Source organism: Pogona vitticeps, chromosome 5 (assembly GCF_051106095.1).
Source record: "Pogona vitticeps strain Pit_001003342236 chromosome 5, PviZW2.1, whole genome shotgun sequence".
NCBI classification, from domain to species: Eukaryota; Metazoa; Chordata; class Lepidosauria; order Squamata; family Agamidae; genus Pogona; species Pogona vitticeps.
Window position 1 is genome coordinate 5601313 of NC_135787.1, and position 137096 is coordinate 5738408.

Sequence of the window (137096 nt, forward strand, 5' to 3'; positions counted from 1 at the left end):
GAAATTTAACAGGGACAAGTGCAAAAATTTAGACTGGGGAGGGGATCCCGTCCCCCAATGCACAATTAACAAGATGAGGATATTTGGCTTAGCCATACTACAAGCAAGAAGGATCTTGGCACTGTTTTAATGCAAATGCATTGAGTCTACTACGTTATTTCTGAGTACTGCATAATCGTGCCGAGAACCAGGACTCCAGGGGACTTCTGTCCACAGCAGAATAAAGTGGCATTGCTATTTCCGTTGATCTGAACACTATTCTTCTGCTGATGTAGCCTTAGAATTGCATTAGTTTTTATTGCCGCCACCTCACTGTTGACTCATGCTTATGTTCTGATCTACAAAGTTGTCATTGGAACTTTGTGCCACTGGCCGTTTCTTTGCTGACTAGCAAACAAAATGCCGACTCCGGGCCATTTATGGCGCTGGTATATATCGCTGGTATTGTATATATTTAGCTCACTCTGGAAGAGTTCACAGGTACAAGCCGGGCAAGGGAAAAGCTGTCAGTTTTTTCTTCCTCCACATTTGAGTTTTGCCATTTTGGTAGATCCTGAGTTGATTCGAAATTAGTGAAACTTTTGAAAGAGCCCGGGGTTCTGAGTCTGAACAGGGAAGATTTTGGAAACTTAATGTTTGCTATGTTCTGTGTTACTCTGCAGCGGGAAGGCCATCGTTACCACTATTACTTCTCCTTCCATTACACAACCTATTGTCAACATGCTTCAAAGACTTTAGCAATACAGTTGTGCCCCACTTTACGATTATCCCGTTTAACGACAAATCTGCTTGATGGTGAGTTTTTTTTTCGATCGCTTTTGTGATTGCAAAACATTGGTTTGAATGGGGTTTTCCCGCTTTGCGATGATCGGTTCCCTGCTTCAGGAAACAATTTTCGCTTTATGACGATCAAAAACAGCTGATCGTTGGGTTTCAAAATGGCTGCCAGCTGAAGAAAATGGCCCCCCGCTTGCTTAGGGACGGATTCCTTGCTGCACAGGGACCAAAAATGGCCGTCCCTATGGAGGATCTTCGCTGGACAGTGAGCTTTCAGCTCATTGGAATGCATTGAACGGGTTTCAGTGCATTTCAATGGGCTTTTTTATTTCGCTTTACGACGTTTTCGCTCTACAGCGATTTAGCTGGAACGAATTAACGTCGTCAAGCGAGGCACCACTGTATATGGGGAAAGGTGAGGGAAATACTCCCAGGCTTCCCTCCAGTGGCCAATTCTGACATTGCACTTTGAAATCCAAACATTTAAAAAAGGGCAAAACAATACAGTACTTCCCTTGCCATTTTGGATCAAGACAGGATGGCAGAGAACTTGAAAAATTCTTGTTAAAATACTTCTTGAAATACACTTTTAAAGCAACTGTTCAAAGTAACCAGAACAGTAATTCTGCAACTACTTGTTACATTAATGTTTAAAATGTGATCACACGGGGAAATAGATAGCCTTTTGAACAGTCCAGTGTGCTCTACGTATCTCACCGGAAGCACAGGACGTTCAAGGAATTGCACTTGAGCTTGACACTGATTAGTGGACATTTTTGGGTCCAGCTTTAGGGCTACTACTTTTCAGGGCTGAACTGAAACAATTCCCCAACAGATGGAAGGGTTGCTTTAAAAGCAAAAAAAGAGAGCAAAGTGTGCTGCTTATAAACTGCCCCATAGTGTTTCAAGCACTCTCTTGGAGGTTTACAAGTTAATTATGCAGGCTACACGTTGCACCCTCCTAGCAAGCTGGGTACTCATTTTACCGACCTCGGAAGGATAGAAGGCTGAGTCAACCTTGAGCCGGCTACCTGGCATTGAACCCCCGGGTCGTGAGCACAGTTTTGGCTGCAGTACAGCAGTTTAACCACTGCACCACAAGGCACAATCCTTTCCAGTGTGATCAGGCATGTACTCTCTGATCACACCCTTAGTTATACCCTTGTTGCCCAAAAGCAACTAGTTACAAGATGATTTGTAACTAGTCCCCTCCAAGCTCTTGGAACAGAGGTGAACCTTCATGGATGGTACAGCCTCTGCCTTGGTTCATTTGCTCGACACCTTTGCCAGTCTTTGCTCTGGAGGGCAGTCCATTCCCCCTTTGGCTTCATGATGCACGGGGTTCCATCATCTGGATTGTGCCCTTTGAGCGGCAGCATTGATGAGCTGGAAAGACAGGGCCATCTTTAGGATAGACTGTCAGATTCGACGGCCTCTATTTCCTTCCTTAAATGCCACCACCTTCTTCCATCCTGGCAAATGCACTACAAAAGTCACAATCACTTATATTTATTCATTTCTCCAGTCAGTTTAAGGTGGTGTCTACAGCGGTTCCCTTTCTCGAAGGCTCAAGCCTTAATCCTAGTCCAACCTTTGACCTGTGCACTGCATCAGTTCTTTTAGTATTATTAATGTGGGGAAAAAAATCAAGGCAGGGCTTTCCAAGTTCCAAGGACCTTTGCATTAGCAAATGGATGCTGCGTGGGGGCATGGAGTGGCCACAAGAAGTGTCTGGCACAGTAGCCATTCATCTAGAGATGGTTATGGGGATATAATGGAGGCACGGACAGCTGCCGTGTTCAGGTGTTACCAGCCAGAAGCTTCCCAGCTTAGCAAAACATGTAAATACAGATGAAATATTAGAATAATTTCTCAGTTAGGCAGATGCCAAGGACTAAAGGGTAATGATAGGGGAAGATTATCGTTTTCATTGCCTGATACCTCCAGAAAGCAATTGGATCTCTTAATTAAAGGTCTCTGTTTTTCTCTTGACAAATCAGCCTCAAGATACAGGTGGAACTGCAATCTGCTCTACACCGTATTGTAATCAAAGTGCACTCTTTCTTATTGTAATAGGATTTCCGGTAGCATTGTCTCTTACAGCTGCTTGCCGGGGAATACTGAGTATGGCTGTCATTTTTTCAAGCATTTATATAATGCAGTGTAAAATGTTGCAAGAATCCATGGTTTCACTTCCATGCCAACTGATGGGTGTAAAGCCATGCCTTGATAGACCAAAGAGCCAGACTACATGTCACTAGAAGCTGGAACCACATTAATGTTGCAGGGACGTGAATCCGGCAGACTTTGGAGTCTGAGAAATCATACTTGTAAATGAAGTCCGTGTTTACCTCCCAAAGTCCGATGCGGTGCGTTTCTTTTCCTTATGCAGTTTCCTGGTGTGAAATTCTATTCTATTGGTCAAATTCTTCATTCATCTGGGTGGAAGGGACGGACTGCTTAATCACAAGAAAAAGTTTAGTACCTGTTTTGCCTAAGTGTAACACTTTCGAAGCTGTCACTGCAATGACTGTGAGATTTATTTAATTGGCTCATAAGGTGTATCTGGGAGCATGTTCAGTAGCGTTCTCTGGAGCAGTTAGATAGAAGGGCATCTAGATACAAAGGAGTCCATTATACTAAACAATGCAGAGAAAAGAAGGACCTATGTCAGTCAAAATTGTTGGGAAAGAGTGCAGAAAAGTAATGAGAGGGGTTTTCCAGGATGTGAACTCAACTGGAGTATGCTTCTGTAATATTGCAGGGTAGAAGACTTTTTTCCAGCCACTAACTGGATCTGGACAGGCTTCATTCAATTTGTTTGATTTCAAAAAGTCTTCCTCAACCAGTTGGCAAGCACCTTAAAATTCTTAAACACAGTAGAAAATAAACCTGACGGATGAATTCACCCTTGATATTTGGTAGTGTCAAAGTAAACCATTAGCAAGTTGGACTGTGAATTTCCATGGGAGGTGGTATTACATTTCAAATGGGAAATGCTCTTAGTATTTTCAGGAGCCATTGCTGAGGATGGCCATAGTAGAGATAGTAAAGGTAAAGGTTCCCCTTGACAATTATGTTCAGACTCTAGGGGGTATTGCTCATCTCCGTTTCCAACCCACAGAGCTAGCGTGACAATCCTCCGTGGTCACGTGGCCAGCATGACTAGACACGGAATGCCGTTTACCTTCCCACCGAGGTGGTACCTATTTATCTACTCACATTTTTGCATTTTTACATGCTTTCAAACTGCTAGGTTGGCGAAGAGCTGAGACAAAGCAACGGGAGCTCCCTCTGTTGTGTGGATTCGATCTTACAACTGCAGGTCTTCTGACCTGGCAGCACAGAGGCTTCAGCAGTTTAACCTGCAGCGCCACCACGTCCCTGCATAGTAGAGAAACAGCAAAATCCTGTAAAACATACTAAAGTAGGCCCGTTGGATCAATGGGGATTTGGTGAGTCAACTCCTCCAGAAACGTCATTGATTTAAATAGACCTGCTCCAACGGCAACTTACTTTTGCATAGTAAGCTGTGCTTAGAGTTAGGCCCATTTGGCTCAATGGAATTTATGGAGCAGTTGACTCACCAAATCCCCATTGATTCAATAGGTCTACTTTATTGCAACTCACTACTCTAAGCAACAGGATTTCTTCCCAAACAACTTGTTGGCCAGGACTTGCCAACATGCAAGCTCAATTGCACCATACATCTCTAATTTAATTTTATTAAAGTAATTAGCAGTGAAAATGAATCGGGCGGACTGGAAAGCAATGGAAAGGAGGTTACCTCCTCTGTGACTAATTAAATATTCAACATGGCCCTGAGATTAGACACTAGCTTTTCCCCTCCGTCCATGTGTGGCTTGGCACCCTCCCCAGTTCTCACAGTCTACAAGTGGTGAAGCTGTAAGTGACACATCTGTTCATCTGACCTTGCTTGAAGCCTATGGAACATTCACAAGCCCTCTTTTGTGTGTGTGGGGGGTGTCTCTGGAGGGTCCCCCCCATCTTCTTTTGAGAGGCAGGAAATGATCTCCAGGGTTTCCTGTGTGAAACTGTCCCTTTGAGGAGCATTGGCATGAAAATGGGGCTGGAAAACCAGCGATTCCCCATCTGTTACATACATTTAAAGTTCACACATGGAAATGTTGCCTTGGCCCAAGTCTAGGCTTTTGATGAGGAAGGAATTAGGAAAGGATCTTTCCTGTAACTATTATCACTTTCAGAGCATGGTGAAGTCTAGTGGACAGCGATTCACTTCTGCTGTCCCCCTACTTATTTTTTTTATAGAACTGTGCCATCGACTCAACACTGAAATGACAAGCAGGCTTCTCTCTCTCTCTCTCTCTCCATACATGCAGACACATTATAAAGAAGAAGGGGGGGGGGAAGCACAACTCAGTGCAAAAAGAAAAAAAAACAGCCTTTTCAGTAAATGTAACTGAGGGAACTCCAATAGAAATAGGAGATTTTAGAGAGATTATAGTGCGTTATACTGTGGATTACGAGCCACTTCAGATCGTAATATAAAATGAAATTATCCATCATACAGGAGCAAGAAAACCAAAATAAAAAGACCAGGGCATCCATAAGACTAACAAATGTACCTCAGTGTGAGCTTTCATAGACCACTAGATACTTTTTCAAGAATTAAATTGTAATCTAAAATAAAAACGTCAGCTTTGCAGGTTACACAGTACATTTTTTTTTGGTTTTTGTTGCTAACGTGAAGGTATGAATTCCCAGCACAACTGCCCTTTTATTGTATCTTTGTACATAAAGTGCTTCATGGTTTTGGGACAATTCCAAAGAAAGCCAAGAAATCAGCTACAAGAAGCCAGGTCTTCCTCGCTGTGGCGCCAACGCTTTGGAGTCGCCTCCAGGGGGAGCTGTGCCTGGGTCCCTCCTTTCTAACATTTCGAAGGGTTCTGAAGGACCCTCCAATGCTCTAGACCAGTGGTTCCCCACCCTTGGGCCTCCAGATGTTCTTGGACTTCAACTTCCAGAAATCCTAGCTAGCAGAGGTGGTGGTGAAGGCTTCTGGGAGTTGTAGTCCAAGAACATCTGGAGGCCTAAGGTTGGGGGACCACTGCTCTACAGAGAGACCTCCCAACGCAACCCTGCCTGATTTTTATGCCTCAGATGCTGCCTTACATGTAGCGATTATGATGTCTCTTGTAGGATTTATTTTGAGCGCTTGGTTTTATTTTAATTCTATCGCTTGTCACATTTAGGTTTATCTTGTAAACTGCCCAGAACAGTGTTTTGCCCATGGGACAGTATATAAATCAAATGAATGAATGAATGAATGAATGAATGAATGAATGAATGAATGAATGAATAAATAAATAAATAAATAAATAAATAAATAAATAAATAAATAAATAAATAGAAAGAAAGAAAGAAAGAAAGAAAGAAAGAAAGAAAGAAAGCTGCACAGCTAAGTAAAGAAATCTGTGGCATGTCCCAATTTCCTAATGACATAACCATAACTGAGAGCCATTTGCCACAAACCGAATATTCAAAATGCAAAAATAATAGCACAAATTCCACATGGCTGCTTTGGGATGAGAATGGCAGTCCTTTAGATTGGCCATCTGTTCCTTATTTCCATTCTCTATAGACCCTGGCAGGAACCCCAGTTCTCAGAAAATAAGTGGTAAAGTTTCTTTCTCCAGATGAACGAGCTATGGAAGTGACCGTCTGAAGAAACCTGCTTCTGAGATCTTCAAGGATCCAAATTTATCTTCTGCTAAAAGAAGCTTCAGCAAGGGGTTCATCCATGACCGAGACAATGAAATCTAAACAGAAAAGCAGCATCACTCTAAATCAGTTATCTGTAAGGTGGCGGAAATGTCCAGTGGCAAGCAACCAAGGGGGGCAGGATCAGGTTCCACAGAGGGATTTGTTGGGGTGAGGGATTAGAAACCTAAAAAATGATTTTGATAGTTAAAATGATAACAACCAGATTCCTATTGGCGATCACTAATGTGCCACACTTGATGAGAAGGCAAGACTTGGTAGGAAAGACAATAATGCTCAGAAAAGGTGAAGGCAGCAGGAAAAGAGGAAGTCCAAATCAGAGGCAGCCAAAGGGAGCCACAACTGTCCTCTTACATGAGGTCAACAGGGAGGTTGAAGACAGGCCACTTTGACAGTAACTTATTCACAGAGTAGCCACAAGTCTGAGGTGACTTGACAGCACGTAACAATGTACCACAGCTAATTGTAGCTAATTGATGAGGTGATGAAGCATGCCTCGGGTGAATAATCATTGGCAATGACAAAAACTCTGTGAAAATCATAAGCACTAACAGTTTGTAACAAGCTTCAGGCCGTTTTTGGTCTCACATCAACTCTGCCCAATTCATTGCCTTTTTCCAAACAGATGTTGGTGCGTATCCTTTCCACTGGAACTCGTATTCTTAATTCTGAATGTCCTTCCACCATAGTTTCTTTTCCTCTGTTGGTCACTGAGTGTTGAAAAGGATTCTTTCAGGTGGGTCATTTGGCAGATGACCATGTAGGTGACTAAAGAGACACCTCCATACCTTGTCAATTACCCCTGGCAAGTTCCACAAACCTCAGGCAAATACTGTTAGGATGCTGGCCAATACATTCCAACCAAGTGGGGTAGACAACGACCAATGATTTGTGCTGAGTCTGTTCTCCAGGCACTGCTTGCCATGGATGAGCAGCTTCAAGGTCCTTGACAGCCACCCTAAGGGTTCTTTAAGTTAGCCTCAGATGGAGGTCCCTTCAAATGGAGGGCAACTGCAGAGAGAAGATTGGCCTGTGGTAGCCCTTCTAAGGCAGGACTGAGCTTTCAAAAAGCTTTCATTCGCTGTTCTGTTTATGCTTGAGGCAAGCTCCCCACCAGTCGTTGTTGTTGTTGTTGTTGTTGTTGTTGTTGTTGTTGTTGTTGTTGTTGTTGTTGTTGTTGTTGTTGTTGTTGTTTTGCCCCCCCACATTGGCATGTGTGAATTCACTCAGGCATCTGTTGCACACCGTTGTACACAAGTCGAGCAGGGAGGCACACTGTGGACACAACCGTGGCCCTTGTTTTTGATGCTGTTATCTGCTGGCAGTCTCAGTGCCACAAAGGTTAAGCGTAAATACTTGGAAAAGATGTTGGAAGCCTAGAAGGCAGAGTGGAAAATGAAATGAAATCAATTAATGCAACCGACTGCTTTGGACGATGTACCCTTTGTGGGAATGAAGGAATTGATTGGCCATTTTCGTAAAAGCCAATCATTTGCTGCATCTTACAGTTGTGAATGCGGCCTCTCTCCCAAAAAAAGAAAAAAAGAAGAAATGAAATGAAATGAAATGAAATGAAAGAAAGAAAGAAAGAAAGAAAGAAAGAAAGAAAGAAAGAAAGAAAGAAAGAAAGAAAGAAAGAAAGAAAGAAAGAAAGAAAGAAAGAAAGAAAGAAAGAAAGAAAGAAAGAAAGAAAGAAAGATGAAAAGAGAAGGGGGGGGAAAAGAATCTAGTTGATTTTTCAAACCTGTTTACTGTTGCGGTTTTAAAATGCTAAGCTTCTGCAAATCAATGGACTACTGCAGGAAAGAAAAAAATTAAATAGCGGTATTAATATACTCTGAAAAAAGCGAGCTCTAATGGCTTATCCCTTTTGTTCATCTCTTTGATTGCTTTTTCCGAAAGAAATCACTGCTTTCGGCAAACATGCAATATCGAGAAGAGAAGGGGAGATACTGCATAGCTTATGTGCTCAAATGATCCGTGTCTCCAGGTGTGTGTCAGTGTATGGGGAAATGAGTTACAGTATTTTTCCATGTATAAGACTATACTTTTGTCTCAAATCTTTAGACTAAAAATTCCAATATACATGGAAGTAAGCTGAAGAGAGAACAAAAACAAGTGGAGGGGAAAGCAGGGATCAAAGCAATCCTGCAGCGCTTTGATCCCTTTCCCCCTACACTTGCTAAGCCCCACTTAGATTTCTTAATTTTGGAGTAGAAAAGTGTGTGTGGGGTGTCTTATACATGGGGGCGTCTTATACACGGGAAAATATGGTAGCTAAAAGTAGCTGTGGGCTTTGCATCCTTTTAGAGTGGAGACCATAGAGGCTGGGGCATGTTGGCTCTGAATCATGATGAACAAGATGGTACATGTATGGCCCACTGGGGGACAGGTAGCTCAATAGTCCAGCAGCTTACCAGGGTCTCTATGACCCTCCTATTACTATTACCTTTGTGGGCTCACTTAGCACCTTTTCCTCTTGCTACCGACACAACCTTATAAAGCAGTTTATGCTGTATAATAGAGACCAGCCTGCTGATGGAGATCTGAAACTCAATTTCTCTAGTCCCATCTTCCCCAATCTGGTGCCCTCCAGCAAATACAAGCTGAAATCCTGTTGCTTAGCATAGTAAATAGAATAGGTTCCTGGAATCTGTTGGGATTTGGTGAGCCAGGTCCTCCAGAAATTCCACTGATTCAAATGGGCTGATTTTAGTTATAACTTTAGCATGTTAAGTCACAGTTAGAGTAGGCCTATTTGAATCCATGGAACATACAAAGGAGGTGACTCACCAAATCCCCATTGATTCAATGGGTCTCCTGTAGTATGATATACTACATTAAACAGCAGGATTTTAGCCACTATAATATCAAAGTTTCTTATCACAGTGGTGAGCATCCTTGTGTAACTGCCTAAGATAAATTGTGCAACCAAACCTATCTCACCAGTAGGCAATCCCTTGCACTCACAGGTGAGTGACAGATGGTGAGCACAAAGGAGAAACTGCTTGTGCAATTGCCCCTACGCACCCAGTTCCTTCAATAGGATTCTAGTCATTACATTCGGAATATATACTTGTTACATGCATGGAAAAACAGGCTGATTGTTAAGGAAGATAGAAACACCTCATCTAGGGCTTCAAATGTCTTAAGCAGTCTGCACTCCCCCTAATGGCTGAAAAATTCCTCACCAGCCTTGCCAGGGATCAGAAGATACAGTTGTGCCCCGCTTTACGATTACCCTGCATTATGGCAAATCTGCTTCACGATGACATTTTTGCAATCGCAAAACGATGGTCTAAATAGGGTTTTTTTGCTTTGTGATGATTGGTTCCCTGCTTCAGGAACCGATTCTTCGCAAAACGATGTTTTTTAACAGCTGATCGGCGGCTTCATAATGGCCACCGGGTGATTAAAATTGCTCTCCGCTGTGTTTAGGGACGGATTCCTCGCTATACAGGCACCGAAAATGGTCGCCATATGGAGGATCTTTACTGGATGGTGAGTTTTTAGCCCATTGGAACGCATTGAACGGTTTTCAATGCGTGTCAATGGGCTTTTTAATTTCGCTTTACGACGTTTTCGCTTAACAGAGATTTTCCTGGAACGGATTATCGCCGTTAAGCGAGGCACCACTGTAGTTGCCATTTGTCTGTCCTTGGGTGCAAAGACAAGACTGGAGAAAATATCCATCCCAACCCTAACAAAGTAGGGTGAAGGAAACCAGGTGTGTGTTGGTCACTGGTAAATCACTTGCTTTATGCAGCTGCTGGCAAGCATTGGGTTTAGCCTGCCACAAGCCATGCCAGCCGGCGGTGCACTTACTGCTTGTTTTTAAAGCACATCAGACTTTCAAGCCAGACTGCAAAGGCTCTTTCTTTATCCCACCAAAGCCATATGGAGTCAATTTGCCAGGAACTCACAGTGGTTAGCAGGATTCCTGGGACAGCTGGTGTGGCAGCTCCTTGCGGGCTTCAGGAATGCTGGCCTCAGGAGGCCCTGGTGCAGACGCGTGTGATTTGGTGAATGCATCTTGCTTCATCGGAGGCATCTCGGGGCCACTGCCCAGCATGGATCCTGACAATTCCCTTTCCAAGGGTTTTTGACAAGCCACAAAGCACCCAACTCACGGGCTTCCAGCTTGATGTCGCAACCTCATGCAGCTTTACCAATTCAAGACATTGCAGGGAAGGCTATGGAATGGGATTCTGCCTTATTCTCATCCTTTTTAAAATGTGGGTTTCTCTGCTGTTGCATTTTAATGCAAAACTGGAGCTGGGAATAAATGCGAGCTGTGCCATTCCGACCCATTGCCAACTAGTTAAATAACGATGTCTTGTAAGTCCTGGAAGATGCGATAATTAGATTCAAATTCAATACAGATAGCTACAAATGGGGGTTGAAAAACGTGCCTTGAAGGGTGGCTGGATGAAAAAGCAGACAGTGCCCCCCATTACTTTAATAGTTGCGTGGACAATAATTATGATGTGCTACTGGGGAATGTCTTTCTTTCCCACATCTATGAAATGTACAGGAGTGCTGTCTACTTTTTCATGTCTCCATCCAAATGCCTTGACAATGTGGAGCTGACTCAGGCTGAGCTACTGAGGATCAATCTCAAAGCTTTCTCTGTCTCTTTAGGGTGCTTTCCCTTTGAGCTGGACGTGGACAGAAAAAAAAAACACCTTCAAACAGGCTATGCTTTCAAAGAGAGGACTGCCATGTTTAAAGCTGGAGATAGGGCCACCCCAGCCCTGGCTGTGACTTTTAACTCTGACCCGGAAAGAAAAAGTGTCCTTTCCGTGGGACAGAAATTTCAAATTGACACAGGCATGGAGAGCAAGCTGACACCTGGGAACAGGTGTGGGAAAGCAGCCGAAACATCAATGGGTTCCTTGTGAATAAAGGGTGAGGCAAACCACTTTGGGGTGCAATTTTGTTAGCTGTTCTGGTGATGAAATGGGCTGGGATTTGGCAGGGGTTTCGACAAATTCCTCATCATCCGTAATGTAGAATATCAAGTGATACCATTGGTCGGTCTTGCTCAAGGATGTCAACTATGATTGATCACAGTGGCTCCTTGGAGTTTTGAGCAGCCCTCTTGCCTGGCTCTCTCTGGAGATTCCCAGCGTCTTCTAGTGATGCCCAACCATGCTTAGATTCCAGAATCAGATGAGATTGTGTGGCCAGGACGTTGTGTTGACCCTTCTTAAGAGATGTGAAGAAGTATTGGAAAGATGGTTAATTCTGGATTTTTTTCCCCCAAGTCTTCCCATGCAGAGACTTCTTGCAGAGTCTTCTCCCTGTGCTAATGAGATTTCTTGGCTTCCTCCAAAAAATAGAATCCTGCCTCAAACATTGGAGACCTGCTGCCAGTCAATGGGAACAACAGTGGATCACATAGATCAATAGTTTGAGGAATGAGGAGTAAGACTTTTTCCAAAGTAATGGCTCTTAATTGCCCATACTATCCCAAACAACCTCCAAATACTTTGCATTACAGTAGAAATATCTTGCAAGTGTCTATTGTTTTTGGATAGGTCTATTTTTGTCCCCGTTACTGTGAGGATGACAAGCCAATTCAGATGAAAGAGAGGGTCCTAAAGTAGTGTGGCAGGTGATGCTGTAGTCCCTGCTACTCAGAAAGTCCTAGGTCTTTGACCCTCTGGACCCTGCTGCCACTACACCACTGCCCGATGGCTTAGAACAGTAGCTCCCAATCTTGGGTCCCCAGTTATTCGTGGACTACAACTCCCAGAAATCTAGTGGTGAGGCTTCTGGGAGTGTTAGTCCAAGAAATCTAGGGGTCCAGATTTTCTGGCTTAGAACATCAGTACAGTGTAGGCCTGCAAAACCTTTGTGGCAAGCAAGGCATTTATTTCCTTCATGGGCCAGAATGGACAGCGAGCAATTGCTGCAGCCCAAGCCTGCCATTTCAGCTCTTCAATCTTGCAACTTTGGTTTGTGACCTTTTCTTTTAAGAAGCGCCTCACCAACGTCCTGATTTTTCTCTTGGGAAAATGGGTAGAGGAAAAAAACCACCACCGTTTTTTAAGCCGGCCCATAACGGAGGTTGTACAAAGGCTGGAAAAAAGGGGAGGCAGTAATGCACAAGGATCTTAATAAAAGCAATTTGGCTTTTCAATCCCTCATCAGGCACCTTTGGGGAAAAAGCCGGTCACCTAATCACGATGCTGTTCAGAGTTGATGAGGAATGAACATCGACTCTGGAGACAGGGCCATTTACAAATGGAAAGTTGCCCCCTTGCTTTGATGCAATTGTCATTTCCAGACAAAATTGCCCCGTTCTCTTCTGCTTCCAGGAGAAGGTCACATATGGCCTAATAGCATTATTAATGTCCTTTCCAGAAGAGCTGTTACTGAGGTGACTACCATCAGCTCCCAAAGTCAAGAAGTAACTTCTCATTACAAATGGTATTACATAAAATTATGTTATCGCCAGTCTCTCTCTCTCTCTCTCTGTGGAAGTGAGCCAGTAATGTCTGGACCCTCTCAGAGGTCTTTGTAAATCCACTCATTTCCTCTGCAGAGGGCCAGCTGTAATATCACCGGCCAGAATGTAATAGCTGAGCCAGGAGAGGGCCATAAAAGCACTCCAGCCATGATTAACTTGACGGTTGAGTTCAGCCCTACCTTTTTTAATGTAGGGCATCAGTATTAAATCTTGCCTGTGAAGCCATGTCCACTTTAACTGTGTTGTTTATTTATTTTAGAGCTGATCATAAAACTCAGGAGCTTGATTTTCTGGTCCAAGTAGCTATTTGGGATAGAAATATTTTCCCCAAAGCCATTATTAGCCCCTTTTCACCCCAGTCCTGTTCAATGTCTAGGCCTGTGAAGATCTATCACTCTTTCTTGTTGTGCATTGTGTTCCTGAAAATCACACCAACGGTCTAGTGCTGTCCTGAATCCTTATTATGTGCAGTATTTTTCCTTTGCTTTCTGCATAGCCATTGGCACATCATTTTAATGCATGTTTTTTTTTCTCAGACAGGGATCTGTTCAATGTGGATTTTTCAAAATGCAGATTTCTACCGCAGAAAGCATGCCTGTGTGCAGTTTTTCAAACACATGCCTTTTAAAATTGTGTGAAACTTACACATGGATGCTTTTTCTGTGTGCATGCACATGCAGAATCTCCCTCTTCAAAAGGCACCACACAATTTGCAAAGGCATACAGACTACAGAGCCTTCTACTCTGGCGTGACTTTAGAGGTGCAACATGGATATTTCCACATGGAAATGCAACTCTAACCATCCCCCACATCTATTCAGTTCAGTTCCCTGTGGCTGAAGTGTCTTTCTTGCCCTGGATTGGTGTTTCCATCCATTGGCCCCCAAGAACGCATGAGGAACAGGAGAGCTAAAAATAAAAATAAAAATACAGCACCAAAACAACTTCCAATAAACATCTTGCTCCACCAGTGGTTGGATCTGAACTGAAGCCTTTTATACTCCTGCTGAAGGGAAGGCCACTCCCTTTAAGCTCCACCCCCTCCCACCAAGCAGGAAGTCTTAAAGGGGCCAATCCTGGCTTGAACCCCAGCACCTGGTTGTCTCTCTCGGAGCACCTGCTTTGACCTGTAACAGGTGCTGGGATTGTGGATTTCCTAGAGGAAGATGCTCTGGTCCGATGCTGTCCAGGTTGTCATGAAATACAGATCAAGTCCTGCCAGCTTGGTTGTGTCAAGCTTTTTCGGCTCAGGGGTGAGACCTGGATGGGGGGTAAATGGCAAATAAATGACATAAGTTCTACTCATTGATGGATCAGCTCTACTTGGGAGAAGCTGTAGGGGTCAAGCCTCAAAGCCCCTGGAAGACTGTAGATCCTTCAATCCTCCATTAGTTTATGGGTTCTCCTTGTGCTACTCATCAAGCACAGAGACATGGTCCCTGATATGAGCTTTGTTATCTAAAGAAAATACTCCTGTGAAAAGACAGATAACATCTTAGTTGTCCATCAGGAAGGACAAGAGAGAGTAGAAGGGTGAAAGTAAGAAGAAACGGATTGGCTTTTGGCAATGTCTTAAAGGAAGAGGAAAATGAAATCAGACTGAAATTGGGAGCATATTCTAGGCATACATAGCAGCCAGATAAAAAGAAGTAAGTAAGTAAGGGACGTTGTTCTGCTGCGGGTTAAACTGCAGAAGCCTCTGTGCTGCAAGGTCAGAAGACCTGCAGTTGTAAGATCAAATCCACGCGATGGAGGTAGCCGTTCGAAAGCGTGCAAAACTTAGCCGTTCAAAAGCATGCAAAATGTGAGTAGATAAATAGGGACCACCTCATTGGGAAGGTAATGGTGTTCCGTGTCTAGTCATGCTGGCCACGTGACCACGGAAGATTGTCCTCAGACAAACGCTGGCTCTATGGGTTGGAAATGGAAATGAGCACCGCCCCCTAGAGTCGGACACAACTGGACAAATTGTCAAAGGGAACCTTTGCCTTTACCTAAGTAAGTAAGTAAGTAAGTAAGTAAGTAAGTAAGTAAGTAAGTAAGTAAGTAAGTAAGTAAGTAAGTAAGTAAGTAAGTAAGTAAGTAAGTAAGTAAGTAAGTAAGTAAGTAAGTAAGTAAGTACATGGTGAGATGCGAGGTTTTAAAAGGAGATTGGTATCTGGAAACTGAATAGACCAGGAGAGAATATGAAGAAAAAGCAGAGATGTGAGATAGCAAGGGGACTCAAAACCTCAGAGATACTTCAGAATGAATAAAAAAACCTTATATTTAATCTGGGATAAAAAGAGTGAGTCAGTGAAAAGAAGTACGCAAACAGAGGAGAAACAAATATTAACAGAGGAAATTATGTTTCAGATAGATACCGCATCTAGGGCTATAATTTTGTTGGAACTAAGATAATAGGCTAGATTAATAAGTGGATAGGGAAACTTTCAGCTGTTTTGAATAACAGCTAATTTTAATATGGATTTTGAAGTTGGCTTATTATAGGGGCTGTGCAGACAATGCCTAAAGTCAAATGTAGAATGCTGTTCCATATCCTTTGTGCTTAGGTAAAATTCTGCACCTTGCGTGGATGTTCTGTCCTGGGCATGTTTATTGTATTTATTTATTTATTTTGTTATGTATAGGCCACTTTTCTCCTGATAAGGGGACCCAAGATGCCTCACAATATTACAAAGGACAGAATTAAAAATATAAGTTAAACATTAAAGAACAATTGAGCGGCATGCTAATTAAAATACAGTTGAATGATAAAAGCGAGTAAACGTTAGAAACTATTGTAACTCTAAAAAGGCACTCAGGGATGGTTAAAAGCCTGCCTGAAAAGATGAGTCCTCAGTTGTCGGCTGAAGGACAAATGGAAGGGGGCCAGCCGGATCTCCCGAGGGAGAGGATTCCATAACCTGGGAGCCACCACAGAGAAGGCCCTGTCTCTCGTGTCCCCATCAGCCATGCCAGCGCTGGCAACGGGACTGAGAGGAGGGCCTCCTCTGATGATCCTGAATGCCTCCAAGGGGAGATATGGCCCTTCAGGGAGCCTGTATAGGGCTCGATAGGTAATGACCAGCACTTTGAACTGGGCCCAGAAAGGGACTGGTAGCCAGTGCAGTGCTTGTAACAGGGGCGTGATGTGCTCCTCCCAAAACTGGCCCCAGTCTGTCATCTGGTTGCTTCCTTTGGAACCAGCTGAAATCTCCAAACCACCTCCAAGGGCAGCGCCACGTAGAGCAGTACAGTTTGGGAGTTGGCACAACTTTTGTTTCAGTTAGTTTTCTGGTCAGAACTTACAAAATCTGCAAACATGGAATGTGACAGAAATTTGCTAAACTGAGAGAGTGCTATTACTCAGGAGAGGTGAGAATTCTGTATTTTTTTAAAAAATCAAAGTTTATCAACATTTGCAATATTCATCTGAGGAGAAATACAAAATGGATCAGTTTCTACATCCGCCGTGCAGATCTACTCTGGAGGATTATGCTGCTTGAATAGCTTGCAAAGGATTAATAAAAATGTTCTGTCTCTCTGTCTCTGAGGTTTCCATGTTGTGTCCCTAAATCCTGTGTCCCAGGAGGTCCCCCTCAGCAGGCACTCCTAGGGAGAAGCATAGTAATAGTACTGCAGCCAACACTCTGCTCACAACATAAGTTCGACCCCAATGGGTTCAGATTGCTAATTCAAGGTTGACTCCGAAGCCAGTAAAATGAGTACCCAGATCACTGCGGGTGGGGTGAGGGCAAATTTGCCCAGAGAGTGATCTAAGCTCTAGAGGGTGGTACATAAGTCAAAACAACATCAAAACTAATAGCAGGCTAGGTAAAGGTAAAGGTTCCCCTTGACAATTTTTGTCCAGTCGTGTCCGACTCCAGGGGGCTCTGCTCATCCCCGTTTCCAACCCACAGAGCTAGTGTTTGTCTGAAGACAATCTTCCATCGTCACAAGGCCAGCGCGACTAGACACGGAACGCTGTTACCTTCCCACCGTGGTGGTACCCATTTATCGACTCGCATTTTTGCATTTTGCATGCTTTCAAACCGCTAAGTTGGCGGGAGCTGGGGCAAGTGACGGGGGCTAGCTTCCCTAAATATGTTCTTTTCCGAAACACCTGGTCTTTTTTTGATTTGTATGTGGGGTACTCTCAGCATCACTTCCAGTCTTACCTTAGCTGGCTCTGAGATGCTGTGGGGCACTCTCTTACACTCCTGTGGAAATATTTAGCACAAAGGTCATTTGAGAAGAGACCCCTGTGTCAAGGAGTACAGCCGAAACAGGTGTCAAAATAACCCAATGCCTAATGCCAGCTCTGGACTGCTGCTACTTCATTTGTTCAACTAAGGGCGCGGTTACAGTACGAAACTGAATTGAGAGAGGGATTGGGGTTTTGAATTTGGTTTAAAGTCATGCAGTGCTCATGTGGTTTGGGGGTTAATCTTTGCATCCTATTGGGAAAACTTTTAATCTGTTTTTAAACTGTGTTGTATATTGGTCGAGGGGGCTATGTGACATTTTCAAAATTTTGCATTTGAGGCTTTGCCCTGCATTCATCCTCTTGGAGCCATTCAGTGCTGCTGCTGTGATGTTATTTTTTAAAATATTTTTTTAAATTATTTCTTGGAGTCTGGAATAAAGCTACTTCATTATGATGGATTGGGAAAAAAAATTAAAATGGAGGTTTTCCTGCAGCCTGAGACATGCACACCCACAGGAGGTAAAGAAGGAGAGATAGTAATGGCAGCAAAACTGCTCCTAAGCTTGTGAAGAGATAGATAGATAGATAGATAGATAGATAGATAGATAGATAGAGAGAGAGAGAGAGAGAGAGAGAGAGAGAGAGAGAGAGAGAGGATGGTGGAAAAGGAGAGGCAGGGTGCTGGAAAAGGAGAGGGAAGACACACCAGTGGGTGACAAACCCCACAGACATAACATAAACTAACAGAGGTGTTCACACATGCCAAAATGATTCAAAATAAGTTGATTTCACAAGCAATTTAAAATAAATAACCCTCTCGCAACTGAGAAAAATAATACCTTGCTTTCCAACCAAAAAAACATGCTTTCCAGGCAAAAAAGTATCTGCATTTCCCTGTGTGTCATGTAGTTGGCATTTTTTAAAAAAACAATTTCAAACATGCTAAACCTCGTTCGAAAACAGTTCCCACCACCGCATGTAGTTTGAGCCAGGACCCCCTCCCCACAACCATTTGGAACATTTCTTGAGGGTCCAGAAGCAGAAGGCGACTGGCACGAAGCAAACCTTTCTAGAGTCTCAGCCCAAAAACCTCTGAAGAAATATTCGTATTGCTCTCTCTCAGTATGTTGGCAAAAGGCAAAGATAAAAGCCAAACAGTGTAGCACTAAAAAGACTAATGGTTTTATTTCCAGGTGAAGTTTGCACGTAAAATCCACTTCCTTAGACCGAGCACACACCAAAATAAAACGGTTGCTCTTTAAAGTGCTACAATATTTTTTTTGTTTTCCCTCTCTTTTGCTTTGTCCAGAAACCATTAAACAATAAAACAGAACCAACAGACCAGGTTGCTGGATTTACTGCAAGGCTTGCTCAAATAAAGCACAGACCATTTATAAGGAGGTAGATTTATTTCGAAGAGATACAACAAGCAGGAAAGAAATCATACAGAAATCTAGAGTAACCTTTTGGGAACATGTTCAGTAGGCAGAAAATAATCAAGCTAAGCTAATCAGGTGATACATATCAAAGATACAGGCTTTATTCTTAGAGACGTTCAGGACTGAAGTACAAGACACCGAAAAAGAGGAAGGCGAAAGAGAGAAAAAGCAAAATGTGAAGGGTGAAGAGAGGAGCGATGGGAACTTGTATACTAAAACCCCTCTGGGAGTCAGCAGGATCAAGCTGACATTTAGAGGCCATTAAGGCCAGCTCTTTCTAAGACCTTTGCCCGTATGCAGATTTCCATGTGAACATAGCAGAAATCACCAGGCCTCCTCTTTAACCTTGCAGAATGAAAGCAGAGGTAGCACAAAGTGTCCGAAAGAATCTGTATGTGAGTTCAGTCAGTCAAGTGGCGGAAATGGCTGGACACACAAGATGGTAGACGAAATTTCATTGCATATAGCAGGAATTGGGTATCCATAGAGGATTGATTCCAAGCCTCCCATGGGGGCTGAAAAATGCGGAGGTATCAAATGCTATATGGTCTCTGGCTCCTTTTAGTGGCCAGTTCTGGTAAATACACAATGGAAATACAGTTGTTTAGTCATTAAATCATGTCCGACTCTTCGTGACCCCATGGATCAGAGCATGCCAGACCCTCCTGTCTTCCACGGCCTCCCGGAGTTGGGTCAAATTCATGTCGGTCACTTTGATGAAACTGTCCAACCATCTCATCCTCGGTCATCCCCTTCTCCTCTTGCCTTCACACTTTCCCAACATCGGGGGCTTTTCCAGGGAGTCTTCTCTTCTCATGAGATGGCCAATGTCTTGGAGCCTCAGCTTCAGGATCTGTCCTTCCAGGGAGCACTCAGGGTTGATTTCCTTCAGAACGGATAGGTTTGTTCTCCTTGCAGTCCTGGGGACTCTCAAGAGCCTCCTCCAGCACCACAATTCAAAGGCATCAATTCTTCGGCGGTCAGCCTTCTTTATACACGGTACATATAAATACAGTACGTATAAATATTTATGGAGCTTTTTAAAAAGCATTTTCAGCCAGCAGATAAGTGAATCGCTGGATACTAATCCCATGAATTGGGGTGGGTGGGTTCCTCCTCTACTCTTCCTGGGCAATGTGGTGCTATGCTGGTATAGGACCGAGCCGTGCTGGGTGGGGGCCAAGTAAGTCTGGGAAAGCAGGGACAACAGTGGAGGTGTGTGGAAGGGGCTGGCTGGCCTGCGGAAGACTAAGTTTGAATCAGGTTGGACCCAAATTTTAGAGGGTTGTCAATAACTGAAATGCACCTTTTGCCACCTTCTTCTTCATCATCACCATCCTAGAACTGCAGACTGGAAAGGGACTCTATGGACCATCAAGTCCAGCCCCTGTCGAGGATTCCCAGTGAGGAATCAAACTCCCAACCTCTGGCTTCTCAATCAGAGGTCTAAGCCACTGGGTTTCCAGCAGTCCATGCTACCATGATAAATGGAAAGGGTTTCCTGACTATACGAAGTATGGAAACTACTGTCAAATTTTCACTGTTTCTGGCTAGTATTTTTCTCATTCTCAGTCTGTCCCTTCCACATATCCACGAGACCCTACTCTCATTCCTTTTAAATCTCACTAGTTGTGACAAACTATGACATTTCTATGCTTGTTGATATGTTACAAGTACAGTACCTGTAACACCATCTTCTGGGGGAACTCCACGCAATGACCATCATGGTGACATTGCATTTCTGTCTGTCATCCATTCAGAAACACACTAATGATGGATTTGGTTCAACTTGGTTTTTCAATGGGAGTCAGTCCAGGATTCAGTTCGATTCCAGAGAAATTATTAGTGGCTTGAATCAGAGCTCCGAAAAAGTATTCCTCTGGACCACAACTCCTATAATTCTCAGGTTTCTGGGAATTGTAGCCCAACCAAAGAATTTTGGGAGTTGTAGTCCATACAAATAATGTTTATGAGTTTGGGCTTGCATGGAGATCAACCACGGTTATTTTACAATAGGTGTAATAGGAGTGTAGGAAGATACACATCAACAGTGCTTATTTTTTACTTAGCGAGCAGAGTCTCCATTGCTTTGAAAGGTTAAGACATGTGCTACAGGAAAGCACACATTTGCAACCCCCATCCCTGAGATAAGGCAGAATTATTGGTGAGGTCTAGCTCCCTAATGTCAGAAACACATGGTGCTGACCCCAATCAGTTGGACCACTCCAATCAGGAATGGTCCAAGACAACAGGGTTCCTGAAGCTCTTTAGGAAGTAGTGTCCATGTACTTTGTTTCCTAGGAGAGACCTTTTTGGGTGAGGAACCCCAACAGATAATGAGGAGGAGCTTCTTCCATGGTACTTGGCATAGTTCCTGTCATATGAGAAGTCCAAGAGAACCTTCATCTGCTACCTGTCAATCACAAGACTTGTAGGAAACATTACAATTCTTGCTTGGGGTAGCAGAACATTGCCTTCTCTGCATGGACTTCCAATTAGGTTCCCTCCAAAGAGTTTATGGACTTACCTACATCTCTGGCTGTAGGAACGTGTCAATCAGGAGAAGGGGCATTCTGCCTTGCTGTTGTAAACTGGTCTGTCGAAGTTAGCCCACCGGAGTCTGGAGGTAGTAGGCTATTGAAAGTTCCACTAAATTGGTCTGTAGACAGGAAAGGCTAAATCATCCAGCCTTCAGTGAAAGACCTTCAAAATTGGGTTCCAAAGCAGACCCTTTCATCATTGTACACCTGTTATTGTCAAGACATTTTTCTTAATGTTCAGTAGAATTCTCCTTTTTTTTTGCAATTGTCATCCATTAGGTCAGCTCCTGTCCTCTGCAGCTGCAGAAAACAAGCTTGCTATCTTTTCCATGGGACCTCCACGCTTTTAGATTTCTGAAGATGGCTATAGTATCACCTTTTGATCTTTTGTTCTCCAAGCTAAATCCCTCAATTATTCATTGAAGGGTTTGGTTTCTAGTCTGTTTGACACCTTGATTGTCAGATCCTTTGCCAACTCAGCTGACACACTTTTCTTCATAAACTGTGGTGCCCAGAAGGGGACATGGTCTTCCAAGCGAGATTGGATCAAAGCAAAGCAACGTTGTATGATTACCTTCTTTGATCTGGACACTGTGCTTCTGTAATGTGGGAAGCAAATCCTACCAGTATCCTCTCACTTTGAGGGAAGAATTTTGGATCTTCTGGACTGCAGGTACTGTCATTCTTCATTCTAGGGGTTCTACCTATCTTACAGGCACCTTATAAATACCTGCATGTGAAGCACCTTGGAAGAATGCCTAAATGGGAAGACTTTCAGACTTAGCTAGGCCAAGCAACAGCCAAGCTTCCCGATCGGAAAGAAAGCTCCCATCTAGCACTGGGGCAGGAACAGGAAGCATGGCCTAGCTAAACCTCCCGGCCTCCCAGTTGAGGCCTTTGTCCAAGGTGAGCCACAGTCTGTAAGAAAGGCAGAACTCCCAGAATGGAGAATTATGGTTTTTGTAGTCCCCCAAACCCCCAAAATTCCACCTCTGTACCTCACTACAATAATAACAACTCAAATAAGCCCTATCCTCACCTCACCGCAGAGGTGTGTGTATGGTGTTTGATGTGTGTACGACCTGAAACCAAGAACAGTTTGGTTGACACCATCCTCTGGTGCGTAGCTAGGGATGTGTCAGCAAAGAAATCCCAAATAAACTCTTACGAGAGATACGCTGCGTGAAAGTCTGTACTCTTGTCCTTGCAGACTGTGATCTGTTCCTCGTTAAAACACAGCATCTTTATGGAGGAGGAATAGCATTCTGTGGGAAAGTACGCTTGAATAATGTATAACCGAACACCACCAGAGGCTGTGAAAGAATTAGATTCATGATTCTCCCTGCAGTGTAAGGTTCCCAACTGACCATAGAAAAATAAAAGGTCCAGATCGATTTTTTGACTCTGGGGTTCGCTTGCATGATGGGTGGATCTGTGCAGGTTTGGGCACACACGTAAAACTCGAAAGTCCAGCGAAGAAAATAAAAACACTTGTTTATGAAAGAAGGCCTGGAAGCTACTGAGAGAGGGAAGAATTTTTAGGGGGGGTGTTGGAGGGGGGAGTTCAGTTCTTCACCATGCCTCCTGAGGGAACAACCAGCCTGTGTAGCCTCGGGCTAGCTGCATAGTCTCAGGACACCCTCAGAAGAAGGAATACATTTCTGAGTACCCTATACCTCGAAAAACTCTGGCAAGGGTCCACATAAATCAGAATGAAATTGATGGCACATCATTCTTTCATTACGGCATGGATGGGGGCAGAAAGTGGGGGTGACCAGCGAGGAATTGAGGTCTCCCCACTTGTCTCCAGTGCTGTTATTGAGCTGAGGAAAAATCCATCCTAAGGTGATGTGTGGGCTGGAAAAATATTTACACGTGCCAATGTTTGCTGCGTGTACTTGACTGGATAAATACTAAATGCCATTGGCAGGCTCTCACCAAGAATATTTCCCCATTTGTTGGGTACAGGATCGAAGCCCTCCAACACATGATCAAACACGTGTAGGGGTTCAACAGGATTTGTTTTAAAACAAGTGTGCATAAGTCGGAATTGACTTGACAATGCATGACGGTTGTTGTTATGGGCCATCTTGAAGTTGTAGAGTCAAGGTTCGTTTTCCTGTTCATTTCAGAAACATAAATGAAGGGGCCTCCAAAGTACTTAATGATTGAATTCAACTGCCTGCTTGCTCCAGGAAAGTCCTTCGTGTGTTTATTTACATTAAAACACTGCACCAGAAGAAGTAAAGTGGAATCATTAAAGCTGACATCAATTTTACAAGCCTTGCACAGTGCTGAAACCAGTTGGCAAGCCAACCTTCATTCACTGTAAATATAATAATAATAATAATAATAATAATAATAATTTTATTGTCATTGTAAGTATATACACATACAACGAAATTCACAGACACCCAGAGACCAGACACATGCACACACATAAAATTCCCAAACACTCCCCACCCACTAAAAGTCCCCCACTAAAAATACAAACATCTACACCGCAGGCCAAGTTACACAGTCCAACTAATTATTCACTACTGGTGGTCTTTAAGCTCATTATTAATTGCAATTATAGCTCTGGGATAAAAACTATTGAGAAAACGTGTGGTCCGAGTCTTAATTGTTCTATATCTTCTGCCAGATGGTAACAGTTCAAAAAAGTTATAAGCAGGATGGGAAGAGTCTCTCAGGATGCTATGTGATTTCCTTAGACAGCGGGATGTGAAGATGTCATCCAGGGTTGGTAGCTGGAGCCCGATGATATTCTGGGCAATTTTAATGGTTCTCTGTAGAGCTTTTTTGTCCGCTACAGAGCTACTCCCAAACCATGCCAGAATGCCATAGGTTAGGACACTCTCAATGGTGCTACGATAGTATGACAGAAGCAAATGCTGAGATAAATTTAACTTGCCGAGCATTCTCAGGAAATACAGCCTCTTCTGTGCCTTCTTCATTAGCATGTTGGCATTTATAGTCCATGAGAGGTCCTCTGAGATGTAAGTACCCAGAAATTTAAAACTATCAACTCTCTCCACTTCCTCACCGTTTATGTACAGTGGTAAATGTACATATCTCTTCCTCCTAAAATCAATTATGAGTTCTTTAGTTTTTTTGATGTTAAGTGTGAGATGATTTTCTTTACACCAAAGTATCAACCTTTGTACTTCCTTTCTATAAGCAGACTCATTGTTCTTATTTATGAGCCCCACCACTGTCGTATCATCCGCAAATTTAATAATTGCATTGGTGTTATACAGTGGGGTGCAATCATGTGTGTACAGGGAATAGAGGAAGGGACTTAGCACGCAGCCCTGGGGAGCTCCTGTACTTAGTACCAGGGTAGAAGAATGGTGAGATCCCATCCTTACTGACTGTGGCCTATCTGTCAGAAAATCCTTTATCCACATGCATATCTCCTGAGGTAATCCCAGGTTGATCATTTTAAAAAACAACCTATTTGGTAGAATGGTATTAAAAGCAGAGCTATAATCCACAAACAACAGCCTCGCATAAGTTCCCTGATGTTCTAAGTGGCTCAATACAGTATGGAGTACAATGGACACAGCATCATCAGTAGATCTATTTTTCCTGTATGCAAATTGCCATGGGTCCAAAGAAGGTGGAAGACTAGCCTTAATGTAATCCAGCACCAATCTCTCAAAACATTTCATAACAACAGATGTTAAAGCTACTGGTCTGTAATCATTGAGAGATACCACAGCTGACTGCTTGGGGACTGGCACTATAATAGATGTCTTCAGGCAAGTGGGGACTGAACACTGCAACAAGGATAGATTGAAAATATCCGTAAAAACTCCAGCTAATTCTGCAGCACAGCCCCTAATAACTCGTCCCATGATTCCATCTGGTCCAGCTGCCTTTCGAACATTAATATTCTGGAAAGCGCGTCTCACATCTGAAATCTGCAGTACTAGTGGTTGTCTGTTGATGGTAGATTCTAGTGATGTATTATAGACAGTAGGTGCTGGAATAACGGTTGTTCCTGTTTCCACCTCAAAACGGCTGAAAAATTGATTTAACTGCTCAGCCAAAAAATCACTGCTGCTACACAGACTGTTTTTGTTACTCTGACCAGTGATTTGTCTTAGGCCGTGCCACACTCGGCGAGTGTCAGAACTTTCAAGGTGTTGTTCAATTCTCTGGCTGTACATAGCTTTGGCATCCTTAATGCCCCTTTTCAGTTTAGCTCTAGCCTCTCTGTACTGTAGTTCATCACCAGAATGAAAAGCAGCATTTCTGGTTTTTAATAAAAGGCGCACTTCTCTATTTAGCCAAGGCTTGTTATTAGAAAACACTCGTACTTGTCTGGTAGTAGTAACAACATTGATGCAGCTTTTGATATAAAACAGTACTGTTGAGGCATAAGTATCAACATTGTCCTCCTCAAACAGTGCCCAATCAGTGCTCCTAAAGCAATCTTGAAGTTGCTCAGATGCATCCACTGGCCACACTTGTATCTCTCTAATTGATGGTCTGATTCTTTTAACAAGAGGTCTGTATGATGGAATCAAAAAAAGAGATATATGATCTGACTGTCCCAAGCTAGGCAATGGCTTCGTCTTATATCCATGTATGATGTTACTATATACCTGATCCAAGGTATTTTCCCCTCTAGTGGGACAGTCCACATACTGATAAAAGTTAGGGAGGACGGTCTTTAAATTGGCTTGATTGAAATCACCTGCTACCACCAGCACTCCATCTGGGTAGGCCTGCTGCTGTTTGCTGATAGCAGTTAACAAACAACTCAAAGCTGTGGTTGTGTTAGCATCAGGAGGTATATATACTGCTGTTATTATAATAACATTAAACTCACGAGGCAGGTAAAAGGGGCGGCATTTCACTGCCAAATACTCCAAATCAGGAGAACAGTGAATGTCCAGTATTTTAACATCTGTGCTCCAATTATCGTTTGTGTAAACACAAACCCCTCCACCTCTGCTCTTCCCAGATTCAACAGATCTGTCTGCTCGATGTACTCTGCGTCCTTGTAGTTCAATTACCTCCCCTGGGATGGAAGAGTCAAGCCATGTCTCTGTAAAGATCATAACGCAACAGTCTCGAATATTTTTCTGTAGGGAGATAGTAAGTTCCAGCTCCTCAATCTTGTTGGGTAGAGATCTAACATTTGAGACAAAAAGACTTGGCAATGCAGGCTTGTGAGGATTTTTGCCTAACCTCACTCGTAGACCGGCCCTGCAACCTCTTTTCTGCTTGCGTTTCCTCCGTGCTCTTTTCTTCCTGACAGGGAGAGCAGGGGGAGTAACCCCCGGATATGCAGGCTGTCTTAAAAGCTCAGCTGGGATGTTGTAAGTTGAGACCGTCGATTCAAAGTTGTAACCTTCTCTGCCAATAGATAATAATTCTTGTCGACTGTAAATTACTTGTGCCTGAGCATGTAGAGTCCGTAATAAGGGCCGATCTCTGGAATGCCCTCAATGTAGGCCTATCGCTTTATTCTATGATGTTTGGCCGGTGGCAGGATTCGTATATCTCATCCAACCATACAAAGATTATGGAACTTTTCTTTAACACTTGCAATCTGTTATTTGGTGTTTTCAAATTTATCCCCAATTGCTGAGTACTCAGGTTCAAAGTAGACGTCAAGGGGAATGCATTCATGCAAAACACTGGAGAGAAAAGCTCCCCCCCCCCCCCCCCGCTACTGAAAGCAGTTCCTCTATGTTCAGATAAGGCTATGATGTATTAGTAAAAAAGCTGATTTTCATGCACAAAATCCCAGATTCCATCCATCTTCTCTCTATGTAAGGCCGAGAAACACATTTTCTGGGGAAATCTGCTGCTATTTTATGTAGACTACAGTAAGATCCCCATATCTGCAAAATCATTATTCACTGATTCACTTATCCACAGTCTAAAAACATGAAAATATTTTTGTTTAAAAAAACCCTAGAGATGTTTCTAATGATAAACTTTCCAGAACCGGCTACTAGAGGGAGTCAGAGACTACTGTATATCAGACCAGGTGGATCATGGGTCTAATTCTGGCTTCTCCTCAATGGTGTAGTTTTCTCCATAGAATTTTAACTGGCTTGGCTGGGTGAGAACTTTATTTAATAATTTGGCTTTGGGTGTCTAGATATGCTAAAAGGCTGAGCAATGTGTTTTAATTCCATAGATTTATAATTTAAAGAATTTTAATGTTTTAAGTGAGGTATACTCCATCTTTTGTTTTATATAGGCTTACATGTTTAGAATATAATTGAAACATTCGCATTGTTCTTGTTTTACTTTTAAAAGAGTATCAGCGATGGGCATGGACTGCCAGTTCCGGGGTTCCTGCCGTTTTGTTCACACAGCTGATCCCCGGTTTATCCCCCCCGCCCCCTCTGGTGGATGCCCACTTGGAGCTGGTGCTCAGAGCAGGTGGGGCAGGGAAATCAGGGTGGTGTCTCTGATGGGACAGCTGCCAGAGGAAGTGGGCACTAAGCCGCGGATCAGATGTGCAGCTGTCAGACGAACTGGTATGAGCCACCAAACCAGTGCCCATCTCTATATACTCTTAAAAGACATGTTCCTGTATTTTTTTATTCAAGCATCACTTAAGTGTTTGCCTATAACTTATATTTTCACACTTGCATTCTTTTTTACAAGTTGCAAGGAAGTTTTAAAGTTATGTGCCTACAATTTTCTTCATAACTAAGACTTCCAGATGTTATAACAATTCCGAAGTATTTTATACATAGGAATCATAGAAGCAGTGTAGAGAAATAAAGCTTGTAGGAACACAAAAGCTGATGTTTGCCTGGGATTTTTGTAACTGTGGAAAGATTCATACTTTGATCTGTAGACATCCTTCAGTTGCAAAAGACTATGGTAATGTGCTTTGTATGGAGGACTTCAAGAGTGTCCTCTCCAGAGCACAAAGCCTGGGTAGAATAATATGGAGGATAGGCTGTTACCCAAGCAGCAGATCCCCCCTCTCTATGTCGCTGAAATAGTCCAATGGAAAAGCAAGAGCCAATACAACTGGTTCCAGCGATGTCACAGGAGTTGCCAGAACGACACGAACTGCCTCCGGGACTCCGGCTCCGGATTTTGCCTCGAGGTTAACTCCTGAAGGCTTTTCCATCAGTGGATATAGCCACAAGGCAGTGGAGGTTTGATTTCAGAGTTTTCCTTCTCCTAGATGGGCTGCCTTCCCAGGCTGATGAGTCCCACCTACCCGGGCTGCTCCTTTTGATATGATTGTCTGTGATTGTTTGGCTTCATTCTGGAAGTAACCCTTTATTGGGATAAATGGCAGCTGTGATAAACACAGGCGTCACATCCTTTTTCTCCCCTAGAGGTCCATGGAATTTCTGTAGGACTCTTAGAGAAAGGCAAGCACATAATTTCTGGGTCGGACACGTTTGCTTTAGTACTTCTGCATTGGCTGCCTTCTCAATTTTAAAAAAAAAGTATATAATTTAATTATATAATTCCACACGCAGAATATCTTTTCAAGAGTTAAAAGAAAATATGACATTAGAAGCTGCGGGAAGAGCTGGACACAATATAAAAACATTGAGCAGAATTTTATTATTCCCACTTATGCTGTAGGTGAATGGGGATGGGGTTGACCATTGAGTGGTGCATTTGTCCAAAACAAAATCCTCAGCAGATGTTTTGAATGTTGAAGGGAGATGCTGAGAGACTGAGCTGTTGGTGGGGTGAGAAAAACAGAACACCTTATGCCAAATGCTACCAGCAATCCTTGCCTGCAAACATCTCATTATGAGTTCTTTTCTGTCAGCTTGTCACCAAGTCAAGAGCTATTGACTTGATTGATGGTTCTAACAACCACTTCTTCATGATGACTGCCTCTGTTTGCTCAGCCCGATGTCCTTAAATCTGCATTTGCAATCAACAAGACCTTGCCGTGTGCCATTTTTTTAAATTTGCACCCACACAACATTGCTCTGAAGCAAAATGGAAATGGGAAATCCTGCCTCCAGAGAGCAGGCAAGGTGGCTAACTGGTACATAAGCTGCTAACTTGACCTGGGGACTTGACAAATCACTCAGAAAACCATTCTCACTGCCTGCAACCACCATTCAGCGAAAATGTGACCGGAGACCCGCCATCTCCGGATAAGATTGGCAGGTAAAATTTGGCTTGGCAAGTGAACAAACTGAGCATGCTCAGTCTAAAAGCATGAACAGATGCACATAAGGAACAAAGAGGGTTTGATGAGAGAGGCCACATTAATCAGATGAGAACATAAGTAGTTGCCAAATATTGAATCTCGCCATTGTTTGATCTAGCCAATATTGTCAACTCTTATTGACCATAGTTCCCTGGTAGCATCTGTTGGAGTTTATTTTTTACAATCTCGCGTGCTGTCTCCTAGCTTGTTTGACTGGGAGCTCCCTTTCTAAGCTGTTGTAACTGTCAGTCTGTGCTGTATCAACCAATAGATCTCACCCGTGTTCTAAATTCAAAGAAAGACCCATTTCTGTTGAGAGTTTCTCTCCCCATCCCCCCGAGAATCCATAAATCTTTGTTTATGGTAGTTGATTGGAAATGTCTGTTAAAGTACATTGAATCAGAGTTGTTAAAAAGCAATCATGTTGGTACAGTGGTGCCTCGCAAGACGAGCGCCCCGTTTAACAACGAAATCGCATCACGACGAACTTTTTGCGATCGCAAAACGCTTTACGATGTTTTAAATGGGTTTTTTCGCTTTGCGATGATCGGTTCCCTGCTTCAGGAACCGATTCTCGCAAAATGACAATTTTTGGCCAGCTGATCGGCAGTTTCAAAATGGCCACTGGGTTAAAAAAATGGCTCCCCACTCTTTTCTGGGACGGATTCCTTGCTGCACGGGCAGAGAAAATGGCCGTGCTATGGAGGATCTTTGCTGGACGGTGAGTTTCAAGCCCATAGGAACGCATTAATCGGGTTTTAATGCATTTCTATGGGCTTTTAAATTTCGCATTACGACGTTTTCATTCTACAGGGATTTCGCTGGAACGAATTAACATCGTAATGCGAGGCACCACTGTAATTAGTTTACTGTTGATATATTTACATGTATAAGAAAGTGGCATGTATTTATTCTTTATCCTAATGTCTCAGAGTAAGTGACTGAGACTGTAAGTGCCAGTTAATGAGAGAGGGGTGGACTATCTGGGAACTAGTAACTATTCTGTGAATCCCTGCACTTCTGCTGCATTGCTGAGGAAAGTTAACCACAAAATTAGAAGTCCTAGGATTCCCTAGGATGGATTCATGATTGTGAGATGATCATCAAATAGATGTAACTGTGCAAAAACAGAAATACTCTTTGTGGTTCCACTCTTCCTCTCTGTGGATACTACTTGCGTGATACTCACTGTCTGCCAATGAGTGGAAGAGATGTGGCATTGATCAAAAGGGCAGGTTGATTGTCTGGGTCACTTGTCATTTCTCTGGATGGCTTTGCCTTTCTAACAATATTCTGTCTGACACTGGGCACCTCAGGCCGACTCTACGAAAAGGCCTTTTCTTGCAACCTTCTTCCTGGGAAGCTGTTGATCTGGCTGTGTGTGGTAAGGAAGTCTCCGGTCAATGCCTCGGCCTCCGTGATCTGTGACTGTTTTGTTTCTGAGACCCCACAGAGAGGAACAAACAAACCCGACTCTCTCCCCATTGCATTTCTGTCCCCCCCCCACCCCAAGGTGTTTAATTGGCTCCATCCCACTTCAAGAAACGATGTGTGCTTTACAGAGACCACTCTTAGAAATCCATCTCAGAATTCAGATCGACATTCCCTCAGCACAATCTAGTTTTGCGACTGTGGTTTTAAGTGGTTGGCTGGATGGGTGTGGGGAAGCTGGCATGAGATCAGAGGCTCTGGCAAATGAAGTGCGATTTACACCCTAGGACTGGAGAGAACATTGCTGCTGCCAGGCGTTTTCAGAAATAACAGCTAAAAAATGTTTAGCCATAGGTGTCACAAAGAGAAGATTGGAAGTTTTTATTTTCAACAAACATGTCTGTCACTTCGTTTCAACCAGGAACGGCACTTAGTTTTAACAATGGCTTATCTAGGACTTGGGAGAAGTTGGGTCTTTTAGATGAGAGTGTTGGAGTTTTTGCAACCTCGCATGATGCCTTTAATAGGTTTGACTGGGAGGTGCTTTTCCGGGCTGGGGTGGCTGTCAGTCTTTCCATCAGTAACCAATCATTGCTTCCAGCCTCTGAATTCCAAGAGAGTCCCGCCTCTCTGCTGAGTGCTTTTTCCCTCTCGTGACTCGATTGAAGCCTGTTGCTGAAAGCAGTCGTGTTTGTCATGTTGCTGTGTGATCTGTTGATCTCTCGGTAACGAAACCTTTTTTCTCCCTCCAATTAATGTCTCAGAGTGAGTTATTGAGATTGTAAGTGCCACCTTAATGAGAAAAGGGGGTGGTCTGGGCAGATTGGAGAGATTCTGCTCTGTGAATTCCTATACTTCTGCTTTGCAGCTAGAGGAACATAACAAGTCCCCCGTCCCCTCAACACTGCAAACAGAGAGCTCCTACTGACCACGATGGCTGGAGCATTCTCAGAGCTGTAGCTGGAAAAAGTTACTTTCTCCAATTCTGTTTCCAATGAGGTATCATGGCTAACAGCTCCTGATGAACCATGCCTATATGGGTTGTTGTCTTCTGATGGAAAACTCATCCATGGATTGTTGAGATCTTTTTAAAAAAGCTTCTAAACTTGTGGTCGTAGCTATTTTGAGTGATGGATTGTGTGAAAGAAATATATTTTTATGTCTAGGGTAGTGGGTCCCAAAATTGGGTCCCCAAATGTTCTTGGACTAAAGCTCCCAGAGGCCTTTGCCACTAACTGTGTTGGCCAGGATTTCTGGGAATTGTAGTCCAAGAACATCTGGGGACCCAGGGCTGGGAATCTGTTGAAAAATGTGACATGTCATAGGAATCCTCCCCTTAGGAATAACTGATCAATGGAAACCAGGATCACGTCTCCTAAAATGAGGGCAAGGGTGCTGCTTGACCATCTTGTTTAGTCGTTAAGTTGTGTCCGACTCTTCGTGACCCCATGGACCAGAGCATGCCAGGCCCTCCTGTCTTCCACTGCCTCCCAGCGTTGGGTCAGATTCATGGTGGTCTCTTTGATGACACTGTCCAACCATCTCGTCCTCTGTCGTCTCCTTATCCTCTTGCCTTCACACTTTCCCAGCATCAGGGTCTTTTCCAGGGAGTCTTCTCTTCTCATGAGGTGGCCAAAGTATTGGAGCCTCCCCTTCAGGATCTGTCCTTCCAGTGAGCACTCAGGGCTGATTTCCTTCAAAATGGATAGGTTTGTTCTCCTTGCAATCCAGGGGACTCTCAAGAGCCTCCTCCAGCATCACAATTCAAAAGTATCAATTCAAAGCATATATCACTAGTGGAAAAACCATAGCTTAGACTATGTGGACCTTTGTCAGCAAGGTGATGTCTCTGCTTTTTAAGATGCTGTCTAGGATTGTCATCGCTTTTCTCCCAAGAAGGAGGCGTCTTTTTATTTCGTGGCTGCCATCACCATCTGCAGTGATCATGGAGACCAAGAAAGTAAAATCTGTCACTGTCACTGACTATCTTAAGAGCCACTAATTTGGCCCCGAAGACTTTTAAGTTGGCCAGAAGTCTTTCCCCTAGTTCTAGAGGGAAGAGAGTGCTTTGAAAGTTCTCACTGTTTTTACATTCCATGAAGTTTAGAAGTTTGTAAGTTATAGAGGCATTTGTGATTATTTTAGCATCTGCTGAGCCCTCCTACATCACCGCCTAGTGACTGACATGACATCAAATATAATAACAATTATTAATAATGCTGATAGATTACAGAGTGGAAAAATCAGATTATTAATAGATAGCGCCTGTCACTCCTGATGTTAAAATCATATGTGGGATTTTTCAAACCGATACAAGGTGCAAAGGAAACTTAGAAAAGAAAGTTATGAGAAAAGTTGAATTTTTGTAGGAAAAACACCCCCGACAATCTGAAATAGCACTACACTTCTGACAGGTTTTTATTCTGCATTTTAATATCTTGTTATAAAAAAATAGACTGAAAGTAACTAGTCTGTTACTTTTGAATTACAGGAATGTGAAACACTACATTTAAAAAAACATGGCTTTCAACTCTTCTTGTAACTGAAAAAGAAACATATAATAACTGTTTTTTGATGTTTGGGGAAAAAAAGATAAATTAAAGGGCTCATTGAAAAACAATATAACGGTCACAAATATTTGCTTTTGGAAAGTATAATGGTAAACGCCTCAAAAAATAACTTGCCAATGTCTGCGTCACCATTGCTTCTGTGCCAGACACCCACTGAAATTCTGCCATCTTGGCAATTGGGGGGGAAGTAACCTCACTTTGAAGGCACCAAACACTCAGGCTGGGTCTGGGAGAGTAGCAGACAACTACAGTGGTGCCTCGCTAGATGATGATAATCCGTTCCACTGAAATAGCTGTTTAGCGAAATCATCGTCTAGCGAAAAGCATTTCCCCATTGGAATGCATTGAAACTTGTTTAATGCGTTCCAATGCGGAAGAATTGTCGTTGTCTAGCGAAGATCGGCCATAGGAAAGCCACTTTGCGAACCGCCGATGAGCTGTTTAAATAGCTGTCTTGCGAAGCTTAGGTCCCAAAAACACCCGTTTTGTGAGCGCGGAGGGAGCTGTCAAAATTGTCATCTAGCGAAAATCAGTTTGCGAAGCAGGGACCAAACATTGTCCAGCGAAATTCCCCCATAGGAATCACTGTTTTGCGAATCGCTATAGCGATCGCAAAAAGTCAATGTCTAGCGAAAAAACTGTCATGCGGGGTAACTGTCTAGCGAGACATCTCTGTATGCCTGGCTCCAGAGGAGATCCAGATGGCTCCTCCTGTGGGGTGGTTTCTTCCTACAGGCAGCTTGTTGGATAGTAGACTGAGCACTCATAGCAGAGGATGATTGGAATTGCTCTTCTCTGTTAACTCTGGCTATCCTAGCCTTGTGGGTTTTGCAATGAACAACCATACTCCCAAAGCACCTGCTATCATAATGTCTTGAGATACTTACAAGAAGCATGGCAAGTAGAGCACAATCTTAACTCAACAGTGGATCTGGGAGGGGAAAGAAGCCCCTTGCACCAGCATAATTGCCCTCTGTTGGAGTGTTTACAACCTCAAATGCTGCCCCTAGTGGGTGTGGCTGGGAGGGACCTTTTGGGGCTGGGGTGGCTGTCAATCTGTACAGCACTAACCAATTGTTCCTTCCCTGCCTCTGATTTCAGGGAATGCTTCCATCTCTCTGCTCTACTTTCCCCACTCCTTTCTGTTGTTTGCTGGCAGGTAGTAGTTGCTTGAAAGTAAGTGTGTCTGTTTAGACCTGTTGCAGAGGCAGCCATGTTTGTCTGTTTGCTGTTAGATCTGTTCGACTGTAAGTAAAGAAACAAGTTTTATTCTTTGTGCCATTAATGTCTCAGAGTGAGTTATTGAGACAGTAAGTGCTAACTGATGAGACAAAGTTGTGGGCTACTCTGGGAAACCTGAAGCTAATTCTCTAGAAGTTTTAACTCAACAGTGAAGTTATTGAGACTATAAAGTGCGAGTTGATGGGAAAAGGGTATGGTTTACTCTAGGGAGACTTGAAGCTAATTCTGCCCTGCAGGTCCCTGAACGTCTATTCCAATAACTCTGAAATATCGGTAAGAGAAAAAATAAAAGGTTTTTATTTACTCACAATTGTATAAATCAAAAGCAGCATACTGTACAAAATGACTGTTTACGCAAACAGGCCTCAAAAGACTCACAGCTTGCTTCCAGCAGATGCCTGCCCACTAGACACAAAGTGCTAAATGCTAACAGACTAAACAGAGAGGGGAAATGAGGCCTTAAGCAGAAAGGTGTGATTCTCTTTGAAATCAGAAGCAAAGAGGGAACAATTTGTTGCTGCTGGTTTGATTGATAGCCACCCCAGACTAGAAATGTCCCTTCTAGCCCAATCTACTTAAGGCATTATATATAAGGTTGAAATAACTGCAGTATGTTCAGGGAGAATGCAGGTATTCATGGAGGGATTCCAAGGCTGAAAGATTTATGAGTCTACACTTTTATTTTTGTAAGCTTTCTATAGATTTTTGTTGATCATAGAATCCTAGAATAATTGAGTCATTTGGGACCTATAAGGCCATCTTGTCCAACTCCCCGCTCAAGGCTCGAATCCAAGTCAAAGCAGATCTGACAGAGGGTTGCCCAATTTTCTCTTGAAAGCCTCCAGCATTGGCTCGTTCACCACCTCCCGAAGTCATGGGTTCCATTGTCATACTGCTCTAACAATTAAGACATTTTTCTTGATATTCATCCTAAGTCTGCCTCCCTGTAGCTTGAGCCCATGATTGCATGTCCTGCGCTCTGGGATGACTGAGAACAGATTCTGCCAGTTCTTCAAGTATTTGAAAGATGGTGTCCTATCTGCCCCCCCAAGTCTTCTTTTCTCAAAACTAAACATGCCCAGTTCTTTCAGTCTTTCCTCCCAGGGCTTGGTTTCCAGTCCCCTGATCATCCTTGTTGCCTTCCTCAGACCTTGCTCCAGTTTGCTGGTGTCCTTCTTAAAGTGTGGTGTCCAGAACAGGACACAGGACTCGAGATAAGGCCCAGCTAGTGCCAAATAGAGGGGGAATCAAGTGGTTTCTGTGCTTTTGTGTCCATTATCCTGGAATCAATAGCCACAACCCTATTTCAACAGGAACCTCTTTAATTTTCAAATGGGACCACGGATACTCTGCTAGTAGTTTAGCCCTACATGCTCTTTTGTTTTATGAGCCCCACTCATGTTATTTCAACCCATTTAAACCCCACCCCTCTCTAGGCCTTCTACTTTGATGAAGGAATGGAGGAGTCCGCCGAGTTTAACTTGCCTAGAACCGTAGCCAAAGGATTGTTTGGAACGGCAGATGAAACTAGGGAGAGCCAAAGAAAACTACAGACCTGACAGAGATGAATTCCAGGCTTTCCACCCAAAGGAAAGCATTAAAATGCCATGGGTTCAAAATCAGTTGCCTAAGGAGTTTTGTTTTAAAGAGCTGTGACCTTTCCTTCCTTCCTCTGGGACTCGTTCCAAAATTCTTTCCATGAAATTCTTGAACATAAGGTGCAGGAGCGAAGTTCATTCCTGGAACCGCTTTAAACTGAACATCAAGAGTGGCAGTTTTAGAGCGAGCTAGAAAGTCTTCGTCAACCCAAAGTTAACGGAGCTTCAAGTTCATCATGAGTCAGGCTTGGATTCAAACTTAACCATGTTAAAGATCACATCCAATTAAATCGATGAGACACAACAATGTCAGTCACGACGAACTGGGTCTACTTTCAACATCACTAAGCTTGGATCACGTCTGATGGCCTTCTCTCCACTTCCTTAGATGAAGTATCTTGTATTGCAACCAAAGTCCTATTCTTCGTTAAGTTTCTCTGGAAGCTGAAAGCTCTCCCAGAGCTCTTGAAGAACGGCAATTACATTTTTTAACAAGCACAAAAAAAAAGCACGGGGAACTTCGCAAGTTGTGAAATATCCCACACGTTTAAATATGCCTGCTGATCTTATTAAGGGCCTGACTTAAAGATGATTGGCTAATGAATATCGTTCCGCAATGGCTTTCATGTGGTGAAAATAAAACATCAGTGGAATTTCATTTTATATTCTGATTATTCTAAACTGGGTTGCATGCTGAGCTAGAAGAAGGCATGCTTGGATAAGGAAATGAGGAAGTAGAGGAACTTGGAGGGATCGTGTTAAAAATAATGAGTTTCAACTGGAGTGATTAATTTCTTCTTCTAATAATGACATTATAGCTCTGTCCGCTATACCACACAGACTATAGAAGAAGAGCCTTTTAGATGTTTGAGAACTTCTGCCTTAATTTAGTTTTAGTTCTGCAGAACTAGCCATGTGAAATCATTAGGACTGCTAGACAAGCGTGTAAAGCTGAAGAGTCCAGTGGGCTTCGGCGTGTGTCTTTGCTAAATGTCCAGGAAACTGCAGGTCTTTTAAGATTAGGGCAGCTTTGTGGTGATTTATTTCACAAGACTCCTGCCGTTTCAATCTATTGCCCACGAGCCACTTTTCTTCATCTCACTGTGAATTTATATTCTCAAAATATGACTTTTAAGTCACACATCTATTATCAGCTAAAATGCCCTATTTTTTCGCTCTCTTTCTTGCTGTTATAATATCAAAGGCTTCCTGGTCAATTTTCTCCGTCCTTCTCTGTGTTTTTTTAACCTAGCTTTTTGCCTTTGATTTTAATCGTTTTTGTCATCTCTTTCAGAGGACAACCTCCGGAGGTGGAAATGAATGCAAATCTTTGGTTTAGGACATGGTGCTCCTTGTTTCTCTCACTCTCTGTAGGTTGGTGTGTCCTTAAAGGGGAGCATAAGACTGTAAGAAGAGTCGTGTGGGATCCGACCGAAGGCCTGTTTAGTCTGGCCTTCTGTTTACACACTGGCTCACCAGTGTTGTTGTTATTGAGTTGTTTACTCGTGTCCAACTTGTCGTGACTCATGGACCAGAGCACCCCGGGCCCTCCTGTCTTCCACTGCCTCCCAGAGTTGGGTCAAATTCATGTTGGTCGCTTCGATGACCCTGTCCAGCTATCTCATCCTCTGTTGTCCCCTTCTCCCCTTGCCTTCACTCTTTCCCACCATCAGGGTCTTTTCCAGGGAGTCTTCTCTTCTCATGAGATGGCCAAAGTATTGGAGCCTCAGCTTCAGGATCTGTCCTTCCAATGAGCACTCGGGGTTTAGAATGGATAGGTTTGTTCTCCTTGCGGTCCAGGGGATTCTCAAGCATCTCCTCCAGCACCACAATTCAAAAGCATCAATTCTTCGGTCCAGCTCTCACTTCCTTACATCACTAAAGGGAAAACTATAGCTTTGACTATTCGGACTTTTGTTGGCAAGGTGATGTCTCTGCTTTTTAAGATGCTGTCGAGATTTATCATAGCTTGCCTCCCAAGAAGCAGGTGTCTTTTAATTTTGTGGCTGCTGTCACCATCTGCAGTGATCATGGAGCCCATCTCTTTTACATTCCCCAGCAATCGGTACTGGAAAACATATTTTCTGACACTGCACAAGTTGTATATAGCTATGGTTACTATCAGCCATTGACTAGTCGCCAAAGAAGCCCTCATCTCCATAAATGCATACAATCTCTTTTTACAGTCATCTCAGATTACAGCCACCACTATATGGCTGCGAGTTCTATAGTTTAACTATGTGTACGTTCTTTCGCTGTGACCCAAAGGAGTATTTCTATAGCAGCATTTTACCAGGCTCTTTATTGCTGTTGCAATCCTTATCAGGCTGCAATAGGTCCCAGCCTTACTGGTTGCAGAGTTTTGCATTTCTGATCAAATTCCTTTTGTTGTGTCACAGAAGTACAAAGATTCACAGAGGAGAATAGCTAGGGGTTTCCCAGAGATCACCCCTTTCTCATTGACTGGCACTTAAACTCTCAATAACTCACTGAGCCATTTGTAGGAGAAAGATTTTTTTTTTTAAAAAAAAAAACCACCACATTTCTTTACTTACAGTTGCTTGGAGTTACAGTCTTTATTTAATGCATGTATGTTGAGAAATCAACCGACCGAATCAACAGCAAATAAAGCATTGGCACTGCCTGGGGAAGGAGAGGGAAAGAACACTTAGCAGTGAGGTAGGGTTCTCTTTAAGTTCAAAGGCTGAAGGGAATGATTGGTTAGTGCTGGATAGACAATGACCCCAGATCAGAAAAATTCCTCCCACTCAAACAAACCACAGATGGCAGTAAGCGGTTTGAGAAGGGTTGCAGCAGGAGTAAGGAAGAGATTTATACTAAGCCAGATCCTGGTTCCATTTTGCTCCCTGATTTTGCTGCTTTCAGGACTCCCTCCTTGCCTCGGCCTGCTGGACAAGGGTCTCTTCAAATTGGGAGAGGCCATGATGCAATGCCTGCCTTGGGGCTGAAAGCTTGGATGTCAACATTTCCCATCTGTTGAGGTCAATTCCTAAGGCCTTCAGATCCCACTTGCAGATGTCCTTGTATCGCAGCTGTGGTCTCCCCCGGGGTGATTTCCCTGCACTCATTCTCCATATAGGAGATCTTTTGGAATCTGACCATCAGCCATTCTCACGACATGCCCAAGCCAACGTAGGTGTTGCTGTTTCAGTAATGTATACATGCTAAAAATTCCAGCTCGTTCTAGGACTACTCTATTTGGAACTTTGTCCTGCCAGGTGATACCAAAAATCCGTTGGAGGCAATGCATGTGGAAGTTGTTCAGCTTCCTCTCCTGCTGTGCACAAAGGGTCCAGGACTCTCTGCAGTCCAGGGGTGTGCTCAGGACACAGGATATATGTCATGGAACCTGAGACTGGACACCAGAGCCATGAAATGTTTAGCCCTCCAGATGTTTTTCAGCTACCAGTCCCATAATTTCCATTCAACTACAGAACCTAGCAGCTGCCGACTTCAAATATGTTTAGTCTGAGAGGTCATTTCTGCCTGGACGAGCTTACAAAGGAAACCGAGTTCCGTCTCTTATGGGAAGGGTGGGTGGGGACCTCTCTCACCAGCAAACAGCAGTTTTCTTGCAGACCTAAGAGTCTACATACAGTGGTGTCCAACCTTGGCCCTCCAGATGTTCTTGGACTTCAACTCCCAGAAATCCTGGCCAGCAGAGGTGGTGGTGAAGGCTTCTGGGAGCTGTAGTCTAAGAACATCTGGAGGGCCAAGGTTGGACACCACTGGCTGCTTGTAGACCTTACGTCTACAAGAAAACTACTCATCTCACCCTGTGGCAGTGAGTCAGATTGTCGTCCTTCTGAGATAATGTTTAGGGTTTTTAAAAGGAGAACGGAGAGGTTAAAGGATGGGGAAGAAGAAGCTTGCCTGGGAAGATGGAAGCAATAAATAAATACACATGCAAAAGGATTAGAAAACTAGGAAGCTCCACGCTGATTATGGCTGGAATTATGGGAAGAGACAGCTTCAGAATTATTGCCAAACACACCGTTTACAAGAAGAGCTTTGGGGGGGGGGAACCAGCAAGCCATTTGGGTTTAGTAAAGGCGGATCTGGGTCAAAATCTATTTTGATTTCTTTGTAACAAACAACTGTTCCCTGTGCAGCTGTTTCACGAAATTATCAACGAATGGCACACCATATTAATAAGCCTTATTTTGACTATTTTCTCTCTGGGAGGTTTGCTGGGCTGGGAACAAGAATAAATGCTTCCACAAGCAGCCTTGATTATGTTGACATCTGAGTCAGTCTCAGCTTTCATCATCTGCTGAGTCCCTTCTTCCAGCTGGTTAGAGCTTCTGCAAGGAGCAACATATGTTTTCAGTGACGGCCACTGCATCAACCAAGGAGATGTTACTATGGCATCATAACACAGTTGGAGTCAAGCAAATAAATTAATGCATAATGTGAAAGTACTTTAGACCTCCTTCTTAAGAACTGCAGTGTGCAGAGGATTGTAATCAAGAACTCTGGACTGTTTGTATAGAGTAAACCCTTCACAAACTCTAAACCAAATCAGCCTGATTCAGGGTACAACTCCACTGAGAAAAATGTGGGAAATTCTATGGGTTCAGAGCAAGCTGATTCTCAGTTTTTCTTTGTTGACCACATAACCGGAAGGGAGATGCAAATCAGCCCATAGTTCCTGTTACATACAGCACTGATGTTACCTGTCTGTCATGGGTTTGGAGGGAAAGTTCCATCCTATGGGGAGGGGAAGGCGGGACATCAGGAGGAGGGGCTGTACTGTATATATATGTGATGCGTGTGTGGAGAAGTTTAGACGCTGGGATGTGAAGAAGCAGCAGCTGGGAAGAAGAAGCTGGTGTGGGAGTCTGTGTGTCAGACAGGGTACTACTGTGTGTCAGTACCAACCTGATAGGTTCAGGTGTCTGTTGGTTAGCCAGAACTGATAGGTTCAGGGTCTGTGCTTCAAGTTAAGTGTTCTGTGTGAACCAAACTGTATGCATGTATGAATGAGACTAAGCCACGTTACTATATCTTATTCACCTGATTATTTTATTTTCCCTGTGTGTGTTTTAAATAAACCTTATTCTTTTATTTGTTGAAAATCCATCCCTGGTCTGTGTGACTTCTTATAGGGAATGGTTGGTGGCAGCTTAGTTAACGTGTGGCAGATCCCAGTAGGTCTGGGTTTGCCACATTGATTGGTGTCCAGCGTGTGGGATACGACTGGTCCAGTTGTCCAGTGGTCCAGCAAAGCCTTGGCAAGTGTGCCCAGAGCAAGGGGGGTCTAGTCAGGGACAATCTGAGAGCACGTAGGTAATCTTCTAGGTGTACCTCACGGGGAGGTGCGCTAGTGGAAGAACGTGCCAACTGGGGAGACTAGATTAGGGTGCTCTGAGGCAGCCTGTTTTTGGCGGGAAAAAAGCTGAGGCAAAACTGTGTAGTAGCAGTGATCTAGCCTGCCTGCTGAGAGGCCCAGCAGAGGGGGGTAGACTCTAACTCGCTACAGTTGCAAGTAGTGCTGAAGGACAGCAGCAATCTATAGGGAAAGCTGGTTCTGAGGCAAGAGAAAAAAAAAAGTGGTCGCTTTATTTTGAGGCTTGACTTTTTAAAGCAGCTTGTTCTGAGGGGGGATTATGCCCTTGACTCGAAGCCAAGTGGCAGAAATGGGTGAAGTGAAAGACCCCCAGGTTGACCAAGGTTCTGAGGATGAATTTGGCTCAGTGCAGGGTGACAGCACGGGAGAGCAGAACCCAGAACTCAGGAAAATGCTCATAGCCCAACAGCATGAAGTTCAAATGAGGCAGTTAGAAATAGAAATGGAGAACTCAAAGGGGGAGGACTCTATTGAGTTTAGCAAATGGGATCAACAACTAGATCCAACCTTGCAGCAGTGCTTTAAGACGGTTAGCAATTGTCCAGTAACCCCTGAGAACCGTGAGAGATATTATTGTGAAGAAGAAGGCCTTTTATGTAGGGAGATCTTAATAAACTCCAAGAAGGAAAAATTGCTTGTAGTTCCTTCTAAATATAGAAAGAAAGTAATGGAAAAATGTCACACAGACACCCTATCGGGACATTTAGGGATGGCAAAGACTAAGCAGAAAATATCCCAGAAGTACTACTGGCCAAAAATGGGAAAAGAAATAAAAGAATTTTGTCAAAGCTGCACCACTTGCCAAATGAAAATAAATAGTGAGGAAAAATCCAAGAGGGATGATGACTGGGATAGGTATATGGAAGAGATGAAAAATATTGAAAATATATTTAAGCAAATGGAAAATAGATATATTGAACAACTGAAAGAGAAACAGAGGTCTGGGTTTACTCTATTAAGGCAAGTTTTTAAGGATGCATACGGCATAGATGAGTTTTCTGAGGGAAAAGATTTACAATCCAAAGTGGCAGTGGATATGGTTTATGAGTGTGAAAGAAAGATAAAGCCACAAACTATTCTGAAACCAAAAGAAGGCACACAGGTTAAGGCACAACTTCAAAACCTGAATTATTCTGAAGAAAACATGAGGGAAACATGGGACCCTAAGTACTCCAAAGGGTTAGTTCAGAGCCCGCCAGAAATGGGCGGCCATTTTGGTGAGAAGCCCTCAGACATGAAACTAAGACCTCAGATTTTGGAGGGAAAACCAAAACAAGATGAGAGAGAATCAAAATACACCAGAAAATGTTATTTCTGTCAGGGAAAGGGCCATCTAATCTCAGAGTGTGAGAAATTAAAGCAGCTAAAAGGAATTGTGCCTCAGGATTCGAGTGGAACCAAGCCAAAAGCTGTGTTCTGTGTCCAGAAAGAGCAAGGCTCATTGTCACTGAGGGAGCCTGTTGCCATGGCTACTCAATCTGGAACAGCTACATCTGCTGATCAGGCTGAGGAAAATGGTCCTCTTGTGGAGGTCAAGCGATGCTTGCTCGTGAGAACAGATTCTCAGTTGTTTGAGACAGCAGGGGTGGACGTAGGAATACTTGACCGTCAGTATCGGGGGCTGCGGGACACTTGTTCTCAGGTGACCCTGTGCCATCCAGATATTATTCCTAGGGAGTATGTAATCCCAAATGAGAGCATGAAGGTGGCAGGGATTGAGGGGCAGGTAATCTCACTGCCAGTAGCGGAGGTACCTGTCGACTTTCAAGGCTGGAGGGGAGTTTGGCGGCTAGCGATTTCATCGACTCTGCCAGCAGCCGTGCTCGTGGGAAATGACCTGGCTGAACATGTGAAAAGGGTGCTAGTGATTACACGTTCACAAACCAACACGGGGACAGTTCAGGGGGGTAATGATGAGCCAGAGACGGAAGCAGGTGGGGGGAGTTCAGAAGCTGTGGTGGAAACCTTAACCACAGACAGCAGATTTGGACAGGAGCAAAAGGCAGACGCCACTCTCCAAAAGTGTTTTGAACAGGTGACTGACGCCCAGCTAACACCTGAAACCCCAGTGAGATTTCTGGAGAAAAAGGGGATTTTATATAGAGAGACCCTGAGGAATATCTCAAAAGGGGGAGATGGGATCAGAAGTCAGCTAGTGGTGCCTGAAAAGTATCGCCCCATGATCTTACAAAGGGGGCACTCTGACATGTTTGCTGCACACTTAGGGGTGAACAAAACACAGCAGAGAATCACACAGAATTTTTACTGGCCTGACATAGGGAAGCAGATCAGGGAGTTCTATAAACAATGTGATGTGTGTCAAAGGCAGGGGAATAGCCGCGACAGGACCAAAGCAAAGTTGTGCCCTTTGCCTGTGATTGACACTCCGTTCAAATGCATAGGGGTGGATATTGTGGGACCTTTGCCCAAGGCCACAAAGAGGGGGAACAGGTTCATTCTCACCATTGTGGACCATGCCACGAGGTACCCTGAAGCCATACCCTTGACTAACATTGAAACTAACACAGTGGCAGATGCCTTGGTGGGGTATATGTCCAGGATGGGATTTGCCTCAGAAATAATCACAGATTTGGGCGCATCGTTCACATCAAAGCTCATGAAACGCTTATGGCAAATCTGTGGAATTAAGCACAAGGAAACCACTGCCTATCATCCTGAAAGTAATGGGTTAACTGAGAAGTTCAATGGGACTCTAATGCGCATGATTAGGGCTTACTTGGCAGAGAATCCAAACAATTGGGACCAGAAGCTGCAATCCCTTTTGTTCGCTTATCGATCAGTGCCACAAGCCAGTACCGGGTTCAGTCCATTTGAACTTTTATTTGGGAGAAGGGTGAAAGGGCCCCTTGATTTGATCAAACAAAATTGGGAGCAGATCACCCAGGATGACCCACAAGACGTTGTGACATACATAGACACCTTGATGAATGACCTAAAGAGAAATCTAGAGCTGGCAGCAGAAAACCTGCAAGCTCAGAAGGTCAGACAGAAAACATGGTATGACCACAAAGCTAGAGAGAGGCACTTTGACCCAGGGGAGGAAGTGCTTTGGCTTAGGCCCTGCAGAGAGAACAAACTGCAGCTCAAATGGGCAGGACCATATAGGGTCATTTCCAAGATGTCAGACCTGAACTACCTAATAGAGCAGGAGGAGAACCAAGCAAGGAGGGTGGTTCATGTGAATGCCCTAAAACCCTACTACAGAGGGGTGTTACATACAGCACTGATGTTACCTGTCTGTCATGGGTTTGGAGGGAAAGTTCCATCCTATGGGGAGTGGAAGGCGGGACATCAGGAGGAGGGGCTGTACTGTATATATGTGTGGAGCGTGTGTGGTGAAGGGACACTGTGAGAGACACTGTGAGACACTGGGTTGTGACGAAGCAGCAGCTGGGAAGAAGAAGCTGTTGTGGGAGTCTGTGTGTCAGACAGGGTACTTCTGTGTGTCAGAGTACCAACCTGATAGGTTCAGGTGTCTGTTGGTTAGCCAGAACTGATAGGTTCAGGGTCTGTGCTTCAAGTTAAGGGTTCTGGGTGAACCAAACTGTATGCTTGTATGAGTGAGAATAAGCCACGTTACTTTATCCTATTCACCTGATTGTTTTATTTTTCCCTGTGTGTATTTAAATAAACCTTATTCTTTTTATTGTTTAAAAATCCATCCCTGGTCTGTGTGACTTCTTATAGGGAATGGTTGGTGGCAGCTTAGTGTAACTGTGTGACATATCCCAGTAGGTCTGGGTTTGTCACATTGATTGGTGTCCAGCGTGTGGGATACGACTGGTCCAGTTGTCCAGCGGTCCAGCAAAGCCTTGGCAAGTGTGCCCAGAGCAAGGGGGGTCTAGTCAGGGACAGTCTGAGGCGCGTAGGTAATCTTCTAGGTGTACCTCACGGGGAGGTGCGCTAGTAGAAGAACGTGCCAACTGGGGAGACTTAGATTAAGGTGCTCTGAGGCAGCCTAGTTTTGGCGGGAAAAAAGCTGAGGCAGAACTGCATAGTAACAGCGAGCTAGCTTGCCAGCTGAGAGGCCCAGCAGAGGGGGGTAGGCTCTGACTCGATACTGTTGCAAGTTAGTGCTGAAGAACAGCAGCAATCTCTAGGGAGAGCTGGTTCTGAGGCAAGAAGGAAAAAAGTGGTCGTTTTATTCTGAGGCTTGACTTTTTAAAGTAGCCTGTTCTGAGGGGGGATTATGCCCTTGACTCGAAGCCAAGTGGCAGACATGAGTGAAGTGAAAGACCCCCAGATTGACCAAGGTTCTGAGGATGAATTTGGCTCAGTGCAAGGTGACAGCACAGGAGAGCAGGACCCAGAACTCAGAAAAATACTCCTAGCCCAACAGCATGAACTGAGGGTGAGGGAAATGGAGGAAAGAATAGAGAGAGAAAGAAGGGAGGAAAGGGAAAGACAAATTGAAATGGAGCAAAGGGAAAGGGAGAAACAGCGGCAATTTGAAATAGAGAGATTGGAAAGAGAAGAAAGATTAGAGAGAGAGAAAATTGCTCTGGAAAAAGAAAGGATGGCGTATGAGTTAAGAAAACTGGAAATGATGAACCAGAACAATAATAACAATAGGGATTCTGAGGGAGGCCAACTGTCTAAAGCTGACCTGAAGAAATTCCCTGTGTACCACAAGGGAGATTGTCCTGAGGTGTTCTTTTCCTTAGTGGAAAGAGCGTTTGTGGACTTCTCAGTGAGGGAAACTGAGAAGATGACCATCATGCGATCTTTAATCAGTGGTAGCCTGGCTGAGGTCTATGCCGAGATGCCTGAGGAACTGATGAAAGATTTTGCAGAGTTTAAAAAACTGGTGTTTGCCAGACATGGGATAAATGCAGAACAGCTGAGACAAAGATTCAGGTCCCTCACCAAGAAACCAGAACAGACTTTTACCCAAGTGGGGGCCCAATTGGTGAGGCTGCTTGAGAAATGGCTATCTCAGGAGGGGACAGAGACCTATGAGCAGCTTAAAGACTTGATAGCACTGGAACAGTTCTATTCAGTCCTGCAGGGGGAATTGAAATTCCAGGTGAGGGAAAGGAAACCGAAATCTGTGGCAGCAGCCGCAGAGATCGCAGATTTTATTTCTCAAATAAGAAAGCCCTTGGGTGAGGGGAAATCTGTAGGTAAACCCAAAGAAACCTACAGCAAGTACTCTCAGGGACCAGGGAAAAGCCAGCAAGGGGGAGGGGCCCATGGTGAAGGGAAGCCCTCAGACATGAAACTAAGACCTCAGATTTTGGAGGGAAAACCAAAACAAGATGAGAGAGAATCAAAATACACCAGAAAATGTTATTTCTGTCAGGGAAAGGGTCATCTAATCTCAGAGTGTGAGAAATTAAAGCAGCTAAAAGGAATGGTGCCTCAGGAGTCTAGTGGAACCAAGCCAAAAGCTGTGTTCTGTGTCCAGAAAGAGCAAGGCTCAGTGTCACTGAGGGAGCCTGTTGCCATGGCTACTCAGTCTGGAACAGCTACCTCTGCTAATCAGGCTGAGGAAAATGGTCCTCTTGTGGAGGTAAAGCGCTGCTTGCTGGTGAAAACAGATTCTCAGTTGTTTGAGACAGCAGGGGTGGACGTAGGAATACTTGACCGTCAGTATAGGGGGCTGCGGGACACTTGTTCCCAGGTAACCCTGTGCCATCCAGATATCATCCCTAGGGAGTTTATAATCCCAAATGAGAGCATAAAGGTGGCAGGGATTGAGGGGCAGGTAATCTCTCTGCCAGTAGCAGAGGTACCTGTCAACTTTCAAGGCTGGAGGGGCGTTTGGCGGCTAGCGATTTCATCGACTCTGCCAGCAGCCGTGCTCGTGGGAAATGACCTGGCTGAACATGTGAAAAGGGTGCTAGTGATTACACGCTCACAAGCCACCACGGGGACAGTTCAGGGGGGTAATGATGAGCCAGAGACGGAAGCAGAGGGGAGTTCAGAAGCTGTGGTGGAAACCTTAACCACAGACAGCAGATTTGGACAGGAGCAAAAGGCAGACGCCACTCTCCAAAAGTGTTTTGAACAGGTGACTGACGCCCAGCTAACACCTGAAACCCCAGTGAGATTTCTGGAGAAAAAGGGGATTTTATATAGAGAAACCCTGAGGAATATCTCAAAAGGGGGAGATGGGATCAGAAGTCAGCTGGTGGTACCTGAAAAGTATCGCCCCATGATCTTACAAAGGGGGCACTCTGACATGTTTGCTGCACACTTAGGGGTGAACAAAACACAGCAGAGAATCACACAGAATTTCTACTGGCCTGACATAGGGAAGCAGATCAGGGAGTTCTGTAAACAATGTGATGTGTGTCAAAGGCAGGGGAATAACCGCGACAGGACCAAAGCAAAGTTGTGCCCTTTGCCTGTGATTGACACTCCGTTCAAATGCATAGGGGTGGATATTGTGGGACCTTTGCCCAAGGCCACAAAGAGGGGGAACAGGTTCATTCTAACAATTGTGGACCATGCCACAAGGTATCCTGAAGCCATACCCTTGACTAACATTGAAACTAACACAGTGGCCGATGCTTTGGTGGGGTATATGTCCAGGATGGGATTTGCCTCAGAGATAATCACAGATTTGGGAGCATCGTTCACATCAAAGCTCATGAAACGCTTATGGCAAATCTGTGGAATAAAGCACAAGGAAACCACTGCCTATCATCCTGAAAGTAATGGGTTAACTGAGAAGTTCAATGGGACTCTAATGCGCATGATTAGGGCTTACTTGGCAGAGAATCCAAACAATTGGGACCAGAAGCTGCAATCCCTTTTGTTTGCTTATCGATCAGTGCCACAAGCCAGTACCGGGTTCAGTCCGTTTGAACTTTTATTTGGGAGAAGGGTGAAAGGGCCCCTTGATTTGATCAAACAAAATTGGGAGCAGATCACCCAGGATGACCCACAAGACGTTGTGACTTACATAGACACCTTGATGAATGACCTAAGGAGAAATCTAGAGCTGGCAGCAGAAAACCTGCAAGCTCAGAAGGTCAGACAGAAAACATGGTATGACCACAAAGCTAGAGAGAGGCACTTTGACCCAGGGGAGGAAGTGCTTTGGCTTAGGCCCTGCAGAGAGAACAAACTGCAGCTCAAATGGGCAGGACCATATAGGGTCATTTCCAAGATGTCAGACCTGAACTACCTTATAGAGCAGGAGGAGAACCAAGCAAGGAGGGTGGTTCATGTGAATGCCCTAAAACCCTACTACAGAGGGGAACAGAGGGTTTTATTCGCGATAAAAGCAGCTGAGAGTGAGGAAGCGGAATTACCCTTCTGGGAGGGTAGAGGGGAAGTAAAATACAACCCAGAGGAGGTAAAGATCAGTCCTGCACTCACCCAAGACCAGCAGCAAGAACTAAAAATGCTGCTTAGTAAATATCAACAGGTGTTTTCTAACAAGCCGGGGATAGTGAAGGGAGTGATGCATCGGATCCACACAGGGGATGCACCCCCGCAGGCAGTATCCCCATACCGAGTAACAGGACCCTATAGGGACAAGGTGCGGAAGGAGCTGGACGAGATGCTGAGGGAGAACATAATCGTCCCCTCTTCTAGTCCTTGGTCCTCTCCGATAGTCCTTGTGGACAAGCCTGATGGGAGCATTAGGTTTTGTGTCGATTACAGAAAATTAAACCGTGTAACCACTCCTGATGCCTACCCAATGCCCAGGCTAGACAACCTGATTGAAACCATAGGGGGTTGTCGGTTCATCTCATCATTGGACCTGGTAAAGGGATATTGGCAATTAAGAATTGATCCCAGGGATCAAGAAAAAACTGCCTTTTGCAGCCCTTTTGGTCTCTATGAGTTTCGAGTCCTGAGCTTTGGTCTCAGAAATGCACCAGCCACATTCCAAAGGCTGATGGACCAGACCTTGGCAGGGCTCAGTGATTTTACAGTGGCCTACATTGACGACATAGGGATCTTCAGTAATACCTGGGAAGATCACCTGATACACCTGGAGTTAGTGCTGCAGAGGTTAAGTGCAGCAGGGCTAACAGTAAAGGCCAGCAAGTGTCAGCTGGGTAGCCCAGAAATAAAATACTTGGGTCACATGGTAGGGGGAGGAATGATAAAACCCCTGGAGGCCAAAATAGAAGCTGTTCGTGATTGGCCTAGACCCAACACCAAGAAAAAAGTCAAATCATTTCTTGGGTTGGTGGGCTACTACAGAAAGTTCATCCCGAGGTTTAGCGAGATTGCGGCTCCGCTGACCGATCTGACGAGGAAGACGGCTGATGACCGCATCCCGTGGACCAGCGACTGTGAGGCGGCGTTCCAGAGGTTGAAGGAGGCGTTAATCAACTATCCTGTCCTGCGTGCTCCAGACTTCGACCGGGAGTTCATCATCTACACCGACGCGTCTAACAGCGGCGTAGGAGCAGTTCTGTGCCAGGAGGATGAGAATGGTGACCAACATCCAGTGTCCTACCTGAGTAGGAAACTTCAAAAAGGTGAGAGACATTTGGCAACCGTGGAGAAGGAGTGTTTGGCCATAGTCTACGCGATCCAGAAGGCCAAGCCTTACATCTGGGGAAGACATTTTGTTCTGTGTACTGACCATTCACCATTGCAATGGTTAAAGACAATGAAAACCCACAATAGCAAACTTATGAGGTGGGCTTTAAACCTACAGGACTATGACTTTGAAGTGAAGGTGGTCAGAGGGTCAGTGAACTGTGTTGCTGACGCCTTATCAAGAAGACCTGAAGAATGAAGACGGCGAAAGAAACATGGACTATATGTATATAATGATGACAAAAAGTTAAATGTACCTGGTGTTGAATTTGGTTTGTAAGAATAAAGGTAAATTGATGTAATGTATATGGTAAATGTTTAAATGCATAATTGCTATGGTTAACTTAGAGTGTAAGGATAAGTAAGTATAATATGGTATGTATAACTGTTTTTGTGTATTTTATTCAGGTTGTTTTTTGGTGAAAAGCACCTTAGCTTTCCCCCTACAAAACAACTTATAAAGAGGGGAGGTGTTACATACAGCACTGATGTTACCTGTCTGTCATGGGTTTGGAGGGAAAGTTCCATCCTATGGGGAGTGGAAGGCGGGACATCAGGAGGAGGGGCTGTACTGTATATATGTGTGGAGCGTGTGTGGTGAAGGGACACTGTGAGAGACACTGTGAGACACTGGGTTGTGACGAAGCAGCAGCTGGGAAGAAGAAGCTGTTGTGGGAGTCTGTGTGTCAGACAGGGTACTTCTGTGTGTCAGAGTACCAACCTGATAGGTTCAGGTGTCTGTTGGTTAGCCAGAACTGATAGGTTCAGGGTCTGTGCTTCAAGTTAAGGGTTCTGGGTGAACCAAACTGTATGCTTGTATGAGTGAGAATAAGCCACGTTACTTTATCCTATTCACCTGATTGTTTTATTTTTCCCTGTGTGTATTTAAATAAACCTTATTCTTTTTATTGTTTAAAAATCCATCCCTGGTCTGTGTGACTTCTTATAGGGAATGGTTGGTGGCAGCTTAGTGTAACTGTGTGACATATCCCAGTAGGTCTGGGTTTGTCACAAGGGGAACAGAGGGTTCTATTTGCGATAAAAGCAGCTGAGAGTGAGGAAGCTGAATTACCCTTCTGGGAGGGTAGAGGGGAAGTAAAATACAACCCAGAGGAGGTAAAGATCAGTCCTGCACTCACCCAAGACCAGCAGCAAGAACTAAAAATGCTGCTTAGTAAATATCAACAGGTGTTTTCCAACAAGCCGGGGATAGTGAAGGGAGTGATGCATTGGATCCACACAGGGGATGCACCCCCGCAGGCAGTATCCCCATACCGAGTAACGGGACCCTATAGGGACAAGGTGCGGAAGGAGCTGGACGAGATGCTTAGGGAGAACATAATCGTCCCCTCTTCTAGTCCTTGGTCCTCTCCGATAGTCCTTGTGGACAAGCCTGATGGGAGCATTAGGTTTTGTGTCGATTACAGGAAATTAAACCGTGTAACCACTCCTGATGCCTACCCAATGCCCAGGCTAGACAACCTGATTGAAACCATAGGGGGTTGTCGGTTCATCTCATCATTGGACCTGGTAAAGGGATATTGGCAATTAAGAATTGATCCCAGGGATCAAGAAAAGACTGCCTTTTGCAGCCCTTTTGGTCTCTATGAGTTTCGAGTCCTGAGCTTCGGTCTCAGAAATGCACCAGCCACATTCCAAAGGCTGATGGACCAGACCTTGGCAGGGCTCAGTGACTTTACAGTGGCCTACATTGACGACATAGGGATCTTCAGTAATACCTGGGAAGATCACCTGATACACCTGGAATTAGTGCTGCAGAGGTTAAGTGCAGCAGGGCTAACAGTAAAGGCCAGCAAGTGTCAGCTGGGTAGCCCAGAAATAAAATACTTGGGTCACATGGTAGGGGGAGGAGTGATAAAACCCCTGGAGGCCAAAATAGAAGCAGTTCGTGATTGGCCCAGACCCAACACCAAGAAAAAAGTCAAATCATTTCTTGGGTTGGTGGGCTACTACAGAAAGTTCATCCCGAGGTTTAGCGAGATTGCGGCTCCGCTGACCGATCTGACGAGGAAGAAGGCTGATGACCGCATCCCGTGGACCAGCGACTGTGAGGCGGCGTTCCAGAGGTTGAAGGAGGCGTTAATCAACTATCCAGTGCTGCGTGCTCCAGACTTCGACCGGGAGTTCATCATCTACACCGATGCGTCTAACAGCGGGGTAGGAGCGGTTCTTTGCCAGGAGGATGAAAATGGTGACCAGCATCCAGTGTCCTACCTGAGTAGGAAACTTCAAAAAGGTGAGAGACATTTGGCAACCGTGGAGAAGGAGTGTTTGGCCATAGTCTACGCGATCCAGAAGGCCAAGCCTTACATCTGGGGGAGACATTTTGTTCTGTGCACTGACCATTCACCACTGCAATGGTTAAAGACAATGAAAACCCACAATAGCAAACTTATGAGGTGGGCTTTAAACCTACAGGACTATGACTTTGAAGTGAAGGTGGTCAGAGGGTCAGTGAACTGTGTTGCTGACGCCTTGTCAAGAAGACCTGAAGAATGAAGACGGCGAAAGAAACATGGACTATGTATATATATTGATGACAAAAAGTTAAATGTACCTGTTTTTTGAACTTGGTTTGTATGAATAAAGGTAAATTGATGTAATGTATATGGTAAATGTTTAAATGCCTAATTGCTATGGTTAACTTAGAATGTAAGTATAAGTAAGTATGATATGGTATGTATAACTGTTGTTGTGTGTTTTATCCAGGTTGTTTTTTGGGAAAAAGCACCTTAGCTTTCCCCCTACAAAATAACTTATAAAGAGGGGAGGTGTTACATACAGCACTGATGTTACCTGTCTGTCATGGGTTTGGAGGGAAAGTTCCATCCTATGGGGAGGGGAAGGCGGGACATCAGGAGGAGGGGCTGTACTGTATATATATGTGATGCGTGTGTGGAGAAGTTTAGACGCTGGGATGTGAAGAAGCAGCAGCTGGGAAGAAGAAGCTGGTGTGGGAGTCTGTGTGTCAGACAGGGTACTACTGTGTGTCGGTACCAACCTGATAGGTTCAGGTGTCTGTTGGTTAGCCAGAACTGATAGGTTCAGGGTCTGTGCTTCAAGTTAAGTGTTCTGTGTGAACCAAACTGTATGCATGTATGAATGAGACTAAGCCACGTTACTATATCTTATTCACCTGATTATTTTATTTTCCCTGTGTGTGTTTTAAATAAACCTTATTCTTTTATTTGTTGAAAATCCATCCCTGGTCTGTGTGACTTCTTATAGGGAATGGTTGGTGGCAGCTTAGTTAACGTGTGGCAGATCCCAGTAGGTCTGGGTTTGCCACAGTTCCCCTCCCCCACCTGTTGTAGTTTTCCTCCTCCACTGCTGGGCCTATTTTTTTTTAAATAGGATCTATTTAAAGGGACGTGGTGGCGCTGTGGGCTAAACCGCAGAAGCCTCTGTGCTGCAGGGTCAGAAGACCAAGCAGTCGTAAGATCGAATCCACGTGACGGAGTGAGCGCCCGTTGCTTGTCCCAGCTCCCGCCAACCTAGCGGTTCGAAAGCATGCAAATGCGAGTAGATAAATAGGTACCATCTCGGTGGGAAGATAAATAGGTACCATCTCGGTGGGAAGGTAAACAGCGTTCCGTGTCTAAATCACACTGGCCATGTGACCACGGAAAGATTGTCTTCGGACAAACGCTGGCTCTATGGCTTGAAGAGCGGGATGAGCGCCGCCCCCTAGAGTCGGACACGACTGGACAAAAATTGTCAAGGGGAACCTTTACCTTTACCTTTAGGATCTATTTGCATTGGTTCAGCCATGGGGTCACTTGAATGAATGCAGAAAAGCCACTGTGCCAGCACACACTCTGAGGACAGAGAGCAAATCCCATTGGAAAAATTTGCCCCCCTTAAAAAAAGTTTTAAGGGCTAACAAACCCCCCTCTTTTTTTTAACAGAGAGGAAAAAGCCAAAATACCCTTGTTCACATCTTATTAGGCAGTTCCCTTTTAGCTGTACCTCCTACTCAGCTATAATTAGAGCTGAAAACAAGTTGTAAACAAGGCTTCCCTCTTTCCCTCTTTCCCTGTTTGGCCAGTTAATTAGAGAGACTCTGATAAATCTGAATTCCACCTGAGACTTCATAGTGAATGAATGTGAATGAATTTGCATTTCCTGTGCTATGTCATTGCACTCTCAGACTGATTTGTAAAAGCTAAATGGGCCAGATTCAGTTCTAGCATGAAGTGGAATGAATTTACGAATCAGTTTACATCTGGATCAAAAACAGAATTGGATGGAGTCAGATAATTTCAGTGTACTAATTTTTCAAAAGCGAACTTCAGAGATGATTAGTCCAAAATCTCCTTTGGCTATCTGTCTGAAATTTGAAAGATTTGTTCCCCCTTTTGGGATCTATTATATTTCCAAATGCCATGTACATCAGTGCAACAAACAAACAAACAAACAAACAAACAAAAACCCACACTGCAAAAAAATAATAATCCAAGTAACAACCATTTTATTGGTAAATTAGTAACGTCACTCAGTCCAGACGCAGGACACATATCCCTCTGAATCAAGTTGGCCTATATTTAGATGAGCCCAACTAGCTCACAACTGAATGAGACTTGCCCATAGCTTTAACATGATGAAATTAATTGAGGCTGCTGTCCAGCGAATTGGAAAATTGGAAACTATACTTTGACATGAAAGAACCATAGAGTTACTGGATAGCTCAGTGGTTTAGGTCTGCAGAGCCAGAGGTTGGGAGTTTGATTTCCCACTGGGCCGCCTTGAGAGGGGCTGGCCTTGATGATCCAGAGGGTCCCTTCCAATCTTGCAGTTCTAAGAGCATAGATTATAGATTGGCCTTCACCACATCACACATAGTGAATACCAGGTCTGGTTGAAAAATTCTCCATGGTTTGTTTTATTTCATTCCTGCTGAGGAGATTCTAGCAAATCAGAGATGTATTTACTGGGCACAGTCATGATGTAAGTATTCACAGTTTTTGGGTGTTGTCCTTAATTTGGGCAGAGAAGGGACAAAATGCAAGACTCCCGTTTTGTTGCAGAATCCACATGCAACCAGACTTACGTGACTGACCTCTTGTGACACTGTCATGTGAACAGATGCAGAGAGGGCCCTCCGTTTTCAGTCAATTACCATACACAGAGTTGTTATTGTAGACAGAACCACAGAATCATAGAATAACTGAGTTGGAAGGCCAACGAGTCCAACCCCTGCTCAAGGCTGGAATCCAAGCCAAAGGAGATCTGAAAGATGGTTTTCCTTTGAAGACCTGCAGCATTGGAGTGCTCACCACCTCCCCATGAAGTCATTGGTTCCACTGTCGTACTGCTCTAACAGTCAGGATGTTTTTCCTGATATTCAAACGAAATCTGGCTTCCTGCAACTTGAGCCCATTATTGCGTGTCTTGCACTCTGGGATGATGGAGAACAGATCCTGCCTTTCAAATATATGAAAAGTGCTATCCTATCACCCTTCAGTCTTCTTTTCTCAAGACTAAACATTCCCAGTTCTTTCTGTCTTTCCTCCTAGGGTTGGTTTCCAGTTCTCTGCTCATCCCTGTTGCCCTCCTCTGAACATCTTCCAATTTGTTAGCCTCCTTCTTGAAGTTGGTGTCCAGAACTGGACACAGTATTCTAGATGAGGCCTAGCCGGTGCTGAACAGAGGGGGGCTATCATGGGATTTCGAGATTATGCTTCTCTATGCATCCTAAACCCGCAGTTGCCTTTTTTTTTTTTTTGCAGCTGCATTGTACTGTTGGTTCATGTTCAGCTTTTGATCTACAACAATTCCAATTTCACTTGTAGTATTACTGAGCCAACAATCCCTCATCTTGTAACTGTGCATTTGGTTTTTCCCTCTTAGGTGTAGAACTTTGCACTTATTCCTGTTAATGGTTGTTGTGGGTTTTTCGGGCTCTTTGGCCATGTTCTGAAGGTTGTTCTTCCTAATGTTTTGCCAGTCTCTGTGGCCGGCATCTTCAGAGGACAGCACTCTGTGCTCTGGTGTAGTTGGCTTGGGAGTGCTGTCCTCTGAAGGTGCCGGCCACAGAGACGGGCAAAACGTTAGGAAGAACAACCTTCAGAACACAGCCAAAGAGCCCGAAAAAACCACAACAACCATTAGATCCCGGCCGTGAAAACCTTTACAAATACATATTCCTGTTAAGTTTCATTCTGTTGCCTATTGAGATCTCTTTGAATTTTGTTCCTCTCTTCCAAAGTACGAGGTATTCCCCCCAGTTTTGTGTCATTTGTAAATTTGATAAGTATTCCCTGTACTCCCTGATCCAAGTCATTAATAAAAATTTTGAAGACAACGGATTGAGCCTTGTGCATCTCCCCCCTTGTTGTCTCCTCCCTTTTTGCTGTGAACTATTGTTCTCTTTGCATTAAGGAAGAACAGACAGGACTTCTGGAAAAGCGGATGTTCTGGCAATCAGGGGATTTGCAAAAAAGTGGCGCCAGACGCAAGCTTTTCTGCCACCACTTGTGATGTTAACATTATGTGACTGTGAAGATGTAGTTGGTAGCTTCAATGAAGGTCTCTCTGACCAGTGCTTGCGGTGCGGGTGTCAGTCCAAACCTTTATGGATGCTAATTGGGCAGGATATTTAAAAAAATGTTATGCACTGAGATAACAGCTTCGAAAGATGTCTAATTGACACTGCCATGTTCCTTGAGATCTTAGTCAGCTTTATCGTCATCTGCTAGGGGAGAGTAATTTCTGAGCTCATATCCTATATTGGTGCTGAGTGTACATTATGTTCTTTCTTATCAACATTAGCAAAAACGAACACCACGGAGGAGTTCCTGAGTCATTGGCCCTCTCGGCATGACAAAGAAACTTCCCAGGTCACACCCCCAAATCACATCCAATAGTCCATGGAGACTGGTGGTATCGTTGTCACTGGGTTGGTTAATAGGGGTGGGGTTCCTTCCTTCCTTCCTTCCTTCCTTCCTTCCTTCCTTCCTTCCTTCCTTCCTTCCTTCCTTCCTTCCTTCCTTCCTTCCTTCCTTCCTTCCTTCCTGCCTGCCTGCCTGCCTGCCTGCCTGCCTGCCTGCCTGCCTGCCTGCCTGCCTGCCTGTCGGAAGGAAGGAAGGAAGGAAGGAAGGAAGGAAGGAAGGAAGGAAGGAAGGAAGGAAGGAAGGAAGGAAGGAAGGAAGGAAGGAAGGAAGGAAGGAAGGAAGGATATCCTGACTTGATATGTTAATGACAAAGGTCAGGCTGAAGCTTGGAACAAAGACAGCTGGGGATTTGAACACGGCTATTCGAAGCTAGTTCAATGATTTAATACTGGAAGTGCACGGACCAACCTGTGGGCTTTTGCTTTGGAAGGATGTGGATCTGCTCATCCCCATCTCTCTCTCTCTCTCTCTCTCTCTCTCTCTGTGCATGAAGCTGCTTCTCCCATGGACAGCAGGAAAGACAAAACTGCCAGGGAGGGAGGGTTGACAACAATTCTGGTGTGTTGTTCCATGGGACTAGTAGTTTCAAATGGGCTTCTCCCTGAACTTGTTACTCACCTGAGTCAGGATGGCGCAGACAATGGGAAGGAAGCCCTGGGTTTCCTACCATCCCAGCCCACCAGCCTACAGATTTTCTGATGGACTTTCAACAGGAGCACCAGCACGAATGGAGCCGTGTGTGTGTCATGGTAAGGTCAGTCTTCAGCAGAGATCCCTCTAGGAACCAGAAAGCCTGACAGTATTTATTACAACACTGGTGTGATTGTGACCTAGGCTGTGTTGCTCTGGAGAGAAAGGTATATTTGTGATGATAGCAAAGGAAAAAATAGCTGGAGATGCTGGCTTAAACCCAGTTGGTGGGCCCAACAAGGGTAGACTCATTAAACCAATTGCCAAAGAGTTAAGTCACCACTTATTCCATTGATGCAATGAGTTTGCTCTCTTTGGGATCACCAATATGAAAGCCATGGCAGCCATAGTTGGATGGGGTGAAGTGGGGTGGCTAAAAATCAGCTGCATCTTGAGATAGAGATCACGCCATAGAGGAAATGGAACAAAACATCTGCCCCACCTTTCGAGCCACTTAGTTTGAGTGTCCCGCTTCTTTGTCTGTCATTTTTGGGTGGCCCTTATCCACTGTCACAAGGATAGGTTCCAGATCACTGTGTCCCGTATTAGAAGGAAGGACAAAAGATGGTAAAGAAGCAGTGCATTGTTACACGTCGGCAGCTTTGTCAGAAAAGCTGGGAGACAAGGTGGTCTTAACATTTTGGGAAACATGGGTCTTTATCAAAAGTAAATGCTTCACACAAAACTTCCCTTTGGCAGCGTCTTCTGCCCATCGCTTTGATTCATTCCAAAGGCATTCCTTCAAATCTATTCTTCATTTTGACTGCCTCCTAGACTTGTCTCCCTCTCATCATGGGATTTCCAAGTTCTCTTGCCAACTCCTATCAGATTTGGGTTGAAAGTATTCCTCACACAGTCCTCATGGGGAAAGTCCAGCAAGGAATCCCAGAATATCTGTTAGAAAACCTGGACTGTGCAATAACTCACACCTAGTGGGTTGAAAGGAATGGCTTTTCCGAGTACCTAATTTCATCTCCTTTGCTGAAAAGCCAAAAGAAACTTGTTGTTGCATTCACCCCTGCTGACAGAGGCGATTCTGCTCTGACAGATACAGCTGGGCCAGCTTTTCTCAACCAGCTGTCCTCCAGATGTTCTGGACAACAGCGTTCTTGAATCCTGAGCATTAACTCTGTGGGCTGGCTATGGTAGCAGTTGAAATCCAAAAAGCAAAGCAGCAGGTGTAGAAGGCAGAAGAAGTCTTCGGATGACACATCTTGGGCGAAGATTTGAGGAATGAAAAGGCCCACTCGTTGTTTGGAGCTGGGTGGAATTCTTTGCTACATATTTTTTTCATGGAAGTGAAATATTCCCGCAGCGTTTGCATCTAGCTGAACTCAGGAGCCATATATGGAAGCTGGTGACTCCAGTGTCAGAGGGTGGTGAATCCACACTGAATTTTAGTCCAAACTTTAGAGGATTTAGCAAGGATGCTGAGCCCTATCCCCTCAAGAAGGCCCCAGCACCTTGGTTATCTGCTTTAACGTTCAGACTAAGACCCAGGGTGGATTCGATGCCCCAGCGGCAGCATAGTCAGCAACATCCCCTAGAACCATGTCCTTTGTACTGTTTCCCAAACCATCACTTTTGGAAACATTTGAATATAGCACAAGGAGAGGATGCTATGGAGAGGAGGCCTTCTTAGCAACTTCTTCCCCTCTCTCGATGGGCTAAAGTACAGGACTGTCAGAAAGAGTCTGAATGACATGAAAAGCCTCTGGCAAGTGAACTTTTAAAAGAAAAGGCAAAGCCAATAAATATTCAGGGACAAGAAAAATTATAGCATCTTCTTGCTTTGGAGGGAGGCGACTGGCCACTGCCATAACCAGGAGAAGAAAAGGGGTGTGTGTGCGTGTGTGCGTGCGTGCGTGCATGCATGCACATGCATGCATACTTAACAGCTAAAAACTGTGGCATTGATTAGTGGGAAGATATTTTTGCACCCTTTCCCTCTACTATGACATCTATGGACTTCTAAAGCATGTAGCAGAAGGCTTTTTAATCAAAAAGGTTGCAGACCAGCTTCTCTCAGGGCAGTGAGCTATAAAAGGCATCTCCTCAATTTCCCTCCTGGCATGCCGGAAAGGTCATCATCCCTCTCTCAAGTCGGCTTGTGGAATTTTTTTTTTCTTGCCTGGCTTCCTACGTTGTGTCAGCACGGCACCCAGATATCATTGGGGCGTTGCCTTCTTCTTGGATAAGGAAGACTCCACCAGAAGAACTTCAATGGATCGACAGGTTTCTCACGTCCCATCGCCACCGTCAGCATGACTTTTTTCTAAACAGGAAATCAGTAGGTTGCCCCCCATCCGAGTCAGTTAGAAACGGGTAACTGCACTGCCCTCGGACAAAGGTGTAAGTACAGACTGAATTGGGGGGGGGCTCAGACAAAAAGGCAAGGCAGGGAAGCCTGGGGTGCTGCCAGTAAGTGGGTGATCATCTGAAGAAGACAGGGGAGGGAAGCATGCAGTGCACGTGGAACACCTGTGCAGATGTTGGCCCGAAGCATGCCAAACCACCAAAGCATGATTTGTGCCCATCCCTAATCAGGGCTGTTGGTGTGACTGTGTGGCCACCACAGACTAGAACAAGCAGTCTCTGGTTGCTTCCAAGGGGACAATCTCCCTGGAGTGTTTCCATATGTTAAACCCAACATCGGCGGGTTCAAAACGGTCAGTAAAGAGAGATGTCATGCAATTCAAAGCAGGGAGAAGAGAATCAAAATATTTAGTGTCTTATAAGGAGGAAGCTTTGCTGGTGCCAAAGGAAGACAGCTTCCCCCATTCATGGAGCTCAAGACCTCTCCTGTACACTTCAGTTCCTGAGGATCTCCTGAATGAGGCCCTTGGGTTGTAGCAGCTGCTCACCACATTTGTGCAAATTCATGGTATATTGGTAGGGCTTTGTATCCCCATTTTCCCCCATTTATTCTTTTAAAAACCTTATTAACAGGCATGCTTTCCCTTAATGGGGAACCATCTCTGACACTCTCTCCCTAGATGTCGAGCTGGATAAACGCATTGGCAAAGCAGCATTGGCAAAACGCATTGGCAGAGCAGTGTTCCGTGTCTAAGTCGCACTGGCCATGTGACCACGGAAGATTGTCTTCTGACAAATGCTGGCTCTATGGCTTGGAAACGGGGATGAGCACCGCCCCCTGGAGTCGAACACGACTGGACAAAAATTGTCAAGGGGAACCTTTAACTTAAAGCAGCTGCCATGTTCTCTAGACTCAAAGAGAATATGGTTTTATAAGAAGCTGACGGCATACACCAAGATCCAGGTCTATAGAGCCTGTGTCCTGGGCACAGTCCTGTACTGCAGTGAGTCCTGGACCCTTTGGGCATGGCAGGAAAGGAAGCTGAACACCTTCCATACGTGTTGTCTCCAACGCATTTTTGGTATCACCTGGCAGGACAAAGTTCCAAATAGAGTAGTTCTAGAATGAGCTGGAATTTTTAGCATGCATACATTACTGAAACAGCAACATCTATGTTGGGTTGGGCATGTCATGAGAAGGACTGATGGTCGGATTCCAAAAGATCTCCTGTATGGAGAATTAGTGCAGGGAAATTGCCCCAGAGGGAGACCACAGCTGTGATACAAGGTGTCATGAGTGTAGCCGAAGATCCGGAACCTGAGGGGTTAACTGTAGCTGAGGAGAATTTTGAGCAATTAGAAACACAAACAGCTGAATCGCCTCCAGATTCTCCTCCCCCAGTAGATAGGCTGAGGGCCAGTTTTCGGGGGGGGGGGGAAGACTTATGACGAAAAGGTCAGAGGATCGCTTGAAGGCTGCCTGCAGAAACATCCTATCAACCAGCCCTGAGTTCTGACAGGATGAAATGGCTTCCAGCAGTTCAAAGACTGTTTTTACTATATAAACAGCTCTCAGATGGCTGAAACTCCGTGGAGGCAACAAGTCAAACTTCTGGCTTGCATCCACGCTCCTGACTATCTTGAACCTTGTTCTCTGGACCCTTGGCTTTGAACTCTGACCCTGGACTATGTTGTGTGAGTTGGCTTTGGTATTTAGATATCGGCTCTGCATTCTCTGAACTTCTGACATAGGACTGGCTTATCAGACTCTGCTGTTGTAACCCCTGGGAACGTGACACAAGGATATCTGCAAGCGGGATCTGAAGGCCTTAGGAATGGACCTCAACAGATGGGAAACCTTGACCTCTGAGTGCTCAGCCTGGAGGCAGGCGGTGCATCATGGCCTCTCCCATTTTGAAGAGACCCTTGTCCAGCAGGCTGAGGCAAAGAGGCCGTCCTAAAACCAGCAAAATCAAGGAGCTGGACAGGGGACAGATTGCATTTGTCTTCTGAGTGGAAGGGATGGTCACTCTCGAATTGGCCTTCTCAGCCACACCAACGCTGTTCCAAGTCCTCTATTAAGAGCATGTTACCATACTCTCTTGAGACTGAAGGATGCCTACTTGTTTCCCTTAATGACTGGCTGCCTGAGTGGGGTTTTTAAAATGGACTATTGTGCCCCATTTAAGGAGAAAGGTGGGGTAAAAAATTTAAAATCAATAAACCAATAAATAATTATGGTGTATTCACATTGGGAAAAGATGTGGGAAATGGTATGGATTGGGACAGACTGATTCACATTTTTTTTGTTGAGCAGATACGGTAAAAAAAAGCAAAGTGTTTTGCTTATATACCACCCCATAGCGCTTAAAGCACTCTTTGAGTGGTTCACAATTTAAAAATGGAAGTTACACAAGGCCCCAGCCCCCAGCAAGCTGTGTACTCAGTTTACCGACCTCAGAAGGATGGAAGGCTGAGTGAACCTTGAGCCAGCTACCTGTGATTGAACAGAAGTCATGAGCAGAGTTTTGACTGCAGCACTGCAGTTTAACCACTGCACCATGAGGCTCATTTCTGTAAAAGCCAATGGGAATTGGCCTGGAGTATCTTGTGTCCAATTCATAGTTTTTCCCTCCATTGCTGGGGCTTTCACTTTTTAAAAAACATTGGACATATTCACATTGGTTAAGACAGTGTAATTGCTTGAACAAATGCAGAAAACTGTGATCCTTCACTCTCCGCTATTCCACTATAGGCCAAATATCCCATATATACTTTTTTTTCTAATCAGCTTGGTGCCAACAATGTTATGCTAGAGCACTTAGACAGCAAAAAAGAAAAAGAGTGAGAAAAAATAAAGTAAGAATGCAAAAAGAAAAAATAGAGACCAGGAGTGGAAAAAAGAGGAGGAAATTGCCATTCAGCTCTTGTTTACAGCTTATTAAGGTTGTTATCCTGTAGCCAGGGATGTGGTGGCACTGTGGGCTAAACCGCAGAAGCCTGTGCTGCAGGGTCAGAAGACCAAGCAGTCGTAAGATCGAATCCACGCAACGGAGTGAGCTCCCGTTGCTTGTCCCAGCTCCCGCCAACCTAGCAGTTCGAAAGCATGCAAATGCAAGTAGATAAATAGGCACCACCTCGGTGGGAAGGTCACAGCGTTCCGTGTCTAAGTCGCACTGGCCATGTGACCACAGAAGATTGTCTTCGGACAAACGCTGGCTCTATGGCTTGGAAACGGGGATGAGCACCGCCCCCTAGAGTCGAACACGACTGGACAAAAATTGTCAAGGGGAACCTTTACCTTTACCTATCCTGTAGCCATGCCTCTTGCAAATCACAAGGGCTACAGGAGAACTACATCAACAAGCTGCAAACAAGCCTGTTTAGTCCATTTCCTTTTCTCCCTGTGTGACCAGTTAATTTGAACAGGCTCAGGGAAATCTGAATTTCCCAATGCAACTTCACCACAAGTGAAATCACATTTCTCTCTTTGTGGAGTTGCACCTGTGTATTACTAGAACTGTGTACATGTGCGGCAGAGAAATAACTATGTCTTGAGGTGAACAAACAATTCTGCCAGTAATAATATGACTGCACTATGTAACTCCAAACAGTCATGGCTATTTCCACTTCCCCATTTAGAGAGTGGATTGTTTTTGAAGCTGTCCAAGCTGGTTGCCATTAGCAGATGTTGGGGAACAGATTCTAATAATTAATTACGTTTTGTGTGAAGACATAATTTCCAAGTCTTCCTGTCTATAGATAAAGATAATGCAACACAACACAACCCAGTTTTCCTCTAAGTCATGATATGACCATATTCCCTGTAGGTGAATTTTCGACATCGTTTTCATTTGAGGATATTTTTACTTTGAATATACTCCAAATTTTATATTTACCATGCCTGTATTAATTGTTGAGAAACAATTGGAGAGCCATTAGTAGACTGAAAGAGTTATATGGATGCAGTTAAGGTCTTTGTTTGTTATTAGAAGAAACGTGTTCGGTTCCTTTCTGATAATGGGCTTTATGGCTTCCATTGGGCTTTGCTGTAGTTCATTTCTGCTGAAATAATTACAGCTGTAGAGTCTAAAATTGCTGCCTTCTATCAATACGCATCCTTCTTTCAACCAGAATGTTTTCAGAATCATCAGGTTTCATTGATTTCAGATATATGGCTTGTCTTTCTAGCAAAACATAAAATAGAATATCCCCCTCCCAAATGTGAGATGAAGAAACTTTGGATTTTTTTTAATAAAAAAGACTTTCAGAGTGCTGCTCAGACTGTTAGGTTCTACATTAAGTGAAAGAATTCTGGGTTGGCGCCGGAGCCAAGACCTCGAATATCGGCCCAAAGTCTCATCTTGGGTATGTGCGGCTGTGCACATTTTCAGAACACCTGTCCAGACAGTAGAACAAACTTGTTTTTATAGACTCAGAAAGAAGATGCTTATGTGACAGTTTTGTACAAACATAAAACCCCACTTCTCATTTGGAAAACCATCTTATCTTCTTAACGAACTGTCCAGATCTCCTCTTGCTGTAGCATTTTTGACTCTTTGTACTCTCTTTAGAAAAGCTCTTATCTTAGTCTTCCCTTCCCTCTTGCAGACCAATATTTTCTCGTGCCTCCCCTCCTGCTTCCGCCCCCCCCTCCAACTGACAGTTTCATACAAAAGATGATAAGGATGAAGGGAAGGTGAAATCAACCAACAGCTCTCAAGTGGATGTCAATCACACACATAGAGAGAACAAAATGTCTAAAGCCGCCCCTTTCAGGTGGTGCTGATGGAGGAAGATTAAATTTAGTGGTTTACAGACTGGGTTCATATCAGCTCCGTCTCTGGAGTTCCCTGGACATCATGGAGTGGCAATCGTCAAAAGCCAGGAGGTTTATCGGAGCAATATTGCTCCTAGTGGATTTAAAAAAAAATCTCTTTGAGCCAGTTTTTGATGTCTCTTGATTTTTTTTTATGTCAAAGGGTGAAGTGGTAAAGGTCCATAAGGATGAGTTATTCATGCTGAGATTTATTTCTCTGTATAGCAACAGTGTTCGTATGCTGTTCTGGGTGATTTGCAATAAGAATTAAAATATCAAAATGTCCACAATTACAGGCCATAACAACAAAACTACAGGAACATCTCTCCTTCAGATTCTCCACCCATTCTTCCCATGCTTTGTGGTTGTGAGTTGCCACCCCAAGAGAGGGGTGGCCACAATGTGGTGGGATGAGCTGTCTGTGGACATAAGTCAGCCTCCCTCCCTCTTGACCTTCAGAAAATGTGTGAAAGCTGAGCTTTTTAAGGAGACCTTTAAGAACAGCCTCCTCTCCCCCCCCCAATGATATTCTCACTGACCCATCAAGTTTGAATTTCAATTTTGTTCATGTCACCTCTGGGGGTTGTTTTGTTTGATCTATATTGTTTGTGCGTTTGGGGTATATAATAGGAGGGTGTGTGTTATAATTTGTTGTAAAGCACCCGGAACAGTGGTTTGCCACTAGATGGGCAGTATGTAAGATAACCAACCAACCAACCAACTAACCAACCAGCCAGCCAGCCAGCCAGCCAGCCAGCCAACCAACCAACCAACCAACCAACCAACCAACCAACCAACCAACCAACCAACCAACCAACCAACCAACCAACCAACCAACCAACCAACCAACCAACCAATCAGAAGAGCCATGGTTAGAGATGGGAACGAACCTGAAAAATGGTGGTTCGTGATGGTTCGTGGTTCATGGTTAACCACAACCCACGACCTACCACAAGCCAACCAGAAAACTGAACCAGCTTGCAGATCAGTTCCCAGTTTGGGCCAGGGCAGCGGAGGGACTACCTGCTTCCGTGTCACCCCCACCTCCTCGAGAGCCATACACAGAACCAGCACCCAGACTCATGGCAGGGAGCTGAAGTGCTGCCCCTGCGCATGCATTGACCACAACTAATTTCGCTGACCAGCTGGGAGGTGGGTGCATGTGCAAAGGCAGCAGCCAGCTTCCTGGCAAGGAGCCTGGGCATTGCCTCTGCACATGCAATCTGGGCACCCAGGCAGCTGGGGATGCGGCAGCAGAGGCAGCAACAGAAGGCAGGTCAGGAAAAATGGGGCAGCGGGAATGGGTTAGAGGGCCCAGCCCATTTCTTCAAAGCAAAATGAAGCACTAAGATGAAAAAATGTTCCGTGTTTCGTTTTGCACCAGCAAAATGAGATTGCCGAACGAAGTCACGAACTGAACTGTGAACCGGCCCAGTTTGGTTCGCGGTTTGGTTCGCGGTTTGGTTCGTGCCCATCTTTGGCCATGATAGATCTGAGCAATCTAGTTCAACATTCTGTTCGCAATGGGTCGACCAGATACCTCTCTGTTCAGTCCACAAGCAAGACCAGAATGGCCTCCACACCCTTTGTCTCACATTCTCTCACCTTCTTCCTACCCTATTACCCTATTATATTTATTTATATAATAAATGAATTATATTTATTATATAAATAATCCAGCAGTAGATGAAAAGAGGGGCAATATGAAGATATGCCACAGCTTTCGTTGAAGAATACTGCTATAAGAATATTGCAGGAATTGAGAAGAGCACTCACCAAAATGTACTCAAATGTCCCCATGCACATATTTATGATATGTTGCTTGTTTGCTTCATTTGGAAAAGGGAAGAGCTTTTTTTTAGCCTGCAGGTAGATACCAGCTTGAGCCTCTCTTGTGCTTCAAATTCAGAAGCATCATCCAGAGCTGACTTGCACGTAGGGACATCAAATGTTGCCTTATAGCAGATCAAAACATCCGTCTGTCTTGTCTAGTGTTGTCAGCGCCTATTCCTGGAGTAGCTCGAGTTTAAGATTTCCCAAGCTACAGGCACAGCTTCGAAACATTCCAGAGCAACAAGGTATACCCAACCTTTACTTATTTATTAATTACAAAGGCATCCTCTGTTTCCCCCAATGAGCAAAAGGCATTCTTCTCCACGTTCTCTTCAAAACAACAAAGTAGTCAAGCTGTGAGTTGCAAAACGTACGAAAACAAAATCTTCCATCATCTGCACTTGAGGAATTCAGTATTGACAGCAGGTCCCAGCATGGGAATAACTGTGTTGTTAAAGGTGAGGTGCCTCTCAGACCAAAGAAATGCTAACTAGAGATTCGGGTATTCGTGTTCGTATACGAATATCTCCGCACAGGTGGCAATAACGGGGGTCCAGCCCCCTGGGGCCAGATGATCCACTCACTGCTCTACTGCTCCTGCGGGTGCTGCGATCCTTCCAATGCGATCAACGAGCCACTCTTCGACTTGGCAGGGAGGCTTGCCATCCTGCCTCCTCCCAGGAGTGGTGAGCCGATCATGAGCTCAGGAGCCATTGAAAGGATTGCGCCACCTGCGGCAGCGGTGGATCGGTGAGTGAACCATCCTGCCCCATGGGGCTAGACTCTCGTTATCACCACTTGTGTGGGGATATTCGCATTTGTATACAAATACCCCCATCTCTAATGCTAACATAATTCAGTACAGTAGTGCCTCGCTAGACAATGATAATCAATTCCACTGAAATAGCTGTTTAGTGAAATCATTGTCTAGCAAAAAGCATTTCCCCATTGGAACGCATTGAAACCTGTTTAATGCATTCCAATGGGGAAGAATCGCTGTTGTCTAGCGAAGATTGGCCATAGGAAAGCTGCTTTGCGAACCGCTGATCAGCTGTTTAAATTGCTGTCTTGCGAAGCTTAGGTCCCGAAAACACCTGTTTTGCGAGCGCGGAGGAAGCTGTCAAAATCGTCATCTAGCGAAAATCGGTTTGCAAAGCAGGGACCAAATATTGTCCAGCGAAATTCCCCCATAGGAATCACTGTTTTGTGAATCGCTATAGCAATTGCAAAAAGTCAATGTCTAGTAAAAAAACTGTCATGCGTGGTAACTGTCTAGCGAGGCACCACTGTACTGGTATGGTGGCTTAAATTGGGATACCAAAGTCAGACTCAGATTTTTACAGGTTAACCACTCAAAACCTCGAATGGGCCAAGAATGATGAATAGACATGGGGTATTTATATTTGTATCCCAAGGGCGACAAATACGAATATTGGCACCATAGGTGCCAGCAGAAACTGTTCCCTCCCCCCAGAACCCGTTGGTCCTCTCACTGCTTTTTGTGAGGTGCACTCAGCTGTCGTCAGTCACATAGTGCCAATCACAGAAGTAGCCTGGCTAGTGCTGCCCCCACCTCTCCACATAGCCGGCCACTCAGCAGCTGAGCGGGGAGACTCGTCATCCCGCCTCCTTGTCAGAGTGGTTGGCTGTATGGAGAGGTGGTGATATACCAGCTGGGCTACTTCTGCAATTGGTGCTATGCAACTGATGGCCACACGTGTTGCATTGAGAGAGGAAAGTGGACCAGCAGGTTCTGGGTGGAGGGTTTGGTTTCCTCTCCCACCTATGGTACCAATATTCGTATTCGTATCCCTCAGGATACGAATACAAATATTCCATGTCTAATGATGAATCTTTGGTGAACAAGATCATAATATCTTCCAAATATGAAGTACTTTGCAAAGAGATCCGGACAAAAAAAAAATAGTGTCTAGAGGTAATGGTAACATTTTATTTTGTTAATCTCATGGATAAGGAAACAAATAAATACATTCTCATGGAGAATAACTAAGTTCAATTTTGGGCACCACAGTTTAAGAGAGATATCAACAAGTCGGTAAAACGAGTACTTAGGTTGCTGGGGGCAAAGTGTTCCTTCCTTAATTAGGAAGTGTTCCTTCCTCCCTGGAGGAGGCGGGGCAAGGAAGCTGGGAGGCGGCTTCTGAGTGGCAGTAATCGAACCGACATGAATCACTTGGTTCAGTGGTTCATACCCATCTCTTAACATCGTTTTCTATTCAGTTTAAGAAAGGCTATTCTAACAGATATTGTTTTTTTTTTCCTAAATAAACCTACTAAACTTTCTTTGAGCTGTACACCTTCTGTCTGGCTTACTGCCCCAAGGAACAGAACAATCAGGGAGTTTCAAAGCTCACAGAAATGCTATTGCTATTTACTTTGTTAATGAAGAGATATCTTCACAGAGCTTCCCACGGACTTCACAGTCTGAATTAAAATTGACAAGAGCAGTTGGGCACGTTTAGGCTGAAGAAGAGAAGAATAAGAGTCAATATGGTAGCCATCTTCCGATATTGGATTGTTTTATGTCGCTCCTTTGTGTAGGAACTGAAGTAATTGTGTAGGGCCTGAAGTAATGGACCCAAATTATAAGAGGTGATTTCGATTAACATTAGAAAGCATGTCCTGATTGTAAATGGCATGTGATAGTGGAACAGACTACTCTGGAAGAGGATGGAATTTTCTTCCCTAAAGGTTTCCAAAAAGAGATTGGATGGCTATCTGGCAAGGTTGCATAGGTGTGAATTTGGTTCAAAAATAGGTTGGACTCAATGACCCTTGGGTCTATTATTACTAGTTTATTATTAATAATAAATCTATTATTTAATCCTCATAAAGAACAAGAATTGGTGAGAATTTCATTTGCATTCTCTTTGAACCAGGATCCTCTAAATTCACTCAAATGACTACACAAAACCCATAGCTGTTCCAGAAATGGCGCTTCTGTGCTTCCCAGTATCATTTGTTGGGTGTTGCCATTGCTCTGGAATAATATATTCTAAACACTACTTCTGTTGGACAGGATGTCAGAAAATAGGTACTTAATTTCATATGTGGTGGGAATGTGAAAATAGACTGAAACAAATGAAATAACTCGGTTAAATTTAGAGGTATGCTCTAATTTAATTTATCAATATTTGGGTCTGCCTTGGGTCCTCTTATCAGGAGAAAGGCGGACTGTAAATAAAACAATCAAACAAATACATTTTATTTTGGCAAAATTGGACCACATAACTAACTGGAGCATCTTAAACTGCAGAAGCTGCAGCATTTTTCTAGGGGTTGCTTACTTGTTTTTTTTTATTACACTTCTTTTTTCATTGCTTCTGATAATTATTTAGAGGGGAAAATACTGTGAGAAAGAAAGAATAAGAAAACCAGGTTAATTCTTTTTATATATAAAACATGAAACAATATAATAAGTTTTCCCTCCCTTTCGGGAGCCCCGTTCCCTTTCCAAAATTGCATAGATTCTTACAGAGTTGCACATCCCTTCTCCTTTATTAATACAAATTCAATAAAATCTCCCCAAATATTTATAAAAAATTTCTTGCTTATCAGTCCTTTCTTTACACTAATATTACACATTAACTTATATCTCAAACCTCTTTATGCCATTCATTTAATTGAAAATCATACTTTGTTTCCCACTTTCTAGCTACCATTAACCTTGTCACTGTTAATAGATTTGGAATTAATTCTTCAGTTGCCCAATTATAATGCTCCTTATTAAATATTAATAAACTCTCAGGCATACCGGTAAATTTAACATAGTTATTTCATATATTTCCTTGAAAACCAATTGCCAAAACTTCAATATGTTCTCGATTCCCTTTGTTCTCCCTGACTGCATGGTCTGAGGGGGCGGGGTTTTGGCTTTAAATGCATGCAAGCAGAAGCTCTAAGTCTTTTTCCTGAAGAGGAAGCTGAGTCAGGACGTGAACTGTGTTTGGGAGGACATTTTATTTGGTGAGGACCTCTTGGAAGACAAGGTCTGGCAGCTGGAGGCCTGTGTTCTAATCTCCACACTATCAGGGAGCAGGCTGGGTAGGTGGGGCTCGTCAGCCTTGGAAGGCAGCCCATCTAGGAGAAGGAAAATGTTGATTTCAAACCTCCACTGCCTTGTGGCAGTGTCCACTGATGAAAAAGGCTTCAGGAGTTAACCTCGAGGCAAAATCCAGAGCCGGAGTCCCAGAGGTAGTTCATGTCGTTCTGGCAACTCCTGCAACGTTGCTGGAACCAGTTGTATTGGCTCTTGCCTTTCCATTGGACTATTTCAGCAATGTGGAGAGGGGGGATTTGCTGATTGGGTAACAGCCTATCCTCCATATTATTTTACCCAGGCTTCGTGCTCTGGAGAGGAAACTCCAGCTTCACATACAGCATTGAAACAACATGGGAATTAGCAGTTCCCGGTTATAAGTCTTTGCTCAATTGGCGTAGAGCATGACACCAGGGGTTATCTCCGATGGTGGGAGAGGTAACTGTACCTCATAGGCAGCTATCTTTCGCCTTAAGCTGGGCAGTCTCCAGCCAGTAAGGTGGTACCTCACCAAAGTCTGTTAACCTCATGGGGTGCGTGGGGTTTAGGGTGAAAGCTGACAAGCAGATTGATAACCCTGCAACATGCAACAATCAGAAGAAAACTTCTGCCCTAAAGTTGGGCACCTGGAATGTTCAGACAATGACCCCTGGCTTTTCTGACAACCTGCAGGAAATAGACGATGTGCGCAAGACAGCTGTCATCAACATGGAACTGAGTAGACTGCAGATGGACATTGTTGCCCTGCAAGAGACTAGATTGCCAGACTCAGGATCTGTCAAAGAAAAAAAAATCTCATTTTTCTGGCAGGGAAAATCATTGGATGAGACCAGGGAACATGGGGTTGGCTTTGCGGTCAGAAATACTCTGCTGAGATCCATTGTTCCACCTACTGTGGGGAGTGAACGAATCCTGTCTCTGCAGTTCCACTCATCAGAGGGACTGGTCACCCTCATTAGTGGATGTGCACCAACATGTCATCCACAACAACAGTCAAAGACAAATTCTATGACGATCTAGCAGCTACTATACAAAAAAAACCTCAGAGAAAGCACCACTGTTCATTCTTAGAGATTTTACCGCTAGGGTTGGTGCTGAGCCAAATCAGGGAGCTGGACAGGGAACAAATTGTATTTTCAGTGTGGAAGGGATGGTCACTCTCGAACTGGCCTTCTTGGCCACACTCGACTCTGTTCCAAGTCCTCCATACAGAGCACATTACCATTGTCTCTCAAGACTGAAGGATGCCTAATCTAAATCTAAGTATTTGAAGCAAATCTTGTTAGTCCTCTACTGCCAAAAATATGTCATAAATTTTACTTATTATTCCTTTAATTACTTATTTCATCTGCATTTTCCTTTTGTGATGCCATTTCTTCAAATTGCATAAATTCCCTACATTTACCATTTCTTTTTACCCAATTCCCCCAACTGGATAAGATTAGACTATAATATTCTCTCCATTCCTAATACTTCTTTCATTTGTCCAATTTTTACCACTTCCCAAGGTCTTCGGTTCCATTGTCATACTGCTCTAACAGTTACGTTTTTCCTGCTATTCAGCCTAGATCTGATATTTATTCTAAATTTGGCTTCCTATATCTTGAGCCCATTATTACATATGTTGCACTCTGAGATGATCAAGAACAGATCCTACTCCTCTTCTGCAAGACTACATTTCAAGTCTTCAAAGTGCTATCCTGTCCCCACTCAGTTTTCTTTTCTCAAAGTTAAACATGCCCAGTTCTTTCAGTCTTTCCTCACAGGGCTTGGTTTCCAGTCCCCTGATCATCCTTGTTACCCTCCTCTGAACTTGCTCCAGTATTTTGGCATTCTTCTTCAAGTGTGGTGTCCAGGACTGGACATAATATTCAACTGACCAGTGTTGAATAGAGGGGAACTACTACAGTGGGGTCTCTACTTAAGAACGTCCCTACTTAAGAACAATCCAACTTAAGAACAGCTCCATTTGCTAAATTTTGCTTCTACTTCAGAACAGAAATCCAAGATAAGAACAGGAAAAAGAACCTTTCCTGCTCCTTTTTTAACCTTAGGTCATCTTAGGTTAAAAAAAATTCTCCCCCTAGTGGTAGAGTACGTATTAACCAGCTTTGCATTAGTTCCTATGGGACCGCTATATAACAAAACAAAACAAAACAAAAACAAAAACAAAAAAAACAGCCAGAACGGATTAATTGGTTTTCAGTCCATTCTTATGGGAAATTTTGCTTCAACTTAAGAACATTTCAACTTAAGAACACCATTCCAAAACGGATTAAGTTCTTAAGTAGAGGTTCCACTGTAGTTTCTATGGACGGAAAAGAGCAGATACGGATTAAATGATTTTCAATGCATTCCTATGGGAAATGCAGATTCAACATAAGAACTTTTCAACTTGAGAACCACCTTCCAATACGGATTAAGTTCTTAAGTAGAGACCCCACTGTACTTCATGGGACATGGTGGTGCTGCGGGTTAAACTGCAGAAGCCTCTGTGCTGCAAAGTCAGAAGACCAGCCATCGCAAGATTGAATCCATTTGGTGGAGTGAGCTCCCGTCTCTTGTCCCTGCTCCTGCCAACCTAGCATTTCGAAAGCATGTAAATGCGAGTAGATAAATAGGTACCACCACGATGGGAAGGTAACAGTGTTCCGTGTCTAGTCACGCTGGCCATGTGACCACGCAGACTGTCTATGGACAAAACGCTAGCTCTACAAATTGGAAACGGGGATGAGCACCGCACCCTAGAGTCAAACACGACTGGACTAAATGTCAAGGGGAAACTTTACCTTTACTACCTCATGGGATTTGGAGATTATAATGGTGTTAATACATCCTGAAAATGCATTTGCCTTTTTTTATAGCCACATCACAACTTGTTTCTTCCTTAATAGATTCTCAATATTTCATTTCAAATTTCTTGGGAATTCGTCTAACTCCACTACAGGCTGTCATGGAGAAATTGATGGGATAAATATTTTTCCATACGTGTTCCAAATTCATTACAGGTTTTTAAGAAAGGGATTGTCAGTATTTTAATATATGTAATGCTTGTATAAAAAGGATACTCTCAAGGTTCCAATGCAATGCTAAGTTGTTTTTAGTGGCAACTTTGCTTTTATTTCTTTTATTCATTCTTTAGAGGGGACATACTGCTGGAAAGAAAAGAGCATAGAGCCAGGTTCATTCTGAATGGCATACAATTATCCCAATAATTCTTCTTGGACATTGCACTTCACAAAGGTTATCAAGCTAGTCGGCTGGTCTGTTTGCAAAACGTTGTGTTGGTTACATTTCCTGTGTCCTTATTATTCACATTTTTTGTTGCTAATTGGCCAGAATTCTGATCCCACAGTGGTCTCAACGGAATGTGGAACTGCCATGACCTTACTTTGTTTACAGCATTCCATCCTGGAGAAAGTCCAGAGGCAGAGTGGAGATTGAAAAAGGAAAAGAGGGGGAAAAATTATTTCCCATCAATCACAATACTAGCTTGATATCTAATATGCACTCACCGAACCCTACAGGGTTCATTTTAGCCAAACAAACAAAGACTACTGCCAACGAATCAGAAGAAGACCGAGACTCAGAAGAGCAGCAATGAAGAAACTAGAAAAGTTCATTAAGTGTAATGATGTTTTGCTGGAGACTGAGAGGAAGATCACCCACACTCTTTCTGATCATTGTGTAGAGAGGTGTGAAAGCTGGACGGTAAAGAAAGCTGCCAGGGAAAAAAAATCGCTTAAAATGTGGTGCTGGAGAAGAGCTTTGTGGATATCCTGGACTGCCAGAAAAATGAACAAGTGGGTCCTAGATCAAATCAAGTCTGAGTTTTCTCTGAAACCAGAAATGTTGAAACTGTGGCTGTCTGACTTTGGCAACATCACGAGAAGGCAGGATTCTCTAGAAAAGACAATAACGGTGGAAAACTTGAAGGCAGCAGGGAAAGAGGAAGATGAAATATGAAATGGACTGATTCCCTAAAGGAAACCACAAGCTTGAATTTACAAGAGCTGAGCAGGGTGGCTAAGAACAAGACATTTTGGAGATCCCTCATTTATGGGGTCACTGCAAGTCCGACGCGACTTGACAGCACATAATAAGAAAAACAATCCATCTATTGTTGTGTTTGTTTCTTGTTGTACAGCAATGGGGGGGTCACTAAAATTTAAGTGTGGGATACAAATGTCACCATCAGTGCTTGGAGCTCCTCCTCCCGAGCAGGGTCTACTTGCAGAGTAAATCAATCCTGCTAAAATCAATACACAACGAAAGGGGCATGGTTTCTTCTCATCTCCTCGTCTTTCCAAGCCACCAAGTTCTTGGTATGTTCCCACATCACTGATGTCCCCCTTAAGAATGTCCTGTTTTTATACCCCCATCCTGCTCACGCACATTCCTTCCATATGTATCGCCCTGTCTTTTTCATACAGTAGCATGGTGTTCTGTACTCTGATGGGCTGGATCTGGAAAACTCAGTCTTGATCATGAGGCCCAAGGCCAGGAATATCCAAAATTAGAGTTAGGGCAATGTGAGGGAGAAAGTCGGTAAGGTTATAAATTATTTTTAGCATGCATTTGGACTCAATATGCGCAGCTCGAAAAATTTAAATTGTGCAGCTGAAAACGGATAGGCGGATAGTCCAGTTGGAGATATATAGAAAAAAGGAGACAGGTTTTGATGAAGAACTTAAATGACAAGCCGTGTCAGGTAGCACAGTTTATATAAGGATTAAGAAGTGCTTTGTTTCCATATTTCAGTGAAACTGCCAAAACCGTATTAAAACAATTCCTTCTGTTGGGCTGGAATCTCCTCTCCTTTGCTTCATCGGCGGTGCAAATCGGCAGGGCTTATGAGTTGCTCGGGGAAATGGATCGCTTTGAGCCGCCAGTCAAGTTGCGTGCTTCAGAGGTAATCCCGGTGAAAGCTGTCCAAGGTGGGAGCAGAAGCTCCGTCTGTCTTTAACAGACACTCAGGCAATCTCTCAGTGTGTGAAGATTTGTGTTTGGCTTTTCGGGGTGAGAAAGTCTGACAGGGCATTTGGGCCCCTGGAAAATCTGCTTGAGAAGTGGCCCGCTGACAGGCCAGGTGAATCAAGGAGACTGCAGCCACCATCCAGGAATAGACTAAAAAGTCAAGCTAGTATCCACCGAGATCAACAGGGAGCATCCAGAAGATGTCATCAGCCAGTCTGAAAATCACCCATAATCCAGGAGTTAGCAACAAGGGTCTGGGTACCCAGAATGTGAAAGCAGGGACCTGGGAAGACAGTGTCTCCAGCAAATGGCTTGGGACCAAGCTACGTCAAGGACCGCTGGATAACTCAGTGGCTTAGAGGCTGGGAGTTTGATTCCCCACTGGACCTCTTTGATAGGGTGTGGATTTGATAATCTGTAGGGTTCCTTCCAGCACTGGAATAATAAAATGATTATTATCTCCTTTTATGAGCCTGCCTAGCTGGGAAGGTAATCAGGAGAGATGTTTCTCTCGGTCCCATCACCTTTACAAGTGTGCTTGGTGGGGGCACAGGAGAAAGCCTTCTCTGTGGCTGCTCCCAGACTTTGGAACTCCCTCCCACTGGAGGCCAGGCTGGCCCCATCTTTGCTGTCCTTCCGCAAGCAGGTGAAGACTTTTCTCTTCAGGCAAGCTTTCCCTGAGTGATTGGCTGCTGAGCGAGGTTTTTAAATGGATGGTTGTGCCTTACTGTTTTGAATGAGTTTCTTGTGTTTCTTTTGTTTACTGCCGTATTTATTTATTTATTTGTTTGTTTGTTTGTTCGTTTGTTTATTTATTTATTTATTTATTTATTTATTTATTTATCTATTTATTTATTTACCAAACCACCCATCTGACTATTGGTCTCTTATTTTAGTCTCTTATTTGTTTCATCCTTTCTAGTATTTGTTTACTTACTGTTTCTAGCTTTAAATATTGTTTATAATGATAAAAACCTTGTTCCCTTTAGCTTCTTGCTTTGGGTCCTTTAGAAGAAAGGCAGGGTAGAAATATTTGGGATGGATGGGTGGATGGACGGACGGACAGAAGGATGGATGGATGGATGGATGGATGGATGGATGGATGGATGGATGGATGGATGGATGGATGGATGGATGGATGGATGGATGGATGGATGGATGGATGGATGGATGGATGGATGACTCATGGTTTCAAGCTGAAGATTTATCCAGCTAGGCTGTTGGAGCTTCACCAAGGATTTGGTCAGCTCATTTTCCTAAGACGAAGAGCTTTTCCCCTGGAAACACCTCTACACATCAGGAGCTTCCCTGCAGTCAAGCACTTGGTCTGGAAGCTTCCATCTGGACATTGCCTTCAGCTGGTGGGGTTCCTCTGGGGTGTGTCAAGGGGGCCCCAGGGGTCAGGCAGCATTTGTTGTTGTTGTAGCAACCTTTAAACAAGTAATCACAATCCAAGATTCAAATTAACTTCTTGGTCACACCCCTGCTCTTTAGCCCCTCCCCTTTGAGAATGTGTCCCCTGGGTTATCTGTAGATCTGAAAAATGGCCCTTGCTCACCCTTGATTTAAGTCAATGCATAAATGCTGCCCACTACCTTCAAGTTAAAGGGAGCAAACATCATAGGGTAGTATCTTATTACCTGGTTGTGTTCCAATGCAGCCATTGTGGTTTGTGGATAGGACTGAAGACATAGCAAGTTATTTCACCTATTAGTTAACATTCACCCTCTAAGTGATTTTGCAATTATATGAATGCTGATTTTACATCCATATGGCTCTGTTGAGCAACCCTGGGGAATTTCAAAACATGATATAGTCATGTCCTCTGGCTCCTAACAGCTGTCATTTTGCAAACATCAGGATATGTTCCTGCAAAGCTTCCAATTTACTAAAATAATCTAATAGCCATTATTGTTTGCTATTATTAGACACATTATAAGACATGGCGGGGCATTAATCTTCAGAATGGGAGAATAAGAGGAGAGATCAAAGGATTGTCACTGAAAAGAAGGGCACCAAGAAAAGGGAGACAAACCATTACGTCCAGAGAGAGAGAGAGAGAGAGAGGGAGAGAGAGACAGAGAGAGAGATAGAGATTTTTTCTTTTTTGCCAGAATTTAGCTTACCAGCCACATTAGACTGAAACTCTTAGTGATTCTGGGAGAATATCATTTCAAAAATGTGTGCAAAGGAAAGAACAAAATAGAGTTAGGGACACTGAGAGAGTGAAGGTGCGATCAGATGGCTGGAAAAGAGTATGCCTGATCACACTGGAAAGAGTCACTTTAATGGGAATGATCTCCCTTAAAGCTCTTTGGAAAATGTGATTACAAAGCAGAGTGTGTTTCTAGGAATTTGGTTATTCCTCTTAGAGGCAAAATATAAGACAGAAAAAAAGGAAATCAATGTCACAGAAATGAGCAATTAGCCCAGTCTCATCAGACAATACCCTCTGTAGTTTGTGCACAAACTAGCACTTTGTATGATAAAAATCACTCGAGAAGCATTTAAAGTAGAAAATGGTACCTTTACTTACACTTACCATCTCTAGTTATAGTCAGAAGGAAAAGGGGCAGAAATAGAGTCTATGGCATGCAGAAGTCCCATGCATGTCTGTTGCTTTGAGGATGATCAGAGAAAGAAAAAACAAGCTACCAATAAACAATGAGAAGAAAATCAAACAGAAAGAAGGGGAGGGGTTTCCCTCAAATGCCAGAAGTTGGGGGAAAAACTGTACCAATCAAGTAATTGCAGTGGTATCTCGACTTACGAATGTCTTGACTTGTGACCATTTTGAGTTATGACCAGCTCTGGCCAAAATTTTTCCTTTGACTTGTAACCGGAGCTTTGAGTTATGACCGGAAAAAGGTGGGGAATTTAAACTGCTAACCATTGCTTGGAAAAGAGGCTGCTTCTTTGTAGCTCTTTCGTCCCAGTGGTTAGAGAGTGTGCATTTGGAGGAGGCTTCGGTCTGCCTGGTACTGCTTTCTGCTTCTTAAAATGCCTGTTCAGCATGAGTATAGGTTTTTGCAGTGTGGGTTTGGGCCGGGGGGTTATGTTTCTGTGCTGTGATGGGTCTTGCAGTGTTTGTTTGCTTTTTGGTATTTTTTTTCCTGGCCGGAACAGCTCAATCGCATTTCTGATCAGTCTGGCAGTGTTTTTTGTTTTTTGGTGGATTTTTTCCCCCAGCCGGAACAAATTAATGGGGTTTCAATGTATTCCTATGGGAAATGGTGCTCTGAGTTGTGAACAACTTGAGTTACGACCATCTTCCGGAACCAATTAAGTTCATAACTCAAGGCACCACCGTACAGTAGATTGTCAAGTCCCCTTCCCACTGATATTCAATGTTTGTGCATACAAGATTGCTATTACATGCCAGGGTCTTAGAACAGGACAGGAAACTGTGACCTCCAGATATTTTGGATCCTTTTATTGGGAGAACGTCAGCCTAGATATGGAAAAAATGAATATACTACATAAATAGCCGCCTAGAGTGGTCTCAACCGACTAGATAGGCGGGATATAAATAAAATAAAATAAAATAAAATAAAAATAAATAAATAAATAAATAAATAAATAAATAAATAAATAAATATTTTTGACCAACACCTTCTGTCAAACTAGCCAGCATGTCCAGTGGTAAGGAGTTATTAGGCCCTTAATTCCATACACAGAGATCCAACTAAGATTCCCAAATACCAAGGTTGTAAAAGAAGGCAACGAAGCTGGGACCTAGGTTTTCTGTGGACTTATTTCTCTATCCCTTAGGCAATGCTCCCCCTAGAACTGCCTCACATATATACTCAGCTCCCTAATCTTTCTCTCATCCCCTCTTGACATATTAGATAATTAAGAAGCCTCTTTGTCTTCGTTTTATGGAGAAGGGAAATTCTTATGAAGAAGCAATAAGGGATGTTATGAATGGGAAAGCAGTTTTCCTGGAAGTGCTTGTTAAAACATATGAGGTTGTGCATATTATGCATCGCAGCAAATATATTAAATTCTTTCTTTTACCAAAAAACCATGCTGAGAAATGGTCTGTCAGTCCACCAAGGACTGTTAAGACTGTTTCCTCTGATGAGGTCTACGGATGTTATATCCGGCTGCAGCTTCTAATTGTGTCCAATTACTCCACATTTAGTTTTCAACAAATAGCTCTTCCATTTAGCCCTTTCTTTGCTTTCTGTCATCTCCCCTCTCCTCCTTATCACTTCTGTGTCCTTTGAAACGTGTGAACAAATTTTGGTGCCACCGTTTTTGAGACACCCTGTCACATCAGTGTCAAGAGTCACAGGGTTTTTGAGGAAAGCAGAAATAGCACATGACTCTCGGATTGCAGGCATCGATCAGAACTTCCTTTCCAGGTCCACCTATTGCTTGCTAAACCCGTTTGGTGATCCACTTCTAGTGGATAGACGGCCTGGTTTTGTGATCCATTGCAGGAGGATGATTAGAACTATGGAGTTGGGGCTTGGGCTGAATGACCTCTCAAACCCTTTCAACTCAGCGATCCTTGATTCTAACATGAAGATATTAGTGAATAGGTTCTATGTTCTGTTGTTGTTTGGCAACTGCATAGGCCAAAGAAAATCTGAGGGGCTTCTATGTAAAGTTTTAATGAAAAATCCAGGTTGGTTTGTTTGTTTTCACAAGAAGACTTTCAACATTATTTTTTCAGAAAGTCCCAAAATGTTTTTTAAAAGCACATTAAAATTCTTATGATCTTATCTAGCATGGAGGATAAGATGTGCAAATGTTCCTTCTCACTTGTGAGAATAAATTAAGATTTAAATCCCTCTTCCACAGCATCCACTCTGCTGGTTGGGACAGCTGGGAGTTGCAGTTAAGTACCTAGAGAACTATACTTTGCTTGCCTATGCAATTTTTAGGGGGGTGTACAGGATCCCCCCCACTCTGATAAGCCTATAAATCATGTAAGGCTGGGGACTGCTGGTAGTGGAAGCATGAATAGCTGGGTTGTTAGTGGCTCTGCGGAATGCGCAGAAGTTCTCAGCTGGTTCTGCGCTTACTGATGGTGGAACATGAAAGTCGTAGCCACCTAGAGTGGTCTTAACTGACCAGATAGGCAGGATATAAATAAAATAAAATAAAATAAAATAAAATAAAATAAAATAAAATAAAATAAAATAAAATAAATAAATAAATAAATAAATAAATAAATAAATAAATAAATAAATAAATAAATAAATAAATAAATAAATAAATAAATAAATAAATAGAATAATGGAGTTGGAAGGGGCTTATAAGGCCATTGAGTCCAATCCCCTTCTCAGTTCAAGAATCTAAATCAAAGCAAATCTAAAAGACTACTGTCTAATTTTCTCTTGAATCCCTCCAGCGTTGGCGCGCTTACCACCTGCTGAGGTTATTGGTTCCATTGTCGTACTGCTTTAACAGTTAAGCGGATTTTCCTGATATTCAGCCAAAATCTGGTTTCCTGTAACTTGAGCCCATTATGACGTGTCCTGCACTCTGGGCTGTTGGAGAACAGATCCTGCCCCTCCCCTGGAAAACTGCTATCCCATCCCCCCTCAGTCATCTTTCCTCAAGGCTAAACCTACTCAGTTCTTTCAGTCTTTCTTCATAGGGCTTGGTTTCATCTAGGTAGGAGGGATGCAGGATTTTTCAGAACAATGATTCAGAATTCATTTTCCCTTAATCCATTTATCCTCCTGGAGGCAGGCTAAGGTCCCTCTTACCAACCTGACCTTCAATGGATGGTCCATCTGTGACCTTTGGGCATGCCAGTAGAAGTGTCGGACCACTCCTTAACCCCATTTTCTAATTTACCAATTTAAGATGATGTTTAACACAATAGGGTGTTTTTCAATGACTCAGACTCAACCCACAACATGGAACCATCCCACCCTCCCTTCTTTCTGGGGAAAAGAGCTTGCTTTTTAAATAAGGACTCAGAGTTGGGGCTTGAGACTCAGTTGTTGTTTAGTCATTTACTAGTGCCCAACTCTTCATGGTCCCATGGACCAGAGCACACCAGGCCCTCCTGTCTTCCTGGAGTTGGGTCAAATTCATGTTGGTCGCTTTGATGACACTGTCCATCCATCTTGTCCTCTGTCGTCCCCTTCTCCTCTTGCCTTCACACTTTTTCAACATTAGGGTCTTTTCCAGAGAGTCTTCTCTTCTCATGAGATGGCCAAAGTATTGGAGCCTCAGCTTCAGGATCTGTCCTTCCAGTGAACACTCAGGGTTGATTTCCTTCAGAATAGATAGGTTTGTTCTCCTTGCAATCCAGGGGACTCTCAAGGGTCTCCTCCAGCACCACAATTCAAAAGCATCAATTCTTTGTCAGTCAGCCTTTATGGTCCAGTTCTCACTTCCATACATCACTGCAGGAAAAACCATAGCTTTGACTATGCAGACCTTCGTCGGCAAGGTGATGTCTCTGCTTTTTAAGATGCTGTCGAGGTTTGTCATCGCTTTCCTCCCAAGAAGCAGGTGTCTTTTCATTTCGTGGCTGCTGTCACCATCTGCAGTGATCATGGAGCCCAAGAAAGTAAAATCTGTCACTGCCTCCATATCTTCCCCTTCTATTTGCCAGGAGGTGATGGGACTAGTGGCCATGATCTTATTGTTTTTGATCTTGTTCTTCAGACAAATTTTTGTGCTCTCCTCTTTTACCCTCATTATGAGGTTCTTTAATTCCTCCTCACCTTGTGTACTTGGTACCAAAAACTCAGACTTACTCAGATCTGGACGTGAGACTCAGACCTCCCAACATCCCTGGTATTAGGTAACTTGAAACTGCTGGGGTGCACTCATTTTTTAAAAATAGGGACAAACCCCTATTGGTACTCCCGAGTAGCCCTATTGAATCAATGGGGTTTATGAAAGTGTTGACTCCCTGTGGTTCAGTGGGTTTGCTCTGTTTGGGACCACCAAGAGAGTTAGGTTAAAATGTTGACCCAAGAAGAACTGGTGCCTAAAAATAGCTCCCAGGAAAAATCTGAACGATACAACTATTTTTATTTCATTCAAGATGCTTCTTGACCCAAGATAGAAAAAACATACCACTTTAAAGCATTAGAGGTTTTAAAACATATAAGGGACTTGCTTTTTCCAGGTAACACATCCCAGATATCTTGCTCCCCATTTATTTACATTATTTATTTATTACAGGGCATTTCATTGAGAAATGTGACCTTTAAACAACAGCAAAAAAAGAGAGAGGAAGCTTCCCTAAGCTGTCCATACATATTCCACTACTAGGGACAGATGTTTAAAGGCTGTTCCTTGTTCTGAGACGGAGACCAGCCTCCAGTATCGAGGTAGCCAGACCAGCCTACCTTCCACTCTACGCCTGGTGTTGTTGAATGCCAGGTCTGTATCCAATAAGGCCCAGGTAATTCAAGACCTTATTCTGGAGGAGGATACAGACCTGGCTTGCATAACCGAAACTTGGATCGGCGGAGAGGGGGGTCCCCCTCTAGCTCTCATCTGTCCGCCCGGTTATGCTGTCCAACACCAGGGCAGACTGGAGGGTCGGGGGGGGGGGAGTAGCCATTGTCCATAAGTCCAGCTTGGAGGTCACTAGGCGCTCCTCGGTGATAAAGCCAGGTTTTGAGGCCCTCCACGTGTCTGTCGGGGCCAGGGACGGTATTGGGATCTTGCTGGGCTACCGTGCTCCCCGCGACCCAGCCACCTCCCTACCGGAGCTGGTGGACTTCGTCTCCGCGACACTGTTGGGTTCCCCGAACCTATTGGTGCTGGGGGATTTCAACGTGCGCGCGGGGGCGGAGACATCTGGTCCAGCTCTTGAGTTCTTGGAGACCATGGCCTTCTTGAACATGTCCCAACATGTCAACGGCCCCACTCACGTGGGGGGTCATACACTCGACCTGGTTTTTTCTACCAATGGGAGCGAGAGTGGTCCGATGGTGACTGACCTTGAGTCGGTACCCTTGTCATGGTCGGATCACCACCTAATAAAGTGTACCATTAAAATGGCTCTCCCCCCCTGCAGGGAGCAGGGATCTATTGTTATGGTCCGCCCTCGAAGGCTACTGGATCCTGTTGGATTCCAGGATGCCATGAGAGGTGTTACGGCTGACCTGGCTGGCGCTCCTGTCGAGGCTCTGGTGGATGGCTGGTTTGCTGCCGCGACTAGGGCTGCTGACATGATCGCACCTAAACGCCCTCTCCGGCGCAGAGACCGCCCGGCACCCTGGTTTAACCGGGACCTCCGGGCGAGGAAGCGGGTCAGGAGACGGCTAGAGCGCAGGTGGAGAGGGGCCCCGACGGATTTTAATAGGATAGCTGTCAGGGTCGCTACTAACCTTTATCTTGCTAAGGTAAAGGCTGCTAGCAGATCATACCTCGCTAACCGGATAAGCGAGGCGTCCAACCAGCAGGCGGAGTTATTCCGTATAGTACGCGACCTTTCCGGAGTTGGTCCGGGTGATGGGCCTCCCCCTAGTTTTTCGCCGGACCAACTTGCAGCGTTTTTTAAATCAAAAGTGGAGGCCATCCGCCGGGACCTCTCTCCTTTTTTGAGTACAGTGAGTCGAGCTGAGATGTCCAGCGCTCCGTCTTGCCCGGTGATTTTGGACACCTTTCAGCCTGTTACGCCTGATACTGTCTCCAGGGCGCTTGATCGCTGTCGTGCCACCACCTCCTCTTTGGACCCTTGCCCGGCCTGGCTAATCAAAGCGGCCAGGCCGTTAACAACGGAGTGGGCCACGGCTATTATAAATGGGTCTCTCCTTGAGGGCAGATTTCCATCTGCCCTGAAGGACACACTCATTAGGCCCATTAGGAAGAAACCTAGTTTGGCGGCGGACGAAATTGGCAACTACAGGCCCGTCGCCAATGTTTCCTTCCTTAGCAAGGTAGTCGAGAGGGTGGTGGCCGATCAGCTTCAGGCGCTCTTGGAAGAAACAGATGCCCTGGATCCATTCCAGTCGGGCTTCAGGCCGCGCCACGGCACAGAAACGGCTTTGGTCGCCCTGTGTGATGACCTACTGAGGGAGGCCGACAGGGGTAAAGTGTCCCTGTTGGTCCTCCTCGACATCTCAGCGGCCTTTGATACCATTGACCACGGTATCCTCCTGGGGAGGCTCTCCGAGTTGGGAATAGGTGGCCTGGCATTGTCCTGGCTCCGTTCCTTCTTGGAGGACCGTCCCCAGAGAGTCCAGCTTGGGGAGAGGGTCTCGGCCCCGTGGAGCCTCAATTGTGGGGTTCCACAGGGGTCGATTATCTCCCCAATGCTATTTAACATCTATATGAGGCCGCTGGGTGGGGTCATCAGGGGGTGTGGAGCCTCGTGCCACCAGTATGCGGACGACACGCAGCTCTACATCTCCTTTTTGCCAACCGCAGGAGAAGCCGTCCTGTGCCTCCAGCGCTGCCTGGGGACTATACTGGAATGGATGCAGGAGAACAGGCTCAGGCTGAACCCGGACAAGACGGAAGTGCTGAGGGTGGGCCCCCCCACAGTCGGGGATTTGGGTAACTCCCTCTCTTTTGGGGGGGTGACTCTCCCTGCTAGGGACGGGGTACGCAGCTTGGGGATCCACCTGGACCCGGTGCTCTCCATGGAGTCACAGGTGGCATCGGTGGTCCGCACCGCCTTTTTTCACCTTAGGCGGATAGCCCAGCTGCGGCCCTACCTGGAAGTGGGGGCGCTCACCACCTTAGTACATGCGCTCGTAATCTCAAGATTAGACCACTGTAATGCGCTCTACGTGGGGCTTCCTTTGAGGCTGCTGCGGAAATTACAGGTGGTGCAGAATGCGGCGGCCAGATTACTTAGTGGAGTGAAAAAATTCCAACATATTTCGCCCACTCTGGCCGCATTGCATTGGCTGCCCATCAGGTTCCGCATCGACTTCAAAGTGCTAATGCTTACGTATAAAGCCCTAAACGGTTTAGGGCCTCGATACTTGGCGGAACGCCTACTCCCACCAAGTTCTACCCGGGTCACACGGGCGAGCCAGGAGGTGAGGCTGAGGAGCCTAACCCCGAGGGAGGCCCGGAAAGAGAAAACAAGAAATAGGGCCTTCTCGGCGGTGGCTCCTCGCCTGTGGAATAACTTACCTCCTGACATTCGCGGAGCTCCCTCGCTGGGCACTTTCAAGAATCTATTAAAGACCTGGATGTTTCGGCAGGCCTTCTCATAAAACTATTTTTTGATTTTCTTATCTCTTTACTGTTTTTTTTTCTTTTACCTGTTTTTGTATTGGTTGTTTATTTTTATTGTATTTTAACGTTGTTGTAAGCCGCCTAGAGTAGTCCTCGCGACTAGATAGGCGGGATATAAATAAAATAAATAAATAAAATAAATAAATATATTCCTTCAATTTTAAATGTCCTTTATTGACCCTTCAGAGGACAAACTATTGTCTCTCCTTTGTAAAACTGTTCCCACATGCAAACATACAACAAGGAATACACTAGCCAGCTCTTTCCTTGCCAGATAGTGTCCATCTGGATCTCTTGAGATGACTTGACTGATCTTGAGGGGGGAGTCTCTGGGGGAACTGCTTGAAAAATATATAGCCCAGCTGAGCTTCCATGGACAACTGGAATGTGAGGGGGGAAGTGAAAGGTGGAAGGAATTGTTTTAATACAGATGGAGCCAACTAAAGGGGCTGCCATTCTGGAGAAAGAAGGCAGCTGTTTGGCGGATTGGGGAGGAACCAGATTTCTGTCTTCTGCATTCTTTCTCACCTCAACTGGAAGTGACGGAACAGATTTTGTCTCCGAAGATGGCCTTTTCAGAAGACAAGATCAGAGCCAGGAAATTGGCCACCATGTTGTGTTGCCTGGAGGATTCATGGTGGACACGCCACTCTCACAAGGCAGGGTTGGATCTTTCTATCTGAGAAGGAGTTTGATTGTATTATTCCATGGCAGAGCCACATCTTCCCTTTAAACCAGATATCTTGTCTTCACATAATAACTTCAGCACTTATTTCGTTATCTAAACTCATGTTTAGATAACTAAACATGTTTAGGTAACAGTTCTGGACACTGCACCTTAACAAGGATGTCAGCAAACTGGAAACCGAGCCCTGTGAGGAGAGACTGAAAGAACTTGGCATGTTTAGCCTTAAGAGAAGTAGATTGAGAGGAGATAGGATAGCACTTTTAAATTGTTTGAAAGACTGTCATACAGAGGAGGGGCAGGACCTGTTCTCAGTCATCCCAGACTTCAGGAGACATGATAATGCGCTCAATCTTCAGAAAGCCAGATTTAGGCTGAATATCAAGAAAAACTTCCTAAGAGTTAAAGCAGTATGACAATGGAACCCATGACCTCAGGAAGTGGTGAGCGCTCCAATGCTGGAAGCATTCAAGAAAAAGCAGGGCAACCCTCTGTCAGATCTGCTTTGATTTGGGTTCTTGCATGGGTTGGACTGGATGGCCTCATAGGCCTCTTCCAGATCAATTATTCTGATTCTACATTGTCTGACCTTCTTGTAAAAAGGAAAAGGAAAAACATACACAGCCTTCAGAAATGGTTTGTAGCTGAGAAAGCAAAACTGTAACTTCAGCATAGCCAGTAAGTATTGCCAAATATTGGATGTCATCGTGGTTATCTTGACTTTAGCAGCAATAAATAATAAGTTTGTGTTACATCCAAACCAGTCTCCTACATCATTCAGCCAAGATGATCTTCTTCTTGTGTGTCTTTCCTCATTTACTTTACCTTACATGATCAGCTGTAAGATTCCATGCTTTGCATTTCTCATTAGATAGCAGATGTATTCTAGTTTTCTGCATTTTACACGTTACAATATCTCAATCTTTATTCAGTCCCTTTAAGGATTTCTTTGTTGACCACCACCCCCTTGATTTAAGAAAGTCTTAGCCTCCTGCAGTAAATTTATATTTTAATTGTTTTTGTCTTTTTCAACATCTGCATCCAAGTCCAGAACTCCAAGCAGAACCAAGAACACATAGCACCAGCCCATGTGCTTTGTGTTCAAAGGGAGTCTTAAGTTTTCTGTTGCCCATTATATCTTCCATCTTAAGGAAGCTGCTCATCTTCCCATGGGGCTGATGACAGGATCATCATCGCCATATGACATGATTTTCCTATAACAAACAGCTATTGCTTCTTGTTTTGATCTCAGCAAGACAAGTTGACTGTTCTTTCCTCTTTTTTCTCCCTGAGATACAACGTCTGAAAAAAAAGTCCATTGTCCATCAAAAGCAGCAGAGTCAGCACCTTAGGGACTCATGTCATTTATTTATCTTCAGCGTGCAAGCCATTTGACAACATGGGTTGAACAGACCAAACGCACCGGGTGACTTGCACCACTCACTGCTTCTCAGCTTCATTCACCTCGTGAGGATACAGTAGTGAAAAACACAGCTAAGCACATCACTTTGAGGTCATTGAAGGAACTGTGGAATACAATTAAATAGTAAATAAATTCACATGGCTGATGGTGTAGAGGCCAGGTTAACTTCTTAGATGGAAGCAGCTGCACTGTGCATGTTGGTTCCATGCTGATATGCAATCCCCTGTGCTTTGCCGAGAAATAGATCACACCAGACTGTTCCACATGCGGTGCAAATCACAATTTATTTCCCCATCTGATCACGTCCTAAATCCACCAATGTTTACGTCGAACAAAAATGTGCTAGTTTTCATAGTGCAGCCAGACTGTATGATTTTAAACCTAGACCAGGAAAAAAACAAAAATACCAGTTGCAGTATGTCAAGTGTAGACTGTCATGTTTAATCTGGATTCTAAATTCATTCCCTCCCCTGCCACCACAAAAACAAGGCTGCTTGTTGCTCTTCAAAAATACATTTGTTGGTTAGCTAACTGTAAAGGTAAAGGTTCCCCTTGACATTTAGTCCAGTTGTGTCCAGCTCTAGTGCTCATCCCCGTTTCCAAGCCATAGAGCCAGCGTTTGTCCATAGACAGTTTCCATGGTCACGTGGTCAACGTGACTAGACATGGAATGCCGTTACCTTCCCACTAAGGTGGTACCTATTTATCTACTTGCATTTGCATGCTTTCAAAGTGCTAGGTTGGGAGGAGCTGGGACAAGCGATGGGAACCCACTCCGTCACGTGGATTTGATCTTACGACTGCAGGTCTTGTGACCTTGCAGCACAGAGGCTTCGGCAGTTTAACCTGCAGCGCCACCATGTCCCTCCTTGGTTAGCTATACAGATGAGCAAAAACTTGTCATACTCTTCCCCCTCTCCCTTTCTGCAGGGAAATCTTTGCATTTAAAATCCCCCCATCTTAATGCATGCATTTTTAACACATTTTCCCAGTTGGTGTCCATGTACATATTCCACAAGTGTCTGCATTTTCAATTCTACAGGTTTGTTTTTCCCAAATGCACTCAATTTTGCTTTGCTCCAAGAAATTGTGCGCCTTTGAAAAACAAATGGATTTGTGTATCAGTCTGTGTTTTATGGCATTTCAAGGGCTGAGAAGGCGCAAGAGAGAGAGAGAGAGAGAGAGAGAGAGAGAGAGAGAGAGAGAGAGAGAGAGAGAGAGAGTTTCTCATACAAAAATGTGAACCTAACACTTCCCCCCATCTCTCGTTCACGGAAAGAATGGTATGCATGTGAACTTTACTAAATGCTTCTCTGTGTCAGCTGTTAGAGACTCTCAAAATCCTGGCCAACTTGGGGGATTGGAAAAGTTACTTCTTTGGACTATAATACAGTGGTGCATTGCAAGACAATGTTAATTCATTCTGTGAAAATCGCTGTCTTGAGAAAACATTATCTTGTGAGACGCAGTTCCCCATTGGAATGCATTGAAATCTATTTAATGTGTTCCAATGGGGGAGGAAAACGCCTTGCGAAGCATCGATCTTAAAAAAAACAACCCATCTTGCAAAACGCGGTTCCCCATTGGAATGCGTTGAAATCTATTTAATGCATTCCAATGGGGGGAAAAAAGTCTTGCGAAGCATCGGTCTAAAAAAAAACACCCCATCTTGCGAAGCATAGACCCAAACATCGCCTTGCGAAAATCGTCCATAGGAAAAACCTTCTTGCAAAGCACAACAGTGATCGCAAAAACCCATTGTCTTGCGGATTAATCGTCCCACGAGGCAATCGTCTTGCGAGGCACCACTGTATTCAGAAGTCCTTCAGATAGCATAGCCAGAAGTAGGTGGGTTCCATTACTCCAGGAAACATCCAGTGTGAAATGCTAGAAGTCATACTTGCTTGCTGGGAAAAGTTGCTGAGAGCAGCGTTAGTAAATGGTCGAGCGGTTCGTTCCAGACGTAGTCGGCATATCCACCACCTATTTCTTCCCACCCCTTTCCTTTCACAAGGCCTCAGTGCTATCCTGTGGTCCTCATGTGTTTTGTCTTCTGGAGTTATTATTATCTTCATAGGTCTTCTCAGGATACAGAAGGTCAAGCTAGCCCTGGGTTCTCACTGTGCGAGGCTAAATTGTTCAGCGAGAGCTGAATGCCAGAGAAACTTCCAGCTCCTGGACTGCCTGTGAATGGATGACTCTTGCAGGCTTCCTTGTTTACACAAGACAGCTCCTTCCAAGCTTGGGAGGGGTTTTTAAACGGATGTGGCCATATGATCATCATGTTCTGCTTTCTCAGGGCCAGCAGTTTCCCACTGAAAACAAGGCTGTCTTGGCCCAAGGAGAGGTGCACCAGGCTTAAGCATGGGTTTGCCAGATTGACAGCACCTCATTTCCCGAGTTTTCAGGGCCAAAAGTCAAGAGTGGGAGGCGAGACCTTGTGATGTCATAGTGGCAGGCCTTGTGACATCACAGAAAGGGGGAAGGCAGGGGTTGGGGAGGAATCCAGAATGGTTGTTCAGCCAGCTGATTATGCCAATAAGCACAAGAGGAAGGGGCTCACAATATGGGTGGAACTAGCTAACATGATAGCCCCCAGAAAGGGGAGAAAACCAGTTTTTTGATGGCCATCAGCTGGGAAAATTCATTCATTCATTCATTCATTCATTCATTCATTCATTCATTCATTCATTCATTCAATTTCTACATGGCGCATCTGACTGATGCAAGTTGATATGAGATGGGAATGGGCAGAGACTGGGGTCCAAGTTTTAAAAGCATCTCCCATATGCAGATAAAGCCTTCTTCTCCTTTAGCGTTGGTTACCCTAAGGTTGGTCTTTTCACCTGGAAACCTAATCTCCCTTCTTAAGGCTTTATCTTTAAACTAGATTTTAAACTGGGCAGTCCTTCAAATATAACCGACCCACAGATGGAGGATTGTCCTCTATAAAGAAGGAGAGATGGCCACTCTAAACTGCGAAGAGGTAGATCCACAGGTGTGTTAAAACCAAACATAATAGGGGTTTCTGGAGCTCTACCACTGCATAATCACTAAGGCCAGAGTCCTGTTTAAGATTTAGTAAGCACGTGGATTTCTAGGAAGCTGCGGTGTCAATTTGACCAGGTGACAGTCATGCACCTGGTCATTTGCTATTGGCACCGCTATGCATGCAAATATTGAGACATTGAGGTATTACTGTTCAAACAGTCGATGTTCTGTGCTCTCGTACTGTGAAGTACCTTTCCATGTTAGTTTTCTATAGAAAGGTTTTTGAGAAATGTTGTAGTCTGAAGCTTTAAATGAGAAAGGGGCTTCACAGGGAATCATTAAAGAGTCAGCAGAAGCAGGACCACTTTCAGACCTGTCAGTTAACTAATTAACAGCGCTAAGCTTTTGCTTCACTACAAAAGGGCCTTCCTACACAACCTGAAACTGTGGTTGAAATCCCCCACACTTCTGGGCCTGAACATCACCCTCCAATTACCTACATCACCAAAATATTAGCTACAGACATGCCCGATGTCTTTACAAGAATGTATCACAACTAATAGCATGGGAAGTAGGCCATTCAAATCTTTCCAGTTTGGCAAAACATATAATCACCTCAGTTGCAGAGAGAAAAAAAGATCATATTGGGAGCAAAAAAGGCTGGACTAATTCAATTTAGCCTTCGTGTTGATTAGAGATGGGCACAAAACAAACTCTGAAGTGGTTTGTTCAAACTAATTCCCCAAAATGAAATGAAGATTAGGTTCTCCTTTTCCCAGGCATGAACTGCAAAAAATGAACCCTGGAATGGTTCATGTTTTCCATGGTTCTGGGGTGGTTCATAGTTTGTGGGTAGCCATGAACCAATCCTGATTCATAGTTTTTCCGATTTATGCCCATCTCTAGTCCTGAGGTCAGTAAAAATATGTATTTTGTATTCATCCATTTCATAGGTTCATAGGTTTGGGAGGAAAGCAATGACAAACCTCAACAGCATCTTAAAAAGCAGAGACATCACCTTGCTGACAAAGGTCCCCATAGTCAAAGCTATGGTTTTTCCTGTTGTGATGTGTGGATCATAAAGAAGGCTGACCACCAAAGAATTGATGCTTTTGAATTGTGGTGCTGGAGGAGGCTCTTGAGAGTCCCCTGGACTGCAAGGAGAACAAACCTATCCGTTCTGAAGAAAATCAAGCCTGAGTGCCCATTGGAAGGACAGATCCGGAAGCTGAGGCTCCAATACTTTGGCCACCTCATGAGAAGACTCGACTCCCTGGAAAAGACCCTGATGTTGGGAAAGAGTGAAGGCAAGAGGAGAAGGGGACAGCAGAGGTCAAGATGGCTGGACAGTGTCATCAAAGCGACCAACTTGAATTTGACCAAACTCCAGGAGGCAGTGGAAGACAGGAGGGTCTGGCATGCTCTGGTCCATGGGGTCACAAAGAGTTGGACACGACTAAACTACTAAACAACAACATTTCATAGGTGGAGAATATCCTGTGGTATTAGACCACGTAGGTACTCTCTCAGTCTCTCACAACCTACCACCACATCTGCATTAAATAAGGTTTTAAAATACTATCTCAGTTTAACTGCTGGAGGGAGTTATCTCAAAAGGAACAAAGCATATTATATGGCACTCTAAAAACAAATAAGTTCCCCTTGGCATTAGCTTTCATAGTAGCTGGCAGCCCTCTTGCTTCTGAAGAAGTAGCAGGCTATTCAGAAAGCCTTATGCCAAACAGATCTTAAAAGGTTGTCTTTAAGAGCTCATGGTTCTTTATTGTTTTGATCTCATCCTAAATGGATGCTAAAAGCATCTTAAGAGGATAATGGACTTCAAACATTATACAGTACTTTGTAAAGAAATCCCGAGAAGTATTTATTTACACAGTAGATGAGAAGAAAGCTGCCATGCTAATTCCCGTTCTTAATTGCTGGTTTGGTGGTCATGCTAATTTATTTATCGGCCTAACAGGCATTTAATGCTTCAGAGTCCTGCCTCCTCTAGCAGCCACCCCTTGAGAGTCAGAGCCCTGGCTTCCACCTCCTACTGGTGCTGCCTCTGAGTGGGGACCTGCCAGAAGAGGCAGGAACAGCTGGATAGCTCGCTGGCTTAAGGTCTCTGGCTGCAGAACCGCAGGATGGGAGTTTGAGTCCTCGCCGGTCCTCCCCAACAAAGCTTGCACTTGATGATCTATAGGGCCCCTTCCAGCTCTGCAGTTCTAAAATGATGATGACTGGAAGCACCGAACACCTGCCCATCTCTATTTGTAGCACAATGTGGGCCCCCATGAATTCACTTTAAGGAGCAGATGCTGGAGCATTGAACAGAATCCATTTTAAAAAGAAATAAGACCCATAATCCTTGCTAAGCAGGAAGAATTCTCTCCCCAGTCTTTTCTCCCATCTTCACCTCGAACAGGGAACATTATCCATAATAACACTTAGTAATTTAACAAGCTAGAAAGAGATGTTGGCAGATGTTCTGTGGAGGTCTGGCATGCTGGATCAGGAGGGAAATAACAAAGCCACGATAATTCAGTCTTTAAATTGGCTCGGAACAGGCGTGTTCTCCCTCCCCTATCTGCCACTTTTTAAAAATAAAAAAATGCATTCCCTTTTTTTTTTGCATAATTAATTCCACTTCATTTCTGAGAATTCTGTGTTGTTGTTCCCCCCTAAAGTCCATGGAATTGTTTAACAAGCTCTCCAAGTGGCAAGGGGGCAAGATGAAAAAAAAAAAAGCAAAAGGAAAGGAAAGAAAAAGAAATGAAGATTGTACTGAGCGTGTGTTAAGAATGTGCAACAGCCGGACGCAACACAGTGCATGTCTGAATAAGAGCTGATGGAGAGATGCCTGACACACCGACACACACACCATAGGAATACAATCAGTCCTTGACCACGTTCATCATGGTATTTGTGGGCTTCTGGATCTCTCTGGAAAAAAAACACACCATTCAATAGCAAAAATATAAATGGCTATGCCCTTGGGGACCTAGTACTTAATTATCAGCTCATATTCATCTTGTGATTTACAACAATTCCATGACCCTTCTCTCATGTAGGATTAATGAGCCAAGTATCCCCCATCTTGTAACTGTGCTTTTGGGTCCCATCCTGCCGGTGTAGAACTTGCCCCCTGTTACATTTCATTTGTGTTGTTTCCCATTCAGTGCCTCAGCCTATTGAGATCTTTTTGAGTTTTGTTTCTGTCATCCAGGGTATTAGCGATTCCACCCATAAGAGCGGTCTGTGAGGGGTGTTTTGAAGACCATCACCATGACTGAGCATTTCGAGAAGGCATTATGGACCGAGAAATTCCAGCCTCGCAGAAGCTCTCTACCAACCTCAGATGTCTTAGAATGACAAAGAGGCTGTTGAATGAACAGATTTGGGAAAAGGAAACGAACAGTAACCTTTCCTCAATAAAAATAGGGTAGAATAATACAAAACATCCCTCCCACTAGCCCAGGGACAAAAATAAATCCATTCATCACAGCCTTCTGATAGACAATTGAATCAGGAGATGAGGCAAGGCCAGAGATATAACCAATTTTTTTGTGGAAAAGGCAACTGGATAATGCATCAGAGGAAGACATGAGAGTGATTTATTCACACATCAAAACAAAACACTCCCACATTATTATTATTATTATTATTCTTTTAGCTTTGTGTGCTGGAAAGGGTCCTTTTGCTGGGAGAAACTTCCCTTCGGTCCCTGATCTCAAAAGAAAATAGCCTTGCCACCGGTCCAGCTTGGATGAGAATCAGGCTGGTTTGTGCATCATATGATTACCGAGAAATGTCTCATAGAACCATAGAATCTTAAAGTTGGAAGGGGCCTATAAGGCCATTGAGTCCAACCCCCTGCTCAAGGCAGGAATTTTAATTAAAGCAGATCTAAGAGATGGTTGTCCAATTTTCTCTTGAATACCTCCATCTCCTGAGGTCATTGGTTCTATTGTCGCACTGCTCTAACAGATAAAAATTTCTTTTTCTGCTACTCAGCCTAGATCTGGCTTCCTGTAACTTTAACCCATTATGATGTGTCCTGCACTCTGGAATGACCAAGATCAGATCCTGCTACCTCCTCTGTATTTGAAAAGTGCTACCCCATCTCCCCTCAGTCTTTTTTTTCTCAAGGCTAAGACCTTTCTCTTCAGGCAATAATAATAATTATTCAGGCAAGCTTCCCCTCAATGACTGGCTCCTTGAGCATGATCTTTTTAGATGGATTGTTTTAATAAGCATATTGCTTATGTTTTCCGTTTCTCAGAGTGGTATTTGTTTGTTCCTTTTTAATATTTCTATATTTAGTGGTTTTAGCTTTAAATATTGTCTTTTAATGATGCACGCCACCTTTGTATACTCATTGTTTTCTTCTTAAATATTATCTTTTAATGATGTAAGCCAGCTTGGATCTTTTTCTAAGGAGAAACGTGAGGTAAAAATATTTTAAATCTTTTTTGCCCGTCTCTGAATTTGCTCCAGTTTGTTGCCATCCTTCTTAAATTGCAGCGTCCAGAACTGGACACAATATTCAAGATGAGACCCAACCAGTGCCAAATAGAGGGGAACAAGCACCTTACAGGATTTGGATCTCACACCAAACTGTGCCACAAAGCAGTTAAAAATGTGAGCTATTTCCCTTTCTGATCACACCTTGACTTCAGAAAGATGCAGTCAGAACAAACATGGACTAACGGGGATCCAAGATAATCCATTGTCCAGTTGCTATAATTCCTCACAAGCACATCACATTTTAGGATCCAGTGGCCTAGAAATCTCAACTGTCTTTCTTGCTTGAAACAAAACAAACAAACAAAAATCCTGCAGTTGTAAGTTTAAGCAAGAACCAGTTGAAAAGGGCTGCATCTCACAGTCAAGCCATGCAATACAATAAGCATCATTTTAGAAACGGGACTATCTTAAGTCATAAAATACATCAGATGGCCCTAGCACAAGTTGGTCCATTTCCCTATCTTGTCAATATCTTGAGCGTTGTGATTGGTCATCAGGAGATAAACACAATCTTTGTTTCCAAGTCTGATAGCTCTAAATGCAAAGCAAAACCAAATTGTTGTTAGCTTCTGAGGATGTGTTGTCTTTGTCATCTGCTCTGACCCTCCATACTAAGGTGTGTGCTTTGTATGCAAAAGGTTTTAATTCAGGTTATTCCAGTGAGTGAGTTCAGTCTCACTCATCCCATTTGGAAAGGCCAGCTTCTCTCAGTCTACTAGAATAAATATCCAGGAACTGAATGGTACGTCCTGGTAAAGGGAATGGTTTTCTATCTTCTGGAGTCCAATGTAAAAGCCAGGGATGTTGGCAAGTCTTTAGATCTGAGTCCCAAGGCCCAGGGCAAGTCTTTGATACCAAGTCCCGAGTCCCAATTCAGAGTCCCTGTTAAAAATAAGCTCCCCCCCCCCAGAAAAAAAGGGAAGGTTGGGTGGGTTCTGATTCATGACTTGAGTCTGAGTCATTGAAAAAACCAAAACCAAATATGAGCTGGGTCTGACTAGAGTCACCAGTGTAACAGACCTGACTCGACAGTGAGTCCCATGGCTATGGGTCCCCACCCCTGGTAAAAAGCACTCCTCATTAGAAAACCAGAGAGTCTTGTGACACCTTAAAGACTAGCAGGCTTTATTTGGAACAACATGTCCTGAACTGTAGCCCACATCACTGGAAGGACAGATCCCGAAGCCGAGGCTCCACTACTTTGGCCATTTGATGAGAAGAGAAGACTCCATGGAAAAGACCCTGATGTTGGGAAAGTGCAAAGGTCTAGCGGGCCACTCTGAAGCCTCTATCCACTCAGGCCTCCAGGAGTGCTCACTACTCTTCCTCTTCAACTGCTGTCACCAATTATAATCAATATTTAAAAAGGACAAGTGTTTCTTCCAAACAAACTTGTTTATTGATTTAACAAAATTAAAGGAGTACATCAAAGGTAAATAATCAAGTTGTAAATCATGGTTTCTCATTCACTATAGCACACACAGACTTTTCCCTCACTGACTATTTGGCTCACAGGCCTACTAACATGTTAATCACTAACTCTCAGTCTCTCAATCTATCAATCTCCCCATCTCTCACACATCATACACCCCTATATATATTCCAGCTCCTCCCCCTTCTGCACCACCCTCCGTCCCTTCATTGGCTGACGTTCTACTGCCCAGCTGTGACGGACAGGTGAGGGCAGAGCTGAATGTTACAGAAGGCAAGAGGAGAAGGGGACAACAGAGGATGCGATGGACAGACAGTGTCATCAAAGCGACCGACATGAATTTCACCCGACTCTGGCAGGCAGTGGAAGACAGGAGGGCCTGGCGTGCTCTGGTCCATGGGGTCATGAAGAGTCGGACACGACTAAACAAACAACCACAGCCCACATTGTCAGATGCACAATGTACCAGAAGAAGTAGAGTACAGCTTAAGAACGTTTATGTCAAATAAAACTCTCTACTGGCAACACTCTCTCCCTACCTGGACGTATGGAATTGCCTATCAAATGGTCCAATTATTCCCAAGTGCCAATATTTTGTAGCCACGTGGCAATTCAAGATTTTTGAAAATAGAAATCGATGCCGCACTCCCAAACCTCAGCTTGACTTTTTCTGCCAGAATAAGAGAAACAACATCTCTTTACCACAAAGTCTCACTTAACTTCTCTGAAGTGTGGGAGTGAAGGGGGGAAAAAGGATTTATGCACTTTGAGTCACATATTGTATGTCTGGGTTGTTTTTAAATCTTACGTTTATTCTGTTCACCATTTATGTTGTTTATTTCATGGTGGGGGAATGTTGTCTGTCTGTCCCACTGACTGACCGGCCGTCTGTCTATCTCACAACCATGATGGCAACTTACTGACTTCAGAGTCTAGCAGGGTGACTCAGATGGTATTAATCATCTTCGTGCAATTACAGGCAGAGGCAGGCTAGCTGCATAGACCTTTGGCGCTGCAAATCCCTAGACAATCAGAAATCATGACAGATCCCTGACCCATTATGGGATGATCTCAATTTTTGGAGTCTTCGGAGTTCACACAAGCTATGTTTTTAAGATATTTATTTCTTCTCTGTCATGAAGCTGGGCTACAAGCCGGCCTGTGCTACGAGAAGAAAGAAGCGAAGACAGGCTTTTGAGGGAGTTGACAGTAGACCCTGTCATCACCACATTTGATATGATTGGATTAGTCTATCCATTATTAAAAACGGAATAAGAGCCAAAGTGGTCTAGTGGTTAGGAACGCTGGGTGTGGGCTTGAGGGAATCACAGTTGTAGCCCAGCTAAGCCATGATTCCCCATGTGTGACTTTGAGCCAGTCACACTATCTCAGCCCCACTTATTTCATAGGAGGAAAGAAAAGCTGTTTACATAGCCAGGAAAGGTGAGGCATGAAAGAAGCAAATTGATCAATCAGTGCCTCAAGGACTAGGCCTGCTTTCACGAGCCTGCCCTACTCTTAAGATCTTCACTAGACTCCTTTCCCTCTCTCCCATTCCTCTTACTGGCATGTTTGATAAAGAGAGGAAAGGCAGGGTCTTCTTGGTAGGTGCTCACAGGAAGGGGAACGTTCCTGTCTGAGGAGGCTGTGGTGAACCCTTCCCTTTCGTTGGTCACAATGAGGCAAATACTTTTTCATTCAATAGGTCTTTGGCTACCGGCCAGCAAGGAAGGGCTTTTAAAGGTATTTTTCAACACAGAATGTTTGCATCTTCATTGTCCTCATCAATGTCAGGTTCCACATGAACAAGCTGGTAAAGGAAGATGTGGTCCTCGAGATAGCTTGTTTTAGAGCCATGATTCTGAACATTCAGTCTTCTTGCTGAGTTGGAATATCATTCCCAGAAGGCCATTCAGCATGAGTAAGGATTAGGATTTCTGGGAGGTGAAATCCCAAATATGTGGTGGCCCTGATGTTCAGATGCACTGAAACAGTGGTTCTCAACCTGGGGTCCCCAGATGTTCTTAGACTAGAACTCCCAGAAGCCTTCACCGCTAGTTGTGCTGGCCAGGATTTCTGGGAATTGTAGTCCGACAACATCTGGGGACCCAAAGTTCACAACCACAGCCTCAAAACAAAGCACCTACTTCCAGGTTGCCATGTTTTAGCATTAAAAGGTGCTGTTCTCAGCTTGCTGTCTCCCAAGGCTGAGTTGAAGTTCCTACTGCAGTTCCAGGAACAAAGAGTTGGGTTCTGATTTGGAAGACACCCAACTCATGTCTGAAACTTGACTTCATCTCAGTTACTGCACTTCGGTGAAAATATGTTCTAGTGGAAATCAAAGGCCTTCCATAGAGTGAATGGAACGAATTTGGTGTCACAGTTACACTTGTTTCCATGCCCCTTTCCAGCTTCAAATAATATTTCATGCAGAACGGAGCAGATCCATAAATTTTCACCTCATCTTTAACTAGTACGAACAATAGCATGGGTGTCTTGGAACTCATCATGACCAGAAAATTTTAATATCTGAAACTGACAAATCCTCCCACCGCAAGCTATAAATATCCAATAAAGAGCAAGAAAACAAAACAAATAATCTCCTTGGAGGCACAGATCTGACATTTGAGTCCACGAAGGAAGAATCTGCGTTGGGTTTGCAATTAGGTGCTCATTTGAATTACAGCAGTTGTATTTAACTATTCTTGTGACTTTCCATCAGACAGAGGTATTTTGCAAATCTCTTTGTCTACCAAACAAGATATCCTCCTGGCTCTATATCTTGTTTATCTGGATGGTTCTTCAATCCCAAAATTTGTCACATTCAATGTGAAGTTCATGGATAATCTTGTTTCACTTTATTTATCACCCTGGGCTACAGCCCCTGTTCCCAAAATTTGACTACGTGGAAGGAAGAGGATATTCAAGCTCATTCAGTAATAGAATAGGAAGTTATTTTTGAAATTAAGGCAAGGTCTTCTCTCTTGGAAGGGTGAGACCAAGAAAAAGGAACAAAATGCGGTGATCCCACCTAGGACCACCTGAATGGATTGCAGTATGGTACAGAACACAATAATCTTACTGAGGTAAGCATCTGGAGTATTGGGTGAGTACCTGAAGAATCTCAACACTTAATCTTGGTCTTGGGTTAAATGATGTACAGTAATATAATTCAGAGAAGACTCCCTGGAAAAGACCCTGATGTTGGCAAAATGTGAAAGCAAGAGGAGAAGGGGACGACAGAGGACGAGATGGTTGGACAGTGTCATCGAAGCGACCAACATGAATTTAATCCAACTCCAGGAGGCAGTGGAAGATGGGAGGGCCTGGCGTGCTGTTGTCCATGGGGTCATGAAGAGTGAGAAACAACTTAACGGCTAAATGATGACAACGATTCAGCACTCAACTCACTCAGCGGTGGGCAGAAGATAGATACAGCTCTACTGGTCACTCCCCGTGGGATAGGCAATCAGTTACCAAATATTGCGTGTTTCCAATTGTTTATTCACTGTGGCACAAGGTCATTCTGTCTCTGCTAAAAGAAGCTACTGAAATAAAGAAATATGGGGGTAACGTGGGAAGATTTTTGAGCTCTGTTTGGTTCTGATTAGAGATAGGCAGTTACTGTGGTTCACAAGTTCAGCAGATCAGGCCCAGGGGTTTTGTGCAGTGCATCTGGATTCTGCACCCCTCCTCCTGTGGGCACCCGCTCAGAGGGGGAGATGGGGCAGGAAAGCCTGCAGTGCTGCTTCTGATAGGGTGCCCACGGGACAAGGTGGGGACACAGAACCTAGGGGACCCACTCAACAGCTTTGAGCCCGATCTGCTGAACAGCACTGAACCACCAAACCAAGATAAGCGACCATCTCTACTTCTTATATTCAAAACAAGTTTCTGGGGTTGAATTTTTAAACATTCTACAGTCAGGACTCTTTTTTTTGGGGGGGGGGAATGTGCATGCAATAGTCATTGCTCAAGTTGTTTTCACCCTTTGGGAGGGTGTCTGCTGTGCAACTGGTCTCACAATGGCTATAAAACTGGTCTTGTGATCAGTTGTGTGGCTGGGGACAAGGCCAGGAATCCCAGGAAATGGTGGACATACCTTGTGCAACCACCTTTGTGCATGCATTTTTTTTCCTCCCAAAGAATTCTGATTTGCGTCTTTGGTACTCATTGTAGTCACCGGGTTGTAGAAAAAATGCCCTTGGATTAGATTACCTCACAATCACACGGTATGGCAGCTGTGGAGAAGACATTTCTGTATTCCTTTCCCCCCTTTTAAAATGCCTTTTCTCCAATAGTGGAAATCCATCCATCCATCCATCCATCCATCCATCCATCCATCCATCCATCCATCCATCCATCCATCCATCCATCCATCCATCCATCCATCCATCCATCCATCCATCCATCCATCCATCCATCAATAAATAAACAAATAAATATTACACTATTTAAAAAACTAGTGCTTAAGAAACATATTATGTGCTAAACTCCTTTAATAAATGGTCTGCTATTTCCTTGTCAAACAATTCTGTGTCATCCTGGTTTCTTCCACATCAGGCATTTACCACAGAATCACCATATTTTATGCATCCCATTTGCTACATGGCACCTGTAATGGGCAGCTTATAGACTGAGATGGGAGGGCATGTCACTCTCAAATTTTAACAAACCTATCCATTTTGAAGGAAATCTGCGCTGAGTGCTCACTGGAATGACAGATCCTGAAGCTGAGGCTCTAATACTTTGGCCATCTCATGAGAAGAGAAGACTCCCTGGAAAAGACCCTGATGTTGGGAAAGGGTGAAGGCAAGAGGAGAAGGGGACGACAGAGGACGAGATGGTTGGACAGGGTCATCGAAGCGACCAACTTGAATTTGACCCAACTCCGGGAGAGAGTGGAAGACGGGAGGGCCTGGCGTGCTCTGCTCCATGGGGTCATGAAGAGTCGGACACAACTAAATGACTAAACAACAAAAACCCCTGCCCAGGTCATGAGCGATCACTTCATCAAGTTGATATTCTCCTTCTGCCCTCTTTTCTTTGTCTCTAGCAAGTGGAAAATCTAGCCCTAAGGGAGGGAAGAAGACAAAACTAGAACCTGGGCTCCAATGCATCATTCTTAGTGCTATTCTTCTGGCTTTCCAAAATGCATAGCTTTATCATACATAGTGACTTATCTGTCAAGTATTTTAACTTATTACTCTTTCTTTCTTCGTATCAGAGCACATGGCACAATTTAAAATTATGGACACATATATAATAGAGATACAGTTTAAAATGAATTAAAATGTTAGGACATTTAGCCTTTTTTTAAAAAACCAGAAGTGGGCTACTTCAATAGGGTTATCTTGGCCATTGTCTAGATCTTCCTTTGCACACGTAAAAGTGCTGCATTAATTGAATTTCTCCACAGTCAGAGAAAATTTGTCCCGCATCCCAGTGACTCCTTTTTACTTGATTATTCTTTGATCTTCCTCCTTTGCTTTGAGGTCTATTCAGTGACTTCCAGAGGGTCCAACTTGTCCTAGTGGGAGATGCTCTTCAGCATTCACCCCTTCGGCAAAGTGTGTAGCTTTTGCTCTCCGTGGATTTAGTCTAGCCTCTTTTAGTTTAATGTTTAGATTTTGAGGTGCGTGCAGGAATATTTTCCACTATTTTAGACATTGTCTAGATGGTCGGTATCCATGGAGTGGGTGGGTTTGGTGCTGTATTATCTTATTTTGTTCTTTATTAGCTAGCGGATAACACCTACGCTATAACCTTTCAGCAGAATGCCATTTTATCATCCATCTTATTCTTATTGGTCTTTAATTTGTCCAGAAATTCTGTTCTGGCTATGAAAGCCAACATGTTTTGCTTCTTTCTCTCTGTGCGTCTCTTCCTCTTCCATTAAAATACTTGTACAACATTACTGGAATAAAAGAGCACTGAACAGTAGCTAAATAACTGATTCAAAACACAAACATGCACCCTCACAAATGCCACATTCCTGGTGACTTGTCTTTTCAGGGGAACTAGGAAGGAAAAAAAACCCACATCTAATTAAACACTGCTAGTTTGTGTTTCTGATCCAAAACAAGCACTTTGTTTTCTGACATTTCCTGAATAGAACAATGATTGTTTTAGTGCTCATTCAACAATCTGCACTTTTTAGAAAAAGATCGTAAGAGGTATGGAAATCAAAATACTCCAGTAGCTTGACTGATGTAGAGCCCAGACCTTACTGGTAATGGTGGAGGGAGATATTTCAGCTAGGAAGGCGGGACGGAACACAGTGCATGGGATGCACTCTTATAAGATTGTTGTTGTTTAGTCATTAAGTCGTGTCCGACTCTTCGTGACCCCATGGCCCAGAGCACGCCAGGTCCTCCTGTCTTCCACGGCCTCCCGGAGTTGGGCCAAATGCACATTTTTAGCTTCAATGACACTGTCCAACCATCTCGTCCTCTGCTGTCCCCTTCTCCTCTTGCCTTCACAATAAGGTACACAGCACATTGGATATCAAGGGATTTGTTTGTGAAGCTGGAGAGAAATGATCAGGCATGTTGGCAGGTCTTTGGGTCCCCAGGTCCTAAATCTGAGTTAGAGTCCTTGGCACCAAGCCCCAAGTCCCAATTAAAAATAAGCTATTTTTTCCCCAGAAGAAAAGGGGTGGGTGGGTTTTGAGTCGCGAGTCACGTCTGAGTCATTGAACCCCTTCCCTCAAGTCAAGTCCAACTCGAGTCACCAGTGTGACTACTGGCAGTCGGGAGCGGACCCATGTTTTTGGAGCTCATTTCCACCTGAGGTCCACCAGGCACCTTCCAACCAGGCCTTTCAAAAGTTAGTCAATACAGAGTTTTTTAAAAGAAGCTTTCAGTGGTGTCCATCCATGCAGTTCGGGTTTTTTTTTTTGTTGACCCTCAGTTGCATCATCGGTGGTCACGTGGCCTTACGGTCGTTGTCTTCATTTTTTTTTGTTTAAATTTAAATTCATAGTTTATGATTAGGGGCTTGGCTGTGTTTTAACGTTGGTGTAAACTGCCCAGGTTAGTGGCTTTTCAATGGATAGGCAGAGCAGAAATTAGCGAAATAAATAAATAAACCAAATTTGGGCTGAACGTGTGCATCTCAATTTCAGTTGCCCCTACGGTGTTTCTCTAACTAGAAAAATGTATTTTGTATATTTGTGTGTAGTTTTTATTAGGAAATCATTGTAATGGGAAAGGGTTGATCCACTGAAAAATGAGTCTCATGGCTTCTTCTTCTTCTTAGGTTTTGACAGTGGAAGGGACTATCTCAGAAGCTGGTGGACTTCTTTCATGGAAGAGAGCCACCTGTCATGGGTCCTTTTAGCCACCTTGGGTCCTTTTAAGGAGAAAGGTGGTGTAAAAATAATGAATGAATGAATGAATGGATGGATGGATGGATGAATGAATGAATGAATGAATGAATGAATGAATGAATGAATGAATGAATGAATGAATGAATGAATAAAGCTAACTGTGGATTTTCTGCTTTAGCAAGGAATTAGACTCGGTGACTTTTGAGGCCTCTTCCAGCCTGACAGTTCTATAGTCTGTTATTTTCAAGCAGTGTGTGCCATTTGGCCATGACTACACTTGGCAATAATCTTTGAGAAGAGGGGAAGTGCCCACAGATTGGAGGACGGCAAATGTTGTCCCTATCTTCAAAAAGGGGAAAAAAAAAGAAGACCCAAATAATTATCACCCTGTCAGTTTGACATCAATTCCTGGAAAGATTCTAGAGAAGCTCATTAAGCAGACAGTTTGTAATTACTTAGAAAGCAATGCTGTCATTAGTAGAAGTCAACATGGGTTTTTAAAAACAAGTCATGCCAGGCTAATTTGCTCTCTCTCTCTCTCTCTCTCTCTCTCTCTCTCTTTTGATAGAGTTACAGGTCTGGTGGATGAAGGGAACACTAGAGATGTAGCTTATCTTGATTTCAGTAAGGCCTTGGACAAGTTTCGTCACAATATTCCTGCAAATAATCTAGTAGAATGTGGGATAGATAGTGCTACTGTTAGGTCGATTTGTAATTGGTTGACTGACTGAACCCAAAGGGTGATCACAAATGGGTCTCCTCTGTCCTGGAAAGAGGTGACTAGTGGGGTGCCCCAGGGTTCTGTTCTGGGTCCTGTGTTGTTCAACATCTTTATCAATGACTTGGATGAAGGAATAGAGAGTATGTTGATTAAATTTGCAGATGATACCAAATTGGCAAGGGTTGCTAATTCCCCAGAGGACAGGATTAGAATTCAAAATAACCTTGGCAGATTAGAGTCCTGGGCCAAAACTAACAAAATGAATTTCAAGAGGGAGAAATGTAAGGTCCTGCAGCTAGGCAGAAAAAATGAACTGCACAGATATAGGATCGAAGACACCTGGCTAGACAACAGTACCTGTGAAAGGGACCTAGGAGTCTTGGTAGACCACAAGCTGAACATGAGTCAGCAGTGCGATGTGGCTGCCAAGAAAGCCAATGTGATTCTTGGTTGGATCAATAGGAGTATAGTGTCCAGATCAAGGGAAGTGATAGTTCCACTCTATTCTGCTTTGGTCAGACCTCACCTGGAGTATTGTGTACAATCCTGGGCACCTCAATTCAAGAAGGATGTTGACAACTTGGAATGTGTCCAGAGGAGGGAGACCAAAATGGCTGAACATTTGAAAGCCATGTCCTAGGAGGAGCGGATTAAGGAGTTGGGAATGTTTAGCCTTACAAAAAGGTTGAGAGGGGACATGAGAGCCGTGTTTAAAGATCTGAAAGGATGTCATTTTGGAGAGGCTCCAGACACTAGGACACGGAGCAGCGGTTTGAAACGACAGGAAAAGAGATTCCATCTGAACATTAGGAAGGACTTCCTGATGGTCAGAGCTGTCTGGCAGTGGAAGAGGCTGCCTCAGAGTGTGGTGGAGTCTCCTTCTTTGAAGGTTTTTCAGCAGAGGCTGGATGGCCATGAGTTGGGAGTGCTTTGATGGATGTTCCCGCATGGCGGGGGGTTAAACTGGATGGCCTCAGTGGTATAACCTCAACTCTGTGATACTATGACACTTCATGCAGGTATACTTTATCGTGGCACATCTTGACATGTTGCTTTAAGGCCTATCGGGCTCTGAATAAATACAGCTTTCTCTTTCACCATCCAGCTTGCATTCTTCTTTATGGTAAATTAGAAGGCATTCCTTGTTGATGGAGCCCACACATGTGGCTTTGGGCTAGCAGAAGCAGAGTTATCAAACTGACTCCTGGATGCCATTCACATTACCAGTGTAGTTTATGAGCACTGTTCGTCCTTTCAAAAAGATCCATAAACTTACAGTATATAGAGCCAAAGGGGAATCATAAATTTCCCCTGCATAGCCTTACATGTGCTGTTTTTTTTAAATTACCAAAGAAGTATTCACATACTTCCAGTCCCATCCTGAAAAGAGGCTTATAATTCTCTAAAAAATAAGAAAGGAAGAACAGACGAGTATTCCACTCCCCATGAATTTGCCTGGCTTGCATTTAGAGTCACCCAAATTAGCCAACGTTGCAAGGTATGAAATTTTTGGATTTGTATTTGTGGACTAATAATCCCGTAATTTTCCATTCTGGGAGTTCTACCTGCCAGACAGACAGGGGCTCACTTGGGAAAGAGGGTTCAGCTGGCAAGTTCCAAGGATTAACTTGGCCTAGCTCCGTCCAAGCTTCCTGTTCCTGCCCCAGTGCTAGCTGGGAGTTTCCTTTCTGAACAGGAAGGCTGAGCAGAGCTAGGCCTAGTTCAGCCTCAGAGCTTTGCAGATGAGGCCATTCTCCCAGGTAAGCCACATTTAGATGCCTGGAAAGTATCTGTCCAGCAGGTAGAACTTCCAGAATAGAATATTATGGGATTTTTAGTAAAAAATAAATAAATCTGAAGAGCCGATACTTAACCATTGCTATATCTTGATAGATTAACAATATGTTGTGTGATGATATACCACCTTTTTTCTGTCTACCGATCAGGCTTTGGGGGCTGGCAGCAAATTCTAGCACTATGAAATGGGGATAAAGCCTTGTCCCCTTTCCTTTTTTCTGTGTTTGAATCCAAAAAGTGAAAATGTTACCTGTTGGAATCTCCAAGTCCCAGAATCCACAGCTGGCATTTCCCCCCTAAAATGTGATCACGGAAAGGAGTAGACATGGCTACTGGAGTTTCTGGGAAGTGTAGACCAGCAACCTAACTTTTCAAAACTCTGCTTCTATTCAGTCTCCTCTTACTCTCCTTGTTTCTAAGATAACCAGCCCCCCCGTTTTAACCATTCTTTGCAGGGGAATTGGTCGAGCTCCTCCGTCCTTTTGGTGTCCATTTGCTGAACCTTTTTCCTTTCTGTAATGCCGTTTTTGAGGTGCATTGGCCAGACCCATACACAATGTTCCAGGTCACACCTTGGATGTTCATAAAGGCAATGTAACGGCATCATGGAAGCGTTCTACCACCCCGATGTCTCCAAATTTCAGAAGAGTGGCTGCTGCAAAGACAACTGCACTGGCCACCATTTTGTGGCCATCCCAGTTCCCCAGAACAAATACCCATGGCGCAGCATAACTCTGGAGTAGAAGTAGGCACCAACTGGAAAAGTGGTGGTTCGTGATGGTTCGTGGGGGTTCAAGAACCCACCAAAAACCAAACTGGTTCGGGGTTCATTTTTGGGGGTTCATATTTGAAGGGGTTACCTGGTTCTGCCTTCTCCACCTTCTTTGCTGCTGCCATGGGTGGCTGGTGCCATCTTCAGAGGCAGTGGCAGGCTCTTGCCAGGGCAGATGGGCTTGCTGCTTTTGCTCATATGCCCACCTATCAGCTGGGCAGTGGGCACATCTGCAGAAGCAGCAACAGGCTCTGGGAATCCAAGTATTTTTTTGGGGGGGGACAATATGGCCTTTTTAAAACAGTTTCCATATACACCCCTTCCCCTTGATTTATCTCCGTCTGATAACTTTCTGAACACTAGAACAATGAATGGAGACAGTGACCCTGCCTATGGAATGTAGTCCATGTGTGATTATCACAAATTTGCATAAAGGACTATGGTACACATATACCAAAATATATTTTGTTTTCAGTTCCTTTCTAATGAAAAGGCCGCATCTATCGAGCCTGCTACATGCGTAGCTTGGTTCTCTTGTCATCCTCGCTTTGTTATATTTATATACTTTGCCTCTGATAATTTACATTTTATAGAATGTCTCATTTTCCTCCTTCCATCAGCTCCCGTTATAGAGATTTATGTCCAAGTTAAGAATAACGCTGTTGACTTATTCTACCTGGCAATGCAGACACAGGTCCCTGCCATAATAGCAGATAAGATTAAACCCTTGATTCATTGGACCTCTATTTTCAACGAACCTTTTAATAGAGATTTTTCTTTTTTTATCAATCCTTCTTCAAATATGAAATATTGGTTTTAATACCTTTCCCACTTTTAAGAGCAAACATCTATCGTGTGCTCTGTATTAGATTTTGGTTTCATAAAGGTTTCTGGGAGAAGCACACCCAGTAAAAACCACTCTGAGACTCTCTCTGTTGAGGGTCAAACCTGTTCATTGTTGCAAGTCTGCAACCCATCAAGCCTGATCTGGAATCAGATTTTATGGGGGCCACCAGTTTATTTTCTGACCCCTTTTAGTGCATTAGTGGAAAAAAAAAGGTTTCTTTGGACAGTGCCATTGATCTCCCTGGAGTTTGATCAGAACTGAGCAGGGACAACACAGACTGAACTCTTGTCTCTCAGGTCAAATCCTGACATCCTCTCTGATAGTTGGGGGAAACCAAATTAGGGTCTTGCATTGCTCCTAGCAGGTTTATAGAGATGGGCCATACAGCTTTGTGTTTCATTGTGTCAACGACACAGACCTTATCCTGGCATAACATCTACACAATTCTGTGATGAACTGGTGGATTTCCATAGTACAAAAACCTGGGAGAGCTTTACCTGGAATAGAAGATGTTTTCCCCACCCCCCAAGCCTTTGAAAATGTCTTGGGACACCCATGTTGAAATGTAATCAAGGAAGCAATGGATGTGTGACCAATCAGGGCTGTGGTGGATGTGGTGCTCTTGCAATCAAATACCCCCTTTTGCATTTGCATTTACATTTCTAGTTCCAAAGAAAGCCGTGGCAAGCGGGAGAGAGCTGGTGAGTTCAGAAGCAAATTGCAAGAAGGCAAAGCGGACACTGTGATGATGAAGAAAAGATGTTCAACAGACTTCAGTAGAGAAAGATAAAGTGAGCTGTCTGAATCACACACTGCTTCTTTAGAATAAGGTGCTAATGTTTCTGAGTAAAATAGCTACTGTCCTTTGGCCACATTAAGGTGGATTAAGTTGAAGTTGCCAGCAAGTTCGGAAAACTCAACAGTGGCCAGAGGACTGGAAAAGATCGGTCTACATCCCAATCCCAAAGAAGGGCAGTGCCAAAGAATGCTCCAACTACCTTACAATTGCACTCATTTCACACGCTAGCAAGGTTATGCTCAAAATCCTCCAAGGTAGGCTTCAGCAGTACGTGGACCGAGAACTCCCAGAAGAACAAGCTGGATTCCGAAGAGGCAGAGGATCAACCCTGAATGTTCATTCAACCCTGAGTGCTCACTGGATGGAGAGATCCTGAAGCTGAGGCTTCAATACTTTGTCCATCTCATGAGAAGAGAAGACTCCCTGAAAAAGACCCTGATGTTGGGAAAGCATGAAGGCAAGAGGAGAAGGGGACGACAGAGGAGGAGATGGCTGGACAGTGTCACCGAAGCGACCAACATGATTTTGACCCAACTCTGGGAGGCAGTGGAAGACAGGCGGGCCTGGCATGCTCTGGTCCATGGGGTCACAAAGAGTTGGACATGACTTAATGACTAAACAACAAGAAGCTGAAATTGTAGGTCAAAACATCTGGATGACCGGAACATGCCCATTTCTTCTTAAACAACGGTTTCATGGTTCAGTGACAGAATTAATGCTTCATGTGCACTTGATCTGTGATACAGTACATGGTTTGTATGGAAAAGACTCCATGCCCACTATGGGGAAACCATAGGATGTTGGATGGTATGTTAACTATCTGTGTTGGAATTATGATACACTGTGGTGACACAGAGATATGTGCCTTCTGAAGCTGATCACTTGCATGGTATTGGGTCATATCTTCCAAACATGGTTTTACTTTCTAGGACGGCTCTAACATGTTCCCAGGGGTTGAAAATATGTAGAGAGGACAAAACAATTTGCAATCTCACTGCCATTGGAATTTTCCACATTTTTATTGTGCAGATGGGATCAACATTTGCCATGAGCCATTACTCAAAAGTTTAGGAAGGCGCCTGGCTCATCTAAACATCTCTATGTTAAGTGATATGCCTGACAGTGTTAACTGATATGTTGGAAACCGGACCAGCTGACTGTTAAGGATCTGGCTCTACTCACTGAGAAAGAGGATCATCCTCCTTAAGCTACAGCCTAATAATGCCAGGACATTCTATAAACTATCTTGCACCACTGTGTGGGCAGCTCAACAAAGGCATAAATGTTTCCAGAATCTAAAGCCCATATTTCTTCTTATTCCTCTGCTGTCATAGATTGGACACCATCCTAGCTATTCTGAATTTGGGTGTTGAATTTTGACACTGCACATTTTTATTGTGTCGGGATGGGAAGTTTTAAAATATTTTTTTTGATCATCAAAATCCATCATTCCCCATTCTTGGAGTTCTACTTGATGGATAGATAGCTTGAAGACACGTAAATGTGGCTTTTCTGGGTGGAAAGGTCTCAACTGAAAGTCTTTGAGGCTGAGCTCCACTTAACATCCTGTTCAGAAAGCAAGCTTCAGACTAGCCTCGTGACAGGAACAGGAAGCTTGAGCAGAGCTAGGCCTAGTTTAACCTCACAGCCTTCCAGCTGAGACCTTAACAACTTTTTTTTACCTCGCAGATTTTTTAAAAATTGCAATTCAAAAGTTTAAAAACCTTTTAAAACAACAACAACAACACATGTGAATGGTTTTGCATTTGTCAAGGTTTTGGCAACTTTACCAAAGAAAATGTCATTAGCTGCTGAATGTTGGGGATCTGAGCTGGTGAAAAAATGTTGCAACTCTGTTTTCAAAGAATAAATGCTACCCACTTATCCTAGCCACATCCCTCTTACATATGGCCCTTTCCCATCACACAACGTTGACATGTTATGGACATTCACTATTGATACCGGATGCTTCTCCCATTAAAATAATGCTAGGAAAAGATGCAGTATGGTAGCTGTTCTAGCAGTGTCTTTAGTTCTTCTCCTGGGAAGAGGAAAGTTCTCACGCTTTCAGCATACAGTGGTTTCGAGGTAAAGGGTAAAGGGAAGCCATTTCATCTCAAGTGAATCATTTCTCTTGGAAAAGGGTTATACAGCACAACATTCGCTCTCATGCGGAATCCTCTCTGGGCCGTTGATCTTGCCAAGATCAATACAGGCATAAATTCTGCTGGAGCCTAGCTCTGAGAAGAAAGCTCAAGTCTGCAGGCACTGAGTGAGGGAAACTGGACAGATGTGTGACCACACAGATATAAAATGGTGGAAGGAACCCATGGTCACACAGCCGCAAAGCCGCGGACATCGTATTAGCGGTCAGGAAGGAAGTTGTAAACCTCCTTGGAAATCTCTTTCAAAGAGAAATCTTAGAATTCAGCTCAGAACAGTGGTTCCTAACCTCAGGTCCCCAAATGTTCTTGGACGAAAACTCCCAGAAGCCTTCCCCATTAGCTTTACTGGCCAGGATTTCTGAGAGTTGGAGTCCAAGAATATCTGGATGACCCAAGGCTGGGAATTACTGGTCTAGATGGACAGGTCTCTCCATTTCAGATTTTCCCATGTTCAAGCATTTTTTCTCCCATGTTCTTATTTATTTGTTTATTTAATCAAGTGCCTAGAGCGGTCGCGATGACCAGATAGGCGGGGTATAAATTAATTCATTAAATAAACAAATAAATACGGTGTTTATGAGTATGACCTACAATAAAATCTTGAATGTGCAGTGGTTCTGTTCCAAGTTTTTCCTTATCCCAATTTGAAGAGACCCTTGTCCAGCAGGCCGAGGCAAAGAGGCAGTCCTGAAACCAGCAAAATCAGGGAGCTGGACAGGGGACAGATTGTGTTTGTCCTCAGTGTGGAAGGGATTGTCACTCTCGAATTGGCCTTCTCAGCCACACTAGACGCTGTTCCAAGACCTCCATACAGAGCACGTTACCATAGTCTTTTGAGACTGAAGGACTCCTAATCTGTTCCAAATTCCCTCCAGTTTGCCATTACCACCACCAGGTCTAAGGATTTAATGAACACTGTTCTCATCCAGTACGAAAAAAGGGTGTCTCTAAACACCCTGTGAAAAGAGTTTGTATTGGGAGAACGTTCCTTTCAGAAGCCATGACTCAAATGGCAAAGTTTCGTTATGGTCTGGGAGGGTGGTGGTGGGCACTGAAAACAAGGGAAAGGACGAGAGAACTGGATAAGATGTTGAACACAGAAGAGCCCTTCAGGGTGGCGAGGAGTGGCAGATGAGAGTAATTCCCCACTCCACCTGCAAATGTCAAGCATTTAAAAAAAAGAAATGTCAAGCATTAAAAAAGAAATTCTCATAAAGAAAGCAGCAAGACAATTAGCATATAATTAATTAGTGGCAATTTAACAATCTGTTGCGGATGCTTGATGCCTCAGCACTTTTCCATACAGTGATAGGAAAGATACCTTTAATTAAAAAAATACAAATGAAAATAGGAAGAAAACAAGCGTGGGAGGTGGTGCAAGATATTTGTAATTATGCTAATTCAATTATGAAATAAAAGTAAGGTACTGCATGTAAAATCAGCCATTTGTAACTGCAAAGGAATGGCATCTGGTTTCAGGAGACCAAAGACAGAAAATGTTGAGTTTTTCAATTTCTAAACAATCAAATTTATTTTTTTGCTTAATTTAAGATATTTTCTTTCTCTCCCTTTGCTAAAGGAGTTGTTCAGATTACCACAGCATGACTAAACAAATAAGAATCTCACTGTCCTCTCTTGGAATATAGAGATTTTGTTTACCTTGGTTCGATCATTAGTCAAAATGGAGACGACAGCCAAGAAATCAGAAGACTGAGACTCAAAAGGGCAGCAATGAAGGAACTAGAAAAGATAATCAAGTGTAAGGAGACCAAGACCACCCACACTCTTGTATTCCCAATAATCATGTACAGGTGTGAAAGCTGAACAGTAAAGAAGGCTGACATGAAAAAAATTAAACGTAAAGGTTCCGCTTGGCCTTTAGTCCAGTCATGTCCGACTCAGGGGTGCGGTGCTCATCCCTGTCTCCAAGCCATAGAGCCAGCATTTCCATGGTTATGTGGCCAGCACAACTAGACCTTTCCACCGTGGTGGTACCTATTTATCAACCCGTATTTCTACATGCTTTCTAATGGCTAGGTTGGCAGGAGCTGGGACAAGCGACAGGAGCTCACTCCATCATGTGGATTCAATCTTACGACGGCTGGTCTTCTGACCTTGCAGCACTGAGGCGTCTGCGGTTTAACCTGAAGCCCCACCAGTGTCCCTTATTAACACTTTAGCTGTGGTTTTAAAACTATTTTTTAATCTTTGTTTCCTCCTCTTCTTCAACAGTGAGGGAGTCTCACCATGTAAAATAGCCCAGGCCTCATCTGAGATCTCCAAGAGCAGAGAGGCATCTGTTCTTTTCAGGAATTAACAGCCGCTTCAGCAGAAAGTACTCAGTACTTCCAGTGTTTCTGTGAGTTAAGAAAATCCTGAAGGGTAGCTCCAAAGGTTGATGAAGTATCTAGCGTGGCCACTGGCCATGACAGTTGGGAGTTGTAATCCCCTCAAAAAGGCAACTTCTCCATGTTCTACTTCTGTCTTTGTTTTCTGTTTTTTGAAAAATTGTTTTCTATTACACTTAGCCAAACCTTTGGGTTGTCTAGCCTAGGATATTTTACTCTAGCCGGAATCCAAGTAATACTCTCTGTAGCCTCAAGCAATAAAAACAAAAACAGAACTTGGGGTGAGGCAGTGTTGCCTAGTGGTTAGAGTGTGAGCCAGAGATTTGGGAGATTTAAGGTTCCAGTCTCCACTGAGTCATCAGACTCTTGAGTTAGACTTAAGCCTAACCTTTGACCTGTCTCACGGGATTGCTCTGCAGAGGTGGTGGCAAGGAGGAGAGCCATGTGCACTGAACTACCTAAAGGTATGATGGGTTATAAATGTAAGCTGTGCATCACCAAATTAACTCCACAGAATAAGGTGTTCGACTGTGAATGGAAAACTCCTGCCCTGAGAACTAGTGTGGAAGTGCAGATTTCTTATTTTCCTGTAGAGTTCGGTGATATGTCCCCTTTTGCAAGTTTTCTCACGACAAACGGCATGGAGAATTTAAAGTGTTTGCACACCTACAGATCTACCTGCAATATCGTTCACCTTGGATATTTCTACTGTAGGTAATTTAGTGGACATTTTTATGGTTGGCAATTCAGCAAATCCCAGTGGTCGTACAGACATCGATTGCAAATGGTTTTCTGGGAAGTCCCTATGTTAGTCTCTTTCAGTACGAACACAAACACAACCATAAGTATTATGACACCTTTATTCTATTCTGAGCTTTCATGGGTTGTAATCCACTTTTTCAGACAATATAGAGCAGAATATCTGGGCCACAAATTCATATGTAGTGGTCAAAATCCTGTTGCTTGCTTACACACGTGGAAGCCAAAATGTGTAACATTCATTCATTTCTGGCCTGCAATTAACAAGTCGCCGCTGTGATTATCATAATTGTGCATGCCCCCTGGTTTTGTGTGCACTCAAGAATCACAGCAGGGACTCATTAATTGCTGGCTAGAAATGATTGGTTATGCCTTTTGCCTTCCAGAGCGTAATAAACTAATAGGCTATCAGCAAGCATATGGTGTACTATGTACCCTATGGTCCAGATATTGCAGTCCACAAGTCTGAAGAAGTGGATTGTAATCCACAAAAGTTCACTCTGAAATAAATGTTTTGGTCTTCAAAGTGGCACCGTGCTTTCCTCCTTTGATGCTAGTGCAGAAGGCGGTAACTTCTCAGTTCTCTTAAGACTCCTTTTTTTTTAAAGCAAAGTGGGCTGCTTATATATTACCACATTGTGCCTAAAGTTGCCTCTGGGTAGTTTTACAATTTAATTATGTAGGCTACACATTACTCCCCACCCCCAGCAAACTAGATACTCAATTTAAAGACCTTGGAGATTCCCCTTTTCAGACTGTTGGGTGTCCTGGCAGAAAGGTTAGCCACTTCCCCCACGTACCTATCTGTTGGGTGTGTGTGTGTGTGTGTGTGTGTGTGTGTGTGTGTGTGTGTGTGTGTGTGTGTGTGTGTGTGTGTGTGTGTGTGTGTGTGTGTGTGTGTGTGTGTGTGTGTGTGTGTGTGTGTGTGTGTGTGTGTGTGTGTGTGTGTGTGTGTTTCTTGATATAAATGATAAGGCAGCCTACAGGAGATCTGCTGTAACTGTGTGTGTGTGTGTGTGTGTGTGTGTGTTTCTTGATATAAATGATAAGGCAGCCTACAGGAGATCTGCTGTAACTGCTTGAACAGAGAGGAGCAGAATAAGATGGTTGTGGAAGTTACGGGCAAGCACAATCTCATTTGTGGCTGATTTCCCTGGAGGAAAGTACAACTCATACCCCGGAACTTTTCTGTATTTGTTTACACCTATATGATCCTTAAAAGCACCCTGGGAAATCTACTCACAGGTTACAGGAAGGTTATGTTTCCTCTGAGCTTCAATCTCTCCAATGAAGTAACAGCTTGGCAGAGGTAAAAGTCAGCTTCCTCTTGGGCTTCTGATGTGCAGAACTATAGGGCTGTCTTAACAGCCTGCAGTGAGAGCGGAGCCCTCTCAGTGTGTCTGCCCATCTTATTCTGTAAGTAGGAGACCTCTCAGGAGAGAAACAAAGTCCTTAACCAGCAGGGGTAGCTGATGCTCTCTCTCTCTCTCTTTCTCTGTGTATGTGTGTGTATGCCATACAATTACTTAGGTGCAAACAAATTGCAACTGATTTTTAGAGCCACATTCATAAGGCTTTCAAGGTAAGTGAGATATTTAAAGAGTGGTTATGCCAGTTTCACTCCCTCAGTGAGTTTCTGTAGGTGAGCACAGATTTGAACACAGGACTCTGGAGTCCTAGTCTGCATTACATTGGGTACTGGGTACCATATACCTCCTGGCAAATAGAAGGGGAACATATGGAGGCAGTGACAGATTTTACCTTCCATGATCACTGCAGATGGGGACAGCAGCTACAAAATGAAAAGACGCCTGCTTCTTGGGAGGAAAGCAATGAAAAACCTAGACATCTTAAAAAGCAGAGACCTCACCTTGCTGACAAAGGTCCGCATAGTCATTAAGTTGTGTCTGACTCTTTGTGACCCCATGGACCAGAGCATGCCAGGCCCTCCTGTTTTCCACTGCCTCCCGGAGTTGGGTCAAATTCATGGTCGCTTCAGTGACACTGTCCAGCCATCTCATCCTCTGTCATCCCCTTCTCCTCTTGCCTTCACCCTTTCCCAACATCAGGGTCTTTTCCAGGGAGTCTTCTCTTCTCATGAGATGGCCAAAGTATTAGAGCCTCAGCTTCAGGATCTGTCCTTCCAGTGAGCACTCAGGGTTGATTTCCTTCAAAAGGGATAGGTTTGTTCTCCTTGCAGTCCAGGGGACTCTCAAGAGTCTCCTCCAGCACCACCATTCAAAAGCATCAATTCTTTGGCGGTCAGCTTTCTTTATGGTCCAGCTCTCACTTCCATACATCACTACAGGAAAAACCATAGCTTTGACTATGCAGACCTTTGTCGGCAAGGTGATGTCTCTGTTTTTCAAGAAGCTGTCTACGTTTGTCATCGCTTTCCTCCCTTTCCTTTCTGTGCCTACATTTCCTCAAATAAAGTGTATAGGGAAACACTACGGGATTGTAATGCAGCTGTGCTCAGACTGTGTCTGATCCTACAACATATACAGTTGGGCTCTGAGGGGAATAGAATGAGATTAACTATTGGTCCTGGTACAGAAACAACAGGAGAAACTGAGACGGAACACCTTACACTGGCTGCTGATTCATTTCTGGACAGAATTCAAAGTGATGGTTCTTCTAATCTATAAAGCCCTAAATGCCTTGGGCCCATGCTAACTCAAGGACTGCATCTCCCTTGATGAGCCTGCTTCAGCATTTAGAACATCGGGGAGGCCTTTCTTTCGGTCCCACCACCTTCACAGGTGCATTTGGTGGGGACACCAAAGTGAGCTTTCTATATTGCTGTTCCAAGACTCTGGAACTCCTTGTCACTGGAGGCCAGGCTGGCCCCTTCTTTATTGTCCTTCCACAGGCAGGTGAAGGAGCTTTCCCTCATTGACTGGATGCTTGCTTTTTAAAAGGACGGTTGTATCCTGTTGCATTGACAATGTTTTGGTGGTGCTTACGTTTATTGGCATTGTACTCATTGATTCTTTTAGTGTAGTAAACTCATTGTCCCTAACTTAAACACAGTCTTTAAATTGTTGTTAACAACCTTGGGTCATTTTTAAGGAGAAAGGTGGGCGAAAGGTTTTGGTAAACAATTAATTTGATGTATTCTCGAAGGCTTTCGCAGCTGGGATCTGATGGCTGTTGTGGGTTTTTCGGGCTCAATTAATCTGATAATGTGAGTTCCTTTTCTACGTTTGCAATGTCTGATTGGCATATAGGGTGAAATAGGTTGACAGAATCTGGAGCTCAGATTTCTGTAGGGGCTGCCATGTTTAGGATGGCGAGGGGGCCGTATATTCTTCATTTGAAGGGGTAGGCATGGTTTGTTTGTTTTTTGATACAAGCAACAAAATGGAGCTCCATGCTGTCTGAACAGGCAACAAAATAGTCCCCCTTCCTTTCTACAAAGGAAAAAAAATGGAGGCCTCTCCTGTATGCACAGGCAAAAATTGGCTCCCTTTCTGCACAGGTAACAAAATGGCAGCACTTCCTGTCTGCACCTTTAACAAAATGGCGCCCCTTCCTGTCTGTGGAGGCAAAGTTCTATCGGACAGTCTCATACCTACAGACACCCAAAGGTGGCTTACCGGGGGGGGGGACCTTTTCTTGGAAAGCCGAATTGCCAAGCACAGACCTAGCTCTGGTCTAGCTTCCTGTTCAGAAAGGAAGCTGCCCTTCTACTTGATAAGACCTTCAGAAGAATGTGCTTTTGTGGAAATTCAGGGGCCTTATGGACCCTAAAGTTAACAGACTTGTCATGGAACAGCATGGACAGTGGTATCTACACTTGGCAAATGAATGACTTGCCATCTCCAGAAGCCGCCGAGTTCTCCTGAAAGCTGTCGATGCCAACCCAAAGTGAAAATGAAAAGGAGCATTTCCTGTGATCTTCTGGGAGTTTGAAATCTTGTGCAAGCAGCAGGAGGTGGATGCAATCACAACCTCTTTGCAGGAATCCCCAACAGCTTGCAAGGAGAGAGAATAACTGGGGAGTATTGAAGAGAAAACATACCTTCTGGCTGACACAACATGATAGATTGGCGCTTTTGCTTGCCAAATCCTGACTGAGGATAATGGCTCCATCCACACTGGCATATGGTTGTGGTATATATGGTTCCTTGATAGCACTAGTTGGCCTGGTGGGGAAAAGACCTTGTCTCCTTGTGTTTCTACTTAAAAATGATCCATTTGTTCCCCTTTAAGAGCTGGCCCGTACCTTTCTGGGCAGGTTCAGGGCATGGACTCTTTTTGGGACGATTCATTTAACCTCTTTGTTTTGCCTTCATGGGTGGAGACGAAGAGCTAAAATTACACAAAACAAAAATCTGACAAACTGGGCTGGTTCCTGATTCAAGTCATGACCCAGTTTAGGGATCCCATTTTGCTGAAACAAAACAGAACACTTTTTCCCCTTTCGGTGCTTCATTGGCTTTGGCCCCTTCCAGTCAAGAACTAGGAAAATGAACCACAAAACAGTTTGTTTTTACAGGGATTCATGGTGGTTTGTGGTTAGCCACAAATCACGAACCATCATAAACCACCGGTTTTCCGGTCCATGCCCATCTCTAGTTAATGCTGATTGCACTGAAGATTAATGACCTTTTAAGCGCTGGCTGGATCACACCAAACTTCAAATTCTGGACAGTCTTTCTATTTCATGACACTCTATAGTACTGCTCTGTTCCTGCTTCCAGGAGAACAAGGAAATAAATCTTCAACCTTTCAGTGGTTGGTTTGGTTTAGAGCAGAGGGTTGCAGCCTGTGGCTGAGCATTGGTGTGACATAATTTCGTGGTGCTGGAGGAGACTCTTGAGAGTCCCCTGGACTGCAAAGAGAACAAACCTGAAGGAAACCAACCCTGAGTGCTCACTGAAAGGACAGATCCTGAAGCTAAGGCTCCAATCCTTTGGCCATCTCATGAGAAGAGAAGACTCCCTGGAAAAGACCCTGATGTTGGGAAAGAGTGAAGGCAAGAGGAGAAGGGGACGAAATGGTTGGACAGTGTCATCAAAGCATGAATTTGACCCAACTCTGGGAGGCAGTGGAAGACAGGAGGGCCTGGCGTGCTCTGGTCCATGGGGTCATGAAGAGTCAGACATGACTTAACGATTAAACAACAACATAATTTCATGGTGGAGGGATACAGAAAGAGGGAAGTAGAGGAAAAAAGAGGGAAGGGTAGTCAACATGACTGTAAAGATGTAGGACCGCGTTGCCAGACAGATGACCCAGTCCCTTCCAAGAGGAAGGAGAAAATCTGGAGAACATGAAAAGATGACACTGAGGAAGTGGAAAATTTGCATGTGAACAGTTCTGACTTCTGAAAGGGGAAAATCTGTCTCTTTTCTCACAGCTTTCTAAGCAGGGAGAGAGGAAGGGAAAGAGAGAAGAGAAGAAGGCCAGGTTTCAGGGCACCAGCTGAATTATCCAAGTATTACTACATTTCTCTGGGGCTGGGAGACACATCCCAGGGAACTGGGTGTCAACCAAAAGAGAATGGTCTGCACTGTGTCCCCGAAAACCAAAAAATGAACCCAAAAGCATTGAAAAGTCGGACACAACTTAGCAACTGAACAACAACAAAAAATTCTTAAATCCACATTGATTTTGGCTTCACTGGAGATCCCACTCAATAGCTAATGTTAGGCATGAGGGAAATTCTGCTTCTTTCCGGCAAAGAATAGCTTTTATTTTTCCAGGAGGTTAATCCTTGAGTGTGTATGATAAGTACAGAATGGTACTCTAAACTTTCAGATAATATTTCAAAATAATCTTACCACAGGGGCACTTCTTAGTAACCTGAGGTTGGAAGTATCCGGTCGAGTGCCTTTGAAGCATCGCCTTTAATGCTTTTCGACTCGTACTCCAGAACGTAGCCAATGGAATCAGGCCTAATTGACTGTCAGGGGTCTTTATGTTCTATAAACTGAATGGGAAATGAAACAAGAGGTCTTTGAGCTGGAACAAATGGCCCGGATAGTAATTAATTTGTTTCAGAACAGACCTTACATAATCCAAAAGAAGGAAAACGGTGGTACCGAAATGAAAGAACAGCTCACTTTCCTTAGTATACCGCGGGCATAATAATGACTCCTGGGGTGACTGGCCCAACATATTTTCTTGCTTGAGAGGAACAACAAGATGATGCCTTTCCATCATCCTGGGTTACAGAAGTTGACTGGGCTGGTAGTTGAATCTTACTGGCAGTGTCTGCACTGCACCAGAGGGCTTGCTTAAGGGACCCATGAAAGGTTTCATGGCCCACATAGAACGTGCCGCCTGAGGCAATCCGTTCTGTCTGCCCAATGGAGGGCCAACCACATCCAAACTATAGGTGTGCATGAACTGTCTGATTCGATTTAGAAGCCAGTTTGGTCCATGCTGATGTGTCCCCAACCCGATCTGATTTGTGCCTCTAAATCTGTAATGAACTGTAAGTTGACTACTCAAGCTTTCCAAATTATCTACAATTATTTTTCTTTGGCCTTGAAATCAGGAGGGATGATAAATTTCAGAGAGGGAGGCAAAGGTGCAAATCTCAGACAATGGGCCCTGAGGATTTGAATAACTAGGTCCCAGATCCAATCAAGCCTGAACTATCTTTGGAGGCAAAAATGCTGAAGCTGAGGCTGTCCTGCTTTGGGCACATCATGAGAAGGCAGGAGTTTCTGGAAAAGAAATAATGCCGGGAAAGATGGAAGGCAGCAGGAGAAGAGGAAGACCAAATATGAGATGGAGCGGCTCCCTAAAGAAAGCCACAGACTTGCATCTACAAGAGCTGAGTTGAAGACAGGAAATTTTGAAAGTCGCTTATTCATAGTGTCCTAAAAGTTGGAGGCAATTTGATGGCACATATAACAACATGAAATGGCAAAACTTTTTCTATGAGTCCTAATATTCTGAACATTTTAAAAAAGTTGCCTTTTGCACATTCACAATTGCACTAATTGTTGACTTCATGAATGCCTTGGTGAAAGGAAGATTTTTTTTTTTTCGTATTTGTGATTATTTGTCTTTCCCTTTTGTGTTTGCTTTGTGGATGGATGTGTCATAGAATCATAGAAAAGTGAAGTTGGAAGGGGCCTATAAGGCCATCAAGTCCAACCACCTGCTCAATGCAGGAGTACAATCAAAGTGTATCTGCCAGGTGGTTGTCTAAATTTTTCTTGAATACCTCCAGTGTTGGAGCAACTCAACAACTCTCAAGAAAATGAGTTCCATCATTGTACTGCTGTAACAGTTATGTTTTTCGTGACATACAGTTGAAATATGGCTTCTTTTAACTTGAGCCCATTGTTGCGTGTCCTGCACTCTGGGATGATTGAGAACAGATCTTGCCCCTCCTCTGTATGACAGCCTTCCAAATATTTGAAATATGCTATTCTATCACCCCTCAGTCTTCTTTTCTCAAGGTTAAACATGCCCAATTCTTTCAGCCTTTCCTCATAAAACTTCGTTTCCAGCCCCCCCGATCATCCTTGTCATCCTCCTCTGAACTTATTCCAATTTGTCAGCATCCTTCTCGAAGTGTGGTGTTCAGAACTGGACATAATACTCAAGGTGAGGCTTAACCAGTGCTGAATAAAGGTGGAATAGCTCCTCGTGGGATTTGGAAACTATACTTCTATTCATGCAGCCTAAAATAGCATTTGCCTTTTTTGTAGCCGCATCCCCCCCTTGGCTGATATTTAGCTTGTGAACTACGACAACTCTGTGCATGTATATACACGCTTAGTATCAGAAAAGGAAATGACGGTGGTTTCATTCATAAACCTTCTTTGCGCCCATTGTGGAAGAGGCACAATGCCATTCATGGCTCAGTCTATAACTGGAGGCAAGACCTCACACAGAAACTGGCAAATCACCATCTCACTGTCTCAGGGCAGCCCGTTTCACCTGGAACTGAGACAACAGTGAATTCTCTTCACTTCTCTGGAGCTAGAGCCCTAGCAGGAAACCATGGATTGTACCAATTCGGACTTTAGGGTCCTATTTTTAACTCCTAGTTAGCTACATCAAACATTTCCTGCAGATCATCTAGAAACTGCAGACTTTGCACCCAGTAAAGATAGACACAAACTGGCCAGTTCGTGTTTTTGGCTGAACAGGTGTTTGGCATTTCCACATTCCACCTCCTCCAGCAGCTGCCCACTCAGAGGCCATGCCCTGACTTCCCTGCCCTGCCTCCTCTAGGTGCTGCCTCTGATTGGACACACACCAGAGAAGGTGGGGCCGGGAAGTGCTGGGCACCAGTTCAGATGAAAAGCAAATGGGAACGAACTGACAAACTGAAAGTTCGTGTCCATCTCTAGCACCATACAAAAGAACGTGGGACCTGATTTGGGCAAACCAAGTGTCACCCGGGTGTGTAGGATATTTCCTTCAGAGAAACACGACAAGCAAGAATGATAATGCTCAACAACATGTAGTTTTCAAAAGAACCAAACCATATTATGTATTATAGATGTGTTCTTTATTCGTGATTTTTTTCTTGCACTGATCAAACCATGAAAGGAACATCACTAATATTCTGCCAGTTCAACTGTGGGGAATGACCGCTTAGAAAACGATATGTCAAAATACACATGCATATTTCCCTTTGGAGCATTGTTGGATGATTCCAGGTTAGAACTAATCAATGAGTTTGCCTGCAATGCTATCACTTTCTCTGCGCAGACATCAGAAGTACAAAAAAGGGCCTCCGACACTTCCTCTGAATACCAAATGTGCATCTTGGATGAAGGACGAATAATAACATTTACTGTATATTGTGCTGAGCAGACGTTAAGTAATTAAGAACTCTTCAGAACAACAGGAAGTGGAGAGCAGCAAAAAAAAAATGGGGGCGAGGAGAAAGGAAGAAAAAGAAGAGGCGAGAGAGGTTGAAATGGCATCTGGAAGGAAGACAAACACACGTCATTCCCAGTGTGTGCTAAGCTGCAGCCATGCACAGATTTTTTTTAAAAAATGAGCATGCATGCAGAACATGGAAAAGACCTGGTTGAAGTCCCCACTCAACTATAGCAACTCCCATGTGTGTGCCACTGATCTCTGTAAAGACCTCATGGATCTCAAAACTTGACAGTCCAGTACAAGAAATGCAGAATGTTAGAGCATTCAAATAACTTAACAGCCACAGAGACTGGTGAAACGTTAGGAAGAACCACTTTCAGAACACGGCCAAGAAGCCCGAAAAACCCACAACAACCATTAGATCCCGGCCGTGAAAGCCTTCGTGAATACATTGAAACTTCACATTTATTGATTGGCTTAATTTATATTCTGCACTTTCAATGTAGATTTCTTTTCCCAGGGCAGTTCACAAAGCATCAAGAATAAGGGGATAATATAAAGGGAAACAACATAATAACAAAGTTAAGTGTACAAGTTCATGCAACAAATTAAAGTGTCAATAGGCTATTTAAATTGACAGCAAAAATAAAAATGCTGCAGAGTCAAAAATGTGAAAATTGGTGTTTCTTTAAAGCCAGGAAAAAACTTTTTTTTGTTGCTTGTGAGTGTGTGTATCTCCTATGTGTTAGCAAGAGAGAAAGCAACAGCTCAGAATGTTACATTTTGAAAGGAACATATTGTGCTATTCATTACTTATCTGCAGCTGTTTTAATTATTGTTGTTCCTGTAGAGTTGGTAATTTATTATATTGCATTGCATTATGTTTATCAACAGGCCAGGAAAAAATACAGATAAATGCTTCCTGATTATCACAGCAGCATACAGGTTGAATGTAACCTCGCTGTATACCTTTCTGGATCATAAACCAGTCAGTGTCTCCATCCTGAATTCGTACAATAGCTTCCTGATTTTCATCCAGTGATTTCAACAAGTTCACCAAATGTAGAGGCACCCCAAGGTCTTCTAGGGCTCTCCATAGGTTGTCATGGTCAACACAATTGAAAGCTTTCCTAGAATCGATGACACACATGTAGATGTTATTTTGATGACCATAACATTTCTCCGTTATCCATCGAATAGGGATTCTACTGTACATCAAAAATGAATGCTGCAGGAAGTCCACATTCAGTTACATTTTTTGTGGGTTGAGGAGGGGGAGAAGGTTTGGTGCAACCTCCTTTGTTTGACAAAATGACAACTCCTGGAAATTTCCATGAATGGAAAAAGGGGTTTTGCAGTTTCTTTGCAATGGTGATGGTAGGGGTGATATCTGCAGGAATGTGGGGAGGCTGCATGGAGGCTTTACAGTAGCTGATCTTCACCCATGTCTTCTCTATCTTCTGGTTGGAATGACCAACAAGGTGCATTTCAACCTAGTTTCTTGCCTGCCCTTACATCAGAGTGGTCATAATTGACCAGATAGGCGGGATCTAACTAACTAACTAACTAACTAACTAACTAACTAACTAACTAACTAACTAACTAACTAACTAACTAACTAACTAACTAACTAACTAACTAACTAACTAAATAAACAAACAAACAAACAAATAAATAAATAAATAAATAAATAAATAAATAAATAAGAGCGATCTGGGAGCTCCCACCTCCCAATGGAACTCTGAATCCTAATTTATGTGGATGTAAACAATGCTTTTGGATACTGAAGGCTCAAGCGAATAGCTGTAATAAATCCCTGTGGTGAAAAAAAGGAACTGTTAATTAAAAGCTGCTATTCTGACATTGTAATCACAAACCAGCTTTGCTATGTGGCCATTGCTTAACTGCCTGGAGAGTTCTAAGGCCACCAGCTGGAATGGAGCTTCTGAAAGGCCCCTTTGGCATCATTCCAAAAAATTAAATATGCCTTGTACACAACTGCTGGTGTGTGGGGGGGGAAGAAACCATCTTGAATGAGGGGAGGCATGCTAATGGAATATGCTTATTTGCACTGTATAGAAATCCAGTTGAGATCTAAAGGAGACGAAATTGTGAAGAGAAATTGTTGGCTGTTTCGTGTCATTTACGTATGGGTTAACCTTGGACTCTACGATTTATCCAAAGATTTGATCAGAGATGAAGGTTTTCTCACCATATCATTTTATCTTGGTGCATGCAGTGCATCAAGTGAGAGAGATGATTTTTCATGGTAAGATCACACACCCTTGCAGGGTGTTTGTGATTAACACAACCATGCCAAGACTGGGGCCCCGCGAGACAACTAGATACTAGATGCTCTTGTTCATTCCATCAAGCAAGCTTTCTCTTGAGTGAATGGCTGCCAAGTGGGGTGTTTAAAATGGTTTGCTGTAGCTTTCAGCATTGAATGCATGTCGGCGTTGCTTGTGTCTTTTGGTATTGCATTCATCGATTCTTTCAGTATTGTCCACTCATTGTTACCAATCTTAAACACTGTCATTGGTGTAAGCTGCTTTGGGTACTTTTTAAGGAGAAAGGCGGGTGAAAAATATTACAAATGAATGACTGACCGACTGACCAAATGACGAAACCGACTGAAAGAATGAATGAATGAACAAATAAACAAATACAGTGGGGTCTCTACTTAAGAACGTCTCTACTTAAGAACAATCCAACTTAAGAACAGCTCCATTTGATAAATTTTGCTTCTACTTGAGAACAGAAATCCAAGATAAGAACAGGAAAAAAAAACCTTCCCTGCTCTTTTTTTAACCTTAGGTCATCTTAGGTTAAAAAAAAGTTCTCCCCCTAGTGGTAGAGTACGTATTAACCAGCTTTGCATTAGTTCCTATGGGAACTAATGCTTCAATGTACGAACGCACCTCTACATAACAAAAAAACAGCCAGAACGGATTAATTGGTTTTCAGTCCATTCCTATGGGAAATTTTGCTTCAACTTAAGAACGTTTCAATTTAAGAACACCATTCCAAAATGGATTAAGTTCTTAAGTAGAGGTTCCACTGTAGTTTCTATGGACGGAAAAGAGCAGATACGGATTAAATGGTTTTCAATGCATTCCTATGGCAAATGCAGATTCAACATAAGAACTTTTCAACTTGAGAACCACCTTCCAATACGGATTAAGTTCTTAAGTAGAGACCCCACTGTAAATAAACAAATGAAGGTCATTAGGAGTCCTCTGCAGTTCTAAGGTGGAGTCTGGACCTTCAGAGTTATTGAAAAGCTTTTTGTGGGGTGATGAGTACACCCAGGCACACATAGATAGATTGACTATTGCATTGGAAAGAAAAATCTTTGTCAGACTAAGTAGGAGGAATAATGTGGTCTTATGGAGATAAACTACTTTGATATCCCATATTTGCATTTGGCTTCCTGCTCAGCTGCACCAACACCATTCCTATTCTTATTCCCAATAGGTCCTCTCACTTCAACCCACCTCATGCATGCCCGGTGATGTCTTACGTTAAAATCGATTCTCTCGGGAGAAATGTCTTCCTGCATTTTATCTCCCAATAGTTCATCAAGTAACGTTTCCTCTCTAGCTAGAGATGCGAAGAAATCTCATTAAATTATTCCTTCTATGTGAGATTGGGTTTTTTGAGACTTCATTAACTCTTATGAGATGGAAATGAGGCAAAAAGCGCTTTCCCCTAGCAAAGTCCTCTAACTTGAACCAAATATCTATGTGCAGATTTTTCAGATATATGAACCAAAGCAAGTGCAGAAGGACCAGCTGATGGATTTTAAACAAACAACCCTCTATGAAGCATGTCTGCCTCCCTGTTAGTGGTCATTTCTAGGCCAGCTTTGAAAGTGTCATGAGCCCCCTGGACGAGTCTTCTGGTCTGGATGAACTGGAGCCCCACCCTAACCTGACACTGGTGAGGAACAGTTGGATCCTTCAAACTCTGGACCCTTGGGGTCCCAGGAATCTGAACCTACAAATAAAGGAGGCTCTAAGTCAAGGTTGGAGTCTGGATTTTCTTCCAGTCCCTGACAATGCTGTGGAGTGAAGGCACAGGCTTGCCAAGTAACTCCCAGTAGAAGTGCATAGCTACAAGAAGACCTCAAGGTAAAAATACAGTGGTGCCTTGCAAGACAAATTTAATTCGTTCTGCAGTTAATGTTGTCTTGCGAAACACGTTTTCCTATAGGAATGCATTGAAATCTAATTAATGGGCAAAAAGAGTCAGAACAAAGTCAAATTTGGTTTACAAAAGGTTTATTAAGTGCTCTTTAAAGCCATACATATTGTGCAGATGATTAAAAAAATTCAGCCAAGAAACTGTAAGTTTTTAAGCATCATAGAAAAACATTTAAAAATCAGCAAACATGAGGCAGGAACAAAAAATGGAAAACATTCTTCTTGAGAAGCATGGCCATAGGAACATTTGTCTTGCGAGTCATCAACCCCCATTGCCAAAACCATTTGTCTTGTGAGTTTTTTGTCCTGCCAGGCATTTGTCTTGCGAGGCGCCACTGTACTTCTTCAAGAGCAGGACATCTCTTGAGGGAAAATTGCCCCTCCCAGAGATACCAGATTATCTACAGGTAAGCTCAGGATGGGGGTTCCAGTAACCTCACTATAGAACTCTCAGTGTGGACTGTGAGTTTGTTCAAGACTATGGGCAGAATCCTGTTGCTTAATCTAGTAGATTGCACTAGAATAGGTCTATTGAGTCAACTCACATGCAAACTTCATTGAGTCAGATGGACCTACGCTAACTCTGACTTCTTTAGCATAATAAGTAAGAGCTAGAGTAAGTACATTGGAATCCATAGAATGCATGAAGGAGTTGGCTCACCTAATCTTCACTAATTCCATGGGTCTACTCTAGAGGAAGTGGTGGTGCTGCAGATTAAACCGCAGAAGCCTCTGTGCTGCAAGGTCAGAAGACCATCAGTTGTAAGATTGCATCCACGCGACGCAGTGAGCTCCCGTCGCTTGTCCCAGCTCCTGCCAACCTAGCAGTTTGAAGGCATGCAAATGCAAGTAGATAAATAGGTACCACCTTGGTGGGAAGGTCACAGCATTCCGTGTCTAGTTGCGCTGGCCACATGATGATGGATATTGTCTACGGACAAACGCTGGCTCTATGGCTTGGAAATGGGAATGAGCACCACGCCCTAGGGTCGGACACGACTGGACTAAATGTCAAGGGGAACCTTTCCCTTTATCTTACTCTAGTGCAATTGTCTACATTAAGCAACAGGGTTTTGGCCACTATCTCTTCCAGCCCCAGATCTTACTCACTGTGTATCTTAATCCTCGTTGTTAGCTCCTTGGCTGTTTATGACTTTGGACTGGCATGAAATCATTGCCATGAATCTAATGAACATTTGCCTTAACATTGTCCAAATTTTGTTCAAAAACAGGAGAGAATCTGGCATGGTCTCCGCAGGTGAGAATGCCATGACTCTTCCTCCTCAGCTGGAAGCATGAGACAAGTGAGAATTTACATCTCTAGTTGTTGGCTGATCAGGGCCCAGAAGCCTGGCTCCATCTGTTGCGGCTCAGGAGGGAACCTTTCCATGTGCCTGATGAAGCAAAATCTGCCACTTGAAGGAGAAGGGAGGGGGGACCCAACCACGTTTAACAAATGGGTCTGTGAAAGCATAGAAAGAGCACACATTCAAGTCAGATTTGGATAATTAGAAGGACGGAAACCAAACCACATCCTCTTTGAACATTACGACTCCATTCTTCCAAGCAAGAAGATATGGCAAAACGACACATGTTAATTAGACTGAGAATAAAGAGGAAGAACAAGGAACAGCTCTTATTCATGAAGAATAGCTGGTACGACGTCTAATGGGAGGGAAGAAGACGCAGCTTTCACACACTTCACTTAGAATCATAATCTGCATTCATGGGGACAAAGGCATGCCATGTTATCTATTTCTGAATGGGTTGATTGAACAGGAAGTGCTTGGTCTCTCTTGTGTTGTCTCTGCTTTTGCGGTTTGCCTTTATTCTCCACAAACACAAGCAATACAAATGAATGAGGTCTCAGACACTACCCCACACTTTTGCACTGTTTCCCCTGCACCCTCCCCATAATAACAATAATTAGACAATAACAACTAAAAACGCTGGATGTCCCTCCAGCACTGCCTGGGGGCCGTACTGCAATGGATGCAGGAGAACGGGCTGAAGCTGAACCCGGACAAGACGGAAGTTCTGAGGGTGGGTGGCCCTGTGGATGGTGGCTTGGGAAACTCCCTCATGTTTGGGGGTGGTGGCCCTGGCCGCGAAGAGTGGGGTCCGCAGCCTGGGGGTACACCTGGAGCCGATGCTCATCATGGAAACACAAGTGGCGTCGGTAGTCCGCACCGCCTTTTTCCACCTTTGGCGGATTGCCTGGCTGCGACCTTACCTAGACTCGGGGGCGCTCACTACCTTAGTACATGCGCTCGTAATTTCTAGATTTGACTACTGTAACGCGTTCTACGTGGGGCTTCCTTTGAAGCTGATGCGGAAACTTCAAGTGGTGCAGAATGTGGCGGCCAGACTCCTTACTGGAATGAGAAAATATCAAGATATCTCTCCTACTCTGGCCATGCTGCACTGGCTGCCCATCCGTTTCCGCATTGACTTCAAAGTGTTAATGCTTACATATAAAGCCCTAAACGGTTTAGGACCTCGATACTTGGCGGAACGCTTACTCCCAACTAGCTCTACCTGTGTCACCCGTGCAAGCCAGGAGGTGAGGCTGAGGAGCCTGACGTCGAGGGAGGCCCGGAAGGAAAGAACTAGAAACCAGGCCTTCTCGGCGGTGGCTCCTCACCTCTGGAATAACCTACCTCCAGAGATTCGTGCTGCACCCTCGCTGGGTACTTTTAAGAACCAACTTAAAATGTGGATGTATAAGCAGGCCTTCCCTTCCAGTTAATTCCTGTCCTCTTTCCTTTTTTTCTCTTTATTTGATTTATTTTGTATTTTTTCCATTGCAAAATCATTTAATTAATTAATTGTTATAAATTTTTCTTGAACTTGTTATGTTTTATGTTGTAAGCTGCCTAGAGTGGTCGAAATGACTAGATAGACGGGGTATAAATACAATTAATAATAATAATAATAATAATAATAATAATAATAATAATAATAATAATAATAATAATAATAATAATAATAATAATAATAATAATAATAATAATAATAATAATAATAATAATAATAATAATAATATGTATGGGGCTTTGCAATGTAAACAGAAGGGAGCAGAACCTATGAAAGTATGCACGTGAGCAAGTGTGAGCTTGGGATTTCATTGAAACCAGAAACAGAGATGGGAGTATGTGAAGGAAGAGGTCTACAGAAGAGGTGGGTGCAAAGAGGAAAAATGAAGGAAAGAAAAATAAAGAAGTGTTGCCAGAACTTGGGTGGCTTTGCTGAGGAGAGCAGGTGACCTTACTGTAGTATTATTGCAGCTGAAGATGGTAGAAAGTGGCTGTGTGCACAGCTCACATCCAGGACGCTAAAGTAATTAATGTAGACATAAACAACAATGTATTAAATAATGGTTTTCAGTATCTGCGGGGGGTGGGTGGGTGGGTGGCATGGAACCAATCCCCAGTGGATATGGGGTTCCTACTCTAATTGCCTTTGGCTTCTCCCACAATGATCCCAAGGAGTCACTTTCTTTGAAATCTATTGTGCCCACTTTACATGGGTGGGTAGGGGACCCATTGTAACACCAATAAGTTCATGGCAGGAGCAGAGTCATTACTGTCTTAAAACTGCAGAGGTGGAAGGGATCCTATGGGTCATCAAGTCCAACTTCTGTCAATGTGACACAGGGAGAATTGAACTTCCTACTGGGAGAGGGGGTATTCATACTCTCTACTCCCTACCAATTGAACTCCCAACTGCTGGATAGCTCAGACGAAACCACGGAGCTGTCCAGCAGTTCTTGGAACTTAGCTCTCCTTCTACAAGCCTACATTGTTTATCAGGAATCTTGTTTGATAGAAGAGATGACATTTCACGAGAAATGGTGGAGAAGGACGAGAAATACACCACACTCTTCCTTTCTCCTTGAAATTCACAGCTATTGCAGAATTCTCAAAATTTTAGCCTGACCTTGAGAAACAGATGTTATTTTAGTAAAAGGAGTCAAAGGTAACCAATAAATTTCTTACACTCTTCGTGCTTCAATTTCAGTTTGGGTCTACCCAACAAGGAGATCTTGTTGTTAGTCAGAGGTTTGAATTGAAGTCTTTCACACTGTGACTTCACCAATCTACAGTATGTGGGTGATGGACGAGATGTGGTTGCTGAAGCAATCAAACCAGGAAAAGCACTGGGAAAATCTGGTAGTAGAGGCTCGAGGAGCATATCATGAGTTAATGGTAGACATATGTCCAGGCCTATCTTGACATCATGCCTTGTGACATTTCCTTGTTAAGTGTGTACATGTCTGATAAAACAGCTACAGGCTACAACTAATGAAGTGCAAACAAAAGAAATAATGGGAAAAAATGAAATACTTTTACTCTCTAACCTGCACTGCACATTAGCATCCACTACTTCATACTTGGGAGGTAGCCTTCAGAACAGAGTCTGATGAAGTTGCTGGCCTGTCAGGAAAGTCACGGGTATTGATCATCATTTATCAATCTAGCATGACCATAATCATCTTGTCTCAGCAAGTCTAGAAGGGGCTGTATTGACTTATTGATCTAAGTGAGCTTAGATTTTAACCCAAGGAAGGCTTTTAATCAAGGCTACACCTTCAGCTTTGTCTGAGTCCTGGAACATCAAGAGATGGTTGATGGGTTTGTGGGGGGAGCATGGACGATCCGGAGGATGCCTCCTCTGACATGGTGCTCTTACAACGCTTTTTCTAAGTATAGGTTTCAAAAACAGCTGAAGGAGCTTTAAAGTTGTTTCCTGCCTTATTGAATGGAGGCACTTTGTCAACAGATCAAAAGGCCAACACATTAACTGAGTCAATCAGCAGGTTAAATGTTGCAGCATTTTAGAATACTCAAAAGAATGGCTGAAATTGTGTTGTTTAGCATAGGAAGTTAGGTAGGTCCATTGATTCAATAGGATTTCAGCCAATGAGTTTTTCACACAGTGCATTTGTAAGATCACCATGGTTGCTGTTTTAAATGGCTTGAACCAGTTCTATATGCATCCACCCTATGCTTTGGTTTTTGTGATGCACACACACAAAAAACAAATTTGAATTTATTGATGTATTTGTATCATTTGTAGTCTGCCTTTTCCCCTGTAAAAGGACCTGAGGTGGCTCACAACATTAGAACAGGTAAAGCTAAAAACACAATAAATGACTGATTAAAAGGCCATTAAACCACACTGCTAATTAAAAAATCCGTTAAGTAAATTAAAGACATTTCTGACTATAAAATCAAACTTGAAAAAGCAAAAAAATAGCATCCAGGACTCAGTTATAGTTGTTAAAAGTTATTCAAAGCTTTCCTGAAGAGATGGGTCTTCAACAGACAGGAGAAAGATGGAAGAGAAGGGTAACTGAATTGGCACTTTGTTTTCTGACTTTGCTGCTGGATTCCCCTTGTCTGGTTCATCTACATGCTCCATGCAAACTTTGTCAATATAGACGTCAAATTGTTAAGACGCGGGACCCACCTGGTAGGAAATAGGACACAGAGAGAGAGGCTGAAAAGAAATGCCAATTTCTGCTCTCCACTAAAATGCATAGAGGAAAAACTCTGTAATTTCAGCATAACATCCGTTGGAATGTTGCTTGGACAATAGAATCAAGATTCTTTTGAAGTGATGCTTCTCCCTATGGTTCTGTTCTGGCAGGAATGTGAAAAAAGCGTACCTTCTGTTCACAGTTAACTAAATCTGAATCTTCTAAAAGGTTTACTTAAAGAGGACTCCTATGTGTTGACCATAAACGGCCAAAAAATAAAGGGACAATGACTATAGGCAGTGCAGATTGTGAGCTAATGGCATCAGCAGGCCATCGAGGCCCGCAGAGAACCAATGCCTTAAAGCTTTCAAATATTTTGGCTCTTCTTCATTCCGCTGTAGAGAAGCCCAAGAAGTTTTCGCCTCCAATGCCCTTGAGAAGTTGACAATGGGATTAGTAAGAGGTTTCGTGCAACTAATTACAGTGTGATAATGCCCAGTTATAAGTGTTGGAACCCGGTTCGGATATGAAAGAACTGAGAAACGATAATAAGGCTGCACCAAGATGGTTGCCAAGGAAGAGATGAAAGACCCCCGAAAAGGAAACGGTACAATTTAGAGAACAAACACAGCAGTCACAGAAGGAAGTGAGAAAGGTCTGCTTTCAGATGAATTCGAAACGGTTTCAGAGGAGGAAGAGAAAGAATGGACTCTACCGCTTTGGAAGTGGGCCATTGCTCATTTACTGAAAACTTACACTCACAGAGAAACTGCAGAGTTCCCTTTAAAAGACAATATGTTCCTTTTAAAAATATAATATGCTACATAGTTCCTCACCCATGTACTGTTACACCTGTTAAATATTCACTCTTTACATTTCTGTTTGTCAAAAGTAATTAAGAGTTACTCTTACCTACTAATTAAACAGTTACTTTTAGCAGGATACTCCAAGCCCCTGCCCTATAGAGCAGTGGCCCCCAACCTTTTCTGAACGACAGACCGGTTGGGGTGTGTGTGAGGTCCATGCACAGGGGGTGGGGCACCCCTGTACTCATGGGTGGGGGGGCATGCACTTGCACATGAACAGGTGAGTGGGGCACGCTTGCATACTTGTGGGCGGGCTGTGTGTGCATGTGGATGTGCATGGGGGAAGTGCATCTGGGGGGTGGGAGATCTGTCTCTGCAGCCTGCTCCTACCAAGGCCACGGACCAGCACCGGGCCACAGCTTGGGTGTTGGTGACCCCTGCTATAGCGCAAAACATATTCTACATCACAATCATCTTAACATCAAGAATAAAACACAAGACAGTATTGTGAGGTGATACAGGAACCAACACTTGAAACTTGTGATACTCATATTTCACCATTTATGGGAATTCCCTCCCTGTAATTATATGATAAAAAGTTACCAGTCATGTAACAGTCCTGTTCTCTCAGCCTGACCAGCTGTTGTGAGAGTAAAGAGGAGAGATAAGAGCTATGAATATCACATCAAATTCCCTGGAGGAAAGCTCAAATGTATCCATAATATAATTTAAAAAATTCTACTGACTTTTTTTTTAGTTCTACGCTGATGCTTAATTTGGTGACCTGCTGTCAGATTTTGACATTCCAATGGTAAATATCTCAGTGTTTTTCTCGGTAAAACATCTACATGAAACCGCTGGGAGAGGTCATCAGGAGGTTTGGGCTGAGGAGTCAGCAATATGCTGATGATACTCAGCTCTACCTCTCGTTTTCCACCAATCCAGGTGAGGCGGTTTCTGTCCTGAACTCGTGTCTGGACCTGATAATGGACTGGATGAGAGTCAATAAATTAAAACTCAATCCAGACAAGACGGAAGTGCTGTTAGTGGGTGCTTCGCCAGACAGGCTGGAGGGCCATCTCCCTGCCCTGAATGGGTTACACTCCCCCTAAAGGGAAGGGTCCGCAGCTTGGGGGTGCTCCTGGACCCCAGTCTAACACTGGAAGCCCAGGTGGACTCGGTGGCCAGGGGCGCCTTCCTCCAGCTGCGGAAACTATACCAGCTACGGCCCTACCTGGACGGGCGGAGTCTCATGACAGTTACACATGCACTGGTAACATCCCGTATAGATTACTGCAATGCGCTTTACGTGCGGCTGCCTTTGAAGATGGTCCGGCGACTACAACTGGTTCAGAATCGAGCGGCACGGCTGGTGAGTGGTGTGGCCACCAGGGAACATATCAAGCCGATTCTGTACAAGTTACATTGGCTACCAGTTGCTGCCCGGGCCCAATTCAAAGTGCTTGTTTTGACATATAAAGCCCTAAATGGCTTGGGCCCTGGATACCTGAAGGACCGCCTCCTTCCATATGAGCCTACCCGGCAGTTAAGATCTAGCCAGGGGGCCCTTTTGAAAGAGCCATCCCTTAAGGAGATAAGAGGGAGGGCTTGTAGAGAAAGGGCCTTTTCGGCAGCTGCCCCCAGACTATGGAATGCCCTCCCGACTGAGATTCATCTGGCGCCGACACTGATGACATTTCGGCGCCAGGTCAAAACCTTCCTGTTCCAGAAGGCTTTTAACTGAAATAATATTAACTGTGGGTCTGATGGCAATTTTATATATATTTTAATTGTACATATCTTTATTGTATTTTAAATGCTCTAATCCGCCCAGAGACCTTTGGGTAGTGTGGGCGGCATATAAATTAAATAAATAATAAAATAATAATAAAATAAAGTGTGCAGGGAAATGCACAAGAAACATATGAGAAAATGCATTTGGGGGCCACCAGAAGGAGGTTTTACCCATTGCCAATTGCATGTGTCACTGCATGTGGATTGCAAGTGACGGTGGTGGTGGTGGGGGATGCAACCTGCGGTGGGATCTGGACGGGTGTGTAGAAATTGATCCCCTCATCCATTAAAGCTGCCTGCTCTGTTCTGGACCCATGGCAGTTCAGCCCCCTGAATTCTGCTTAAAATGTGTTAGATCAGGCCTTGGACTCCCCATCTACAACCTCTGTTTGTTGAGCCCGCAAGAGAGGTTGATGACAGATTTAATAGCAGCAGTAATTCCACTTCTGCTTTTAGTCCAGACTTTGAAGGGGCAATTCAGACTTTCTGATCCTTTTGTGGGAATTGAATTCAGAACCTTGGAGAGCTCCTGCAAAGTCTCAACCAAAACCCGGATTGGATTCACTGTCCTTTTGACATTGAAGTTGCTTGCAGGACAGGAGCCAAATTTTGGATCCCATTTTTAAGAAATTGAACAATTTTGAATGTTGCAGGGGGCTAGATGCTGTCCACCCCTGCCCTAAATGCTAGCCAACTGGTGGGAAGTTTTGTGGAAAGTTGACCCTATGTGGTTGAAATCTTTGCTCAAATGTTAATGCTTTCTGGTTGCATTCTCCAGTTATCCTTTGCAATTGCACACTTAGCTCCTTGATCTTATGTTTCTCCCCTGCTTGCTAAATTTTCTGGGCCTCTGGTAGCTTCATGATGGGCAGCAATTTAAGTGCTGGAACATGTTTTTAATTGGTTAAGTGCTGCCTGTGAGTCTAATGAAAATTATCATTCTGAATATTAATTTAGCAACGCTTCCTCTGATTTAAAAAAAATCCTGTTATGTCAAGCTTAGAGGTTATGATTCCCTGCAAGTTTCATCTAATACAAAGGGAGAATGATAATCTTGCCAACATTCTCACTTTCTCTCCCTCCCCCCTCTCTTTTGAAGGGTCCCCAAGCAGTGGAAATGAGCCAGGATTTTAAGGCAAAGATGAAAGGAAGACGTTTATGAGCGGAGTTTTAAAAACTCACAATAAGTGCAAATTAATACCATTCCCATTCCCTCTTGATGAGGTCTTTCATCTCACAGTCTAGAAAGCCATTCTTCAAACTTTAAGAAACCAAGCAACTCCATGAAGTTGGAAAAGGTGAAGCTTAAAAGGGTTGTGATGACATGTGATGAAGGAATAACTTTGAAGCAATTTTCTCTTTCCCTAGACTCCTCCGTTCCGATACAAAGGCAGGATGAGAGACTACTCCTCTTTCTCATGTTGTGACTGAGTACAAACAACCATACAATGAATCAATTGTAAAATGCAGTATAAATTTTGTTAGATGACCTGTGATCAATAATAGTGATTGATCAC

At 43.8% G+C, this 137096-nt stretch overlaps 1 long non-coding RNA gene across 1 annotated transcript; it reads right to left on the reverse strand.

Annotated features, from left to right (window-relative positions):
- Nucleotides 1–8283: 8283 nt before the first annotated feature.
- LOC144589570 (uncharacterized) lies at nucleotides 8284–115915 on the reverse strand. Its single transcript, XR_013545748.1, has 3 exons — nucleotides 115731–115915; nucleotides 38753–38840; nucleotides 8284–8336 (listed from the first exon to the last, which is right to left on the reverse strand). It is a non-coding gene; the product is annotated as an uncharacterized LOC144589570 (long non-coding RNA).
- Nucleotides 115916–137096: the final 21181 nt, after the last annotated feature.